A 144,179-nucleotide genomic window follows, 5' to 3' on the forward strand; every position below is an offset into this window, starting at 1 on the left:
TTCTGCTCACCAGGTGGTTGATTATCAGATCTTTCCACTTTGTTGCCCCCAGAATTTGCCTGTGGTGAGCTGAAAGTCTGGGTTTGCACCTTGTTTAGGTGTCTTCTCATTTCTATTTTTGTTGGTGGTGCTGTTTTTTGGTTTAATTCCCAGGCTGATACTTCAATATTGCTTATTGTGAGTATCTTTATTGCTTGTATTTACAACCCTTATGGAATGATTGTTTCTCAGAGATGTCTTCCTGATATAACTGGTCTTTAGGTTTTGAGTCTCCAATGACTCTGAGGCAATCTCATTTTCAGTATACCAGGACAACTAATTAGATCAATCACAAAACCTTGGCCTAAGTGATATAATCAGCAACAACAATAGCATCAAGCACAGCTTAGAAAATGACAATTTGTGGTAGTTATTAATCTATCCCCTTTAACTGTGTGAATTAAATCAAAATTGAGGACCAGCCCAAAATATGTTTGTAGTAAATAAACCCTTCAATACTGCAAATTTGCCCTTCAGAATAAGGATTTGTAAGTAGTTGGGGAGGGAGGTATAACGAGATAGAAGGAGAGCAAAAGGTTAGAAGTGAGGCTAGAGGACATAGGAAGATCACACAAATTTTGGGAAACTGTTGAACACAAGAGGAAAAGACAGAGTGAAGGAACAAAGAGAAGAATGGAACAAACTAACAGCAGTAGGGAAGCTAGAAACTGTATTCACCTTCCTATAAGAATGACAGTGGAGAGAAGAACAGAGAGTAAAAACAATAATAAATAGGACAGGAACAGGAACTTGGAGAGAAAAGCAGACTAAGAAGGGAGAGACACCCCCCCCCAAATAATATATATATATATATATATATATATATATATTATAAAGCCTCATGTGGTCACAGGTGGGGCTTTTTCAGAGGTGGCTGAATCTAGAGTGTGGATGCTGGGATTTAAGGGTGTGTGATCATTGAATCAGACCAGTGATTGGTTTGGCATTGCCTTAATCCTGGTAGCCTGGATACAATACAAGGGACAGAAAGAGGGTTGTTTTTCCTCTTACTTGCTTTGCTACCTTCTGCACACCATGAATTGCTTCTCCTGTGCTGTGTCTGTCTGCCATGCCACCCTCCCTTGGAGACAGCTAATTATGGATTGAAATCTCTACAAACTGAGAGCTAAGTAAACCTTACCCCTTTAATTTGGGTATTGGCTATTTTGTCTCAGCAATGGGAGAAAAGTAGCTAAGACAGATTTTCTTACCAGAGAAGTGGAGTTACTGCTCTCACTATACCTGACTATGTGGTTCAGGAGCCTTTGGGACTGGCTTGTGGGAAGAGTTTGGAAAGGTTCAGGGATTTCAGCTGAAAAAGTAGAGCTGGAATGCTTTAGGTAGTACTTGATGAGGGATTTTGGTCAGAGCTCAGAGGATCAGAATTCTGACAGAATTTCTGCCACTGAAGACCAGGCTTGGGAGGTTTCTGTTAGGAAGAAAGATTGCATTGTCTGTTGAACTCCAGCTGATATGTGTTATGGATTCACAGAAAGTTTATCTGCATTTTGCTTATGTTCAGAGATTTTGCCTGAAACTGAGATTAAGGGTGCAGACTAATCAAACTTGCAGAGGAAATTTCAAGACAGTCTAATGTTGAGGCAATGGCATGGCTGCTTTTGGGGGCTTTCAGCCATATTTATGTTAAGGATCAAGAGCAAAGAGCCAAGTAGAATGATTTAAAATGTTGTGCATTTGGTCAGGAAAGAACCTCTAATAAAGTTGCATCCTGCAAAAATGGAACAGAGGAGAAATTGGTGGCTGAAAATACTAGCAAGTAAAAGCCAACTATTTCAGAAGAAACAGAAGAAAAGATGGTCTGAGGACATCACAAAAACCAGCAGGACCCCAAACTTTTTCAGTCTGAGAATTGCAAAAGTGAAAGAATTTGCTTTGAGAAGAAAGCCCCAGAGTACCATGTTTCAGAAATGTCAGTGGCCTAGGAAAGTTCTTCCTGGATATTTAACTCATAGGCACTCAACCCTTATAGGCAAGAGAGAAAGAAGCCTGGCTATAGCTCAAGAAGATGACAGAACTTGGCATCATCCACAAGGTGCTGGTTTTATGTGCATGTGGAATGCAAGAGTTGTGGGTCAGAAAGGCTTTCACTCAGAATTTAGAAGAAGGGCAGTGTGTGAAGCTATGTGTGTGAAGCTGAAGGTGCAGTGGAGACCCCAGAAGTTTAGAGAAGCCAGAAACATAGATCATCTGAGGAAAACTTCAAGGAGCAAGCATGACCAGTCCCAGAGAGAAGCCATGGTAGCTGCAAACACTGGCAGTGACATAAGGACAGAGCCACCAAAGCCCTTTGGGGTTCACATCTTGCTACAGATTGCCAGGGGTGCTGGTCATTGAACTACAGGATTTGCTCTGCTGGATTTTGGACTTGATTTAGTCCCATTCCTCTTTATGCCCCTATTTGTAACTTTTTTGAATGGTAATGCTTATTTTGTGCCAATTTATGTTGAAAATGTTTAACTTTCTTTTCATTTGAACAGTTGCTCACAGCATAGAATTTGCCTTTAATCTCAGAGGAAACTTGGGATTTGGACTTTTCAGCAATGCTGTTAGGACTTGGGAAACTCTTAGAGATAGACTAAATGCCTTTTGTGTAAAGAAATGTGCATGAGTCTTTGGGGGGGCAGGGGCAAAATGTTATGGTTTGGTTCTAGATGTTCTCCCAAAGCCTCAAGTCATTATAGGTGGGGCTTTTTCAGAGGTGGCTGAATCTAGAGTATGTGATGTTGGGATTACAGGTGTGTGACCAGTAAATCAGTTCACTGATTGGTTTGGCATTGCCTTAATCCAAGTTTCCTGGATACAATATAAGGACAGAAAGAGGCTTATCTTTTCTCTTGCTTGCTTTGCTATCTTCTTTCCACCATGAACTGTTTCTCCTCTGCAGTCCCTGTCTGCCATGCCACCCTGCCTTGGAGCCAGCCAATTATGGACTGAAACTTCTACAAACTGTGAGTTGAATAAATCTGTCCCCCTTTAACTTTGGGTGTCAGGTATTTTGTCTCAGCAATAAGAAAAAAGTAAGTAAGACAATAAACAAACATAAAAATTTTAATTTTTGCAAAATGGATTCTTCATTTCATAGACACAGCCTAACATCCTTGTCACAGTAAATATTTTTCTTATGTATTAGCAGTTGTGATAAATTGTTTGATATAAAATCTTTTAAAACTGCATCAGAATTTCTGTTTTTAAAGCTCTTTTACCATTACCACTGACCAATAATTTATATTTAAATAACAAGAGAATGTAAGAGAACAGAAAAGGCATCCTAAGATTAAAGAAAAGGAAGTACAGATTTTCAAAAGAAAACTAAATACAAATATAATAGAATCTTTAGAATTTGTGAGTTCATTAGCTTGTTAATTCTCAGAAAAGACATTATATAATTAGAAGACAAAAGAATCACCTGCCTTTGTGATATACAGGTCACGTCACATCAATTTCCTTTTTCTATGATTAAATACAAGATCTGTAGGTAGGAAAGAGTTGCAGTATGCAAAATAAGTCATGATGTCAGTAGACATTTGAGCAAATTCTACAAAACTGATGAAACTACATGTTGATTAAACATAGGTAACTTTCCATTATTATGTATGCCAAAATTTCTATTCATTGAAGTGCTTGTTTTCAGATGTATTTGTTATATACTTGCAAATGAGGAAGAAAACAAAATATATACTATATATGAAATTGAAGAGTGACTTCTGGGAGCTCTCCAGACAGATCACCAACCACAAAGAGTAAGAGCAAATCAGCATTATTTTCAGGATCTTCAAGGGATTTAAATTGCCTCAAAAGCATCCAACAGAAATTTACTCTCATTTTTATATCTTTATGTTTCTATGGGAGGAGGAAACAGCAACTGCAGCCACTGAGGAGATAGTCATAAATCTAAGCATAATTACATAAACGGGGAGAATGAAGGGGGGAGCAAGAGGTTTGGCAGGGCTTTCCGAGATTGCCTTGCTGGAGTCAATTTGCATTACAGCAGTGATTATAGTTACAATATATCTTTCCCAGCAAGCATAGTTACACAGTTAACCCATAGTTGCCCATTTTTACACTGGGAGACAGTTTCCGTCCTCAAAATAACTGTGCAAACATGTTTAAATAGAGGTACTGTTACATACAAACGCATATATGTATACACACATTTGTAATACATGATAAGAAAAATTACCTTTTAAAAAGTATGTGAGCCTGTAAAATCTGAAGTATTTGACATTTCCAATATTTGCTTCAGAACTATTCATTAATAGGAAAAATGATTAGAAAAGTGAAGATCAATCTCTCCCTGTATTAGTAAACAAATCTCAGAAAAACTATATTATTTTATTAAGTGACTTTAATTTTAATTTTAAAATTTTGAGAGCATTTAACATGACTGAATAGAGGAGAAGCCACATTGGAGCTACTCAGAAAAAATAAGCTAAAAACACAGGTAATTTGAAGAAATGGAGGGACATACATCCAGATGCCAAAATCAATCTGAAAAAAGAGACTTGTAGATCAAACAAAGCATAGGCACAGTACTTCATAAAACAGCATACCAGCCCAAAGAGCAGCCAGCAGCATTGCCACTGGCACATCAAACAAAACTCACCATATTTGGAAGTCTCCAAGACACTGATGGACTTCAAAAGTGCAGTAGTTATTTTTATACTAATGTTACTCAGTTTTTGGTGGAAAATTGGATAGTGCTGATGAAAAAGCAATTTAAAGAAAAAAAGAAGCTGAGGATATAGCTCAGGAAGTGAACACTTACATAGCATCCACAGGGTCATGAATTCAATGTCCAATGCTTTAAAAACAAAAGAAAAGAATGAAAAAGAAGCAAAATTATCAATAATGTCCTCTACAAGAAAAAGTGATTTTTACTATTTTTACCTGGACTTTATGAATGTTTATATTTGTGTGTGTAAAAAATAAATTCAATAACATGCTTCATGATTTTATAATTTTGTTCCTTACTCAGCATTATGAACACACTTCTGTAACATTAGATTGACTCAGTTAATATTAACAACCCAATTGTACACCTAAAATGTACCAATAAACTTAATTAAAAAAAAGTGTACCAAATTATGGATGAAACTGTACCATATTTGCAAAAATATTTCAGCCATGTATAGATTATATAACAGAGATGTCAATAATTTACCTCATATTTGGTGGGTTCTTTGATGCTCTAAAATTCTCTCTTTCAATGAAATATATTATATATAGAAACATCTAAAAATATAGATGAAATATGAACTTTTGGCATGTTGTTTCCTCCCATTTTTTAGTAATTTAATAAATGAGGAGTTACATAGTACATTTAATAACTAAGCAGAAGTTGGTACTGACAGACACAATAGGTTAAACAATAAAATGGTATAAAATGATGACGCAGAATTTTTTAACAATATACATGAATTATATTAAAAATAATTTATTTGACTCTCAAGAATATAATTTTTAAAATTAATTTTATTGGTACATTTTAGGCATACAATATAATGACATTCATCATTGGAAATTTGTACCTTTACATAAAATATCTGGTTCTTATTTCTTCCCTATTCCCCTGCCCTCCCTTCAACCCCTCCACCGTTCCCTATATACAAAGACTTTGTTTCCATTTTTTCCTTTTCTCATATTAATTCCATTCCCTTCTTTTCTTTCCCCAACCCCTCCCACTTCTTCCCCTTTTGAGCTTTTCTTCCTTTTTCACATTATTCAAAAATAAAATTTTAAGTAACACTTCTCTGAAGTCAGAACATTGCAAACTTCTTTTGGTCAGTGACTGTGTCTAATTTATTTTATGTATGTACCTAGTCCCGTCACACAAAATAGGCACTATGGAGATATTAAAATAAATGAAATTATTGGATAATTTACATTAGAAAAATATTAAAACTCTTCTACAGTAGAATGTCCTAATGAAAAAAAATCATAGATTGATGAATTCATATGAAGAGATCTACATTTTAACTTAGTTAATGTTTTAAACCCTTCTTTATAAAATTAGTGCAAGATTTTAATAAATATGATATAATTATATATTGTAACTCTACTTATTTTTTTCTGATAATTAAATGCATTTCATTCTGAACATATCATGTACATACTGAATTGGAAACTAAGCAGGTTAATTTCAGCAAGTAATAGACTAAATTGAAAGATCTAGAAACAGAAAATCTTTTATTTTTATAAATCCTGTGTACTCACACTAGAATTTTCTAATGTTTGTTCATTGTCAATAAGACAATTTGTTGATTATGTTACCATTTTTGGCTAGACTGGACACAATGGCTTTTAATTATATCACAATAAATTTCAAATTGGCAACAGTAAAAATGACAGAATGAACAAACTTAGAAAATATGTTCATATTTTACTTTTAATTAAAGAAATGAAAGTAATTTAAATGAAACAAATTGTAATTTATCAGAGCCACTCTTTTGAAACATAAAATATGCTTTTTTAAATAGCAGTTATCTTTAATATCTACTCAATGTAATGATTTTTCTCATTGACAAAATAAAATAAAAAATTTGCAAGTTATAAAGTAGAAGTTCCTCAAATCTGGGCCATTTACCACCATTTTTAAACAAACATTTTTTGTATGTTTTAAAACAGGGGGGAGAAAGTTTCCAGTCCCTTTCTACACTCTTCTTTGGTTCTCCTGAAGAGGTGGGAATGCATATCTAGCGATATCATAAAACATTTTCCATTACAGCGCTACAATTACTAGTGGAACCATGTTCTTATACTTTCTCTTTCTGTGTGGCTGTGTAAATGACCATGAATGGGAACTTAATCTCTTCTCTTATTTTGAATGTCTGCTGAAACTCTTTTTCTCCTGTTATCTCCTATATCTTATGGGAGTAGATGCAACATTCTAATATTCTGATAAGAGTTTACAGAAGTGAAGGGACTAATGCCCTTACTCCACATGAAGTAATTAGATTTCTAATAATGAAATGACCCTTAATTTTACTTTTGTATAACTGATGCACTGAGAAATTTGAACTAAATTCAAATTAAAGATATAATTTCTTTTCAAGGTTTTTGCTTATTTCTTTATGTATTTATTGACATATTTATGTTTGTTTTAGCAATTTGAATTTATCCTAACCTTATTCTTGTAGTAAATATTTTTAAATTTAAAAAATCTATTACTCTATACCAATATCACATATAAAATAGAAACTATTGACATTTTTATAAGATGTAGATTTAACTTTTTAAATTATGCTATTTATTTTCTTTTTAAGTCTTATTTGGGACAACATGAACTTTTATAATCATATTAATGGTTACTTAAGCATTATCTCTAAGTTTTAATGGTTTCACTGTTTACAGTTTTTCTAGTTTGTTCATTTAGAGCTTTTCATTTTGTTTCAAATTTTGCCTAATTAACTTCCTATAATATATAGAATATATACTTGCAAATAATATCTCATTTTCCCTCCTGTGTAAATAATGTTTCTTTTATATCTTAAATTTGGATTTAATTCAAATTTCCCAGTGCATTAGAAAAATGAAATTAAAAATAAAATATCATGTCATTATTTGAATTCTAGTTAGCTCACATGAAATAAGGGCCCTGGACTATTTTGTTTCTACTATGATTTGTTTTTTCAAATATTTATCTATTTTGTTGGGTGTCTTCAAAAAACCTCTCCTTGAAATTATTTATCTATTCTATTTTCTTAATGCTTTATTGCTGGCTTTATTTTTCATATTTCCATTTATTGTATTCCTGATCTTCACTTTGTGCTTTGTTTATAATTCTTTGAGTTTATTTACTTTTATTTCTTATTATTAAGTGTTATTTGATAAAAGCATTAACTCTCTTAAGTTCCTAGTCACTATAGCTTTGCCTCACTCCTCACTTCTTATTGTCTAATGATTACAATTTTGACATTTTCTTTGACCTTCAAATAATTTAGGATTTATTATCAGTTTATTTTCTAGTTGTAATGCAATTTGAGCAGAGAATGGAGTTTATAATTCCTTATTTTTGTAATGGATTGAGAAATTTTTTGGAATCTAATAATGATCAGTCGCTATAAGTGCTTCATTTATTGTTGGAAAATTATATTTATCTTTAATTTTTAAGATATACAAAATTGAGTATATATAAATATAGAATGTATATATTTATATATATAATTCATGATGTATGAAAGGATACAATTTAATCCACAGTTTTAAATATTTGAAGGCATTCTAGTTTATTTCATTTATTAACCTTTTTTAAATTTTTTAAATATACATGAAAATCTATATTTTCTTATTTAGAAAGTATACATGACAAATATACTTTCTACACATTAGTCCCCAGGTTCAATAAAATGATTATCTCATTTTTATTTCTTCTTTGCACCTATTAATTTGCACATAAGAGCTAATCCTTGCTTTTAGGTAGGCCCAGAAGAGAACCTAGGATATGAGCCCATAATTACTGTTGTTAAATTATTACTTTTCAAATTTATCTTCTGTGCTTCAAAAGTATTTTTAACATTTATAGTGTATTTTATAGCCATATTTGTCCTAAGATATGTTTACTTGTTGTATTGGCCAGGTTTTCTGTTGTTGGGAAAAAATACCAGACACCTGAAACTTAAAGGAAGAAAGGTTTATTTTGGCTTAGTTTCAGAGATTACAGTCTACAGTTAGATGATTCCAGAACAGGAACATCATAGCAGAAGAATATGGTGGACCAAAGCTGCCCACTTCAAGGTGGTCAGAGAGCAGAGTACAGTAGAAGAATGTCACCAAAATCCATACCCTCCAAAGGCACTCAGTTACTCACCTCCTCCAACTGGACTACACTGTCTAACAATACATTTAGCTAGGAACATAAATGGATTAATCAGTAAATATATGTAGTGTCCCCATGATCCAATTTCCTCTCTGGGAATCTCTTAATCCAGTCAAATTGATGGTTTGGATTAACTGGCACAATTGATTTTAATTTTCATTGCCAATTATTATCTTGCATAATCACTTCTCCCAGTTCATAAGTTTTTAAAAGTTTTTGTTTATTTCACTGGCTAATAGACATGTTTGATTAAGGTTTTATCAGCTTTTGATAGTGTTGTTTACTTATTTTAGAGCCAATAAGACTTTCAAAATGAGAGTAGTAGAACTTCCTTTTGAAAATTATTCTGTTTATCTACTGTCTTAGTAACTTTCCTCACTGCTGGGACAAAATACTCAGCACCCGCAACTTAAAGGAGGAGAGGTTTATTTTGGCTCACAGTTTTTAGAAGATTCGGTCCATTGTCAGCTGGCTCCAAGGCAGGAAGACCGTGGTGGAACTGTCTGACAGAAAAAAAGCACATTGTGATGAACATGGAGCAGAGAGAGAGAGAGAAGGGAGGAACCCAATAAGGGCATACTCCTTTCCAGGTCACAACATCAGTGTCCTGCCTCTTCTGACTAGACTCCACCTCCTAAGAGCACATTCAGCTTTACATTCTTTGTGGATTAATTCTTCAGTGATGAGTATGACACCTTATAATACAATCACTTTGTAAAAGTCCAACCTTTGGATAAATGAGGCTTAGGGGGACATTCTGGATCTAAATAATAATATCTGAATTAACTTGTATGGGGGATACTTGTGGGTCATGCAAAGCACTCATTTTTGTTTTTCTTAACTTGAAACTCAGGTAGAAAATAAGCAGGCATTGCTTGTAAAAGCTACAAAGCTATAAACCCACGGATGCTGACAGCAAAAGATGAGGATGGAAACATACAAATAGATTAAGGTCTACAGGAAAACCTGGTGTATATTCTATAGTAACAACATATACAGGGGAATTTAGAAATTCACACATCTGCCAAGGTAGAACATATTCTCAGAAAAGACTAAGACGACCTTAAGGTTTCAGGTTGGGTTAATTTCTAGGCTCAGAGCAAGCCCAGGAAGTGTTGAAGAAGTTTCACAGCACAGAGACAATCCTCAAATACAGAGAGAGTTCCTGTTATTTCAGGACTTCTCCATCAAAACATTAGCTGGACACAGGCTAAAGAAACAGAGATTTTGGTGATTATAAGTGGAAAGAGTCTTTCCCCCAAAAAATATTTTGGTAAAATCTCAATAATTATTATTTTTAAAAGCTACAATGCACAAAAAGAAGTGGGAAAACATGACACAGAGAAACAATAGCACCAACACTGAGGAAGCCCAGACACTGGATTGAATAGAAAAAGTCTTTAAAACAATTGTTAGGTATGCTTTAAAAGCCATACACATATTCAGAAAAAGCTAAAGGAAAACAGTATATGAACAAAAGGATATCTGTACAGAGAAATTATAAACAGGATATATAGAAAAACCCTGGAATAAAGAAAAGCAATACAGTAACTGAAAGTAAAAATTCAGTAGAGGGGGAGACAAAAACCTGAGAAGACAAAAGAATTAGCAAACTTGAAGACAAGACAAAATTATGAAGACTGAGGAACAGAAAAAAAAATAAAGAAGCAAGTTAACAAAGCTCAAAAGACTTCTTAGGCACCATAAAGCAAACCAAGAAACGCATTAGGAGAATTTCAGTAGGCGAAGAGGAAATAAAAGTGTAGAAAAATTAAAGGGCATAAAATGTCTCAAATCTTCCTAAATTTAGTGAAAGAAATGAATCTATGAATCAAGAAGCTCAAGAAACCTGAAGCAGGGTAAACACAAAGAGACACCTACTGAGACATATTGTATTAAGAGTATCAAAAGCAAAGACAATGTAATAATTTTGAAAGTAACAAGATTGAAGCAACTCATAACATACAATAAGATTTTCTACTGATTTCTTACCAGAAACCTCAGAGGTCACAATACAATAAGATGATATGTGTAAAGTGCTGAAAAACCAAAACTTTCAAATGACAATTCTAATTCTAAAAGTTTTCCTTTAAAATATGGAATAAATTAAATCATTGTCAGATAACAGCTGAGCGATTTCACTGCCAGAAGGCCTATCCTATGTGAAATGCTAAATTACATTTTTCAAATTAAAAAGAAATGATGATAGGCAGTAATGTGGAGCCATGTTAAAGGAAGAAAGATCATGTGGTAAAAGTAAATACATGGGAAACTCTAAAACTCAATATTATTATAATTCTCTTTGTAGCTCCAGATTTTATTCTTCACAAGATATACAACTATTGTATAAAATAATTATTAATCTACATTATTAGGCACACAATATATAAAGTCATAATTTGGGATATCAAAAAATAAGGGAGGATAAAAGATGTATGGGAGTAATGTTTTATAATGATTAGTTAAGTAGGTATCTTTCAAATAAGACTGTTATAAATTTAAGGTGTTAGATGTAATTAACTTCACAGAACCACAAAGAAAATATCTACAGAATACATACCAAAGAAAATAAGAATAAAATTGAAACATATTGCTATGGAAAAGGATTAACTAAACAGAATAATATAACAAGGAACAAAGCTGTTATAATAGATACAAAAAATTAAAAAGGCATAATAAGATATTCTGTATCCATAATTATTTTAATGTAAATGAAACACTCCACTCAAAAGAGATGGATATAAAAAATGTATCATTAAAACCAAAATGAAGGAGGGGCCGGGGATTTAGCTCAGCTGTTTAGCCGCCTGCTGCGCAAGCTCAAGGAACCAAGTTCGATCCTCAGTACAAAAAAAAAAAAAAATGGAGATCCAAGATGACTAAATACAGGTTCCCAGAACTTACCTTCTCCTCAAAAAATAGGAAAAGTATATAGGTGCATTTTTCGGTGAGTGTCCATGGGAGAACACTGGAAAACATCAAAATGGGGATTACAATCTTATAAGATTCAGAGATTTTAGACAAAAGTATAATAAGAGAAATAAAATATATCTGCATATGCAGCACAGTCTTTATTGTCTGCATTCATATAAGCATTCTTGCATTCTGGCTTCCCACCTGAATTTTTCATCAAACTTTGCTTCCTACAGTCTAGGACTTCACTAGCCAACAACTCCAAACCTTACTAAACTCCTCATGTAAACCAGAGAGGGGAATCCTCTCCTTTGTAAAGGTAGGGTAAAAGGGAGGCTCCAAGCAAACTGTTTCTAGCGTGGATACTGTCAGCGCTAGCTACCAAAAAGTTTCACAATCTTCACAGTCTTGCCACCTAATTAGATAAGTAACCTGAATTCCACACTGCCCTATTGCTCTCGAAAAAGGATCTCTCATCTTCCAGGGAACACCAAACTGTTGTAGTCAGGAGCCATTTAAGAAGTGAACTACTGTCTGAGGTTAGACTGCCACAGTGGTCAGAAAATCTTACTCCATCTCGGGGACTCCACATACATTCTTACATGCTGACTTGAGGAATAGCTGTCTTGTAACTGCAACTTTGTCCAACTGAGTGTCTGTGACTGAAGCTCACTGGATGCTTTGCACTTTGCAATGTAGGGGGAAGGTATTATTGTCATAGAGGGGAATGGACAGTGATATCCTCAAGAACCAAGACATTGTGCCACTTGCACGCTGATACTAAGGGCATGGCCAAATGCATGTGCACTTGAGTGTATTCAGGACTGACAGCAGGCAACCACATGGTTTCTGTTATCTTCCCCACTTTGCTCTGTAAACAAGTGCCTGTTGCTGACATCATAGAGAGGGAAAACTGTAGTCCACTACTGCCCTGCCTGCAGGGGCATGCTCAGGGTGCATTGAAAAAATCTGTGGCTTGAGTTGTTCTACTACATATGTGCACAGAGAACTTGGGAGAGCTGATTGCCAGTTTTCCTGAGTACAGCTGAGGCCCTTCTCTCTGATGGAAGCTACCACTAAGGAAACAGACAATGATACCAATGTTCCCACTGCCAGTACACCTAGGCATTTCTAGCAACTCTCTTACACTATGCCCAGGTACTTGTTACTGCAGAATAGGAAGGAATACTGTGGATCCCCCTGCTTCATTGCCCACAGCAGCCTTAAGAAGGCCTTAAGCAAACACATAGCTCCAGCTGTTTGGCCCACCACCAGGCTCAGATGATCAAAGATTGACAAGAGGAAATTCACCTTGAGCCAACCATAGCGCTTCTCCCAGACATGCATTACTAATAGAGGGAAAAATCATGGCTCCTGCTTCCACCCCACCTGGGAAATTCTTTCTGTTGCACCACCCTCACAATTTGGCTGATCATGCATTGCTGTTGGGAATGGCTATGAGTATAATACGTGGGGTGCTATGGTTCCTACCAATGACTCTTCATGGAGGAGCTGTGTCTGGACCTCTGATTGGTGGGAGCACAAGACATTTAGAAGATCACTGTGTCAGTTAATCTGAGTTGTCAATTTGGTTGACTTGAAAGACAACTGCTCCTTTAATATGCAAGTGTCAGATATTTTGTCCCAGCAATGGAAAGGTTTCCTTGTGGAGAACACTGGTACCAGGAAGGTGGAGGTGTTGCTATGACTACACCTGACAATGTACTTCAGAAGCCTTTGGAACTGGTTTACATGAGGAGTTTAGTAAGGTTTGGAGTTGTTGGCTAGTGAAGTCCTAGACTGTAGGAAGCAAAGTTTGATGAAAAATTCAGGTGGGAAGCCAGAATGCAAGAATGCTTATATGAATGCAGACATTAAAGACTGTGCTCATGAGGTTTCCGATGGGAATGAGAACTCTACTGGAAATTGAGCAAGAGGCCATATGTGTTACCTTTTGGCAAAGAATTTATCTACAGATTACCCATGTCCTAAGTTTTTGAGTAAGGCTAAACTTAAAGGTGTCAGACTAATTAATCTGGTAAAGAAAATATCAACACACACAACTGATGTGTATTTTGATAGGTACTTCTGGCTTCCTTTATGCAGATTTATAGTGAAAATTTGAAGCAAAAAAAGAGAAGAAATATTTGGAGAACTTTTAATTTGGCCAAAAAAATCATGGGTAAATTTGGGCATAACAGATTTGTGATTGCCGAAGAGATTAAAGTCAATAAAAAGAAACCCTTAACTATTAATTGGGACAAGAAGAAATGCCTTAATGGCATCTCAGTGATTCAGCATGACTCCAACTATCATAAGATCAAGGGTGTAAAAATGTAAACTTTTCATTTGAGAAGAGAGCTCCTGGACCCACTGCTCCAGAAGGGCCACTTATACAATTGGTTCCCCAGTGTTTGTTTTCCACCGTACCCATACATTCAGGCACTCCAAGGGCTCTGCAGCCATAGTTTAAGAGGTCCTGGCTACTGCTCAAGCTGGTGGCAGACCTTGTCATTTTCCATATCATACTGTTTCTTGAGGCGTGTAGAGTGCAAGAGTTGTGTGGTTATGATGGCTTCTACCCATAATTTAAAGGAAGACCTGTGAAGCCAGGAAAAGTTGTATGATAGGGTAAGAATCTCTACCTGTAGCCTTCAGAGAATACTATTTTAAACTGTGAGAGTTAAGCCAAAGCTGCACTGGATCTGCCAGGAAACTGGAAATTCTAGGATCAATGCACATCTGCTGACAAAAGCAGATAATGAGTAGAGATAACCAAAGAAAGAGGCCATAGGGACTGCAACCATAGTCATAGGTGTAGGGCCACTCAAGCTCTCCAGAATTCACATATCAGCACCATGTGTCATGGATGATGGACATGGAGCTACTATCATTAATGTTTTCCCTGTTGGGTTTCAGTCTTAAATTGGATTGATTCTTTTCTATTCTCTTATTATTCCATTTTGGAATGGACATATTTAGCCTGTGCCACTGTATCCTGTGATTTTGTAACTTGATTTTCAATTTTACAGAGGCTCATAGCTAAGAGTTTGCCTTGAGTCTTAAAAAGGACTTTTGAAAAATGCTGGAACTTTTGAGACATTGTGGATGGAATTAGGATGTGTTGGTTGTATCTAGTATATTTCCATCATGTTCAGTAGAACTATGACCTTATTATTGTCTTTGTTTGAAATTTAATCATTCATAATGGGGATATATTTGGGTATCAGATTGGCAAGTGCTGGAATGTGCCAGCTAATCTTGATTTCCATGATTGGCTTAAGAACCAACTAAAAAATAATAAAGCACACTTTTGGGTATATCTGGGTGGGTCACGGAGATATTATCCTCGGGATTATATCCTGCCCCTAACACTTAATTCTCTAGTACTCTTCCCATCTCTCTACTTTCTGGATGTGATGAGTTGAGCAGCTGTCCTTTGTCATTCCCTTCAGCCACAATGTCTATTCCTTAGAACTGATGATCATCTAATGAAACATTTGAAACCATGAATGAAACTTTTCCTTCTTTATGTGGTGACAAACACTAAGTCCCAGCAATGTAAAAGCTGACAATATAGTAACCATATAATTGTGAAGTGATAAACCATAAAAGAAGATACAACAATCTCTATGCATCTAATAATAGAGCATCAGATGTCATAAAACAAACATTATGAAAGTAAAAGAGAGTGGAATACAGTACAATATTATTGGGTGATGTAAAAACCTCATTTTCATAAAAGGGCATGTCATTCATACAAAAAATCTTCAGATTCAAACTATACTATAAAAAGGATGATAAAAATATGGTGTGGGTGTTTTCTGAGCAGCCATTCCACTGCTCACAGCCCAGAAGAAGGGGCTTCTGGGCCACCGTTCCACTGCTCCCAGCCCAGAAGAGATGAGCAGAATGGGCATCGACAGCACCCCTACCCTGTCAAAATGAGAAAACATATTAAAAAGTCTCAAAACCAGACTTCCAGATCACCTACAGCAACCCCAAATGGAAAGGAGATGGAACATTCTGATACTCAACCACTTGGACTCCCTGAACTGGCAACAAAAGAGGATCTGGAAAAAATAAAATCCAAAATAATTTCTCAGATAACAGCAGAGATTATGCTCATAGTGTAAGACATGATTAATAAATCTAGAGCAGACACAGATAAAAAAATAGAGGAGCTGATGAACATGATGGAATCCCAAAATAGAAAAAAAATGGAATCCATAAAACAGATACAAACAGATTTTCTGGAGATTAAAAACTCCATTGAAAGTCTACACCACAGAATGAGGCAATGTGAGGACAGAATTTCAGATACAGAAGATAAGATTACAATTAGTGACTAGGAAAAGAAAAATTGCTTCAAAATTGTAAGAGACCATGAGAAATCAATCCAGCAGCTGCTAGACAATGCAAAGAAGAATAACAAAAGACTGATTGAAGTCAATGAAGAAACAGGAGAGAGTGAAGATGACATAAAAAAACTGTTCACACTGCCCAAGCCCAAGGACCTGAGTTCAATCCCCGGAACCAAAAAAAAAACAAAACCAAAACAAAAAACTGTTCACAGAAGTAATGACAGAACACTTCGCAAGCAGGGGAAAAGGACTTGATGTACAGATAAGTAAGGTATATAGGACTCCAAATAGCCTTGATTAAAAAAATATATATATCCATAGGCATATAACTGTTAAGATTCCAGAAACCCAACAGAAGAACAAAGTTCTACAAACAGTTAGAGAAAAAAAAAGAATCACATACAAAGGAAAGCCCACCAGAATCACAACAGACTTCTCAATGCAAACCCTCAAAGCAAGAAGAGCTTGGAATGATGTATTCCAAGCCCTAAAGGAAAACAGCCTCCAAACCAGATTGCTGTACCCTGAAAAACTATCTTTCAAAATTTAGGGACAAATAAAATACTTCCATGACAAAGAGCACCTTAGGAACTTCATAAAGACCAAACCAGCACTCCAACAAATTTTAGGTAATATCCTCAGAACAGAAAATGAGGATCACAACCCCAGGAAGCTCAGCAGAATGAATCCATAGGGTGCAACAAGAAATTAAATGTAAAGGGGGAGAATCCAACAAAAAGAAAAAGTCATGACAGTGATAAGTCAATATGTAGCAGTTATAACCAGCAATTTGAATGGTCTCAATTCATCAATCAAAAGAAACAGGCAGAATCAGTCAAGAAGCAAAATCCAACAATATGCTGCATAGAAGAAACAGACTTAATCCAAAAAGAAACTCATAAATTGAAAGTTAAAGGGTGGAAAACAATACTCCATGTGACAGGAACCCAAGAAAAATCAGGGGTAGCTATCCTCTTTTCAGATCAAGTGGATTTCAAACCAACACTGATTAAGAGAGACAAAGAAGGACACTACATCCTTGTAAACATAAAAATCAACAGGAAGAGATGACAATCATAAATATGTATGCACCACACATTACTGTGCCCAACTATATAAAACAAATACTAATATACATGAAAAGTCATATATGCACTAACACAATAGTAGTGCGGGAACACAATACCCCACTGTCACAAATAGATAGATCAACTAGACCAAAAATAAGTAATGAAATACTAGAACTCAATCAAACTCTTGAACAAATGAACTTAACAGATGTTTACAGAGTGTTCACCCCATGAAATCAGAATACACATTCTTTTCAGCTGCACATAGGTTATTCTCCAAAATAGACCACATACTCATTCATAGAACATGTTTAAGTAAATACAAAGGAATTCAAGATATCCCCTGTATGTTATCAGATCATAGTGTGATACAATTGGAGATCAATAGCAAAAGAAACCTTCAGAATTTCATAAACACGTGAAAATTGAACAGCACACTTCTGAGTAACCAGTGGGTCACAGAGGAAATTAAAGAAGAAATCAGACAGTTGCTACAATTAAATGAAAATGCTAATAAAACATCAGAATTTTGGGGACACAATGAAAGCAGTCTTATGGGGGAAATTCATAGTAGTGAATACTCGTATTAGGAAAACAGAGTGAACTCAAATAAACAACCTAACGCTGAACCTCAAATTTCTAGAAAAAGAAGAGTAGGACAAACCCAAAGCTAATACAAGGGAGCAAATTATAAAGATCAGAGCAGAAATCAATTCAATGGAAACTAAGAGGACGATATAAAAATCAATGAAGCCAAGAGTTGGTTCTTTGAAAGAATCAACAAATTTGAAAATCCCTTAGCCAACCTTATTGAAAAATGGAAAGAAAAGGCCCAAATCCATGCAATTAGAAATGAAAAGGGTGAAATTACAACAGACCCAGCAGAAATCCAGAGGATCATCAGTATCTACTTCCAGAAACTATATGCCAATAAGATGGACAACACAGAAGAAATGGACAGATTCCTAGATACATAGGAATTACCAAAGTTGAACGAAGAAGACCTAAAACTTCTAAACAACCCAATATCAACCAATGAAATTGAAAATGTAATTAAAAACTTATCAACTAAGAAAAGCCCAGATCCTGATGGCTTCACTGCTGAATTCTACAAGACATATAGAGAGGAACTACTGCCACTACTGTTTAAACTCTTCAAAGAAATTGAAAGGGAAGCAATACTTCTGAATTCATTCATGTAAGCAAGCATCACCTTTATCCCTAAAGCAGAGAAAGACCCAACTGAAAAAAAGAACTATAGGCCAATCTCACTAGTGAATATAGATGCAAAAATCCTTAATAAGATACTGGCAAACAGAATGCAGAAGATCATCAAGAACATCATACACCCTGACCAATTGGGATTCATCCCAGGGATGCAGAGATGGTTCAACATATGCAAATCAATAAATGTAATACACTATACCAACAGAGCCTAGGACAAAAACCATATGATTATCTCTATAGATACAGAAAAAGCATATAACAAAATCCAACACACATTTATGATAAAAACCCTACAAAAAATTGGAATAGATTGTCTCTACCTCAATCTGATAAAAGCCAACTATGAAAAACCAATATCATACTAAATGGTCAAAAATCATACTAAATGGTCATACTACATGGTCAATATCATACTAAATGGTCAGCCAATATCATAGTAATTGGTCAAAAACTGAAATCCTTCACACTAAAATCAGGAAGAAGACAAGGATGTCCACTATCACCACTCTTGTTCAGTATAATTTTGGAAACAGTAGTCATGGCAATTAGAAAAGAGAAAGAAATACAAGGAATAAAGATAGGAACTGAAGAAGTCAAATTGTCGTTATTTGCGGAGGACATGATACTCTATATTGAAAACCCTAAAAACTCCACCAAAAGTCTTCTAGACTTAATAACCAAATTGAGTAGAGTAGATGGATACAAGTTCAACACAAAAAAATCAATAGCTTTCCTCTACACTAACAACTGACTCACTTAGAAAGAAATAGGCAAACAATTCCTTTCACAATACCATCCAAGAAACTTAAATACCTAGGAATCAACCTAATGAAAGAAATCAAAGACCTCTTCTGTGAAAACTATAGCACTCTGAAAAAAGAGATAGAAGATGATATCAGAAAATGGAAAGACATCTCCTGCTCCTGGGTAGGAAGGATTAATTTAGTGAAAATGGCCATACTTCCAAAACTGCTATATAGATTCAATGCAATCCCAATTGAAATCTCAGTAGCATACTTCATGGACCTTGAGAAAACAATCCAAAAATTCATTTGGAGCAAGAAGAGACCCAGAATAGTAAAACCAATTCTACTTAACAGAGACATGGCAGTGGGTATCACAATCCCCAACCTGAAACTATACAACAAAGCTACTGTGATAAAAACAGCATGGTACTGGCAAAGAAATAGACCTGAGGACCAATAGAACAGATTAGAAGATGCAGAAATGACTGCAGACACACTCAGTCATCTCTTCTTCGATAAAGGAGCCAAACACCCTCACTGGAGGAAAGATAGACTCTTTAATAAATGGTACTGGAAAAATTGGCTTTCAATTTGTCAAAGATTAAAACTAGACCTATATCTGTCACCACGCACTAAACTAAAATTGAAATAGATTAAGGATCTAAATATTGAAATAGAAATGCTGAATTGCCTGGAACAGTGGTTAGGTAGAACTCTTGAAGACATTGGTGTAGGAAAAGATTTTATGAACAAATCCTCAGTTGCCCATGAACTAGCACAAACAATCAACAAGTGGGATATCTTCCTATTAAAAAGTTTCTACACAGTGAGAGAAACCACCAACAGTCTGAAGAGACAACCCACTATGTGGGAAAAAATTTTCACCTGCTGTTCCTCAGAAAAAGGTTTACTATCTCTAATCTATAAAGAACTTAAAAAGATCAGACCTCCCAAATTTAAAAACCCAATCAGAAAATGGGCATCTGAAATGAGCAGACATTTCTTAGTCAAAGGGGTAGAAATAGTAAATAAACATATAAAAAAGTGTTCTACATCACTGGTCATTTGAGAGATGCCAATGAAAACAATGCTGAGATGCCACCTCACTCCAGAAAGAATGGCTGCTATCATGAAATCAACCAATAACAAATGCTGGCAGGGCTGTGTGGAAAGAGGAACACTGCTCCACTGCTGGTGGGAGTGTCGACTGGTGCAACCACTGTTGAAATCAGTTGGAGATACCTCAAAGAACTAGGACTGGAAGTCCTATTTGACCCAGCTATTCCTCTGCTGGGGATCTTCCCCAAAGAATTAAAAGAAGCATACCACAGTGATATATGTGCACTCATGTTCATAGCAGCACAATTTGTAATAGCTAAAACTTGGAAACAGCCCAAATGTCCATCAGCTGTACACTGGATAAAGAAAATGTGGTATTTTTATAAAGTGGAGTACTACTCAGGCATAAAAAGGAGAAATTAGAGACATTTATAGCTAAATGGATGCACATTGAGGCTATACTCTTAAGTGAAATAAACAGGACACACGTGTAAATACCAAACAGTTTCTGTAGTGAGAGAAAATGAAAGTATAAATAATGATTAAAAGGTATAGTAGATAATGTGAAATAGGAAGAAAAGGTGCAAAGGGTAACGGAAGTGGTAGGGGTCGGGGAAAAGAAAGACGGGGATGAAATTAATAAGAGAAAAAGGAAAAATGGAAAGAAAATCTTTGAAAATAGGGAGGGATGGAGGGGTTGAAGGGAGGGCAGTGGAAGGGGGAAAAATAAGAATCAAGAGAGAGTATGTAAAGGTGCAAATTTCCAATGATGCATGCCATTATATTTTATACCTAAAATGTAGCAATAAAATAAAATTTAATAAAATATGGTGTCTTTAAAGAAAAATAATTTATTATGGTATAGGAAACATTGTCATTCATCTCCCTCAAAATACTCCCTCTCATTTCAAACATACTTATGCCATCCTTTTTACCACTTTCTGAAGCAATTCTGGAAATCGTCTTTGGTAAATATTTTTAGAAAATATGATTAAATATAGGCTGAATGATGCCAAGACAGGAGACTAGGCTTTGGCAAACTGCCTAGGGAAGTATTGTGGTCTGTGTATGACAAAGTTCCAGGACACATGTGCATAATATTTCCTAAAGTCCTGCACATGGAACCAATGAGAGAGTGCTATCTTGAATTCCTTCAAGAACTTAAGCAGGTTTTTTATAGGACTAGCTACACCTGACATCAGCCTGAGAAGTGGAAGATACAAAAGAGAGCCACCAACAAGCCACAGGCCATTGTTAACTCTATTTCAAAAAGAGGATTAAAATTGCAAATATAAAAGATCAGTGAAACAAAATATTTTTCTTTTTTCGAAAGACAAGGGCGTGGGGATTTAGCTCAGTGGTGCTGCCACCTACCTAGTAAGTCCAAGTTCCCCAGTTTGATCCCAGGTATCAAAAAACAAAACAAAACAAAAAAACAGAAGATAAAGACAACCACCAAATGTGAAGTTATACTATCTTAGAAATAGATAAGAACTGAATAAATAAAATCAGGTATGAAAAAGGAGACATTACAACTGATATAACAGAAATGAAGAGGATTATTAGATATTATGATGAAATAATATATGGTAACAAATTAGGAAATCTAGTAAAAATAGACAAATATCTGGTCATATATGGCCTACCTATTATGAGCTATGAAGACATTAAAACCATGATGAGATCAGTGATGAGAATAAGATTGAATCAGTAATAAAGTAATAAATATAAGATCAGGACCAAATGACTATGCTACTGAATTTTAATAAACATTAAGATAAACTAACATCAATTATTTTGAATTTATTCCGAACACTTGAAAAACATCAAGGTCTTGCTGTCAAAGGTCTTAAATATGATCGGAGTCATCTTACCTGTGTTGGCCTTGTGGTTCAGGGGAGCCTATGTCAACAGCATTAGGTGCCCCCTGGAGGCCACATGCAGTTTATTGTAAAAAGTATGATACCAAATCTTCTCTGTGTCCTCTCAGTTAGTGATAATGCTGTGCTTAATGGGGTACTTTAGGTTCAGGATTCTGCACTTGGAGTCCTGGCTTATGCTCAACATCACATCCTGGTGTCACAGGGCACTCAGTGATGAAGGGAAACATGCCCTGGGTAGCATCGTTACCAGCAAAGCCAGCTTTGCACATGCCACAGCTATTGTCAATGACAAGCCTGAGATTTTCTTTATCTATTGTGATCTTCAATGGTCAGGCCTGCAAGAGGTAAGAGGATGTAGGCTGTGGGCTGGCAGTTGGGAGTGAGTAATTTTTTTTCTTTTAAAAAAACCCTTATTTGCTTTTCATTTAATATAACTTTCTAGTTGTGTTTATTTTTACTTTTATTGGAGTAATGAGAACTTCTAAACAATGATATGTATGAAGGAGATAATGGTCTTCTTATTCTTGTTTTTGTGAGGCAGGTGGTGGAACCACTGAGCTAAATCCCCAGCCCCTTATTCTTGTTTTTAGTAAGAAATAATCTATTATTAAAGGCAATTAGTATAGGGCATTACTTAAATAATTTCTACATCTTGTTTTAGAATATTTTTTATTAGTATGCATTTGTAATACATAACAGTTACATCTATTTTGGGGAACTGATACATATGTATCATTTCTTGAACATTTTTGATCCTTTTATCCTCCTTCTTAACCCCTACTTTCTGTATTCTCCTTCATTCCCCTTCTCAAAAGTACCTGCCTCCTTGTTTCCTACCACCTCTTCTTCAGATTACTCTTTAATTATTTGATATCAAGGTTTCTTGCATGACACACCATTTAACTTTCTGTGTCTGAATTATTTCACCTAACATCACAGTCTCAAGATCCATCCACTTTTCTTGCAAATGATATGATTTTATTCTTCTTTAATGGCTGAAATATATATATATATATATATATATATATATGTCATATTATCTTTATCTATTCATCTGTCAGTGGGAATCTAGGCTGCTTCCAGTTTAGCTGTTGTGAGTTGTGCTGCTATAAACATGGGTATGTATATATCACTGTAGTTAGACATCATTAACTTTTGGAGGAATATACGTCCCAGGACAGATATAACTGGGTCAAATGGAATTACTACTTGTAGTTTTTTGAGGAATCTCCATACTGGTTTCCATAGTGGTTTTGCTAGTTTACATTTCCACCAATAATATACAAGGTTTCCTTTACATTACATACTTGGCAGCATTTCCCGTTTATTTGTAATCTTTTTTTTTTTTTTTTTTTGCTGCCGGGGATCTAACTCGGGACCTTGCGCTTGCGAAGCAGGCGCCGGAACCACTGAGCTACATCCCCGGCCCTATTTGTAATCTTAATGATAGCCATTCTGACTAAGAAACCTGGAATCTCAGAAATGTTTTGATCTCTATTTCCCTGATGTCTAAAAAAGAGGAATATTTTTCATGTACTTATAGGATATTTGTATTTTCTCTTTTGAGAAGTGTATATTCAGTCTTTTACTCATTTTTATTGTTTTGTAGTAGTTATTTTTTGAATTCTTTATGTATTTTAGATATTAGTGCTCTATCAAAAAAGGAAGATGACATTTTTATCTCATTTATAGGTCATCTTTTCATTTTGTTCATTTTTTTCTGTGCAGAAGCTTTTTAACTTGATGTAGTCTCATTTCTTGATTTTTGGTATTATTTATTGTGCTATTGGAATTCTATTAAGTCCTTGCTTATACCTATGGCTTCAAGTGTTGTCCCTATGTTATCTTGCAGCAGTTTCAATTTTTTCATTGTTATCTTTGATCCCTTTTGATTTCATTTTAGTAGCAGGTGAAAAATAAGTGTCTAGTTTCATTTTTCTCACCACTTCTGTTCAGTATAGTACTAAAAATTTTAACCGGAGCAATCAGGCAAGAAAGAAATAAAAGGGATATTAATAGGGAAGGAAGAAGTTAAACTACCTTTCTTTGAAGATAATATGGTCCTTTACAAAGAATACCTATAAAAATCAACCAGAAGAATCCTAGAGCTGAAAAGCATTCAGAAAAGTGGCAGGATAAAAAAAATTAATAGCATCCCTGTACACCAATAATGAACCCACTGTGAGAATAATTAGAAAAAATTACATTCACAATAGCTTCAAATAAAATTAATTACCTAGGAATCAACCTAACCAAGAAATTGAAAGACCTCTATAATGAAAACTATATATTTCTAAATAGATTATTGTTCCTGGATTGGTAGAATTAATATCATTAAAATGGCAGTATTACTTATATATGTAATATATATAATAATACCTGCCTTATTTTTTACTTAAAAAAACTAAAATTTATATGACATATATGGAACCAGAAGAGAACCAGAATATCCAAAACAATATTGAGCAAAAAAAAGTAATGCAAGAGGCATCACAATTCTACATTTCAAATTATATACTACAAAGTTATCATAACAAAAATAACATGAAACTGGTACAAAAATAGATATGTAGAACAATAGAATAGAATACAAGGTACAGAAACAAATCCATGCCCCTCCAGTCATCTGATTTTTCGTAAATGGGCCAAAAATTTGTGCTGGAAAAAAAAACCTATTTGACAAATGATATTAGGAAAACTGGCTATCCATTTACAGAAAAATGAAACTAAGTTTTTCTTATGTCTGGCTGTGGTATTTAGGTAAAGTTGACTTCAAATAATGAACTAAAATTATTGCCTTTTCCTATAGTTTTGAGAGCATTTGAGAAGAACTGGCATCACTGGTTAAATGTTTGATAGAATTTATGAACTATTTGACCTTGGAAATTTGTGTTGTCTGATTTTTAATTACTGAATCACTTTATATGACATTCGTTTGTTCAAATTTTCTATTTTATAGTTTAGTCTTGCTATGTTATATGTGTCCAGGATTTATCTATTTCTTCCATATTATCCAAGTAGTTGTTGCATAAACTGACCATAGTTATCTCACGATATTTTGAGTTTCTCTTTTTTGTTGTTGTTTTTTTATTTGGATATTTTGAGTTTCTCTGGATTCTTGTAATATCTCTTCTTTCATTTATAATTTCATTTACTTGAGTGTTTTCTGTTTTTTCTTAGTTCAGGTAAAATTTTGTCACTTTTGCTTATCTTTTTTTAAAGAGCAAATTTTTTCCATTAAGTTTACTGGTACATTTTAGGTATAAAATATAGTTACATTCATCATTGGGATCTTGTACCTTTACATGATGTATCTTGGTTCTTATTTTTTCCCCTTCCCCTGCCCTCCCTTCACCCCCTCTACCCTTTCCTATTTGCAAAGACTTTGTTTCCATTTTGTTCCTTTTCTCATATTTTTTCTTTTCCCTTCTTTCCTTTCCCGTACTCCTCCCACTTTCCCTGCTCCTATAGACCTTTACTTCCTATTATACCGTATCAATTATACATCTTTAAAATTACAATATCAAGATTTAGAAGACACTGCCACAGATTTTACAGAATTTAAAAGGATATAGAAGCATATTACAAAAATCTTTTTTGAAATAAATTTGACAACTTCTAAGAAGTACCTTGGAAGCCAAATTGATGAAACTGACTCCGGAGGAAATATAAAATTTGAATAGCACCTATTAAAGAAAGTATATTCCTAGCTTGGAAACCTACCTATATGACAACAACAAGCTTGTATACATTTTAACTGATAAATTATATCAAACATTTAAAGCAGAAAAAAGAAGGAACACTTCTCCCCTCATTTTAGGAAATCAACATTGTGCTAATTCTAAAACTGGATAAAGATAATAGAAAAAAGTATGAACAGAGATAGAAATTTTTTTAACAAAACAAACTCTTAGAAGTCAGATCTGGCAGTATGTAGAAAGTGGTTTTATTATAAGGATGGCAGTGTTGGTTCAGCATTGGAAGATCCACCCCCAAAAGTCATCATTTTAACAGAGGAAAGGAAAAAGCCATATGATCCTATCAGTAGTTGCAGAAAAAGTTTTGGACTAAATTCTACAGCTGTTCATGGTAAAAGCTATCAGGAGACTGAAAGTAGAACAGAACTTCTTAACAGATAAGCCATGTACTCCATACTTCCAGAAAAAATGCCTTATATGAATGGAAAAGATACAATGCTTTCTCCCTAAGGTGGGGAACAAGGGCAGATATACCTACTCTTCATCTGTCCATTAAACTTTGAAACATAGGCCCAAACCAAAATAGTCTGGCAATAAAATGACACAATTAGGATAGGATTGGCAAGGTAGAAGTAAAATCTTTATGTATAGATGAAATGATCATCTACAGAGAAAATACTAAGAAATCTCTAGGAGCCCCTAGAACCTGTATTTGAATTTAGCAGGATTAGAAAACACAAGGTATATATAAAAATTCAGATCTATGTATACTTGCTATAAATGAAGAATTGGGTATTGAAATTTAAAAGTTATATAGGAGTGCAAAGGACCTAGAAAAGTAAAAAGAAAAAACAAAAACAGTGTTGGAAGACATTTAGTATGTAATTTTAAGACTTCCTCTAAAGCTACAGTAATCAAGGCAGTGTTGGTGTAAGGAAAAACAATATAGATCATTGGAATAAAACAGAGAATCTAGAAATAGAATCACACATATATGGTCCACTGAGTTTTGAAAGATTATTTAACATTCATGGTAGATACCTTAGTTCATCCTTCTAATAAGCCTGTTGATCTGGTCTTCCCTATTTCCAGCATCTCCACCTTCCACAAAATTGGTGGTCTTTTTTTTCATTCCACCTCATGCAGAAAATAATTTAAAAGGCCACAGGAAGTTATTTGACTCTTTGAAGCATTTTTCAACAGTATAGATCTCATGAATCAGATCTTCCATGCAAATGATGCCACATTTACCAAGAGATCAAGAAATCAGTGCATTATCGGTCAAGGCAATTCACTTCTTATTGATTTTGCCATAGCCACGCTTGTATATTAGTTCATTTACTGACTTCAGGTTTGGGTATCCCCATGCAATATATGGTTGCACAATTCTCAGCATATTAATTGAAGACTTGTTAAGCTCAACAAAGGTACCATTGAAGATTTGGCGAAGGCGAAGAAGCTGCAACACCTTACAGACCTTTGGGCTCACTCTATTGATCCCCCTGATCTGGATGACAAATGCCAATTTGGATTCTGCAGATACATAGAAGTTGCCAGCTTTTCTTGCCAGCCTTACCATTCGAATTTCAGTTCTGTACATCTGTCTATACTCTTTGTGATATTGCCTGGGTTTTTCATAGATGAGCTTCATCCTTGCTTTTCAAAGCATTTTTTGGGCAAAATTTTTCTCAGGCGCTTTACGTTCAGCTCTGTGAAACGTCTTTGATTTCTCTTAAGGGTTTCTGGCACAGCAGGAACCTTCTTTTTCTTCTCATCGACACCCTCCATGGTTCTAGTCAGAAAAGAGATAAATAGCAAATTTGATTCTTGTTTTTTTTTTCTAGTATTTTTCTACTCTCTGTTTCATTACTTTTTCCTCTAATATTTTCTTCCTTCTGGTGACTTTTGGCTTGGTTAGTTCTTTTTCTAGTTTCTGGAACTGTATGGAAAGATTAATTTATTCATCTCTTTCAATTCTGTTAATGTAGCACTGCACTGCTATCAATTTCCTTCTTATAACTGTTTCTGTTCTATGCCATAATTTTTGATGTGTTGTAATCCCATTTTTGCTTATACCAAATTTATTTATTTTACTTTGAATGTTTCATTGATCCATAGGTTTTTTTCTGTGTTCATTAACTTACATATGTTGGTGTGCTTTCTAGTTTCCTTCCTGATATTTATAGTTTCATAACATTGTGATGAGGAAGATAAGTGATTTCAATATTTTTCAATTTTTAAGATGTATTGTGACTTATCATATGATATAACTGCAGAATTTTTCATATATACTTGAGAAGAATGTGTATTATGCTGTTGTTGGATAGAAGATTCTGTATATATGTGTTACATTTATTTAGTCTATAGCATCATTCAAGTCTTCTATTTCCTGATTGATTTCATGCTGAATGATTTATCCATTGTTGAAAGTAGGGTATTAAAATCTTACTGTTATCATATTGTTATTTAATTCTGCCTCAGTTTTGTTAGCATTTGCTTCATATATTTGTTTATTCCAATTTTTATGCATACATATTTACAATTTTCTCATTATCTTTATAAATTTATCTTTTTATTATTATGTAATGACTTTCTTAGTCTCTTGTGACAGTTTTGGCTTAAAATGTATTTTGTCTTAAAATCTATTTAAAATTTATATAATATCTCTTTCCATTTCTTTGCTTTCAACCTATATATCTTTAAATCTAAACTGAGTCTGTTATAGGCAACATATAATTGAAGCTTTCCTTTTTATTCATTCAGCTATTGTATATATCACACATCTTTTAATGTGTAATTAATTAGTTTACATTTAAAGCAATTATTGATTGGTAATGATTTACTGTGTCATTTTATTTTTTTCTGATTGTTTTAGTGTTCCTTGGTTCCTTTCTTCCTCTTTTGCTGCCTTTCTTTGTCATTTGATTTTTCTTTTTGTTTGTATGCTTTGATTCCTTTCTTTTTCATGTGTAAATCAATTACAGTATTTTGTGATTATTTGAGACTAACATAAACATCTTATAATACTCTACTTTAAATGGATGACACCTTAATTTTATTGGACACAAAACTATAATTCACTTTCTCACTCCCTTCAAGATTTTTGTTATTGATGTCACAATTTACATCTTTTTTGTTATGCATCCTAGTAATGTTTAGAGCTTGGGTTATTTTTAGTGTTTTCTATTTGTTTTTATACTAAATTAAAAATAATTTGTTTGCCAGCATTATACTATGAAGTATTACAGATTGGACTACACTAACTTTTTACCAACGAGTTATATAACCTCATATTTTTTCATGCTGTTAGTAGCATCTTTTTTCAAATTGAAGAACTAACTCTGAAGAATTTCCTGTATTTTATGTAGGTCAAGTGATTGTGAATTATCTCAGTTTTTGTTTACAGAAATCTTTCTCCTTTATTCTGAAGGACAGTTTTGGCTGATGTAGCAGTCTTAGTTGGCCAGGTTTTTCTTTTAGTTAGTTGAATATAACTTTCTTCTCTCCTGCAAAGTTTCTGTTGAGAATTTTATATAGTCTGATGGAAGTTATGTTGTATATGATGGATTGATTTACTATCTCAAGTTCAAATTCTGTCTGTCTCTAACTGCTATAAATTTGATTATACTCCTTGTTGAAGAAAACTTTATGCTCAAATTAATTGCAATTCTTTCATAATCATGAACCTGGATGCTCATATCCATTCCCGTATTTGTTCCTCTGACTGGATAATTTCAAATGATCTATTTGTTTATTTATTAATTCTTTATTTTGCTTGATTGAATCTCCTGTTGAAATTTAGTTTTTATATTCTTTAGCTTCAGAATTTCTATTTGACTCCTTTTTGTGTTTCTATCTTTCTAAAATTCTGATTTTGTTGAAATAAAGTACTTGGATTGGACATTTCCTTTCCCAGTTAGTTAGCCTCAAGTAGAATGCCAGCATATTAGACTCTCCTAGGGTTAGACATTTTATTAAGAAGTACACGATGTTCTTATGAACTTCAAAATAGTTCTATTTCCCCTCTTCTCACCAGAACGATGAGGGAGTTTTTCTTTGATGTTTATTGGTAGAACTTGGTGTAAATCCAGGGAGCCTTTTGATGACTAGAACTTTCTGGAGTGTTTTTTCTAAGACTAGTCAATGATCCTCTAAGAAGTTCTCATTTACAGTTTAGTGTTCCCTAGTTTGTTATTAATTCTTATAGAACTTCCAATTTTGTTTCTTCTTTTCATTTACCTGTCTCCCTCTTGAGTTTTGGGTGCAATGGTTTACCCTGAAATCTCACTACTCTTACAAATTGAAGAATAGTTGTTGATTTTTCTATTTGTCTACCATCTTATTTGCTATTAGGACATAGTGATGGCTTCCACGGTTCTTACAGTGCCAGACAAGAATCCTCCTTTTCATTCACTTTTGAAAATAGTATTAAAATATCTTTACAATTATGTTATGTGCAAAATATATGGTGAATGATTATATCAAAAATACAGTAAAAGACACATTGTCAGTTATCTTCCTCAAAATACCCTCCCCTGCTTTGAACATACTTATCCTATCATTCTTGCCACATTCCAGAGCAGTTCTGGAAGTCCTCTTTATGAGTGATTTAGTAGCTATGATCAAAAATACAGTTGTTATGGTTTAGATCTAAAATGTCACTGAAATATCTTGTGTTTAGTAGGTGATTGGATCATGGACATTCTATAGCTGACATCCTGTTAGAAGGTGGATCTTGGTTATAGATGGAGTACTGGAAGGGTTTATTCTTGGACCTGGCTCTTTCCTTCTCTTTATTTCCTAGATGACATGAGTTGAGCACCTTTTCCTCTGCCATGCACCTCTGTCATCCTATTTCTCCCTTGGATCTATCAACCATAGACTAAAACCATGATCCCCAAAAAACCCCTCTCTAAGTTGTTGGTGTCAGATATTTTGTCCAATGATAAAAAGGAGGCTGAGAAAATGGAGAATGGTGCTGCTGAGTGCCATCCAATACAAAGGCAGACTTGTAAAAACATTACCATGTGTTCTCATCCACCTTATTCAATAAGTCTCACATCATGTAACTTCTCGCTTTTTTCCAAAGTGAAAAGTACAATAAAATTAAACATTTTGAATTGATTCAAGACACTGAGGCAGCAACAAGAGCACAAACAAAGACACCCATGAAAGATTTTCAGAACTGTTTCAGTAAGTGGCAAGAACAATGCGATAAATGTGTTTCAAGTTTCTGTCTGTTGTCTGCCAAGGATTTGAGTAATACATCAAACCAATTTCCTGCTATTTATCCTGATTAAGTTCTGGGATTTACAAGACCAAGTCATTGTACTTTTCATCCAAGTTTGGGTATATAAACCAGAAACCTGGGAGTTACTAATGACAAAAAAAACACCCTTTTACACTCCTCAATCTACATATTCAACCCATAATTATAAAAAATACCTTGATTTCCTTCCTACATTCCTACTTCAATTTATTATTATCATCTTTTACTTGAACTACTGGAATGGTCTCCTAACTGCTCTTAGTGTATTCCTTTTTATATTCCTTTTTTTGTATTTCCTTCATTGTAGTCAGAATCATATTTTTAAAAATCCATTCACAGCACTACTTACAAATACTCAATGGTATTTTTATTACTTTAAGTATAAAAATAACATAGTTTACATAGCTTAGAAGGATCTATATGATCTAGATTCTGCCTATTTCGACTTTTTAAAAATACACTTTTCTTCCCTACGTGTATTCAACCCCCTCTTTCACTTTCACCAACAACCACACTCCTTCCTGTTTCAGGGACTCAGTTCCCACATATTTCTGCCTGAAATAATCTCATTTGGTTAACTTATTTATAGTAATCTTTCAGGTCAAATTTCATGTTTTGAAGAAGAACTCATTATTAGTCCAGAATTAGCCTCTGTTACATGGTCTCATAAACATTGTATACTTTTTTCTCCATAAAAGTGCAATTTTTTAAAAGTATATTTCTCCCAATAAAACTATATGCCCAATAGAGGCCATGTCCATGTGTGGTTTCCTCATAACTATAACCATCTCCAATGTCTGGCACAATGTCTCACAAATTATAAATGCATCATCATTTGTGGGCAGGGGTAAATAGATGATTGTCCCATTTTCTGGTTGACGCAGATTCTGTGATTTGAGTTCGGGGAGAGATAGTCAAAGCTAAACTCTATCACAAAATAATTCCTCACAGATTGCATCATCAGGTTATTCTAGTGTTGTTATACTTTTGAAGCTTTTCTCTTTTTTAAAACTTAATTTTATTGGTACATTTTAAGTATACAATATAATGACATTCATCACTGGAAATTTGCACCTTTACATGATCTCTCTTGGTTCTTATTTTTTTCCCAATTTCCCTGCCCTCCCTTCAACCTCTCCATCCCTCCCTATTTATAAAGACTTTATTTCCATTTTTTCATTTTCTCATATTAATTCCATTCCCTTCTTTCCTTTCTCCTACCTCTCCAACTTCCCCTTACCCTTTGCCCCTTTTCTTCCTATTTCACATTATCTACTATAGCTTTTAGTACTTATTTACACTTTCAGTTTCTCAAACTAGAGAAACTATTTGGTATTTACACGTGTCCTATTTATTTCACTTAAGAGTATGGCCTCAATGTGCATCCATTTAGCGATAAATGTCGCTAATTTATCCCTTCTCCAGTTGATGGGCATTTGGGCTGTTTCCAAGTTTTAGCTATTACAAATTGTGCTGCTATGAACATGGGTGCACATATATCAATGAGGTATGATTCTTTTAATTCTTTGGGCATGATACCCAGCAGGAGAATAGCTGGGTCAAATGGGATTTCCAGCCCTAGTTCTTTGAGGTACCACCATACTGATTTCCATAGCGGTTGCACCAGTCTACACTTCCACCAGCAGTGGAGCAGTGTTCCTCTTTCCCTAAAGACCCGCCAGCATTTGTTTTTGGTTGATTTCATGATAGCAGCCATTCTTTATGGGGTGAGGTGGAATCTCAGATTTGTTTTCATTTGCATCTCTCAAATCACCAGAGATGTTGGACATTTTTTCATGTATTTATTTGCTATTTCTACCTCTTTGTCTGAGAAATGTCTGTTCATTTCAGATGCCCATTTTTGAATTGGTTCTTTAAATTTGGGAGGTCTGATCTTTTTAAGTTCTTTACAGATTCAAAATAGTAGACTTTTGTCTGAGGGACCGGTGGTGAAAAATTTTTCCCACACTGTAGGTTGTATCTTCACATGGCTGGTGGTTTCTCTTGCTGTGCAGAAGCTTTTAAATAATTTTAATAAGAAAAGTTCCCACTTGTTGTTTGTTTGTGCTACTACACGGGAAAGTGAGGTTTTGTTCATAAAATGTTTTCCTACAAGAATGTCTTTAAGAATTCTACCTAACCTCTGCTCCAGCCGGTTCAGCATTTCTGTTTTAATATTTAGATCTTTAAACCATTTCTATTTTAATTTAGTGCATGAAGAGAGATATAGGACTAGTTTTAATCTTTGGCAAGTTCAAATCCAATTTTTCCAGCACCGTTTATTAAAGAGGATATCTTTTCTCCAGTGAGCGTGTTGGCTCCTTTATCAAAGATGAGATGGCTGAGTGTGTCTGGAGCTGTTTCTGTTCCACTGATCCTGTGGTCTGTTTCTTTGCCAGTACCATGCTGCTTTTATCACAGTAGCTTTCTAGTATAGATTCAAGTTGTGGATTGTGATACCCCCTTCCAAGTCACTGTTACCTAGAACTGCTTTTGCTATTCTGGGTCTCTTCTAGTTCCAAATGAATTTTTGGTTTGTTTTCACAAGGTCTGTGAAGTATGCTGCTGGGATCTCAATTGGGATTGCATTGAATCTATATAGCAGCCTTGGAAGTGTGGCCATTTTCACTATATTAATCCTTCCTACCCAGGAGCAAGGACTGTCTTTCCATTTTCTGATATCATCTTCAATCTCTCTTTTCAGAATGCTATAGGTTTCAGAGAAGAGGTCTTTGATTTCTTTCATTAGGTTGATTCCTAGGTATGTCAGTTTTTTGGATGCTATTGCAAAAGGAATTATTTACCCTATTTTTCTCTCAGTGAGTCTGTTGTTCGTGTAGAGGAAAGCTATTGGTTTTTGTGTGTTGACCTTGTATCTAGCTACTTTATTGAATTTAGTTATGAAGTCTAGAAGACTTTGGTGGAGTTCTTGGGGTCTTCTATATAGAATATCATGTCATCTGCAAATAATGACAATTTGACTTCTTCTTGGTAAGTTTTTAATAACATTTTCAATTCCATTGGTTGATATTGGGTTCTTTAGAATTTTTAGGTCTTCTTTGTTCAACTTTGGTAATTCATAAGTATGTAAGAATCTGTCCATTTCTTCTGTGTTTTTCATCTTATTGCCATATGGGTTCTCAAAGTAGTTATTGATGATCATCTGGATTTCTGCTGGGTCCATTGTAATTTCACCCTTTTCATTCCTAATTGCATGGATTTGGTCCTTTTCTTTCCTTTTTCTGATAAGGTTGGCTAAGAGTTTGTCAGTTTTGTTTATTCTTTTGAAGAACCAACTCTTGGCTTCATTGCTTTTTTATATCATTCTCTTAGTCTTCATTGCATTGATTTCTTCTCTGATCTTTATAATTTACTCCCTAGTATGACCTTTGGGATTGTCCTGCTCTTCTTTCTCTAGAAGCTTGAGTTTCAGCATCAGGTTGTATAACTGAGTTCTCTCTGTTTTCCTCATACGAGTATTCACTGCTATGAATTTCCCTCATAAGACTGCTTTCATTGTGTCCCATAGATTCTGATATGTTGTATTGTCCTTGTCATTTAATTGTAGGAACTGTCTGATTTTTCCTTCAATATCCACTGTGACCCATTGGTTATTCAGAAGCGTGTTATTCAATTTCCATGTTTTTGTGAAATTTCTGTGAGGTTTTTTTGCTATTGATCTCAAATTTCATTGCACTATGGTCAGACAGTATACAGGGGATAACATCAATTCCTTTGCAGCTACTTAAACATTTTCTGTGAGAGAGTATGTGGTCTATTATGTAGAATGACATGTGTGCAGCTGAAAAAGATGTGTATTCTGATTTTGTGTGGTGAACACACTGTGAACATCTGTTAAGTTCATTTATTCAGGAGTTTGATTGAGTTCTAATGTTTCATTGTTTATTTTTTGCCTAGGTGTTCTATCTATTTGTGACAGTGGGTTATTGAGGTCCCCCACTATGATTGTATTAGTGCTTATTTGATTTTTCATGTCCATTATTATTTGTTTTATATAGTTGGGTGCACTGGTGTTTGGTGCATATATATATATATATATTTATGATTGTCATCTCTTCCTCTTGGATGTTTCCCTTTACAAGGATGTAGTGTCCTTCTTTGTCTCTCTTAATCAGTGTTGGTTTGATATCCACTTGATCTGCAAAAAGGACAGCTATTCCTCCTTTTTTGTGTTCCTATCACATGGAGTATTGTTTTCCACCCTTTAACTTTCAGTCTATGATTTTCTCTTTTAACTAGGTGTGTTTCTTGTATTCAGCATATCATTGGATCTTGCTTCTTGACCCATTCTGCCAGTCTATTTATTTTGATTGGAGAATTGAGACCATTAGTACTGATGGTTTTAACTAATACCTATTGACTTATCATTGTCATGACTTTTTCTTTTTGTTGGATTCTCCCCCTTTGCATTTAATTTCTTGTCATTCCCAATGGATTCATTCTGTTGGGCTTCCTGGGGTTATGATCCTTGTTGTCTCTTCCTAGGATATTGTCTAAAATTTTTGGAGTGCTGGTTTGGTATTCATGAAGTTCCTAAGGTGCTGTTTGTCATGAAAATATCTTATTTCTCCATCAATTTTGAAATATAGTTTTTCAGGGTACATCAATCTGGGTTGGAGTCTGTTTTTCTTTAGGGCTTGAAATACAGCACTCTAAGCTCTCCTTGCCTTGAGGGTTTGCACTGGGAAGTTTGCTGTGATTCTGATGGGCTTTCCATTGTATGTGATTTGTTGCTTTTCTTTAACTGCTTGTAGAAATTTGTGTTTTTTTTTGTTTTTCTTTTTTTTGGTACTGGGGATTGAACTCTGGTCTTTGTACTTGCACAGCAGGCAGTGAAACCACTGAGCTAAATCCCTACTCCTTAGAAATTTGTCCTTCTGTTGGGTTCCTGGAATCTTAACTATTGTATGCCTCTTTGTAGATTTTTTTTTTGATCAAGGCTAGTTGGAGTACTATATGGCTCACTTATCTGTATGTCAAGTTCTTTTCCCCTGCTTGGGAAATTTTCTGCCATCACTTCTGGGAACAGTTTTTCTATGTTGTCTGCACTCTCCCTTGTTTCTTCATTGACTCTGATCAGTCTTATGTTATTCTTCTTTGCATTGTCTAGCAGCTACTAGATTGATTTCTCATGGTTACTTACTATATTAAAGATATTTTCCTTTTCCTGGTCACTAATTGCTATCTTATCTTCTATATCTGAAATTCTGTCCTCATATTGGCCCATTCTGCTGCTTAAACTTTCAATGGAGTTTTTAATCTCCTGGAAATCTATTTGTTTCTGTTTTATGGATTCCATTTGTTTCCTATGTTGTGATTCCATCATGTTCCTCAGCTCTCCTATTTTTTTATCTGTGTCCTCTCTAAATTTATTAATCTTGTCCTGCATTATGGGCACAATCTCTGTTGGTATCTGAGAAATTACTTTTGATTTCATTTTTTTTAGATCCTCTTTTTTTGCCAGTTCAGGGCTACCAGGTGGTTGTGTATCAGATTGTTCCATTTTCTTGCCCTTTATGGTTTCTTTAGGTGATCTTGAAGTCTGGTTTTGAGACTTGTTTATGTGTCTTCTCATTTCAAGGGTTGGGAGGGTTGTGTGCTGTGAGCGTCTATGCAACTCACCTCCTTGGTGCTGGAGGCAGCTCTGCTCCTTGGCAGAGGGGCAGTGGTATGGCGTACTGGAAGGTACCTCCTTGTTGCTGGGGGTGGCTCTTTTCCTCCGTGCTCAGGCCAGATCTGCTCCTTGGCACTGTGGGTGGTCGAAGTTTTTCTCTTTTTAACAATATTCATTTAACCAGGACACCTAGCCAGAGACTTAGCCAGAGACTTAGCCAGAGACCTAGCCAGTGATGACCCCATGGGCATGGCCAGCAGCTGCCAGCTCAGCCGCCCAGGCAGAGTGTGCATGGGCTGACTGTGCCCTGCTCAATCCAGCACACTCTGCCCAGCCCACTTTCAACCTGGAGAACTTGCCTCAATTTAGATCCACACAACAGATGTACAGGGGGGCATAAAGGCCACTGTCCTGAGCTGCAGAAGTGAAAAACAGAGAGAGAGGCTCTCTCAGGCTCCCTGATGAAAACTTAAGCCCACTGGGAAAGTGAAGAGAATCTCTGCAATAAAGGCACACCAGACCACCATCCTTGGTAAGTTGGAAGGATCATCACCTCCTATTGGAACCTGGACTATCTTCATAGGAAAGGCAGCTGGAACCTGCAATAGAACCTTCCAGAGTTCAACTCTGCAGGCAGACAGGGAGCTCAATTTGGGACTTGCAGCCAGAAATCTGCCTGAATCTCATGGGTCTGTGAATGGCTTATTGAGACTTATAGACTTATAACTGCACAGTGCTGCCCACGTTGTCTATTGTGACAGCAGAAACATAACCTGAAGGAGGACTTTCATTTTTATCTTTCATTATTTTCAAAACTAATACTATTTTTTTGCTCTTATTTTAAATTTTTTTCTTCTTCACTACTCTTTTAAAAAATTTATTTTTCTGTTTTCTTTCTTTTCTCTTTTCTCTCTCTCTCTCTCTCTCTCTCTCTCTCTCTCTCTCTCTCTCTCTCTCAGTCTCACATTGTTGTTCATCTCCTTTGGGTTTCTGTTCTGCCCCCAATTTGTATTTCTTCTTTATCTTTCTTTTCTTCTCTTTCCTTCTCTTGTCTTTGCTCTCTGGGCTCACTGCTAACCTTACCCTATCCTTCTACTTACATATTCCTCCTTCCCCAACTCCTTCTAACTCCCCATCCTTAAGGGTAAAGTTACTATCTTGAAGAGTTTAATCACTATAAACATATGTTGGGTTGGTCCTTGATTTTAATTTAATTCACACAGTTAAAGGGAATAGATTAATAATTACCCCCAAATTGTCATTTTCTAAGAGGTACTTGATGCTATTGTGTTGCTGATTGTATCACTTGGGCTAAGGTGTTGTGATTGATCTAATCAGTTGTCCTTCCTGGTATAATGTAAATGATACAGCCTCAGTGCCATTAGAGACTCAAAATCTAAAGACAAGCTATATCTGGAAGCCACTTCTGAGAAGTAATCATTCCATAAGTGTTCTAAATACAACAACAAAGATACCGACAATAAACAACTTCAAAATATCCACTGAGGAACTAAACCAAGGAGAGCACCAAAAACAAAAATGAGAAGACATTTAAGTAAGGCATAAACTCAGACTTCCACCCCACAAAAGGCAATTTCTGGGGGAAACAAGGTGGTAAAGTCTGATAACCTTGCACCTGGACAACCTGAACTGATAGCACAGCAAGTAACAAAACAGATGAATCAGGCTCTAGAAAAATTCAAAACAGAAATAATCTCCCAGATAACTACAGAGATGGTGAGCAGAGTAAAAGACATGATTAGAGGCTCTAGAACAGAAACAGATAAAAAAAAATAGATGAGCTCAGGAACATGCTGGAAGCCATGAATGCCCAGCACAGGAAAGAAATTTAAACCATAAAACAGATTCAAACAGATATTCAGGAGATTATAAACTCCATTGAAAGCATGGAGAGCAGATTAAGGGAATCTGAAGATAGAATATCAGATACAGAAGACAGGATTGTGGTTAAGGACCATGAAAACACAGATCTCTTCAAAATAGTAAGGGACCAGATAAATCAATCCAGCAGCTGCTAGACGATGCAAAGAATAACATAAGACTGGTAGGAGTCCATGAAAAAACAAGAGAAAGTACAATCGACATACAAAAATTTTTCAGAGAAATAATAGTAGAAAACTTCTCAGACAGAGGTGGAGATTTGGACATACAGATTAGTGAGACCTATAGAACTCCAACTAGCCATGATCAAAAAAAATCTACACCTAGACATATAATAGTCAAGATCCCAGACACCAAACAAAGGAACAAACTCCTACAGGCAGTTAGAGAAAAGAAACAAATCACCTACAAAGGAAAGCCCATTAGAATCATATCAGACTTCCCAACACACACCCTTAAATCGAGGAGAGCCAGGAATCAAGGATTTCAAGCCCTAAAAGAAAATAACATCCAACCTAGACTGTTGTATCCTGCAAAATTATCTTTCAAAATTGATGAGGAAATTAGATACTTGATGACAAAGAACACCTGAGAAGATTCATGAACACCAAACCAGCACTCCAAACAATTCTAAGCAATATCCTAAAAAAAGGCAATGAAGGCCACAATTCCATGAGGCCCAACAGAGGGAAGCCACCAGACAAGGTAAGAAACTAAAGGGAAAGGGGGAAAAACAAGAAATAAAGGAGCCAACAACAGTAAAACATCATGACAAGAATGAGTCAATATCTATCAATTATAATTATCAATGGTAATGGCCTCAATTCACCAATCCAAAGAAACAGACTGGCAGAATGGATTAAGTAGCAAAACCCAACAATATGCTATATACAAGAAACATACTTAAATCAAAAAGAAATTCATAGACTGAAAGTAAAAGGATGGAAAACCATCCTCCATAAAACAGGAACACAGAAAAAGGCAGGGGTAGCAATATTATTTGCAGACAAAGTAGATTACATACCAAAACTATTTAAGAGAGACAAAGATGGTCACTACATCCTTGTGAAGGGAACAATCCAAGAGGAAGAGATGACAGTCCTAAATATATATGCCCCAAACACAAATGCACCCAACTATATAAAACAAATATTAAAGGACATGAAAACCCAATAAGCAATAATACAGTTGTAGTGGGGGAACTCAATACCCCACTATCACAAATAGACAGAGCATCTAGAAAAAAATTAACAATGAAATTCTACAACTGAACCAACCTATTGAACAGATGGGCTTAATAGATGTTTACAGAGTATTCCATCCCACAAAATCAGAATACACATTCTTTTCAGATGCACATGGGTCATTCACCAAAATAGATCACATGATAGATCATAGGACATGTCTAAGTAAATGTAAAAGAATTGAAGTTACCCCCTGTAATTATCAGACCATAGTGCAATAAAATTGGAGATCAATAACATAAGAAATTGCAAAACTCCCACAAACACATAGATATTACACAACACCCTCCTAAATAACCAGTGGGTCACTGAGGAAATTCAAGAAGAAATTAGTTTCCACAAGTAAATGATAACACCATTACAACATACAGGAATGTATGGGACACAAGGAAAGCAGTTCTACACGGGAAATTCATAGCAGTGACTGTCATATTAGGACAACAGAGAGAACTCAGAAAAATAACCTAATGCAGAACCTCAAGCTTCTTGAAAAAGAAGAGAATAACAAACCCAAAGCTCGTATACGAGAGGAAATTATAAAATCAGAGCAGAAATCAATGCAATGGAGACTAAGAGAACCAAACAAAAAAAAATCAATGAATCAAAGAGTTGGTGTTTTGAAAGAATAAATAAAATCAATAAAGCTTTAACCAACCTTATGAAAAAAAAATGAAATGAAAGGCATAAATCCATGCAATTAAGAATGAAAAAGGTGAAATCACAACAGACCTAGCAGAAATCCAGAGGATCATCAATACGTATTTGGAGAACCTGTACTCTAATAAAATGAAAAACATAGAAGAAATGGACAGATTCCTAGATGCATACAAATTGCCAAAATTAAATGAGGATGATATAGAAATTCTAAACACCCCAGTTACATTGAGTGAAATTGAAAATGTAATAAAAAATTTACCAACAAAAAAAGCCCAGGTCCTGATGGCTTCACTGGTGAAATCTATAAGACATTTAAAGAAGAACTATCACCATTACTCTTTAAATTCATCAAGAATATTCAAAGGGAAGCAAGGCTTTCAAATTCATTCTGTGAAGGAAGTTTTACTTTGACTACAAAACTGGGGGAAGACCCAACCCAAAAAGAGAACCACAGACTAATCTCACTGATGAACATAGATGCAAAAATCATCAACAAGATACTGACAAACAGAATACAGAGGGTCATCAAGAAGATCATACACCCTGACCTAGTTGGATATATGCCAGGAATGTAAGGATGGTTGAACATTTGTAAATCAATAAATGTAACACACTATATCAGCAGAGTCAAGGACAAAAACAATGTGGTCATCTCAATAGATGCAGGAAAGGCATTTGACAAAATCCAAAACCATTCATGATAAAAACACTACAGAAAATTGGAATAGAAGGTCTTTATCTCAACCTGATTAAGGCTATCTATGAAAATCCAACATCATACTAAATGGTCAAAAACTGAAAACTTTCATGGTAAAATCAGGATGAAGACAAGAAAGCCTACTATCACAATTCCTGTTCAATATTGTTCTGTAAACATTAGCCACAGCAATTAGAAAACAGAAAGATATAAAAGGAATAAAGATAGGAAAGGAAGATAACTGTCATTATTTGCTTATGATATGATACTTTACATAGAAGCCCCAAAAAACTCTGCCAAAAGACTTCTAGACCTAATTGACAGATTCAGTAGTGTAGCTGGATATAAGGTTAAAACTCAAAAAACAATAGCCTTCTTATACACAGATATCAGGCTCACTAGGAGAGAAATTAGGGAAACAATTCCTTTTAAAATAGCATCCAAGAAATAAAATATCTAGGAATCAATCTAACAAAGAAAGCAAAAGACCTCTGCACTGAAAACTACAGCACTCTGAAAAAGGAGATTGAGCAAGATATAAGAAAGTGGAAAGACATTCCTTGTTCTTGGGTAGGAAGAACCAATAGAGTGAAAATGGCCATACTTCCAAAACTACTATATAGATTTAATGCAATGCCAATTGAAATTCCAACAATATACTTCACAGAAATAGAGAAAACAATCCAAAAATTCATTTGGAACCAGAAGAGACATAGAATAAATCACAATTCTAGGAAAAGGAGGCATGGCTGGGGATATCACAAACTCCAACTTGAAACTATAGTTCAAACTATTGTGATAAAAACAGCATGGTACTGGCAAAGAAACAGACCCCAGGATCAGTGGAATAGATTAGAAGATGCAAAAGCAACTTCAGACATACTCAACCACCTCATCTTTGACAAAGGAGCCAACCACCCTCATTGGAGGAAAGATAGCCTATTTAATAAATGGTGTTGGAAAAACTGGATTTCAACCTGCCAAAGATTAAAACTAGATTTATCCCTATCACCATGCACTAAACTAAGAACAAATTGGATTAAAGATCTAAATATTAATACAGAAACATTAAACTTGCTTGAAGAAAAATTAGGTAGGACTCTTGAAGACATTGGCATAGGAAAAGACTTTATGAACAACATATCAGTAGCAGGGGAACTCGCACAAAAAATCAACAACTGGGTTCTCATCTTATTAAAAAGCTTCTGCTCTGCAAGAGAAACTACCAACAGAGCTAAGAGAAAACCTACAATCTGGGAAAAAAATTTGGCAGCTGTACGTCAGACAAAGGACTGCTATCTAGAATATATAAAGAATTGAAAAAAGTCAGACCCCACAAATTCAAAGTTCCAATTCACAAATGGGCATCTGGAATGAACAGACATTTCTCAGAGAAAGAAGTAAAAGCAGCAAATAAATATATGAAAAATTGTTCAACATCACTGGTCACTCGAGAGATGCAAATCGAAACAACACTGAAATTCCACCTCACCCCAGAAAGAATGGCTGCTATCAAGAAATCAACCAAAAACAAATGCTGCTGGGGGTGTGGTGAGAAAGGAACCCTTCTCCATTGTTGGTGTGAGTTCAGACTGGTGCAACCACTGTAGAAATCAGTATGGAGATATCTCAAAGAACTAAGGCTAGAGGTCCCATTTGATCCAGCTATTCCCTTTTTGGGTATCTTCCCAAAAGAATTAAAAGAAATATACCACAGTGATATATGTGCACCCATATTTATAGCAGCACAGTTTGTAATAGCTAAAGCTTGGAAACAGCCCAAGTGCTCACCAACTGGAAACTGGGTAAGGAAAAAGAGGGTTGTTTTAAAGAAAATAGAGTACTACTGAGCCATAAAGAATGAGAAAGTTGAGATTTTTATACCTAAATGGATGTATATTGCAGCCATACTCTTAAGTGAAATAAATAGGACACACATTTGTAAATACAGAATAGTTTCTCCAGTGTGAGATACTGAAAGTGTAATAAGGATTAAAATAATTAAAATGAATAATTGATAATTTGAAATAGGAAAAGTTCCACAGGTGTAGGAGTGGTGGGAGAGGAAGGGGAAAGGAAAGGAGGGAAAGGAAAATTTATGAGAAAAGAAAAAAAATGGACATTCAATGCTCCTAGAGCAGAGAAGGTGAGCCAATCCCAGCATCTAAGAAGAGGCTCCCCCATCACCATTCCATGCTCCTATGGCAGAGAAGGGGAGCCAATCCCAGAGCCTAGGAAGAGGCTCTCCTGCTGTCATTCCAGGCTCCTAGGGAAGAGAAGGTGAGCCAATCCCAGTGCCCAGGAAGACCCCCCCCACCATTCCATGCTCCTAGTTCAAAGAAGGTGAGCCAATCCCAGCACCCAGGAAGAGGCTCCCACACTGCCATTCTACACTCCTAGGGCAGAGGATGCGAGCCACACTGGCACCAGAAACACACACCCCTGCCACGGAAATGAGAAGATATATAAATAAAAAAGCCTGAAAAACAGACTTCCAGGTCACCTACAGCAACCCCAAAGGGAAATGAGATGGAACAATCTGATATTCAACCACCTGGACTCCCTGAACTGGCAACAAATGAGGATCTGGAAAAAAATGAAATCAGAAATAATTTCTCAGATAACAGCAAAGATTGTGCCCATAGTGCAAGACATGATTAATAAATCTAGAGAGAACACAGATAAAAAAATAGAAGAGCTGAAGAACATGATAGAATCCCAACATAGGAAAAAAATGGAATCCATAAAACAGATGCAAACAGATTTCCAGGAGATTAAAAACTTCATCAAAAGTCTAGGCAGTAGAATGAACCAATGTGAGAACAGAATTTCAGATATAGAAGATAAGATTGCAATTAGTGGCCAGGAAAAGAAATATTGCTTAAAAATTGTAAGGGACCACAAGAAATTAATCCAGCAGCTGCTAGACGATGCAAAGAAGAATAACATAAGACTGATTGGAGTCAATGAAGAAACAGGAGAGAGTGCAGATGACATAAAAAAGCTGTTCACAGAAGTGATGGCAGAAAACTTCCCAAGCAGGGGAAAAGAACTTGACATACAGATAAGTGAGGCATATAGGACTCCAACTAGCCTTGATCAAAAAGAATCTACACACAGGCATGTAATAGTTAGGATTCCAGAAACCCAAGAGGAGAAAAATTTCTACAAGCAGTGAGAGAAAAGAAACAAATCACATACAAAGGAAAGCCCATCAGAATCACAGCTGACTTCTCAATGCAAACCCTCAAGGCAAGAAGAGCTTGGAGTGATGTGTTTCAAGCCCTAAAGAAAAACAGCCTCCAACCCAGATTGATGTACCCTGCAAGACTATCTTTCAAAATTGATGGAGAAATAAGATACTTTCATGATAAAGAGCACTTCAGGAACTTCATGAATACCAAACCAGCACTCCAAAAACTTTTAGACAATATCCTAGGAAAAGACAATGAGGATCACAACCCCAGGAAGCCCAGCAGAATGAATCCATCGGGAGTGGCAAGAAATTAAATGTAAAGGGGAGAATCCAACAAAAAGAAAAAGTCATGACAAGGCTTTTAAAACTTTTAACTTCATCTCCCTAATGAGTATATAATTCAATCTTGTTATTGTTCATGTTTAGTATTTTTCTGATTCTAGTGTTGCACACCTTTCCTTGTGCTGTACTCGCTATTTATCATCTTCTTGTGTCTACTTTTTAATTGAGTTGTCTATTAATGAGCTCTAAGAATTCTTTATATATTCTGGTCATAGCTTATATGCATTGTAAATAGGGTGTGTTTAAGGGCTACTTTTCATTTTAACAATGTCATTTGAAGTTCTTAATTTTGATGGAATCTCATTTATCAATTTTTTTCTTTTACACATCATGTTTTTTTTTATCCCAGGAAGTTCTTGCCTACCCTAAATTCATGAACATTTTCCCTTAAAATTTCTTCTTAAAGTATTATACTTTTAGGCTTTCATATTTAGGTTCATAGATCCTTTCAAGTTATTTTTACATATGGAAATAAAGGGTTGAGTTTAACTTTTTATATATGGATACCAGGTGTTCTAGTGCCATTCACTGAAAACACTATCTTTCCCTCGGCTCTTGAATTCAGTTTATATTTTATAAAATGTTAATGTTAAATAATCTTTCAAAACTCAGGGGACCATATATATGTGGTTCTATTTCTATATTTTCTGTTTTATTTCAATGATTTTTATGTCTTTCCTTACACCAACACTGCCTTTTACCATAACTTTAGAGGAAGTCTTAAAATTAGGTACTAAACATCTTCCAACACTGGTTTTTTTTTTTTTTTTTTTTTTTTTTTACTGTTCTAGGTCCTTTGTACTCCTATACAACTTTTAAATTTCAATATCCAATTCTTCATTTATAGCAAGTATACACAGACCTGAATTTTTATATATACCTTGTGTTTTCTAATCCTGCTAAATTCAAATACAAGTTCTTGGGGCTCCTGGAGACTTCTTAGTATTTTCTCTGTAGATGATCATTTCATCTACATATAAAGATTTTGCTTCACCTTGCCAATCCTATCCTAATTGTGTCATTTTATTGGAAGACTATTTTGGTTTGGGCTTATGTTTCAAAGTTTAATGGACAGATGAAGAGTAGGCATATATACTCTTGTTCCCCACCTTAAGGAGAAAGCATTGTATCTTCTCCATTCATATAAAGCATTTTCGATGGATGTATGGAGTACATGTCTTTAATCTGTTGAGAAAATTCTGTTCTACTTCTAGCCTCCTGATAGCTTTTACCCTGAACAGCTGTGGAATTTAGTCCAATACTTTTTCTCCAACTAGTGACAGGATCATATGGCTTTTTCCTTTCCTCTGTTAAAATGATGACTTTTGAGGGTGGATCTTCCAATGCTTAACCAACACTGACATCCCTATAATAAAACCACTTTCTACATACTGCCAGATCTGACTTCTAATAGTTGGTTTTGTTAAAAAAGTTTCTATCTATGTTCATACTTTTTTCTTCTATTATCTTTATCCAGTTTTAGGATTAGCACAGTGTTGATTTCCTAAAATGAGGGGAGAAGTGTCCCTTCTTTTTTCTGCTTTAATTGTTTGATATAATTTATCAGTTAAAATGTTTATGAGCCTGTTGCTGTCATATAGGTAGGTTTCCAAGCTAGGAATATACTTTATTAATAGGTGCTCTTCAAATTTTATATTTCCTCCAGAGTTAGTTTCATTAATTTGTCTTCCAAGGTATTTCTTAGAAGTTGTCAAATTTATTTCAAAAAAGATTTTTGAAATATGCTTTCTATATCCTCTTAAATTCTGTAAAATCTGTGGTAGTGTCTCCTAGATCTTGATATTGTAATTTTAAAAATGTATAATTGATATTGTGTAATAGGATGTAAAGGTCTAAAGGAGCAGGGGAAGTGGAAGGGGTAGGGGAAAGGAAAGAAGGGAAAAGAAAAAATATGAGAAAAGGAACAAAATGGAAACAAAGTCTTTGCAAATAGGGAAGGGTGGAGGGGGTGAAGGGAGGGCAGGGGAAGGGGAAAAATAAGAACCAAGATACATCATGTAATAGTACAAGATCCCAATTATGTATGTAAATGTATTTTATACCTAAAATGTACCAATAAACTTAATGGGGGAAAAAAAAAGAAAAGAAAAAAATGGAAATGAAACCTATGTAAATAGGGAAGGGTGGAGGTGGAGATGGGTGCACAGGCAATGGGTGAAAATATAAGAACCAAGATACATCATGTACAGGTAGAAGCACCCAATGATAAATATAAATGTGTTGTATACCTAAAATGTACCAATAAAAGAATTTAAGAAAAAAATATTCATTAATTGTGAAAATTTAGCAAAAGCTGCACTTGAAGGGCTGCTAACCTTATGCTGTTTTATTCAGTAGCACTAGTCGGTCTTTTTGTCATCACAATCTGATGCACTGTTCTTTTTACATATACGGGTCTTAGCATTATATTCTCTATCTTGTGTAAAAGTCATGGTTAAATTTAGTCTACAATTTCCCGTGGTTTAACAGTCAGTCATGTAAGAAACCTCTGTTCTCAATTACTTTTTTCAAGTTTTTAAACTATTTTCACATATTTATGCCTCCAGATGAAACTTTACATAATTTTGGTTGGTTCCCAAACCAGTTCTTTTGGAATTTTAATTGGGATGATGTTAAACAAATAGATTTAATGTGGAAATAATTTATCCAATTTTAATGTTTTTTTTCTTCCCTTTGTATTCTTCATTTGTATCTCTCTATTGATTTTTATTGATTTTTCCATAATAATCTTATCACTTTTTTGTTTGTGCTACTTTATGTCACTCTTGGTATTGTGTTTAGAATGTTTTTGTCTGCTGGTATTACCTTTTAATTGGCTGTTGTTATAAAGTAATCGGCTTTTGTTTTAATTACACTGAATTTTTAAATTTAGTTTGGCAGTTCTTTTTTAGTCCTGTAGCCTTGACTATTTAAAGAACTCTATCTCAGAATAATGTTAATTTCATCCCTCTTTTAATAGAGATGCTTTGTATTTATTTTTCGTATTATCATATTGAGTAGAATGTCTGGAACTACACTGCATTGATTATGTGCAATAGCCAGCACCCTTTGTTATGATTCACCATTTGTAATGATGCTGTTTATGTTGAACTTCAAGAGAATGCATTGTCTTGTTTTTAAATTTTTGGTGCATAGTTTAAAATAAGAAATGTTTTTGAATTTTACCAAATTTTATATATTCTCTTTGTATAGAAATAGTTCTTAATTTCTCAGTTACTATTATTGCTAAGTATTGCATGTTTATTTCCTTTCTACATGTCTCAGTTTATGATATTGTTTTATTTATGAATTTCTGAAGCTAACTGCTCCCTGAATTTTACTGAAATGACAGTGTTTAAGCATGTGGGTTTGACTGGGTAGTTTTGCTTCTAGAAATTGAGCAATAATCACTATCAGCAAATGATAAATGGCATCAGAAACAATAATTTTTCTCTTGACACTAGTGAAAGAATCTATAATACTGTCTCTCTTGATTTGGAATTTATAGACTTAGATCAGTAAAGATTGGTGCATATGAATTTCTTAAATTTCATAACATCTTCTCCAAGGTTAGTCCTTAGTGACTTATTATAGCTCTTGAATTTTTTATGAAAAATAAAATCTTTAAACGTTTTAGACTGCTGTGGGCCTAATGCTCTTACTATGAAGTTAAATATAAAAGCTAGGCAAATTGTGAGACATATGTACAAAGGAGTAATTGATCAGAATGAGTAAAATAAGGGACTATAAAATATAAATATGTGCACATGGCAACGGAAGCAGAATTAAGCTTATAATTTTAGATCTGTCACAGGTGCACAGAAGCTAAATAACTAATAGCAATTTTCACAGTAAGTATATTTCAAAAGATGAAAAATTTTAAATAGTTGAATATGTTAATATTTATTATACAGTTTTAGAATTCATACAACCTAAATCCTTATAGCACTCACCACCTGTACAGTTTTGTGTGTTTCCCAGCACAGGTATCAGTGAGAAAGAATCACTGAATGAATGATAAATGGCTTCTTTCTGAAAATTGTTCAGATTCTTTATGGAACACTTAACAAATGCAAAGATGAAATTTCTGAGTTCAGGAAAGACACACAAAATGAAAAACAACAATGTTAGGAGATTTAACATGTTTTCTACAAAAACAATTTTAAATATTTTAAGTTTTAAGCATGTTCTGACAAAGGATTTCATGAAGAGCTTGCTTTATGTAAGCATAGTTTATTGAATTGTCAAGATATTTGCTGATGTATTCATGCTGCTTTCAGAACTCGAAACCTTATAAATTCAAAAGAAAATGATAATTATTTCAGTTTCAAATACCAAGCGAAGTCAATTAAAGTAAAATTTGGCAATAGCGTGAAGTGGTTAGTAGTCTTTTTGTATATTTCTTTTTTTATTATAAACAATAGAGTAAATGCATTAGTAAATATTTTCAGTATTCCATAACTTTAATGCTGAAGCTATATTGTAAATATCCGACTTCTTATAACCAAGAATACTCTTTAACTGTTGTTTCTCACTCTTGACAGATCTTGGTCTCAACAATAAATTCGTTGGGGAAGTGTCTAATCTTCCAGCATTTATCAATGGCACGTTTGTTGAAACCTGGGAGAAATGTACAAAAAAGTGGCTTTTGAATTTTTGATGTATATGAAAAAATACATAAACTTGCTCTTCACTTTTCTCTGAACTCTATCTTCACTCTTTTCTATCATCCCAATAACAGGGCGAAAGAAGTGATAAATTGCTTACCTAGTAAAAGGTCTCTGCGGCGAAGGCGGAAGGATTTTCTGTTGTTGCAAAGTTGGTAAATGAAGCTGCCTAGGTTACTGACATCACGAATTTCTTCAACAGCAACCAGGTCTTCATGAACCACATAAGTACGAGTCAAGTATTTGCCACTCTGTAAATGAAAAAAAAATTGAAATGAGAAAGTCTTAAAAATATTATTTCAATTCCTACCTATAACACAGTTTTTAAAAATACACATTTTAGAGTAATTTTAGAATCACAGCATGTTTATTACTTAGCTTTATTTTTGATTTACATGTAAATACTAATAAATTTCAGTATGATATTACCACATATTCATACAATGTGGACTGATTAAATCTAAATTCACTTGATCCACTGGCCCACTACTCCCTTTCCAACTTTTATTAATATTTGTAACTATTCTACATTCAAGTAGTTGATTTTTAGCTTCCACATATGAAGGAGAACAAGAAGTATCTGTCTTTCTGTCTGGCATATTTTACTTAACATTATGTCCTCCAGTTCCATCCATTTTGCAACAGCATACTTTTTTATTCAAAAATTATTTCAAATAAATGAAATATTTTGGCTGAACTCATTAATTTTTCAGGATTAGGACACAAAATTATTTGGAAATGCTCATAGGAAAAATTGCCCTTCAAAATACGTACTGCAAGTTTGCCAAAGAACTCCACCAGATTCTTTGGAGGCATAACAATGGAGGTATTCAGGGGCATCAGATAGCAGTTCCCCAGGAGCAAGTCTAGGTAAGCAGTCATTCCCTGTTGTGGAGAGGTAAACGTTGAGTAAAATGGAAGTAGGGAGATAAATCTTTTTCAAAGGAGAAAGCGATCAACAGATAGAGGAAGGGGGGAGGGGAGAGAATGGAGATAAAAAAAAGTAATTAAGATGTGTTATGCACAACTCCACACAAGGAACATACACATTATGTAACATACTCATGTACTAATAAAGAAAATGATCTGAAAAAAGCAAGTTGAAAGTAAAAAAATAAAGAAGAGATCAACACCATAGATTTTTTGACCACCATTAGAATAAACAGCTATATTTTCCAAATTTAACTAATGTGTATTCAATAGCAAAACAATTAAAAGGCTTTGCTTCAAGTAGTGTACATTTGTGAATGAGCTTAATATTTGTCATAAACTAGAAAAAAAAAGAATTCTAGAATACCTCTAAGAATGAGAAACCCACCTTTTCAAAGTCATGAATGATTGCTGCAGGATCACTATCAGAGAAACTGGGAACAGGCACATCAATGATTGCAATGTTGTCATCCTCACGAATGTCAGCCTCCTCAGTTACAGGCAGGAAGTAAGGCTCTCCTCCACGAAAAGAATTTACAGGGTCCTCAGAATCAAAGAAGCACATCTCTCCATGGTAAATGGTGCTCTGAAAGACAAAAGAAAAGTTCAAACTTTCTAATATCAGTACCATGACATTTGAATAATTTCATACACTTAAATTTATTGTATTGTATGTGAAGCTGAGATTTGTTGATTATAATTGTCACTATGAAGAAAAATCAATCTTATGGACTGAAATGTAATTTGAAAACTTTCCTTAAATCCTCATTTCTCTGATGATAACCACAGAATTATTTAAATTGAGACTTAATATATAACAAGAAGTAATTCAAAATAGAATAAATTATAATTATTATTACCTTGGGTACGAAGTATTTGTAAATGCAGGCTCCACCAACAGTAAATCCTGCCAAGATGAATGAAAGGCCTAAGAGAGTAAGCATACATCTCTCAGAGGTGCCCTCATTTTCTTCGGTGGCAATTTGAAGCTCCTATTTATTAAAAATCAAAATAAAAAACCAAACCAGATTGTAGTTTTTGATATTTGTTACTTCATACAATTTATCTCCCTTGAAACCCAAGATATTCAAAAAGGTAGCAAGTCACCCTAGTCTAAAATCATTTCAGTACAACTTATGATCTCTAATAGAGGTGACAATATCTCCAATTATTAAAACCTTCCTTTCCAAACTCAAATACAGATATGAAGTAACTTCAAACTATGCACTCCTAGAATCACACTAAAAGTTATTCATTGATCCGTTACATTCTATTTCTATTTCAAAACACTTAACATAATATCTACTGTGAATAAATTTCTAATGCATTATACAGTATTGTTAACTGCGATATAGGCACCATGTGGTATAGCTACAGAGATAAATTTATGTCTTTTTAAATAAATTGAAGTAGTTACCTTTTAGACTTGTATAGTAATATATTCACCAACTTTCTGAAATATAATTATTCTTCATTACTATTTTTTGTAAATCACTTTATTTGCCAACTTAAAGGATAATTAGTATCTTTTGATTTGTTAACTAATTTTCAAAAGGCTGTTTTCTCAAAATTAGCCTTTAAAGGAAAACATTCTAAAAGAGGGGTATATGCTATTTCCTCTTATTTTAGAAATTAAAATATTGAAAGCAGAGTTATACTTCTTAATATCATCCAATATTTTACAGCTGTGTATTGCATCAGTGAAACAATTTTTACAAACCTTGGGTTAAAAACTAGATTTTAAAGTACAGATTTTCTACACACAAAATCTGCCTGTGTAATGGTGACTTTAATATACTACAAGCGCTGAGGATTTAGCTCAGTGGTTCCGTTGCCTGCCTCGCAAGCGCAAAGTCCAGAGTTCGATCTCCGGTACCAAAAAAAAAAAATAATAATTATAAAAAAATAAAATATAACAAAATAATAATTTTCTTAGGAATTAGAAGAAGAAAGGTCCAAAAGAAAGAAGTAACTGCTTAACTGTACCTTTCCCACTGCAGTGAACTGGAGGGCTTCCTAGTCTCTTTTTTGTAATTTCAATGTATTTCTCACCAGTATTAATACACAATGGCGACTAAATGGAGTCAGCAAATCTGGGACCTGATATTCCAAGAGTAAATTGCTAAGACAGGTATATGAATAGAATTGTTTTATCTTTTCTACAATTGACTATTTTTCATGACAACTACTGTAATGTCTATAAGATCTAACTAACTTTAAGGTAATTTGATGAAAATAAATGCATGAATTTGAAGTTAAAATAGAAAAAAAAAGTCAGACAATCATTTGATTTTTTTCAAAAAAAGATTTTTCATTAAAACCCAACATTTGATTTTCACATTTTCTCAGCTAAATTTATTTAAGTTCATTCCCTCCATTAATACTCTAAATTTGATGTCTTTGCTTGGCCCCAATAATTTTGATCTTTTAATTATTTTTATTAAAAATCTAAACTAAAATTAGCACTACAAAGACAAAATTTTAAATTTTGATTGGGAATCACCATAATCTAGAGCTGGAGGCTTATAAACTGTATTTTAGATAATTAAGTTTATATTCAGAAAGATGAAGTGGTTTGTTCTGTCACAAAATGGCTTAATTTGAAATTCTCAGGGGAATAATTTTTTTCTGGCAACTGAGACATGAAAAGATCAATTTACATTGTAATTTCATTTTGTTTTCCAATAATTCAGGAAAGTTATTATTAAGCAGGTTCTAAGTATGAAAGTCTCAATTCCATAAATTATCACTAACTAGTAGGACTAAGGGGTTTTTGTTATCATTTAAATTTGTTTTCAAGATCAGGGTTATGGAAGCCATTAATTAGCATAGCTTATTTCTCTCTGAGGAGTTATTTTAAAGTCATTGTACACCACCACCAACATAATATTCTATTATTTTCAACCTCTGATAATCTAATTGATCAATATATAACAATGTAGTGTGTTAAGTATTATTGTCAGTGTCCTATAGTGTTCAGCTTTGAATGTGGAAGCTTCCTCCAAATCTAAAAAAAGAAAAATAATTGAAGTGCAAATGATTTTTTGTTGTTATTGTTTATTCTACATTACACTATAGTCCTGGCTAAAGTATTACTTGCATATTAACTAAATCTATCTAAAAGTCATGGAGTTTTTGTAGGTGATAGGGAAAAGGGGGATTACTGGGTTGCTATATTTAACTGCTGGCATCTAACTAGGCCTCCCCAAAAATCTGACCATGTCTTTTACAAAATTAGTAGGACAACCACATAGTTTACCTTCTGTGATTTAATGAAAACCTCAATAATGCAAAGAGGTATTACTTTTGAATTTTAAAGTGTATAGTGCACAAAAGTTAGCTTGATTGCAAAGTTAAATATTGAAAGTTTCCTTATTAAAGGTTGTGCATAATCATACTAGCATTGAAAATTGTGTTCATAATAAAATTTTACTACATGGGTTCTCATTTCACTCATAGCACTTTTCAAATCTACACACTGAATGCAATAGTTAAAACTTTCTGAAGAGAACGAGTTAGGACAGATCACCTTGCAGAGTTTATAGAATCAAAGGAGAATATGGTTGCCTTTTAAAATTGAAATTTAACTGAAAAAATTTAGTAGTAGTTTACAAATCCTGCAAACATGGTAGGCATTTAAACTAAATTTAAAAATAGGACAAAATAAATAGATTTTAACTTTTTGGGGGGATAACTTCCCCCTGTTCCTGGCAAACTTGGTAGTTTAAATTGCAGCACTAGACATGCTTCAGAACTCTATATGGGTGAAGTAGTATATTGCTCAACAAGAAATAGCTAAAGGAAAAGGAATAAAAAAGTATCCTGAAATTTATTTTTACATAAGAATTTTTCCTTAAGGAAATGCCACTCTGAAAACACACAAGATTTTTACAGTAAGAGGGCACAGTGAGCGCCCAAAACTCGAATTAAGACCAAACAAAACTGTAACGGCTCCTTTACCTAATGCTTAATGCCTCCTATGACCAAGGGAAAAATTGACAATACACGCACACATGCACACTTGTCCCAATCTTTGTAGCTGGGAATTGAACTTGACCTTTACCCCCGCTCTAGCTCTCCAAATAGCGATCCTAGAAAAACTTAGATTTATCTAATTTCACCCACGTCAAAAAGAATGAAAGAAAACTTAAGTCTCTTGATATTACTCACCCCTTCTGTATGCTCTGCCTATGTACTAGCTATATCCCTGGAGCTGGGGACAGCGCAGATTGTCTCTGGATACCTAACCCCCACCTGTTCCCCAGGTGAAAATGAGATCAAGTTCCAAGGAATCTCCTCAAACTCCTTCCAACTTCTCTCAGGGATAAGCGGTATGAACTGGAATCCTCAGAAAATGAAGGGACTCGCAGTGGGGAATGGGGTATGGCAGGCAGAAGGTGGTCAGAGCAGACTAAATAGGGAGACAAGGCAAACCCAAGGGACCATGTAAAGAGGCCTAACACCAGAGTCAAGAACTTCTGGGCAGCCTGCGTTTTGTCGTCTTCCACATGTCCCCTTTTCTCCCCTTCACACACCCCATTTTCAAATCCTAGCAGGCAGAGAGGGCCACACTGGGAACAGATACCTTGCCGGTCAGGATCTGTGCTCTAATCGTGCGGCTCACCAGGACCTCCACGTCTTGCCGTGACTCCTCCTTCTGCACCCCTGAGGGGGTGTTGAAAGCGATTTTCACCATAGTGAATCTTCTGGCTGCGCAGTAAGGCGTGGCTGGATTCAGCGTCTTAGGCTGCAGGTTACAGGAGATCACACTTGCCCAAACACTACCTACTTTCTCACCAGTCTGCCTAATGTGACTGCAAACACAGGTCTGGGAATACTTATGGGGCACTCCCAAGATTGATGAGAGACTGTGGGCGGGCCCAGGGAGATGCTGGGGTGGGGGATGGCTCGAGTGCTCCAGTGGGGAGGGGTGGGAGTATGGGATGGTAAGTTGGCAGTGAAGAAGAGGAGGGGAAGTGGAGTCCATGGCCTGCTGGGGCTAAATGTTCCTCACCTGCACCCCATGCATGCTCCCACCCATCCTCTGCACCCTCAGATAAGAACAAGTCAGGAAGGAAGCCTGTGGTGTACTGTCTTTTTCTGCCTTCATCTAGACCACAATAGCCCCTGACTCTTACTCTGTTTTCCCAAAGTTGTGCTTGGCCCCCTGCAAGGGCCGGATAGTAACTTGGCACCAACCCCAGCTTCCTGAGCTCTGTACCCACACCCACCTAGGCCCCAAAAGCACAATTCTGTCAGTGTTCTGCACCTTTATAATAATATTTTCTCTTTAAAGAGCACCTAGAAGCTGGTTTATAGTTACTTGGTTCATTCTCTCAAAAGTTATTTTTTCTTGGGCTGGGGATTTAGCTCAGTGATTTTGCTGCCTGCTGCGCAAGAGCAAGGACTTGAGTTCAATCCCCGGTACCAAAAAAAAAAAAGTTATTTTTTCTTTATTGCATTGAAAGATGGGACTCCTGTCTCCTCATGTTCTCACTTTGCAGAAAGATCATGGGGTTACAGAGAAAGGTGGAAATCTCAAAATGAATCAGTAAAGTAATACAAATTTTTTTCACTCTTTCTGGTCAGAGAAACTAGAGGAAAGTCTTAGCTTAGTGGCTGTTTCTTGTAAGCTACCAACTATGAAGCCTACAGGGAAAAACAACGGTGTGTGTGTGTGTGTGTGTGTGTGTGTGTGTGTGTGTGTGTGTGTGGTGTGCATGCATGCATGGGTATGTGTACCTATTTTTTTAGGGAGAGAGGGGATACAAAATTTAGCCAGATGCTAATGCAACTCTAAGGTGGAAAACAAAACAAAGCAAATCCCAATAACTTTAAAGCAGCTGAGTAAGAAATCATTATTGGAAAATTCACATGGGCACCTAGGGTAATCGAGCTATTTCTCCAAAGTCAGTCCTCCCAGATTAATGATACTGATAGAGAACCTCATCATATGAAATTCAGGCTGCAGAGGTTGATGATTGTGAATTGTGGTAAAGAGTTTATAAATCGTCCTGCTGAAGAAGACAGAAGAGGATTCTCTTATGTGAAGACAATAACACAAAACAAATCCCAACAAAACGAAACACAGAATTTTCAAGGGAATTCCCCATCTACCCATCTGTTTAGCTAAAGAGGTTTGAATATGGGAAGAAGGCCTACTCCTCTGTCCAAAAAATTCCAACTTGAAGTCTTTCCCACTGAGGTTTCCTTCACTCTGAAGCCCTCTCCTATCTCTGCTGTGGGAGGTTTGTGAAGACTGCCTTCATTTTCTCAGATAAGTCACAGATGTGAAAATGGATAAAGGTGAACAGCAAGGACCCCATCCTTACATAAGACCAGAACCTCATGAAGCAGGATGTTTGATTTTGTTTAGAAACATTAGCATTTTGTGTTCTTTCATTTATTTTTACTCCAAGTCAGGCTATTATAATTTCACACTTGTAAGGCAATCTTTAGTGTAGGCAGAGGAAATCTTCCTAGTATTTTTCTCTTTACAGTTACTTTCTTTTTCAGAGCACCTTTATGACAACTCAGCTAGAATCTGTGCTACTTTGACTCTATGATCCACACTACATGCATAGCTAAATAAATGGTTGATCTTACATATTTATCTATGAAGTGCAGAATGATGGGCCAGATTCCAATATATTACCTTAGTATATCTTTTATGAATATAGGTAGGAGAAGCAGGAAATGTTTCCAAAAGAATAGACCCAAACTCTGATAGCAACAAAGGGAATATATGATCAGTTGCTGAATATATAATCTTAAGTAATTCACTTCATCTTAGGCTTCATTTTCCAACTGTGTATCTTGCTGCTATGGGGATATGTAACAATTCAGGTGGAAATACCATTTAAATTATTAGGAAAACAATAAAAGAGAGAAATGGTTGGGTATCCTAGGGTTATTTAGTATATAACATAACCCATGTTTTAAGCTGATAAAAATTATTTCAACTGTCCTTTAGCTTCTAGAGCTGCTTAAGATCTCATGGTATCTGAATATAATTCTTTTTATTAAAGTTCAAAATTTTAAGAATGGTCTCATATATTGACATATAGCTAAAATTCTGAATTTGAAGAATTTGTCTGTATTGAATTTGGTAACACTACATCCCCCTTCCAGAATTCCACCCATACCTCTCTAGGATCTTGCCACCACTGAACATATGTGATTCAGGCATTGTCCCAAGTTAGCAGATATCATCCCTACCCTCTCTGTATACACAGGTAATATCTGTGTTAGATCATAAAGTAGCCACAGTACCCATTGTTAAAGTCCATTTCAGGAAGGGCAAGTAATGCCTGTATTTTTTAAAATTTCAAAATATCAGCTCCCACATGTTCATTTGGATGAAGCAATAGTAAACATACTTTCATCTAATAAAAATGGATCTTATTTGTTGTTGTTGTTGTTGTTGTTTGAGAAAGAGTCTTGCTATGTAGTTCAGGCTGGTCTTGAACTCATGGCAATCTTCCTGCCTCAGCCTCCTAAGTACTGGGATTACAGGCACGTGCCACCATGCCCAGAAAAATGGATCTTATTGATTAATCTTTTTCTTATATTCTCTCTTTCCCAGAAAAAACTGCTCATTTCTTAGAATCAATTTCTCTCACTTACTTGTTTTTGGAAACCTTGGGGATCTGGTTGTCATGCTAAATTCAGCTCACATTGCAAATCATGTCTGAATGTACACCATTCAAGTTTACATGAATTTCCTGTTCTCAAATTACAGATGATGACTAAATTATTATAACTTGCATTGAATGGAACACAGCATACAATTGCATGACTAGCCATAATGTCAACTTTGTGTGAATGATATGCTGAAATTACCACAGATTCAAGGATGCAAAGCTGAAGCTATTAGGAACATCTGTGACACCATTTCTCTCATGAATTCATTTACTCATTTATCAAGTATTTACCAAGAATGTACTATATGCCTTCTACTACAATCACCATAGAAATACAGTGATAATCAACAGTTACAACACACATCACTTTGTCAATGGCAATAACATACATGTCACAGGTTCTTCAGTATTTGTAGTGAGAACACTGGCCCTATTCTGTGGAGTAGAGGGCAAAGAAACTAAAAATAAGCAGAGTTGTCCCACCTACTGTCAGTGCTACTGGAAATATTTAAATCCCTAGCTTGCTTGTTACAGCTTTACACCTAGTCCTCTATTGAAGAAAATTAATTTTTCAGAAAATGAATTGAGAAATCAATTAGGAGGCACTCATATATTCCAGGTGAGAGGTGATAGACTATACTGTGGAAGGTGGTGTTAGCTATGAAGATTCCATTTTAACTTTACCCTCCACCGTAAAGGACAAGATATCAGCTCTGGGAATACTCTGTCCCTGCCAAGCCAAATGCTTATCTTTAAAGATTGTCCTGTGCCATGATGAATGTTCTTTTACCCAGAGATATAAAGAACTAAAAGAACAGGGAAATTCTAGAGAATGGGGAAATTCCAAAGAAAAGAGAAGTGGACGTTTCTGTATCAAGGCCAGGACTAAAAATAGCCACAGCCTGTTCAGTGTATAAAAGATCCAGGAAAAATAAACTTGGGCTCTCAGTCTCTCTGGGAGCCCTCCCGACTCTATCTCTGTGTCTTTCTTTTTCTTCATCCTCACTCCCCCATTCAGGTGCTGTTCGACAAGTGATGGCGGGCTCCTTCACTATACTAATGATTGAGATACTGCAAATAAAAAAACAACTTCCAAAGAGGTTTAGGACTCCTACTTTAAAAGGCTTGATGCTAGAAAAAAGGAGGAAAATTAGGATGCTTATATGCATATATGAAGGGGAAAAATGAGGAAAAAATTTTGTTTTGAATGATTGGAAATCAGAAACTTGAAAAATGGTAGTGCCCCTGGTAATTATACTAAACATTTATTGTACACCAAAAATTATGGTTTTGGCACTAAGACCTTTAAATTGATTACTTATTATTTTTAAAAATTAATTTAATGGGGGCCGGGGATTTAGCTCAGTGGTTCCAAGCACCTGCCTCAAAAGTGCAAGGTCCCGAGTTTGATCCCCGGTACCAAAAAAAAATTAATTTAATGGTACACTTTTGTTATACACAATGATCATATTCATCATAGAGAATTTTTACCTGTACATAATGTATCTTTATACTTCTTTTTTCCCCATTTCCCTCTAGTCCATTCAACCCTTCTTCCCCTCCTTTCTATCATTTTATTCTTTAAGTCAACTCTGGAAAACATTATTTTGTGCCCCCTTCATTTATGAGTAATCTGAATTTATGAGAAGTAGATAACTTTCCCAAAGTCAAATTCTATCTCAGGTTACCTGATTCCATTATTTCTATTCTAAACTATATTGCCTTCATGGCACCAAAACATGAAAATATCAAGAAGGGAATGGTTTTGAAAGTGGAAAAAATAATTTGTATATTATTTAAGGCAATAAGGGGTGAATTGCCTGCCTATTTTTTAAAACAGGGATTCTTGCTTAAGATTTTGATTATTATTAAGTGCATTTGGAATCCATTTAAAAGTTTCTCTCTTACTCATGAAAATGTACTACTCATCCTGAAGCATTTTTTCTGTGTTCTGCAGCTGTGTATGCTTCATTGTTGTTCATAGCAATTCTTGGCATCACTTGACAATTGGCTTTGTCAGACATCAATGACACTAGCCTAAAACCTTCAACCCAAGAGGAATGTTTAAAGGAAGCTGAGTGAGGTTACACCAGAATGAGATACCTTTTTAGCTGCCATGTACAGTTTTCAGGAGTGGGTAAGTAAGCATTTCACAGCCAAACTAAATTGAACATTTTATTAAAGCTTAAAAGCTTGAAAGTTAAGTTGGGAAATAAAAAGTTCTAATTCAGAATGAACAATGACATTTGTGTCATTAGCAATTTTTATTTTAAAATGTCATTACTCTAATCTTCCCTATTTAGTACCATCTTTTAAATTATATATCTCAGTGTCAAATGTGAGGAAAGAAACCAGTGTTTATAATAGTATAATTCACAATAGAAGCAGTCTATATGTCCATCAATAGATAAATGGATAAAGAAAATATGGTGTCTATGTAATGGAATATTACTTGGCAATAAAGAAAGATAAATACAAGACATTTGAAGAAAAATAGATACACCTGGAAAACATAATGTTATGTGAAATAAGTCAGACACACAAGCTTAAATACCATATGGTTTCTCTTATTTGAGTAATTTAAAGTACAAATAAAGAGCAAAATAAAAGATTAATAAAAGGAATCAAGGAGATAGATCTTTTGCAAATGGGAAGGGGTCTAAGAGACCAAGAGTAAGAGGAGGGGGGGAAGAGAAGTGGATGTAAAAAGATTTAAGATATATCATGAACATATAATAAATACCCATAATGAATGTAAACAATGTATGTGATTCAACAGCAACTAAAAGTACTAATAATAACAGTAATAATGAAAATGGGGAAAAAAGGTGTAGAGACAGGAAGGGAGAAGGGTGGGGAGGGAAAAGGTAATAAAAAAATCAAGCTATGTTAATAACATGTACCTACCCCTTAAGATGAAGCTAAAGTTTATGTACTGAAAATATATACTAATAAAATCAAACGAAAATATTAAACCAATACTATAATAAATGTGCTGAGACTATGAAAAGAGTGTGATTCTGCTACTCACAGTATTTTTTTCCAAAGATGACTTCATGCAAGAAAAACTTTAGAATTCCAAATCTGCATTTCAAATGCAACTAAAAATCTTCCAAGAAGTTCAAAATAAAGAAAACCACATTGTTCTTACATTTATGTAGGAAATTCAACAAAGCCAAGAAATTATTCCACTGTGTAAGCCAGCTTTCTGCCAACTGTGACAAACCATCTGAGATAATAAATCAGGGAAGACAAAAGTTTCATTTTGGTTTCACACATTTCAGTCTGTGGTCACTTGGATGGCCCCATTGATTTGGGTCTGTGGCAGCATAGTACATCATGGATTAAGAGCATGATGGAGGAGGGTTATTCACCTCATGGTGACTGGGAAGAAAGGAGACATAGAGGAAGAGAATAGGCTGGGATTCCAATATTTTCTTCAAGATCACGCCTCCAATTATGTAAGTTTCTTCCACTGTGTCTCACCTCCTAGAGCTTCCATCACCTTCCAATTATGCAAAAGACTGGGAACCAAGGCTTCAACACAGACCTATGGGACACATTTAAGATCCAAATCAACCAGGGCTACAATTTTTCCCACTGTTACTTTCTCTACTTGTCTTCTCACTGTTACTTTCTCTGCTTGTCTATCTCTATTTCTCTCCTTTTGTCTGCTACTCCTTGCTGTGTGTGTGTGTGTGTGTGTGTGTGTGTGTGTGTGTGTGTGTGTTTTAGGGGACATAGTCTCTTAAGTCTTGTTTCTCTAAATCACACAACCATCTTGGATATCCAAAGAGATTTTTAACTGGAAACCTCCAAATCAAATCTGTCATACTTTGTATGTTGATGCTATATAGCACATGGTAGTACAGTTCTTCTCATAACCTACTCCACTATAAACTGAAAGAATATTGGCATTACTCTTAGTCCTTACATTAATTTCTCTGTTTTATGAGTGGTGTCTACTGAGTTCATAGTTTTGGCTTGGGATCCTGGAGGAAAATGTGAAGAACCACTTTTAGAAGACAAATTGAAGTTTTTGTGTTTCTGAAGTGACAACAGAGATTGTGGAATTCACTTTTGCTGAGCATGAAGCAGGTTTGTGTAGTGATACTATTTTAAATAGTATCTTGCTGTATCACTCGGTGCTTACTAAAGAAACAGATTTAATGCAAGATATACAAATATATAAGATCTTACAATATTGGCTTACAATAGCTACCCACAGAGTTAGATGTGGAAGAGTGCAGAAGGTCTGTCTGCTCACTGGAGATCTGAAGGATCCACTCGAAGGCCTAGGGCTCACTGTGGTGTCCCATGCAAGTCCATACCAGGAGGCCAAAGGGTCTGCAAAGGGAGACTGAATGGTCATTGCCGGAGGCTGAAGGGTCTATTCCAGAAGGCTGAAGACATCGTCTAAGGTGAAGGCAAAGAAGACTGAAGCTCCTTTGAAGAAACAAAAGCAATCCTTCCTTACTGATTTCCCTTTTATACCATTATGGTAATAATCCTCCTTAGGGTGAATCTCCCACATCCAGAACTATGCTGAGCCAATTTAGCTGGGTATCTCTTACTTACGTTGACACAATCAAGTAACTATCATAATCCACACCTTATAAACTTGACAATCAGACACATTTTTTTAAACCTTGGTCTCCAGATAAAAAGACAAGTGCACAATTATATCTAACATGTTATAACTATCTTGCATACAAACAGAAATGCACTAATTTCCTCCCCAGAATAGAAGACAAGTTTTCTTTGGGTGATGCTTACTCCTAACATTTCATAACTTTTATAATATAGATTTAACAAAATTTAAGGCCCAATATTAAGTCTATCAACATTATGTTACATTGGGAGCATATTAGGAGAGAACTATTATAATTACAATCTTCATTTCTGTTGCTGATCATGAGGTCATAGATGGTATTTAGAAATACCTTCTTCTACTACCCATTCTGTATTCCCTTGGACTTCAGCAAGCACCTCAGCAGAATTTGGTTCTTTCTTTAGTGGGGTGGCCTATACCTTCATTCTTCAACCTTCTGGACCATTTGTCATTCTGCCTGGATTGAGTTCTTGTAGTTTCCCATTGACTAAAAACAGGGCATGGTAATACTAGGAGGCACCCTAAAGGATCTCCTGCACTCCAGGTATATTCTTTCTTTCTTCCATTGTGGAATAATAGTCTAATTTCTCCTTGATAGTCTGGGTCAATCACTACTGCCAACACTGTGACTCCTAATTTAGCTTGTTGCCTCAGAAGCATAAGGAGTCCAAAATGACCATGGGGGAGTCTTAGCTTGCAGTTCAATGATATCATTGTTGTGCTTCCCTCTACAAGCCTTCTGTCCTCTGGAATTAAGTCTTCTAAGCCAGCAGAGCATAAAGTCACAGGAACAGTAAGCAAAAATTTTGCTGGTGGATCACTGGAAGTAATGGTAAGTGCTACCATTTGCACTCCCACCCCTTGATTCCTGGACCCCTGAATCCTGCCTATGAGAGAAACAGTACTATATAGTGGATATACATCAATGCATATACAATCTTTTGAAGAACCTTGCCCCAGCCCTGCAAGCTATTAGCACCTAGGTGGCACTGAAACTGTGTCTTCAAAAAGTCATTCCTATCTTTCTAAGAATCCAATCACTTCTGGATTGTGAGGAACATGGTAAGACCAGTGAATTCCATGATGGTGGATAAGGCATTCTGTGAGTCCACAGATGGTAGATTTGGCAGAAGGATTACATGCAGAGAGGATGAATCCATATCCAGAATAAGCGTCTATGCCAGTAAGGATAAAGTACAGTCCTTTTCCGTGATGGATGCAGTCCACTACAGTCAAGCTGCCACCGGGTCACATGCTGATCACCCTGGGGAATGGTGCCATACTGAGGACTCTGGTGGTTTCTGCTGCTGAGATATTGAGCATTCAGCAGTAGCTATTGTAGCCAGATCAGCCTTGGTAAGTGGAAGCTCATGTTGTTGAGCTATGCATAACTTCCATTACTGCCACCATTGCCACTTTGTTCATGAGCCCATTGGACAATTTCAAGGGTGAATGAAGAAAGAGGTTGATCACTATCTGCAGAGAAGGTCATCTTATGCACTATATTGCTAAAGTCCTATTCTGTTGTGGTCACTTTCTGGTGTCTGTTTGCATGAGATACAAATATTTTTATATCCTTTTCCCATATGGAGAGGTCTATTCACATATCTCATCCCCAGATTTCTTTGTCACCAATTTTCCTCTCATTTTTCTTTCAAGTTCCTCACCATCCAAACAGACCACTGGCTACAGCCCATGAATCAGTATACAGCCACATATCTGGCCTTTTTTTTCCTTCCAGGCTTTGCCCACTGTGAAGATTTCACTTCACCCCTGTCATTCAGAGATGTCTTGGAAAGGGGCCCTAATGCTGCAGCTTTCCACCTGTGGGTGGTACATGCATAAGGTGCAGAACCATCCATTAACCAGGCCCTAGCCTTCTCTTCCTCTGACAGCTGATCATATGGTATACCTCATGAGGCCATAGGCACATACTGGGAAACAGAAGGCAATATAACAGGAGTAGAAACCATGGCTATCTGGACAACTTCTTCTTTGTGTAACTTACCTGTACCCTCTCAATGTCCTTGGGCTAGATCAAGTATATACCCTTTCCATTTAATGATAAAATGTTGCTGTGCATGTCCAACCTTATGACTCATTGGATCAGAAAATACCTAGCTTATGACAGGCAGCTCAGGTTGCATGGGAACCTGATGTTTCATGGTCAAGCACTCAGTTTACACTAAGGCCCAGTAGCAGGCTAAGAGCTGTTTTTCAAAGGGAGAGCAGTTATCTGCAGAAAATGGTGGAGCTTTACTCCAAAAACTTAAAGGTCTCTACTGCAATTCATTTATGGGGGCTTGCCAGATACTCCAAATAGCATCTCTACTTGCCACTGTCACTTCAAGTACCATTACATCTGCTGGATCATATGTCTCCACTGGCAGAGCAGCCTGCACAGCACCCTGGAGCTGTTGTAGAGCTTTTTCTTGTTCTGGGCATCACTCTAAACTAGTAGCTTTCCAAGTCACTCAGTAAATGGGCCAGAGTAAAACACCTAAGTGAGGGATGTGTTGCCTCCAAAATCCAAATAGGCCTGCTAGGACTTGTGCCTCTTTTTGAGTTGTCCCAGAGCTGATGTAACAGCTTATATTTTACCTTAGAAGGGATATCTCTACATGCCCCATACCACTGGACTCCTAGAAATTTCACTGAGGTAGAAGGAATTCAAATTTCACATAGATTTATATCCCATCCTCTGGCTCTCAAATGCTTTGCTAATAAATCCAGAATGGATGCTACCTCTTGCTCACTTGATCCAATCAACATAACATCATTAATGTAATTGACTAGTGTGATACATTGTGGGAGAGAAAGGCAATCAAGATCCCTGAGAATTAAGTTATGACACAGGGCTGGAGAACTAATACAATCCTGCGGTAGGACAATGAAAGTGTATCGCTGGTCTTTCCATCTCAAAGCAAATTGTTTCTGATGGTTTGTATGGATAGATATGGATAAGGCATTTTCCAAGTCAATAGCTTCATACAAAATATCAGAGGATGTGTTAGTCTGTTCAAACAAGAACATCACATCTGGTATAGCAGCTGCAATCTGAGTTACCATATGATTTGGTTTGTAGTAATCTCCTATCATTCTCCAAGATCCATCTCTCCTCTGCAAAGATTACATGGAAGAAAGACTACCTTGTATTAGTGTTGAGTTCCAAAAAGGTGACTTTTGTGAGGTGGAAGAAGGGAGTATCACAGATGTTACATACCTCTCTGAATCAGATATCCACAGAGGTTTCTGTTTTCTCAGCATAAGCCAGGAGTGAGGAGATGCTGAACATCTTTTCAGTCTCAACTTCAAATACTTCTTTCCTTCAGATTTTCTATCTACTCTGTTGACATTTTCACTTCAATTTTATTTTTCTATCTTCTTTACATATATGCTACATACGGGCTGAGGCAAACTGAACCCATAATTTTTTTTTAGGCAATAACCTTTATAGTACAGCCTCAGTGGCAAATTGCTATAAGGTTAAGAACTGGGTTAATAAAAAGAGAAAATGAATTGGTTTATGTGTGTGTATCTTTAACATTTAAATGTCTCTGTTGAATTCCCCTTGAATTATTGGCAGTGTTCAGATTATTGCTTGTTACAAAGAGGCTATGATTGAGCTTAAACTAGTAGTGTAACGATTTTTTATTATTGATCATTATTTTTCTCTGCAAAGAAACAAGAAGAAAAATGAGGGATAAGAATTAGAATTGAGGAGTATTGTACTCCCCATACTATCTCATTTCTTCAATCTACCAAGTAACAAATGTCTACTGAACTTCTTTTATGTGCTCAGTTTTGTTTTATGTAGAAAATACAGGAATATGAAGCATACCATTTGCCCCAAAGATGTTTAAAGTGTTCAGCAATAAAATAATAATATATACCATCTATATAGAATGACATAGGTTTTATAATCTTTATTTAATTTGATAATTTAAAATATTGATATTCATTTGAGCAGAGTTTATCACCATATTTAGGTATGTGAAGACACTGAGGTCATAGGTGTTCAGATGAAAATGTGGCAGATTTTAGTTTGGAACACAAATATCTTAACTTCAATTTCAGTGTTCTATCCACAACACCATGCTACTTTGAGATATAGCAGGTACCCCTGCCTTTCACCACAAGCACCACATATCATCAGTAGCAACTTGAATATATGACCTTAGTGATTACCAGATGAGGTTTCCATCTCCCCAAGAAATTTCATGTAAATCAATATCAACAGCATAAAAATTTCTAAGCTAGAACATGCAAAATGTTTCTGAAAAAAATTGCACATGTGATCATGAGGACATTTTGCTTATCATTACAATACAGCTACACTTAGCCCAGTGGACATGCAATGTTTCTTGGCTTGAGAAAGAAGAAAAAAATTTCAACCTTGCTGGATTTATTAACAGTGAACACAATCTATCCAGAAGGTTTATTCAGTCAGTGCTCTTTATCACTGCCCTGATCTTTGAGCAGTCTGGAGTAATGATTATAAGAATAGATTCTGGTGTCTTTTCTGTTTATTAGCAGACTGTCCTTGTTGCCTCATTAACTAGAGTCATATGTTAATTCCCAAATCAATTGTTGGCAAAGGGAATGAAATCCTCATGATTGGTATAACCTATTCAAAAGTCTAAGAAATGAATAAAGACCAGGCTTTTCAGGGGAAAGAAAAACCAGTTTCCTATAAATCAAAAGAAGAATGATAACCAACAATACATGTATAATTCTAACTAAAATAAAATAAGAAAAGAAAAAAGTAAGCAAAGAGAAAAAAAGGAGAAAAGAGCTTGCATAAACATCTAATGAAATCCTACAGAGCCTTGTCTTTATCAGTAAATCATTAGAACTTTGTGAATTTCAAAACAGAGAAGCCATGAATAAATCTTTCTTTTAGAATTGAGGTTTGGTCTCTCCATTTTGTATATGAAACACACTCATTGTAATAGTGCTTCTATTATTTGACATAAAATATCTTTGGTTATTCAAATAATAGGCCTTGAGTGCTTCCATATTTATACCCACCACTGTAAGAAATACATATTTAGATGGAAAAATGTAAAATAAGTTCAGCTTCTGAAAAATATTTCCAAAAAAGTTTTCATATTTACAGTTACAGTTACAGTTTCATATTTACAGTTCAATAACTTTAGATAAAATTTCCACATTGTTTCATATATTTATTTGCCATTTGTACTTCTTCATCTGAGAAGTGTCTATTCATTTCGGATGCCTATTTTTGGAGTAGGTCTTTAAATTTAGGGGTTCTGATTTTTTGGGTTCTTTATATATTCTAGATATTAGTCCTTTGTCTGAGGAACAGTTAGCAAAAATTTTTTCCATTCTGTAGGTTGTCTTTTCACCCTGTTTGTGGTTTCTTTTGCTGGGCAAAAGCTTTTTAATAAGATGAGATTCCAGTTGTTTATTCTTTGTAATATTTCTGGTGTGACTGGGGTTTTGTTCATGAATATGCCTACTCCCTGTTTCTTTTTAACACAACAGAGTACTACTCTGCCATAACAAATGATCAGCTTGAGGCATTTCTAGTTAAATGGATGCACCTTGAGATCATACTCTTAAGTAAAATAAATCAGGTACATATGTGTAAACATTGCATTGTTTCTCTGGTGTGAAAAACCAGAAGGGTAAGTAAGGACCAAAATACATAATAGATTGTGAAATGGAAAGAAAATATTCAGATGGGAAGAGGAACAAGGGAAGGAGGAAGGAGGAAGGAAGGAAGAGAAAAGAAAAAGGAGAATAAAAGAAAGAAATGGAAACAAAGCTTTTGTAAATAAGAAGGGGAAGAAGGGTTGACAGGAAGGGAGGGGATTGGGGAAAAAAGAAGAAGATATACATATACATATATATATATACAAGATATATCATGTACAGGTACAGATTCCCTATGATGAATGTGATCATTATGTATATCTAAAATGTACCAATAAAATTAATTTTTTAAAAATCTCCACATTGGATTGCACAACAGTCCATTTAAAAATTATTTTATTTTTTGTTTTATGAAAAGACAACAATATGAAATTTTGACCAAAATTTTCTGCTTTATTTTGTTTTTACTTACTTGAAATAAGTTGTGATTTATTAATCAAAGCCAGAATTAAGATACAAAATGCTCAATTTGGCTTTAAAATCAGAATGTATAAAAGTGGCAAAATTTCAATTATTTGTAGATAACATTGAAAACATCTTCTGCTTGTGTTTAATTTCATTACCTAGGGAAGGAAAAACTTTTGCTCCTACAGTTGGCTTAAATTTATTAGCCTAATATTCTTTCGCCTCCACTCCTTTTAACTATAGTTCAGTGGGGAAAAAAAGATTGAGTGACAAGGAACAGGCAGAGACCAAAATCTTAAGGACTCAGAATGCTGTATCTAAAAAAAACAAAAAATCATCTAATCTAGGACAGGTGATTTAACTATAATTGGATTAAAATAGGATCTTTCATATGTTTATTTGCTGCTTTTACTTCTTTGTCTGAGAAATGTCTGTTCATTTCAGATGCCCATTTTTGAATTGGGTCTTTGAATTTAGGGGGTCTGATTTTTTTCAGATCTTTATATATTCTAGATAGTAGTCCTTTGTCTGAGGTACAGCTGCTAAAAATATTTTCCCACACTGTAGGTTATCTCTTAGCTCTGGTGGTGGTTTCTCTTGCAGTGCAGAAGCTTTTTAATAAGATGAGATCCTAGTTATTGATTCTTTGTGCTAGTTCCCGTGCTACTGAGGTTTCGTTCATAAAGTCTTTTCCTATGCCAATGTCTTCAAGAGTTCTACCTAACTTATCTTCCAGCAAGTTTAGTGTTTCTGTTTTAATATTTAGATCTTTAATCAACTTTGATATTAGTTTAGTGCATGGTGATAGATATGGGTTTAGTTTTAATCTTTGGCAGGTTGAAATCCAGTTTTTCCACCATTTATGAAATAGGCTATCTATTCTCCAGTGAGGATGGTTGGTTCCTTTGTCAAAGATGAGGTGGCTGAGTATGTCTGGAGTTGTTTCTGCATCTTCTAATCTATTCCACTGATCCTCAGGTCTGTTTATTTGCCAGTACCCTGCTGTTTTTATCACAGTAGCTTTGTTCAACATCACTGGTAATTCCTAGAGATGCAAATGAAAACAACAGTGAGATTCTACCTCACCCCAGAAAGAATGGCTGCTATCAAGAAATCAACCAATAACAAATGCTGGCGGGGGTATAGGGAGAAAGGAACCCTTCTCCATTGTTGGTGGGAGTGCAGACTGATGAAACCACTGTGGAAATCAGTGTGGAGATACCTCAAAGAGCTAGGCCTAGAGGTCAATTTGACCCAGCTATTCTCCTGCTGGGTATCTCTCCAAAAGAATTAAAAGAATCATACCACAGTGATATGTTTGCACCCATGTTTATAGCAGCACAATTTGTAATAGCTAAAGCTTAGAAACAGCCCAAGCGCCCATCCACTGGAAACCGGATAAAGAAGATTTTTTAAATAAAATGGAGCACTACTCAGCCATAAAGAATGAGAAACTAGAGACATTTATAGCTAAATGGATGCACATTGAGGCCATACTTTTAAATGAAATAAATAGGACACACATGTGTAAATAGAGAATAGTTTCTCTAATGTGAGAAACTGAAAGTGTAAATAAGGATTAAAATGATTAAAACGAATAATTGATAATTTGAAATAGGAAGAAAAGGTCCAAAGGGGTAGGAGAAGTGGGAGAGGAAGGGGAAAGGAAAGAAGGGAAAGGAAAAATTATGAGAAAAGGAAAAAATGGAAACAATATCTTTGTAAATAGGGAAGGGTGGAGGGGGGAAGGGATTACAGGGAATGGGGAAAAAATAAGAACCAAGATACATCATGTACAGGTACAAGAACCCAATGATAAATGTAAATGTATTGTATACCTAAAATGTACCAATAAAAGAATTTAAGCCAAAAAATAATAAAATAGGACCTTTCTGCAATTTCTTTTCGTTTTCTGGGACTGGGTCTTCATAAGTAGCCCTGGCTGGTCTCAAACTCTTTTTTTTATTGGTACAGTACATGTTTGTAGTTCATAATGATTATATGTAGTACATAATGCATCATGAGGAGTTGGTACATGTACATATTTCTTAATTATTTTTAACCCCTTCCTCTCCTCCTCATTTATTTATTTACTTATTTATACATGTTTGTAGTACATGATAATCACATTCGTCATAGGGAATTGGTGAATATACAAAACACTTCACAATTCCCCTCCTTTTAAAAATTTCATTTTCCTCCCCTTCCTCTCCTTTTCCTCCTTTTCTTGATTCCTTTCCCATATGTCAAAGATCCATTCCCTATTTCCTGTTGTATATCTTAATTTGCACTTTATATATTGAGTTTCTAACATAATAGAAAACATGCAATACTTAAGCTTCTGTTTCTGACTTACTTCACTTAACATTATGGCTTCAAGGTCCATCCAATTTTCCTACAATTGACATGTTTATCATTCTTTATGGCAAGGTACTAATCCATTGTATATAAATACCATAGTTTATCCGCTCAGCTGCTTCCAAGATTTAGTTATAAAACCGTGGTATGTACAACTGTTGCATATGTTAGTGAAACAGACTGAGGCTCAGGTTAGGGGTCATTCTCTTTCAAAAATGCTGCAGGCTATTATCAAACATAATCCTGGTTCCCTCAGATACAGAGAATTGGGATAGAGTGAGAGAAAATTTAAGGAGAGCCCAAGAAAGGGGCAAACAAATTGCCCCAGGAACTTTTTCAACATAGAGTTTGATAAAAATCAGTATTGGAACTTTATTTAGAGCTACAGCTACCACTACTTCCACTGCTCCCCCCACTGAAAGAAAGGGAAAAGATTGTATAGGAGATAAAGAACCCTTTTCATGGCCTGCACTTCTCAAAGTTATGGAGACTAGCAAAGGCCACCCTTGCTTGTCTAAATATCAAGAGCTCATTCAGTGAGCTACCATGGCAGGGGATCTGATGAGGCATTGTTGCTTCCCTGTCATAGTCAAACCAGACCCTGCTGATCCTCAACAAATGATAGATGAACATCAGGACATAGGGTATAAGGCATTGAAGCAATTAAAACAGGTTGTAATGTATAACGATACAAGGGCTTTTTACACTGGGGTTCTTGGATTCCATTTTAGGGGTCCTGTGTATGGCCCCACAGGACATTAAACATCTTGCTCATTCCTGCTTATCACCAAACCAATATCTTCATTTTAATGTACAGTTACAAGAATTTGCAGCAGAGCAGGCAGGAATCACTGAGATTATTATTACTCCAAAATAGAGTAACAGGAAGGCCAGGAATCACTGAGAACATGTTATTGGGAACAAAACCTTTTGCAAATGGCTTATTCTAATGAGGCATATGACCAGATAAGTTTATTTATGAAATGAGCATGGGCCACCATCCCTGAGCAGGGCAATCCAGTTCAGTCTTTTCTATATATTTTACAGGGCTCCTGAGAACCTTATACTCAGTTTCTTGACAGATTCCTTAAGCACAGACTGCAGAAATAATAATAATGCAATTGGCCTTTAAAAATGCAAATAAGGATTGCAAACAAATCATTGGCATCATTAAGTCTACAAAAGATCTTGGAAATTATATTAGAGCTTGCCAAGATATAGGAACAGAGCCTTATAAGAGCTCCATGTTGACTCAGGCCATGTTAAGTCTTACAAAGGGGACAAAAAACAATAATATATAATGTGTTAATTGTGGAAAAACAGAGCACATTCAAAATCAGTGTACCACTCTGGCTAAATCAGGAGGCACAGTTCCACCTCCTACACAGGGAGATACTGGTCCAACTCTTGGTCTTTGCCTTTGATGTGAAAAGGGAAATCATTGAGGAAGAATTGCCATTCTAAGTAATAAGAAGGGGACTCACCTTAGTGGACATGGGAATTGGGCCCAGCTCTAGGCCTTTCAAACAACAGGAGCCTTTCCAGTACAGGTAATGACCACCAATCCATCCTGAGTTCCAGGCAAAACATTGCTTCACTCACTCTAGAAACTCCAGGGAGCACAGGATTAGATCTCCCTGCAGCCCAGAGAGTAATGCTTATTGGGGGAGATAAGCCTGTAAAGTTACCCATGAGGATCTGGGGACCATTCCCTGAGGGTTTTGTTGTATTACTTATGGGTAAAAGTTGTCTAAATTTGCAAGGTTTAACTGTGATGCCTGAGGTAGTTGATTCTGACTATTAAGGAAAAATGTAAGTTGCAGCTCATTCTCTGGACACTTTGGTTTTTGAGACAGGTGATTATGTTGCTCAATTGATACTTCTCCCTATAGTATGGCTCCCCTTGACACAAAATAGGAAGCATCAAAGAAAGGAAGGGGGCTTTGGTAGCACCCCAAGTAAAGACATTTAATTTACCCAAGAATTAGGTGAGGGAAAATATATGTATAGAATGAAAATAAAGGGCAAATATTTTGAAAAATTGCTAGATACAGGAGCCAATGTGCCTGTTATGCCATTGAACAATGACTTCCTCTCTGACCTACTAAGGCTGTCACCATCTTGTTAGTGAGTCTTGGCTGGCCTCAAAAAGTATTGCAAAGTGCAACTCCCTTACCTTAGTCAGGGCAGGAAAATCAATCTGGGGCCTTTCAACCTTATGTGGCTCCCATACCACAGTCAATTTATGGGGAAGAGATCTCTTAAAGGAAAGGAGGATTATGCTGACTAACAAATATATTAATGTCACAAAACATATTATGAGAAAGATGGGATACCAATTAGACTTGGGTTGAGAAAACAATTTGCAAGGTAATCCTGAGCTGCTGTCAGTTACTCTTTGATTAGACTACTCAGGTGTAGGATATCAATGACCTTTTTGATAGGGGTCATTGATGCTTCTCCCCTCAGGGCAACTTTGCCACTTCAGTGGAAAATGAATATCCTGGTTTAGGTGGTTCAGTTACCTCTAAATAAAGAGAAGCTAAAATACATTCTTCAGTGCAAGAATAAATCCAATAAGGGCACTTAGAACCATTTACCAAAACACTGGCACACTGTGTAACACTCCTGTGTTCATGATTCCAAAGAAATATGGAAAGTGGAGATTATTATAAGATTTAAGAGCAGTAAATGCTTGTTTACAGCCAATGGGAGCTTTACATCCTTGTTTCCTGTCTTTCGCAGCTATCCTTTGAAAGTGGCCATTGATTGTTATTGATGTTAAAGATTCTTTCTTTACAATTCCTTTATACCTGCCTGATCAGCAGTATTTTGCTTTCTCTGTACCCAATATTAACTTTAAAGAACCTGGAGCAGATACCAGTAGGAAATTTTACCTCAGGAAATGAAAAACAGCCCCACCCTGTGTGAGCATTTTTTTTTTGTTAAATTCTTTTATTGGTATATTTTAGGTATACAACACAATTACATTTCTCATTGGGAATTGTACCTTTACATAATGCATCTTGGTCAGCATTTTGTAAATCAAGCCTTATAGTCTGCTCTAAAGAAATATCCTCAAGCTTATATTATTCATCATATGGATGGCATTTTTCTGTTTATGGCAACAAAAACACAGCTACATGCTTTGTTTGCTACAATAAAGAGGGACCTTAAAAGTCATGGCCTTTGCATAGTTTCTGACAAAGTACAGACATTTAGTCCTTATCTCTACTTAGGAACTTTACTTACAGAACAGACAGTGAGACCTCAAAAAATAAAAATAAGTGGGCCTGGGGATTTAGCTCAGTGGTGCCATGCCTGCCTTGCAAGTGCAAAGCCCTGAGTTCAATCCCTGGTACCAGAAAAACAAAAAAGACAGGATTGTTTATTAACTTTAAAATTTTTTTCAAAAATTATTGGGAGATATTAATTTGATTCACCCTAAATTAGGTATTGGCAAATATCAATAAAAACATCTCTATAATACTTTACAAGGTGATCCTGAGATTAATTCCCATTGACATTTAAATCCAGAAGCACAGGACGAATTACAGTTGGTAGAAAGAATGTTACAGGAAGAACAAGTGACAGATTTTCCTCACCCTAAGACGGCTACTATATATACTAGCTGTCATTTTCTCATAATGCCCTGCTCTACCTCCCTACCTAAAGCCACCCCGAGATGGTTTCTCTGACCAAAGGACACCTTCTTCTTCCCAACATGCCCCTACTCCCGCCAAAAGAGTAACCTAGCACTTGCTCTCCTTCTAGCAACTAGTGATGTCACAGGCTCCTCCAGTCCCTAGACACTACCTCACTCAACCCCACCCCAGATCCTATGAAAAGTGCTCCCTATCTGGGCCATATTGCTTTTGTTTCTCCTTTGTTTAGAGACAGCCCAGCAGATTGTTCCTACAATAAAGGGTTGTTGTGGCCTGGTCTGGTCTTGGTTTTTGGCTTTTTTTACCTGACAATGAGGATATCAGGTTAATGATCACCATCCTCTTACTCTCTGTTTTGAATACTCCTCATTCTCCTACTGAGCTCCTAGGGCAAATTTACAGCTCTCAGTTGGTCCCCATTGAATGGCTATACATTCCTAGTCAGATAATAAAGACTCTACAGTTATATACCGAATGAATGGAAAGAGTAGTAGTGGCTGTGTGAATTCACTGTAATCATTTGCTTGGTAGTAATCCTTCTCAGATTGTACTACCCACAGAATTGTCTCAATATTCAATTTTATTGCAGCAAGCTGTTTATTGGCAGATTGCTTTCACTGACACTATAGGGCAAATTGGCAATCATTTTCCTATTGACTCTATCTTTCAATTTTTTCTAAAATACTCTTGTATAATACCTCAATTAAATGACTAAAACCCACTTCTGATATATAGCTTTATTTTACAGATGCTTCCTCAAAGGGAAAGGCAGCTATCTGGAGTAAGGATTTTCAACACGTTATTTTAATCTCTGAACTCTCAGCCCAAAGATCAGAAATAACTGCTATTTTATATATTATAGAACTTACTAGCCTGATCCCTGTAAGTCTTTCTTACCCAGCGGCTCTAAAGTGCTACTTTGAAAAGTCTTTAGACCCTTCCTGCTTAATCTGTTCCTTAGATTGCAGCAGGTGATCCAAAGTTGCTCTGCTCCTTTTTATATCAGACGTATTGCATTCCATTCTAACTTACTTGGACCCTTAGCCTATGGTAACCAACAGGTTGATTCTTTGGTGGCTTATGTTACTTCTTTTGATTTGGCAAGATGTTTCCACTCATATCATCATCAAAACAGTAGAGCATTAACATAGTAATTTTAATTGTCCCATTCACAAGCTAGGAAGATTGTCATGTCCAATCTCACTTGATAGCACATCCCTCATCTTGCTCCATCTGAGGGATGTAACCCCCAAGGCCTTAAACAAAATGAAATTTAGCAAATAGATGTTACTCATATCTTGTCATTTGGTAAGTTACAATATGTCCATGTATCTATAGATACTTCCATATGATCCATGCTACCTGCCATATTGGCGAGAAAGTAAAACATGTTCAACAACATTGTTTGTCCATCTTTGCTGCTGTGGAAATCCCACATACAATTAAAATTGATAATGATATTTTAAATTTTTATAAAGCTTTATCCTCCTTTTTTAAGCTCTGGCATATTAAACATCTTAAAGGCATTTCCTACAAGCCTCAAGGCCAAGCAATAGTGGAGTATACACATCTCTCCTTAAAAACACAATTATAAAAACAAAAAGGGTAAGTACAGCTACTTCTGTAAGTGCAATTAGATCTTGTCACTTTCACTTTAAATAGTTTGAATCTGCTTGCAAAAAGCAAAAGTACTCTATCATAGCTCCATTGGTAGAAGGATGATGGCAGAGATAAGCATAAGGCACAAGTTTTATGGTAAGATGTCAAAACAGGAAAGTGGGATGACCCAGTGCAACTAATTGCATGAAGACAAGGTTATAGTTGTATGTTAACAGATAATGGAACACTGTTATGGGTGCTATCCTGGAATATGGAACCATGGAAAGAGGACAACTCCAAACTTGTTGTTTATCCTGCTTCCACCATAACCACTGGAGTGAGCCTTCCCTTGGATGACCCTAGAAGAAATATCTCAGCTGTTACAAAACACACAAGTGGCAAAATCCACGATGAGGGGTCAAGTGAAGAAGACCCAGGAAGCTAAGAAGTTGGTGGTGAGCTAGAGCCTCCAGGGTACTCAAGAAAATGTGTTTATTGCCATGGTGACCATCATTTCTTGCAGTGTATTTATAAGCCCTGTGTCCAGAAAGCAATACTGGTTGTATGTACCAAACCTCCCTTTGTTATGACCTGTTACATGGGCAGATTTTTCTCCAGAAATTTATCATGATCAGTTAGACTGAGTGCCGGGGCCTTATATGGTCCCTGACTTTACAGATACTAATATCACCTCAAATTATATGTCACACTTCTTATATATTCCCTTGTGTATCAAGCCCAGGTCCTTACAATCTAAAGACTGCCTGTCTGCTCAGCCACAAATCTGGGTGTCTAACCAGGAAAAACAATTGATGATTCTAGGATTATGATCTATTAATATCTCAGGGAAATGGGTTAACACCTCTGTCCCCAATGTTCCCCTCATGTACGCAATATACATGTTGGGCTGCCACAGATGAGCACAAGATGGGCTCCCCCACCTTGGACCTCTTGTAAAGAAGACAAAGGGCAAAAAATTTACATAAATCAATTTGAGCTTATAGATTGGAGCCCCTGAGTAAAATTATTAGGGAGAGACAATAATCATTCAGCTTGGCATACAGTCAAATGGCATTGGTATAGTGACTACTATGGAAAAAAATACCTCTGTTTTATATTCTGATACTTAAGGACAACTTGAATGGCATGAGTGCAGTTTTAGCCTTTCATTACCACAGGCCATTATCAATGGCAGGCCTGGATCCTTTCAGCAAACATTTTGGAACCTGGCCCTTCCTTATTATAATGGTCAACTGTGGAAAGGACATATGGCTAAATTTACTAAAAATACCTCAAATATTCTAATTTGGAAGAATAAGACCACACAGTTTTTCATATATACTTACAGTCTTTATGTTTTATATATGGAACTATTAAATGGATTCACACCTCATTAACATGTAAAGTGCACATTGAGCCACTGTGTATCAATTGGAGCCCTAGTTAATAAAGTCCAGCTGGGGGCCAGGGATTTAGCTCAGTGGCACCATGCCTGCTTCACAAGTGCAAGGTCCTGAGTTTGATCTCCAGTACAAAAAATAAATAAATAAATAAATAAAATCCAGCTAATCTTAGGGCACATGCCAGGAGTCTGGGTGCTGGTAAATCTCACCAAGCCCTTGACTGATACTCCTGCTATTTTCCTAGTGCAATCATTGACTGATCACCTTGTGTATTGAACAAAAAGTGTGTTAGGATTGATTATTGCTGGAATTGTTTCTTTGGTATTACTAATTTCTAGCATTGCTGTATTTTCTGTATTGGACCAGAACTGTGGATCAGGCTTGAAATATACAACATTCTATTGATGTAAAATCACAGTCATGAGTCAGTATTTTAGAGACTACTGTTATGTGGATGGGAGATCAAATAGCAAGCCTACAATTACAGCAGGGTCTTTGGTGTCATTTTAATATTACTGGGTATTATAACTCCTCTTATGTATAACCATTCTATATATCCTTGGGAGCATATAAAAAGGCACATACCAGGGTACTATGCATAATAATATAACTGTCGATTTAGAGACATTACAAAAAGAAGTATTATCTATGTCTCAGGAGACTCAAACTTTTGATAAGCAAATTCAGGATTGGGATAAATTTGCTGATACTCCTGATTAGCTTAATTCATGGAACTATCTTAAAGCCCATTTTGGATTTTACACTGGGTTGATTATATTAATTTGTTTCTGTCTCATATTTTTACTTATAGTGTGCTGCAGGGGAAGCCAAACCAGACAATGCTTAGATGTCATTCAACCTCAAGTCACATTGTTTCAATGCTGCAAATATAAACACAAAAAGGAGGAACTGTTGGAGATTAGGCTGTGTAATTTAGATCTTACAGTCTCAAAGTCAGTGCTACTTTGCCTCCAGAACAGGGAAGTATGTGGAAGACCACATGCCCCCTAGCTACAGGTGTAATGACAATAATTTGGCACTTCTGAGACAAGACAGCATCTGCTGAGGACATTGTCAATATACAGGCATTTGAGTGTAAAGAAAATCTGTTTCCTCATAACTCAATCCTTACCACCCATTCTCTATAGTTGCTGTTCCGTGAAACCAATGCTACCCCTCCCCTTGTACTTCTCACTGGCTAATAAAAGTGGGCCAACTGTGGAGTTTTAGTCAAGTCTGTATGCTACAGGCAGATCTCCTCCCAGCCCCCCCTTCATATCTTGAAAATTGTTTCTGTCTCTTTATTTTTATTCCTCCTTGTTCCCCCCAAAATGTAGCTAAGGGTCTGATCAGCCTTCAGCCATTGTTTTACTGTGGACCTTGAATTCTCTGTGCTAAGTGCAAAAATAAAACTACTCCCTTGGCTTTCTGACTCATTTAGGAAAAACACTATTTTCCAGAAACTTAATAGTTTATCCCTTTTTGTATGTTTACCATTAGACAATCATCTTACACACAACTTAGCAAATTCTTATTATTCATTGAAATTATTTGTAAAATTAGAGATTTAGGGGTGGAGTTGGGAATAATAGTTGGCCTCAAGGCATAAGGAAATCTCAGTTTTCCTTTATCCTTCCTTTTTCTCTAGACATGGTATAAGTACCATCTTATGCCTCCCTTTTATTTCCAGTTTACTTCTCCTTAGAATTTTCCCCCTGCATAAAATGCATTGAGTATATAGGGTAGTCTTTCTTCATGGATTAATAAGTCACAGCCTGAACTCCAAGCTCACTCCTACTGGCTGTTTGTATTTTAAGTAGCTTTGGCAGTTATGATAAGGATAACTCCATCAGAACTACACACAAGCCTCTGTATATACTTCTTTCCATCTCATGACTTATGCTTGATAGTTTCTCTCTTAAAACAGACTGGGATGTGAAATGACAGAGTTGGGCTCTGAAGTCTTTACATGTTGCTCTTTCCATTTTGGCAAGAATCAGTAGGGGTAAATCTACTCACAATTTTATGACTATTGCCTGCATAAAGGGTGTTTGCTTAGCAATGATAAATATCTAGATATCAAATATATACTTTTATTAGAATATATGAGATTAAATGCTTCTGTATATTTACTATCCTCTCATTCCTTGCTGGTTACCTGATATTCACCAACATAATTTCCTTCAAATGGCTGCATATATGTGGGAACCAAGGAAAGAGTTTTGTGTCAAAAAGTTTAAATTAGGAAGTTTATTCATTCCTAGTGGCACAAAATGCCCCCCTAAACCCTTCAATGAAGATTATAACATCAGTAAACACCTACACAAGACAAGATTATTGTTAAAAATGTGTTATCTTCTCATTGGGTTCTTCAGAATAAACAATACCAAAATAGCTATGTTTGAAGGATTTTCTCTTTTGAAAACAAACATAAAAAGAATGAGATCGCATACAATCATAAGGTTACAGCAGGCAGTGACCTTAAAAGCTTGTTTTAACCTTTCTCTGGCTGCTCAGCAAAGTGGGTAGAGGAGGCTTGGCAATGTTCCTTATCAGTTAGCAAGCAATTAAGACTAGAAGTACCCATTTTCTCAGCCTGGACAGAAAGATTTTTGTACTGTACTTTGCCACCTCGTTGGTTTAGTATCTATCTATGGCTCAGCTGTTACTGATAGACTTATGACTTCCTTCATAAAATGTTATTCACAGTTAATCAAACAAAAATAACTAATGACTGTCAATGCTTCTAACTTTCTATATTTATAACCACTTTGTCATTTCAGAAACTTCTGCTTGATACAGTTTATTTTTTAGTTTGATTATTCCCTCATAGTTTGGAACTAAAATCTATAACATGTATGAAAGGGGTTTTTGTTTTATTTTCAATAACACTTGGTTCTGCATAACCAATATTCATAGCTAGGCAAGCATCAAAAATAAATAAACAAACAAACAAACAAACAAACAAATAAATAAATATCAAAAAGTGCCCAGAGGCTGGCTGGTGGGAAGAAATAAACAGGTGTGAGAAATAGTCACTGAAATCTGCAATCTGGCCTTCAGGCTGATCTAATGTCACATTGTGATAATTTACTCTGAGTCACATGAACATAGTACCACCACACAGTGTCCACCTAATATTATTCTGTCTGCAGTAATAACTAGAAAACATCTAGACTCTTCCTTTTCTTTTCCTCCTGCTGTTAATATGACACTAATTGACCAAATCACGTAAGTTAGTGATATGTATCCAAAGTTGTCCTTTAGATGTGCACTTGCTGAATGTGTATCTATTTATTATGAAGTTACAGCAGTAGTTTTCACAGAAATTAATGTTTTGATTTAAGTTTTTGGTTTTATACCTGATCCATGAAGGAAGTTTCATAAATCAATATTTCACTGTTATGGCTTGTATATAAAGGTCCCCTCAGAGCCTTATGTGTTCATAGGTGAGGTGGCTGTATCTAGGGTATGTGCTGCTTGGATCAATAAATGCTCGTGAAATGAAGAGGATTGTTGGGTAAAGCTGACCCACAATCATAGGTCCTTAAAGTGAAAATGTGTTATATGTGAAAGCATAGGTTTTTGTGTCATTTATGAGCATATTCATCTTTTATCTTGATGTCTCAATTTGCACATTAGGAAAATAGGAAAGAATAAGACATTATTTTCAGGTTTTCTATGAATATTGAGTGAGACAATAAATGTGAAATTGGGTAGGAATAGCTCAGCCTTGCACAGGTATCAGTAAAATTTCTAATATATATATATTCTATTTCTAATGTATATATTTCTAATATGTATATTTTCTTATATATATTTTTATATAGCAGCATCTTTTTCTCAACTAGCAATATTTTACAGTCATTTTCTTTTGGGTACCATCTTTAGACAGATTATTATTAATATTTTTGTAACAATCCATGATGCATATACATCATAGTTTATTTAGGCATTTTTCTATTGTTAGACATTTGAATGGCTTCTCTTATTCTGTTAATATGGACAATGTTTTGATTGATATTTTATGATTGTCATGGAATAAATTTCCAGAAATGAGATATTTGAGGAAGAAAAGTATGCATTTTTTATAGTTCTTATGCATTTAGTAAGGGATTTAAAGTAATATCACTTTTTATGCATATTAATTCTATATATCTTCTCTTAATTCTAGAGCTTTTATATTATTTTAAGTACAATCTCTGTGCTTTTTTTTCTATTTCTACAAACACTGTAGTGGTCACATTGAACACTTGTTCACATGTTTATTAAATACAACATCTACTTATAAATTGGTTCTTTGTGTTCTTTTCCCATTTTTCTATTAGAATCTTAATGTTTTTGTATTGATTTCTATGGATTCTTATAGAGGCTACAAACAGTAGCCTTGTGTCTTTCATTTTTCCCACCGTACTCCTTTAGTCCATTGTACTTTTAGCATTTTTACACTCTTTTTAGTGCCTTGCAGAAGTTTAGTATGTCAGTATTTCCTTAAATAAATTATTTCATTAATTCTCAAATTTCAAAGAATCTCCTTTGACATCTCCTATATCATTTCATAATGATGTTATTTTAATGTATTATTATTTAACCATTCTCCATTAGATTATAATGTCCCTAAATTCAATTATCCTATCTTATACTAAAGGCAGAGTGGAGAGTACACTGTCTTCTGAGTTTGAAAACCTGTACTTGAGCCCATATAATTGTTATGCAAGTCTTTCAGCTTTTATAAAATAGAGAACAACTTTGCTTTATTTACAAGGAGAAGTAGATGTGGTAATAATATACATATGGAACTTTTGTCAGCTCTAGTATACCATTAAACAAATCAGTTATAAATTTCCTTATGCACAAAAGTGCCTAGAACAGTGATGTCTTGACAAGTTCTCAATAGAACTGTTTGATTTGAATTTAATAAGTGTAATCATACAATAAAGAAAATAGGTGAGAAAAGTCATCATATTAGATGTTCACATTAGCCATTATTACTGCCTACATATTCTGAATTTTCTTGTATAAAAGAGTTTTAAATGTTGTACTTCATTGTATCAGTTTCTTGGTTTGATTTGGAAAATGTGGTACTGTCAGGTATCACTTTGTCAATGTATTTTGGCCAGATAATTTTGAACTTAGCCATGAATCAAATATGGAATTTCATTTTAAGGAAACATTGAGAACTGTATTTCAGTTACAAAGTTAAGATTATCCATGCTTAAAGCTGCATGATCTAAATATAATCTGAAAAATCAAGTTTTGAAGCCAGCTTTAAGGACCCAAAAGGCCATTTGAGTTCCTTCACTTCAAACTTGCTCTGACAAAAAGAAATGCTTCAATGTAGTGGTGGCCATATTTTGGAAATACTTGGGTTAATTTGAGGGTTTTTAAAAATGGGTGAAGGAAAGAAAATTTTAAACACCCAAATTCTAAGGGATATTTATAGTCAAAAGTGACCAAATTTTATGACATTTATTCCACTGACTGTCTTTGATGGTCATAATAGGGTCTTCATTTTAAAAATTTTGAGTTATGAAGACGCAATTTCTGTGTCTTTATATGGCTCTTCATTGGATTTTTTTAGGGCATTGTCTTGTCATAGCTTATTTGCGTTTTCTATTAAACACTGTACCAGGCCCTTTATGTGACCATTAATCATGACATGTCATTTTTAATGGATTAAGTAATACCTGTTAGATTATTAAAGCACAATTCTGCATGTATCTGTGTATGATTGGCATGTAGTCCAGCACTGAAGGAGGGAGATCCACCCCTTATTGGGAGTGGCACCAACCAGTAGGCTTATAGACTGGGTAGAATAAAAAAGGAAAGAAGGAAGTGTGCCTATTTTGAAGAGCTCCAGTCTTTCTGTTTGAGTTTGCCCTCTGCTTATATTATCTTTTGACATCAGTCTCCAGGTCGGCAGTTTCTTTCACCTTCCAACCAAACTCCCAGTGACAACTCTCCAGTGAGCTTCCAGGTGTTCAGCCTCCAACTGGTGCTACATCCTTGATTTTTCTTGTTCTGCTGTTTCTGTCTTCTTGAGCTGAGCAACTAATGAATCCTCTAGCTCTCCAGCATGCAGATGGCCATTGGGCCATTATGAACTTCCCACTTCTGATTCTATAAACATTCCTAATAAATCCCCTTGCATAATTACACATATATTTTGTACTGATTCTGTTCTTTTAGAGAACTGCAACCCTAAAGTCAGAGCCCTCATTTTTAGGACACAAGAATTTGCATATGTAGCATAGACACAGTAAAAATATATACAGAAATCTCAGTCAGATTATACTTTTAATTTTCTTCAAACATTAAAATATTTGATTAATTCTTCTTTATCTCTGAGAGGTATTTTTCATGCACTTCAGAATTTTCATATTCTTTGTGCCTTTGGTAAAGACATTTGAATAATACACCTTCAGTGCAGTATGTGACTTTGAGACCAGGCTTGTCTTGGAACATAAATAGTAAATAGTGTGAAATACTTAAATAAACCAACTGTGTAACAAACTGTTCTGGAAGCAATAAACAGATATCAAACCATGAATATTGAAGAGGAAGTATAAATAGTTGAATAAGTAGATGGAAATTAATTTCAGCCTAAGAACTGCCAATTAAACCAAAATAAAACATATTGAAATATTAACTATATTTTAATTAATAATTAGACAATTTGGTTTTTTTCAAAAAATAGTTTCCTGATGCAAACCTTTTGGTTGTGCTGTTTTTCCACCCTAGAAAGACCCTGCTTTTATGTGCTTCACCTAGAAAGCACTTATCTCTAAAGCTCTAAATCAATTTGTATTTTTCCATAAAATTCCTGAATGTCTATACTATAGTTATGATGAATATTGCAGTTTCCTTCCTCTGTACTCTCATATGCCATTCTCCTATTTTACTATTTTGAACTCAGTCAGAATTATAGTTAAAAATGTAACTTAGCTGGCCTGGGATTTAGCTCAGTGGTTTCACTGCCTGCTGCGCAAGCACAAGAACCCGAGTTCAATCCCCGGTACCAAAAAAAAAAAAAAAAAAATGTACCTTAGAAATAGGAAGAAAAGGTGCAAAGGGGAACGGGAAGAGGGAGAGGTAAGGGAGAAGAAAGAAGGGAATGGAATTAATATGAAAAAAGAAAAAATGGAAACAAAGTCTTTGTAGATAGGGAGAGGTGGAGGAGTTGAAGGGAGGGGAGGGGAATGGGGAAAAAAAGAACCAAGATGGATTATGTGAAGGTACAAATTTCCAACGATGAATGTCATTATATTGTATACCTTAAATGTATCAATAAAACTAATTTTTTAAAAAAATATACCTTAGAGTTGATATTGTACAAACTAGCCCTCTTTATAGGTGAATCACAGTTAACCATCACTTGACTTTGTTAGTAGATTCAATTGCGAAAACATCCATGTTTCCCATTAAAGATACATCCTTTGAATAAAGAACTTGTGCTTTGTGACTCTTTCCATCTCTTTCATGCCCTGCACAAAGGGAGTCTTCAAGAATGCTTATTGAATAAATGTTTCAAAATGAATTATTAATCTCTGGAAAAATGGGAAACTTTACATTTTATATGGTTTCTCTTTTAATCATTGCCCATTCTTACTCCTAGGGTAGTATCCTCAAGAATCTAAGGGTAGTCTTTTCATCATTCTCAAAGAAAAGTACTGTATCAAACAGCTGCTTCCCAGAGAGGTGGCCTAGTTGAATCTTTGTTATTTTCTGTATAGTTTGGGAGGTGGGACTTGGATTTCCTGGTCCATGCTGTGTGACATGACTATGTTGATGAGTCATGGCAAATGAAACAAACTACACATTTTTGTCTTGTTTAATTTGGCTTCACTCAGTTAAGTATCTTCTTTACCAAGCTCAATGGCCTTCCCCTTCCCCCATCCTGTTTTTATTAAACAAAGAAATTTCTTCTACTTAAGTATTGTTAACATTTGAATTAACAGTAAATTCTTTTAACATCTAATTCTGTCCCCTGTGGTGACTTATTGTTTAGCAGTACATCAAAGGGCTGGCAATTTTCCAGAAAATATTCAAAAGAGCGGGAAGAGATCATTCATCATAGAAAGAGATGATAATATTGACACATTTGTATAGAAGTTTTAAGAATCACTTGAAATAACAAAATTAAACTAAACCTTTTAGGATCTAATGTTTTATGTTAAGTGAAAAAGAAGGAGAAAGAGTGAAATGTCAAAAGATTTTAAACTTGTGACAAGTCTCTTTAAAAATAGCAAATATAGGGCCGGGGATTTTGCTCAGTGGTTCTGCTGCCTGCCTCGGAAGCACAAGGACTTGAGTTCGATACCCGGTACCAAAAAAGAAAAAAAAAAGCAAATGTAATGATATGTAATATAAAAATAATAACAAGATACAATATTTTATTATCATCTCATATTAATATAGCTGTCTCCAGTCCTAAAGATTTCTATAGTGGATAAGAATTGCCTCTATATGACTAAATTTTGCTATATTGAAGCAATGGAAGCAATTAAGAATTTCCTTGATATTAAAATAATATCATCAGTCACAAAGTATATTTCTCTTTGAAGTAAGATTTTGCTCCAATAATCTTATCATTTCTTGTAAATAAAATACAAGACTATATGAAAGAGTCTAACTTTACTTTTAAACACCTAAGGGTCCTATGGTTTAAACACAGATTTTTAAACAGTACAAATCTGGTTTCCATTCATAGGGTGGAGGGTGAGGTGATGGGAAATCCAAATGGATAAGAAGTGTTAGGCCCCCAGATTCAGATTATTGGTACCAGAAAAATGCACTTAGACAATAAGAGGGCTCCACAAGGGAAAAGCTTACTTCTGTAGGAGGGCACATGGAGCAGTGGGCACAAGCAAAACAAAGTGGCATTGGCTCCTTTTATCCCTAAAGCAGAAGAGGTAGGTGACCTCTTCCCCACTGGATGGGTAGAAGATTCACAGTTTGTCTTGACTGGCTAACTCAGGAAGCTTGTGAATAGTCAGAAGGGTTACTGAGAAGTAATGAGCCACAGAAAGAAGGGGGAATGTAGACAACAGAAAGTTCTTGGTCCTTGATAAGCTGCCTTTAGTTTATAGCTGTGTTCCCAGGGTTCGAACTCAGCAGGCAACATTGTGACTAGTATGTTCACGAAGGGCTGTTCAGAATGAGCTAGAGCCTGAGATAGAGACGATATCATTTGATAGAGAAGACAGAGCTTATTGTTCTCCACAGAAGTGTTACACATAGTTCTTGGTATTGATGCAATGATGTAAAAAAACATCAGAGAGATTACTTAGGCACTCATAGTTTTGTCTTCCTATATTTTACATGTATTTTATGAGGTTTTTGAACAACAACAATAAAAACCCCAGGAGATTTGGTTTAACACTTAAAAATTAATCAAGGTAATTCAAATATATTTATTTTTATTTTTGCATTCTTTTTCTCATAATGTGTATTAATTATACAGAATAGTGAATCTCATATTGACATATTTTTACATGCGCATAACAAACATACTTTGCTCCTTTTCCCATCATTATTTTCCTTCCCCTTCTTTGGCTCTCCCCTATTCCTCTTCCTATTCTGCAAAAGCCTTCCTTCTACTTTGTTGCCATCTCTTTTCTAAATTTTTAAAATTTTTCTAGATTTCCTCATATGAGAAAAAATATGTGATATTTGATAGAGTATTATTTCCCTTGAGGTACTTGTTTTCACCTTCATCTATTATCCTGAAAATGATGTGATATCATTTGTCTTTATATTTTATTAATATTCTCATGTGTATATATTCCACATTTTGGCAATTTATACCTTGATGGGGATTTAGGCTATTTCCATAGCTTAGCTATTATAAATTATACTGCAATAAACATGAATATTAAGGTATCTATGTAGTATATTGATTTTAAAACTTTTGGCAAATTATCAAACAGTGATATGCATATAAAAATTTATCCATTTTTGCTCAAATTTACTATAACATACATTTTCAAAATAGGTTCTAGTAATCCTCTAAATTTCAGTGGTATCTGTTTTAATATCATATGTTTCACTTCTAACTTTAAAAATGTGGATCTTCTTTCTCATGTTTTCAGTAGTTAGGTTAAGAGTTTATTATTTATCTTTTAAAAAAATAACTATTCAATTGATTGTTTTCATTATTCTTTTTAGTTTCCATTTCATTAGTTTCAGTTTTGATCTTTATTTCTTCAGTTCTATTAGTTTTGGATTTGGTTTGTTCTTGTTCCCTCCATTTCTTTTCTCTAAAACTGACTAATAAATGGTATGAAATTATTATTGCTCTATGGTATTTAACCCAAAATTTTGACATTCAAATTTTTCTATGAGGTAGAAAGCAGATAAAATACAATAACACTGAATTTATTGTAAGTATGCAAGCATAGAAATTAGAGAAAGAGTTTACTAGTCCTTGCAAGCAAATGTAACACATTTGATGAATAAAGATTGAAATTAGTCATAATTTCAAAGCCCCTTTTTAGATGTTTGTTTTCCTCTGATTTTACATTTTGTACTTAGTTTCATTCTGTTATCTACCACTATCTCTATGTAGTAGTTTACAGAACCAGATGACACATGTAAGATACATTTCAAGTATACATTACAATTTAGTGCATATCAAATGAGCATCAGGTTTTCTAAAATTTCTAGGTTGCTCAGCTATGTAATCATTTCCTCTGATCTATTTCATTTAGTGCTGTCACCTATTTCCCACATTAATCCTCTATCTCCTCTCTCTCTCTCTTTCTCCATTTATACATATATATATAATGAAAAATAACTGCTTTTAAATTTAGATCATCTAAATTGTTAAATTATCCTCAATTTAAAAAGTTTTGAATTTTAAAACAATTTATTTTATTAGTACATGTGTGTAGTACATAATGTTTACAGTTCAACAGATTATTTTGAAAGTAAAATGAGTTTATGTTTATTTCCAGATTCTCTGACTTTGGTCATTACAGAATTTATGTTAAACATATGATCAAAATGCATATATATATATATATATATAGAGAGAGAGAGAGAGAGAGAGAGAGAGAGAGAGAGAGAAGGAGGGAGAGGGAGAGAGAGATCATAGGCATTTGCATACCAATTCACAACAAACATAAAACTCTTATAAGTACCTGATTAGTAAAGTCATAATTTATCAATCATGGAGAAAATATAAAGTCATGGAGCAGTCCAGAAGTTGCACTATGTGACTTTTAATATGACTTTCAACCCAGCAAGCCTCTCCTTCTACTCTTCCTAGATAAGTAACTACATACAAGACTGGCATATGTTCACCCTAAAATACATTTCTCCCCTCACTTAATCTATTCATTTACCATGCTTTATTTCTTATCATGTTGACTTATCACTATTGACCTAGGATTACACAACTAATTACTTGTTTATTTTTTTCAAGTTCCATGGCATAGGTTTATACTATATCTGTCACTTTCATTACTGAATTTCCTATACCCAGAAATGTGATTGGTATATACTAAGCACTTAAAAAGCTATCTATTGAAATAATAATTATATTCATGAAGGTCTCAGGTAGATGAGAAATAATTGTAAATTCAGAAAAAATGCAAACTGTCACTTTATATTCTCAAACTGAAAGGCATATTATTAAAATAGTTATGCAATTACAAAATGGGGCTGATGGGGCTGGGGAAGAGGTTCATTCTAGATTAAAAGAAATTTAAAGATATTTAAAAGGTATAATGTCTAAATACAAGTGAAATTTGAGGCTTTTATCCAAACAAATGTTAAAAAGACATTTTTAAGCAATCATAGAAATTTGAATAGGGATTGTACACAAAATGATAATGATATAATGTTGATTGTTTACGTATGATCTTACAGTTTTGATGCAAATGTTGTACATCTATTCTGAGAAACAAACTAAAGGAATTAAGGGAGAAAACATTATTTTAGGAATCATTTAAAAACAATTTTTGTCAACTTATAATAACTGAGAAATATATAAAACAACTATGACTAAGTACTAATGACACTGGAAATTGGATGATAAATATGCAGGATCTCACTGTATTGTTAATTGAAAAATTCTTTTCATAAAAAGAAGTATCACCATACAGAAGTAAATGAATATTATCTGTAAACATTGAGTATTTTCTAGCAATAAAAGTCAGTTGTTCTCTTGTCCTTTCCACTCTGTGATTCAACTTCTACTTTTGGAAACACATCAAGCAATAACATTTGTACTCCAATGATTCTGTGCCTGAGTTTACTCAAAGAAATGTAGAGAATTGAGGTGTTCATAGAAAATATAAAGCCTTAGAAACGTAAAGCCACAAAACCATTTTCCTCATTAGATGAATATTTTTATTTGCTCTTATCATTTGAAATTACAGAAAATTGATGTGATGAGTATTCAATATGCATGGTTGATTTTGCTGTAAACAATAAATTCTACTGGTATATGAATGTGATCTCTATATCAAGGGATTATTTTCAATTTCTTCCTTTGAAATTTTTATTTTACTAAGTTTTAAAGAACTGGGAAATGTATTTTACCAGCATTTTATATTACAGAAAAAAATAAGATGTAGAATTTGACATAACTTCTCTGAACTTGAAGTCTGTCATTATTATACAACTCTATATATTTAACTGAGTGTTATCTCATCTATGTAGTTCTAGAGGACAGCATAATATTTTCCAGTTCACATTCCTTTAAAATTGTCCTCAGACCAGCCCATATGGTAGCCAAAGCTGACCAGACTGCCTAAAAGAGCTGTGACAGGATCTGGACCCTGTTTTCCAGAGGCACCCAGGACCAGACAGCACCAGAGTGCAGAAAAGCCATTATTCTGAACTCAAAAAGATGGTGGACTGGTGAGCAGCAGAGAGAGGGCCTCTGCACAATTTGCTGTCAAAAATTGAAGCCCACTGGGAGAGTGAAGAGAGAGACACCATAATAAAGATGCAGTGGACTGCAGTGGTTGGTGAGTACTTGGGGTCAACCCCTCCTACCAGAGCCCAGACTCACTGTGGGGGAAGGGTAGCTTGAACCTACAGTTAAACTGTGTGGAGTTCAAACTCGCAGGAGGTCAGGAAGCTCAGTTACAGCCTCACAGCCAGAAACCAGCCTGAACTCCAGGGGACTATAGCTGGCTTGCTGGGACTAATCAACTCAGATCTGTATGCTGCTCATGAAGTCTACCAGTGACAGCAGAGACACACTTTGAAATGGACATTTTTTTCTTTACCTTCATTTCTCTCATTTCTTGTTTCTGTTTTTGTCCTGTTTTGTTTTTTCTTGATTGTTCTTATTTATATAGGAATGTGAACAGAGTTTCTAGTTTTCTTATTGCTGTTGTTTTGTTCTGTTCTCATTCCAGTTCTTCCTTCTCTCTTTCTCTCCTGTTTTCACCACTCTTCCAGAGTTTACAGGATCATCTTTGTTCCCTAGCCTTACTTCTAATCTTTTGCTCTCCTTCTATTTCTCTATTCTCCCTCCAAATCCTTCTAAATTTCCTCCCTTGAGGGTAAATTCACTATTTTGAGGGCTTAATTACAATAAACATATTTCTGGTCTGTTTCAGATTTTGTTATATAACCAAAAATCTAGTTCATACAGTTAAAACTGGCAAATTAATAGTTACCACAGTTTGTCATTTTCTAGGCTGTGTTTGATGCTGTTGTTAATGGTGACTGTATTATTTTATCCAAAGTGACATAATTGTTCTAATCAGTTGTTCCTGGTATACCAAGATTGAGATGGACTAAGAGTCATTATAAATACTATAAACCAGTACAAAAGTACCAGATGCTGGGCCAAGTTGGCAGCAACTTCTCACCCCCAGTAAACTGAATAGGTAGGATCTTGCAACAGACTCAAAACCCAAAGGCCTGTTTTACTTGGAAGGCACCTCTGAGAAGTAATCATTTCCTAAAGGTTCTAACCAGGAATAAGATACTCAACATAAGTGATATACAATCATCACCCCAGGAATTAAACCAGAAACAGTGAAAAGACACTTAAACAAGATGCAAATGCAGACTTCCAGCTCAACAAAGGCAAATTCAGGGGCCAGCAAGGTGGACCAATCTGAAAGTCAACCACTTAGACTCCCTGAAGTGGTAACAGTAGAAGTAACAAAGCAGATAAAACAGGTTTTGGAAAAAACAAATCAGAAATAATTTTTTCGATAACTACAGAGACCATAATGGTGACCATAATGAAAGGCATAATTAGTAACTCTAGAGCAGATAGAGTTTAAAAAATAGAGGAGATGAAGAAAATGATAGAAATCATGAATGTCTAGCATAGGAAATAAATGGAATACAGGAAAGACATCCAAGCAGATACCCAAGAGATTAAAAATTCCATTGAAATTATCTACAGTAGAATGAGAGAACGTGAGGACAGAATATCATATATAGGAGACAAGATTGGGATTAGTGAACATGAAAAGAAAGATTTTTCAAAAATTGGCAAAGGACCACAAGAAACTATCCAACAGCTGCCAGTTGATGCAAAATGAATAACTTAAGATTGATTGCAGTCAATGAAGGAGTAGGAGAAAATGGAAAAGATGTAAACAGTTCACTGAAGTAACTGTAGAAAACTTCCCAAACAGAGAAAAAGAATTTGACATACAGATAAGTGAAGCATATAGAGCTATAATTAGTTATGATAAAAAAAATCTGCAACTAAACATAATAGTCAAGACTCTAGAAATTCAATATAAGAACAAAATATTAAAAGCTTTTAGAGAAAAGAAACAAATCATATATAAACCAAAGCCAGTCAAAATCACAGAACTTAGACAAGAGAATGAAATAAAAAGAACAGAGATATGAAATGAAGAAATTAAATTGTTATTTTTTGTGGATGACATGATACTATGTACATAGAAGACCCCAAAAACTCCAAAAAATTTTGAGACTTAATAACCAAATTCAATAGAGTAGCTAGATACAAGGTCAACACTCAAAAATTAATAGCCTTCCTGTACATGAATAACAGACACTGAGACAGGAATTAGGGAAACAGCAGCTTTCACAATAGCATCCAAAAAAATGATATACTAGGAAATCCATGTAACCAAGGAAGTAAAAGTTCCTCTATTTTGTAAACTACAGCATTCTGAAAACAGAGATCAAAAGACACATCAGAGAATGGAAAGACATCCCTTATTCTTGGGAAGGAAGAACCAATATACTGAAAATGGCCGTACTTCCAGAATTTTATATAGATTTAATGCAATCCAAATAAAAATTCCAGCAGCATATCTCACAGAATTAGAGAAAACAATGCTAAAATTCATTTGGAACTAGAAAAGACCTGGTAAATACGACAATTCTAGGCAACAAAGGCAAGGCATGGGGCAACACAATCCCTGATTTGAAACTATACTACAAAGCTAAAACAGCATGGTACTAGCAAAAAATCAGACCCGAGGATTAATAGAATAGAACAGAAGAAGTAGAAACAACTCCAGACATACTCAGCCACCTCATCTTTGACAAAGCAGACAAACAACCTCACTGGAGGAAAGATAGCCTCTATTAAACGGTGCTGGAAAAACTGTGATTCAACTTGCCAAAGATAAAAACTAGACCCATATCTCTCATTATGCACTAAACTAAAATCGGAATGAATCATAGATCTAAATAGTAAAACAGAAACACTAAACCTGCTGGAAGATAGGTTAGGTAGAACTCTTGAAGACATTAGCATAGAAAAGACTTTATGAACAAAACCTCAAGTTTCACATGAACTAGCACAAAGAATCAAAACTGGGATCTAGTGTTATTAAAAAGCTTTTTCACAGCAAGAGAAACCACCAATACAGTGAAGAGACAACCTACAATTTGGGAAAATATCTTTACCAGCTTTTCCTCAGACAAAGGACCACTATCTACAATATACAAAGAACTAAAAAAAAATCAAATCCTTGAAATTCAAAGCCCCAATCCCAAAATGGGAATCACAAATTGCAGATGAAGAAGTAAAAACAGCCAATAAACATATGAAAAAATGTTCAACATCACCATTCATCAAGTGCAAATGAAAACAATGCTGGGATTCCATCTCACTCCAGAAAGAATGGCTGCTATGAAGAAATCAACCAATAACAAATGCTGGTGGGGCTGTGGGGAAAAAGAAGCCCTTCCTCACTATTGGTGGGAGTGTAGACTGGTGCAACCACTTTGGAAATCAGTGTGGGGATTCCTCAAAAAACTAGGAGTAGAGGTCCCATTAGACTCAGCTATCCCCCTTGGTATCTTCACAAAAGAATTAAAAGCATCCTATCATAGTGATATATGTACATTCAAGTTTATAGCATTATAGTTTGTAATATCCAAATCCTGGAAACAACCTAAATGCCCACCAACTGGTTACTGGATAAAGAGGACATTGTTTTTTAATAAAATAAAGTACTACTCATCCATAAAGAATAATAAACTAGAGTCACTAAATGGATGTACCTTGAGACCATGCTTTTAAGTGAAATAAATAGGACACACATGTGTAAATACCGAATGATTTCTTTGATGTGAGAAACTGAAAGTGTAAATGAGGACAAAAATGTACAATAGATATGAAATATGAAGAAAATATTCAAAGGGGAAGAGAAACTAGGGAATGGGGAAATGGAAATGAAATAAAGGAAAGAAAAAATGAGAAAAAAAGGAAGTAATAGCAACAAAACTTTTTAAAATAGGGAAGCTGGAGGGATTGAAGGGAGGTAAAGGGAATTTGAAAATAAAAGAGCTAAGATATATCATTTGAAGGTACAAATTCTCAATGATGAATATGGTAATAAAGTAGACTAAAATGTACCAATAAACTTAATAAATTAAAAAGAAATTGTCCTCACTTTCTAAGTAAAATATTTTAATGTAATCAAAGCAAAAGTTTTCAAACATAATTTTGAATTCTAAAAATAACTATGCCATTCAGGATTATACACAGTGAAATTACGTAAGAATTTTTAAACTTGCTAATTTAAATATTTAAAAGCCAATTATTTTTCTAAACAAATGAAACTTATCTTGTGTGTGCAAACTGAATCTGGGCTTACGGGGTGCACTGTGCTATTAACAAACGCACGGCCTCATTTATGGCCTCACTTAGTGAATAAAAGGGAGGAAGATGGGGCACTGGAATAGGAGAGAAAATAAATACATTTTCACATTCATTTTGACCTCTTTTCTAAAATTCAACCTTTTTTTTTTTCATTGAACATCTGTCAGTGTGTACGAAATTGTGGCTGCTGAAACAATGTAGAGCTGCAGTTCTTTCCACATCAAGCACAGGAAAGGATGGTTTGTTTTACTGCAGCAGCTTTGCCTCGTAATTCACATGATATGCAAGGCACTATCTTTTCTCAAAAGACAGCATGGCATCCATTTAAAATACTTTTTTAGATACAATTCACATGTTATAAACCTCACTTTCTAAAGGGGTATAATTCAATAGTTTTTAGACTATTAAGATTATGCAACTATCATCACTCTCTAATTCCAGAATATTTTCATCATTCCCCCAAAACACTCCACATGTTACAGCATTCAATTTGCATCACTACTACATTCTTACCCCATACCCCTGGCAACTACTAATCTATTTTCTGTTTCTATAAATTTGCCCATTCATGATATTTCATGAAAACGACATTATGTATAATATATGGTCTTTTGTAACTGGCTACTTTCACTTAGCATAAAGTTTTCATTCATACTGTAGCACATATCAGCATTCCATTCTTTCGTGGTTAAATAATATTTTTTTGTATAGATGCTCAAACAAAATGTGCCATAATTACTTCATCAATTAATAGGCATTTCTGTTAGTTCCAATCATTGGCTATTATGATTAATATTGCTATTAATATTTGTGTATAAGCCTTTGTGAGGATATGATTTCAATTATACATAACTAGGAGTGGAAGTGTTTGGTTAAGTAACTACTTTATGGTTAACTGTTTGAGTAACTGGCAAATTCTTTCCAAAGGGGCTGTACCAATTTATATTCTTACAAATTGTCAGTAGATTCTAATTTCTCCTCATCCTTTTCAATACTTCTTATATCTTAGATTAGAAACATCCTGGTATCTTATTATGATTTTGGTTTGCATTTCCCTGATGACTAATGATAGTGAGCCTTTTTTCATGCATTTTTTTCCATTTGTATATCTTTCTTTTAAAATATCTATCCAAAACCTTTTCTAACCTTTATAAGATTGTTCATATTTTATTTATAATATGTAAACATTCTTAACACATTCTAGATACAAGTTTAATGCAACGCATATATTTTGCAAATATTTCTCCCATTCCATCATAAGGTGTCTTTGAATGTCAAAGATTTAAAAAAATTTTTTGATGAACTGCATTTTTTCTGTCACCTGTATTTTTGATGTCAGAGTTAAGAAACCACTGGACAGCCCAAGGTAAAAATTGAGTTCTAAGGTTGCTTCTAAAAATTTTATTATTTTTTTCTCTGACATTTAGGTATGTTATCTACCTTAAGTTAATTTTGTGCACGATGAGAGATAAGGGGCATCTTGATTCTTTTATATGTAAATATACAGTATTTCCAGGCATATTTGTTGAAAGAGTAAGCATTTTCCCATTGAGTAGTCTTTATTTAAATCAGTTGACCATAAATGTAACTTTATTACTGGATTTGCAATTCTCTTCCATTGATCTGTGTGTCTATCCTTATGCCAGTATACCAAGTCTTTACTACTCTGACCTTTCAGTTAGAGTTGAAATTAGAAAATGTGAATCTTCTAGCTTCAGTTCTTTTTCAACATTATTGAGAGACTTATCCTGGGTCTCTCATTTTTCCATACTAATTTTAGAATTATTATATAAATTTCTAGGAAAATTTAGTTGGAATTTTGGTAGGAATTGCAATAAACTTGTAGATCCTTTGGAGGAATATCACCATATTAAATATTTTGATCCACAAACATATATCTTTTTATTTATACATTTTATTTACTTTTTTCCAATGATATTTTGGTGATGTATTATGGATAATAAAATCTTTTAAGTGGATAATACTTTACACCTTACACATATTTTTCATGCACATTATCTCATTTTATGTTCAAAGTTACTATATTGGGTTCCTAAAATGCTATCTATGAAAAACCAACAGCCAATATCATACATAAAAGGTCAAAAACTGAAAACCTTCATGCTAAAATCAGTAACAAGACAAGGATGCCCACTAACACCACTCCTGTTCAATATAGTTTTGGAAACATTAGCCACAGCAATTAGACAAGAGAAATAAATAAAAACAATAAAGATAGGAAAGGAAGAAGTTAAAATGTCATTATTTGATGACGCTATAATACTGTACATAGAAGACACAATAAACTCCACCAAAAGACCTCTAGACTTAATTGACAGATTCGGTAGAGTAGCTGGATACAAAATCAACACTTAAAAATCAATAGCCTTCTTGTATACTAATAACAGGCTCACTGAGAGAGAAATTAGGAAAACAATCTCTTTCACAATAGCATTCAAAAAATGAAGTATCTAGAAATCAATCTAACAAAGGAAGCAAAAGACCAATACATTGAGAACTACAACAAGCTGAAAAAAGAGATTGAAGAGGGTATGATGGAAAGACAAAGATAAAATGGAAAGAAAAAGATAAAATGGAAAGACATCCCCTGTTCCTGAGTAGGAAGAAACAATATAGTGAAAATGGCCCTATTTCCAAAACTGCTATACAGATTCAATGCAATCCCGATTCAAATCCCTTCAGCATATTTCACAGAACTAGAGAAAACAATACAAAAATTCATTTGGAACCAGAAGAGACCTAGGATACCAAAAACAATTCTAGGCAACAGAGACATGGCTGGGGGTATCACAATCCCCAACTTGAAACTATACTACAAAGCTACTGTGATAAAAATAGCATGGTACTGGCAAAGAAACAGACCTGAGAATCAGTGGAATAGATTAGAAGATGCAGAAACAACTCCAGACATACTCAACTACCTCATCTTTGACAAAAGAGCCAACCACCCTCACTGGACAAAAGATAGCCTCTTTAATAAATGATGTTGGAAAAACTGGATTTCAACTTGCCAAAGGTTAAAAGTAGACCCCTATCTATCACCATTCACTAAACTAAAATCAAAATGGATCAAAGAACTAAATATTACAACAGAAACACTAAATTTACTGGAAGATAAGTTAGGTAGAACTCTCGAAGACATTGGCACAGGAAAAGACTTTATGAAGAAATCCTCAGTAGCACAGGAACTAGCACAAACAATCAACAATTGGGATCTCATCTCATTAAAAAGCTTCTGAACAGCAAGAGAAACCACTAACAGAGCTAAGACACAACCCACAATGTAAGAAAAAAAATTTTACCAGCTGTTCATCAGACAAGGGTCTACTATCCAGAATATATAAAGAACTTAAAAAAACAGATGCCCAAATTTAAAGACCCAATTCAAAAATGGGCATCTGATATCAGAAAATGGACAGACATCCTCTGCTCCTGGGTAGGAAGGATTAATATAGTGAAAATGGCCATACTTCCAAAACTGCTATATAGATTTAATGCAATTCCAATTGAGATCCCAGCAGCATACTTCATGGACCTTGAGAAAACAATCCAAAAATTCATTTGGAACAAGAAGAGACCCAGAATAGCAAAAGCAATTCTAGGTAACAGAGACATGGCAGGGGGTAACACGATCCCCATCCTGCAACTATACTACAAAGCTACTGTGATAAAAACAGCATGGTACTGGCAAAGAAACAGACCTGACAGCCAGTGGAACAGATTAGAAGATGCAGAAACAACACCAGAAACACTCAGCCATCTCATCTTCGATAAAGGAGCTAAACACCCTCACTGGAGGAAAGATAGCCTCTTTAATAAATGGTACTGGAAAAATTGGGCTTCAACTTGCCAAAGATTAAAACTAGACCTATATCTCTTGCCATGCACTAAACTAAAATCAAAATGGATTAAAGATCTAAATATTAAAATAGAAACTCTGAACCAGTTGGAACAGAGGTTAGGTAGAACCCTTGAAGACATAGGTGTAGGAAAAGATTTTATGAACAAAACCTCAGTTGCCTGTGAACTAACACAAACAATCAACAAGTGGGATCTCTTCTTATTAAAAAGCTTCTGCACAGCAAGAAAAACCACCAGCAGTGTGAAGAGACAACCCACAATGTGGGAAAAAATGTTCACCTGCTCTTCCTCAGACAAAGGTCTACTATCTCCAATCTATAAAGAACTTAAAAAGATCAGACCTCCCAAATTTAAAGACCCAATCCCAAAATGGGCATCTGAAATGAACAGACATTTCTCAGACAAAGAAGTAGAAATAGCAAATAAATACATGAAAAAATGTTCAACATCACTGGTCATTCGAGAGATGCAAATGAAAACAACACTGAGATTCCACCTCACTCCAGAAAGAATGGCTTCTATCATAAAATCAACCAATAACAAATGCTGGTGGGGCTGTGGGGAAAGAGAAACCCTGCTCCACTGCTGGTGGGATTGTAGACTGGTGCAACCACTGTGGAAATCAGTATGGAGATACCTCAGAGAACTAGGACTGGAAGTCCCATTTGAACCCAGCATTCCACTGCAGGGGATCTTCCCCAAAGAATTAAAAGAATCATACCACAGTGATATATGTGCACCCATGTTTATAGCAGCACAGTTTATGATAGCTCAAACTTCGAAACAGCCCAAATGCCCATCAACTGGAGACTGGATAAAGAAAATGTGGGTTTTTTTATAAAATGGAGTACTACTCAGCCATAAAACATGAGAAATTAGAGACATTTATAGCTAAGTGGATGCACATTGAGGTGATACTCTTAAGTGAAATAAATAGGACACACATGTATAAATACCAAATAGTTTCTCTGGTGTGAGAAACTGAAAGTGTAAATAAGGGCTAAAATATAAAATAGGTAATGTGAAATAGGAAGGAAAGGGGCAAAGGGGAAGGAATTGGGAGGGATAAGAGAAAGGATAGAAGAGAATGGGATTAATATGAGAAAATGGAAAAATAGGAATAAAATCTTTGTAAATAGGGAGGAATGGAGGGGTTGAAGGGAGGGCTGGGCAAGGGTGAAAGATGGGAACCAAGAGAGATTATGTAAAGGTGCACATTTCCAGTGATGAATGTCATTATATTGTATACCTAAAATGTACCAATGATTAGAATGAATAATCGATAACGTAAAATAGGAAGAAAAGGTCCAAAGGGGTAGGGGTAGTGGGAGGGGCAGGGGAAAGGAAAGAAGGAAAAGGAAAAATGATGAGAAATGGAAAAAATGTAAATAAAGTCTTTGTAAATAGGGAAGGGTGGAGGGGGTGAAGGGAGGGCTAGGAATGGGGAAAAAATAAGAACCAAGATGCATTATGTAAAGGTACAGTGAGAAATGTAATTGTGTTGTATACCTAAAATGTACCAATAAAAGAACTTAACAAAAAAAAATGGGCATCTGAAATGAGCAGACATTTCTCAGACAAGGAAGTAAAAGTAGCAAATAAATATAAGAAAAAATGTTCAACATCACTGGTCATTCGAGAGATGCAGATGAAAACAAGACTGAGATTCTACCTCACCCCAGAAAGAAAGGCTGGTATCAAAAAATCAACCAATAACAAATGCTGGCTGGGTTGTGGGGAGAAAGGTACCCTTCTTCATTGTTGGTGGGAGTACAGACGGGTGCAACCACTGTGGAAATCAATATGGAGATACCTCAAACAACTAGAATTGGAAGTCCCATTTGACCCAGCTATTCCTCTGCTGGGTATCTTCCAAAAAGAATTAAAAGAATCATACCACAGGGATATATGCTCACCCATGTTTATAGAAGCACAGTTTATAATAGCTAAAACTTGGAAATCGCCCAATTGCCCATCAACTGGAGATTGGATAAAGAAGATGTGGGTTTTTTTTTAAATGGAGTACTACTGAGCCATAAAGAATGAGAAACTAGAGACATTTGTCACTAAGTGATGCACATTGAGGCCATACTCTTAAGTGAAATAAATAAGACATACATTTATAAATACCGAATAGTTTCTCTGGTGTGAAAAACTAACAGTGTAAATAAGGATCAAAATGTATAATTGATATTGTGTAATAGGAAGAAAAGGTCTAAAAGAGTTGGGGATATGGGAGGGGTAGGGGAAAGGAAAGAAGGGAAAAGAAAAAATATGAGAATAGGGAAAAAATGGAATCAAAGTCTTTGTAAGTAGGAAAGGCTGAAGGTGGTGAAGTGAGGGCAGGGGAATAGGGAAAAAAATAACCAAGATATGTCATGTAAAGGTACAAGATCCCAATGATGAATGTAACTGTATTGTATACCTAAAATGTACCAGTAAACTTAATGAAAAAAATGTAGGAAATGTATAGAAGAAAGAAGATACCAGATTAAGGTCAGCCAGTAGTTTATATTATCTCCATGACCTGGAATTGAGACAGCATAAGAGCTGACATTCAGCAAGATGTGTGAAGAAAGGAATGCACTGAAGCTTAATATTGGACAGACAGAGATTTGGAAAGAACCAGAGATTGAGGTTATTGGAAAAGCGGACTAGAAGGAGCACCTTTGCTCTATGCTTTTGCTTGTGGTGACAGCTGGGCAACACAGCAAAGCAGGGAGGGAGATACAGAGGGAAAGTTGGAAAGTCATATTGGACAAAAATTGGCATGAAAACACATGCAGAACATAAAAGTAATCTGGGATTAGGTGATGCAGAAATTGTGCTTGAGAAATGTTCAGCATTTCTCAACATGAAAGTGTGATGCTGTAGCAAGGAGCCATCCTGTGAAGGTTACACCTGAGCTTCCTGTCTAGGAAAACACAAGATCATCCATTTTCTTTTCTCCTAAAATTTGAACAAATAACAAGTATTGCCACATTATTCAGCTAGCATCTGCCCTGTGACTTTGTGGTCCTAGAAGAATGCTGTTAAAGAAGGCCCATGAGAAACATGTACCGTTTATTAGTCACATTTTCTGTTGTTGTACACAGTGCTCACAACTTAAAGGAGGAAGGGTTTAATTTAGCTCATCATGTCTGATGATTCAGTACATTGTCCCTAGGCTGCAAGACTTAAACGTCACAGTGGAATGATGTGGTGGAGCAAAACTACCTATATTGTGGCAGCTAGGAAGCAAAGTAGGGAAACAGTTCCAGTAAGAATTGGAAAAGATCATGTATAGTACTCAGTGTTATGTCTTCATGCCCCACCAGGTCACATTTATTAGCATTCCTTACTAATCTGCTAGGGGTTTCTTAATCCACTGAAGTTGACATCAGTATTAACGGGCACCTTGTGAGTTTCCAGTGAGAATTACAAAAGCCAACAGAGCTCCCTAGCTATTTGATAACTGGAGTCTCTGTTGGCTGGTACAGGAGGGTCTGGAGCCTGAGTAGATGTGTGTGATTCCACATGGAGCCTGAGGGATAGAGAGACTGAGTCACTATTATTGGATGGTGTGGGACCTGCTGCACACTCCTCATCAAAAGAAGTTGGGTGTCCTGCTACCTGAATGGGCTTCTCATTGTTTGCCAAAAGTAGAAATGGAGCTTGACATCAGTCCATTCCTGGGAGTTTGCTGAATTAATCTCTCTGGAGTAAACTTTAGCCAACAAATCATTGAGTTCAGTGAAACCTTTTACTTGGTGAACAGGGAGGCTGAGAGTCACTACAATCAACCCTGCAAACCAAGAGTGTCATCATGCAAAAAGCAGTGCGAATGGAAGCTGATGCAAAAAACTTGGAGCCTTCCTCCTCTACAGGCAGAATAACCCCAGAAGACATGAAATCATAGTTTGGTTTAAGTAGTTAGCATCCACTTTAGACCCTATGTTCCTTCACCTTAGCAGATATTATTCAATGTTTTCATTTTTCACTAGTTTTTATTAGCTGGTTAGTTTATCTATACATATATGTATTGTTTTCTTTTTGTGTTTTAACACTTTTTCTTTTTAATAATTTTTGTGCTTTTCTCTCTTTTTTTGCTACTCTTTCTTTTCCTCCTCTTCTAATATTTGAATTATTTTACTTAGTCTCTTTATCATTTCTACTTCTAATTTTTTAGTTTGTTTCTTTAATAATTTTTATTTTATTATATATCATATTTATATTTCATTTTTGTTTTTGTTTTTTATATGTGTGTAAGGTCTCATATATACATGTATGTTTTGCTGGGAATCAAACCTAGAGATGCTCAGCAACTGAGTTATGTTTCCTGTCTTTTTAGTTTTCTTTTCTGAGATGTCTGCCCAGGCTATCTTCACACACATAATCCTCATGCCTTGGTCTCCTGGGTGATTGAGACTGAAGGCTTGTGTCACCACCTGTCACTTATTTCTATCCCTTTACTTTCTATCTTTGCTGTCTTTCTTCTGCTTTCTCCATTTTTACTTTTCTGAATAAGTTAACTTTTCTCTTTATAACTCCTTTTTTCTTCTCTGATAATTAGTTGTCTTTATATCACCTTTTAAAACATTTTAGTTTAAATCATTTTTAACCTTACAATTTCTGTAGTGGTTGTTGCTAGTGTTATGGATACTGCAATTGTCACTTGGTTTTTACTCTATATCTGCATCTGGTTCACTGCTATTTGTTGTTGTTTTTCAGCTGTTACCCTCTTTCTACCTGATACTGGAGATCATGTATGACACTTCAGATTCTTTGGGTAGACACTCTCATGCTGAATTATTGTCCAACATAGATAAAAAGTAGCAGACTTTCCATAACACACAACCCAAATTAGTAAAACTCTGGTGAATATTTTAACTCATGGAACAGAGGAGCTAAATATCCCCAGGTGATGACCATTCTCCAAGTAGGAATAGCTGGGGAACTATGAAGATCTAGTCCAGAACATTCAATTATAGCATAACTGCAGAGAACAATGATACAAAAGCATGGACAGTACACCTATGAGGGACCTCAATATAGATAACTTCAATGTCTTTTGAGAATGTGTATTGTTGACCTGATTACAGGAGTAAAAAGTTGCACCACATATAGCCCATGGTCTACAACACAATTGCCTGAGCCAATGAAAAATGCTGACTTTAATTAAAATTACAAAAGAAGCAGGATCCTCAGGTCTCAACATAGTGTGCACTGTGTGAAAATACATTAATTACAACCAAATAAGTAACAAGGAAACTACTAAAAGAACCTACTTGGAAATACAATGCAAACTCCACAAAAATCTGATATTCCAGGACATATCATCAGGATAAGGCTCTTCCCTAAAATGGTAAAAGTGGAATAGATATCCAATGTAACAGATGTGCAAATATTGTTATAGAAATACAAGAAACCTGAAAAATACAAGGAAACATGGCTCCTAAAAAACATTAGTACTTCCATAGTAAGTGATTACAATGATATCAAAGTGGAAGAAACAACCAACAAAAAATTCAAAGAAATGATTATAAAAATAATAATCAGAATCAAACATGATAAAAATAAACTACAAGTTAACATAGGAAGATAATTCAAGACATGAAAGAACACATTGACAAAAATATTGTGAAAAATAAAAACAAAAATCTTAGAAATGAAAATTCAATAAATCAAATAAAAAGTTCAGTGAAAATCCTCTGGCACAGTCTTGATCAAAGAGAAGACAGAATCCTAGGGTTTGAATATAAAGTTTCCAAATTTATATATGTATAAACAGTTATATAAATAAAGAAAAATAAGTAATTATGAAAAAGCCTTATTAATGTTAAAATAAAAGAAAGTTTTGAGTTGCAGACTGAAAACAGACAATTTATTCAGTAAAATAGCCCCAGAAAATTCCCCAAATCTTTAGAAAGATATGGACATCCATGTGCAGGAAACATTTAAAAATCAAAACAAATATGACCACAAAAAATCTTTCTATATCTTATTCAAAAATCAAGAGTACAGGACAAAGAAATGACATTCAAAGATTCATTAGAAAAATGCCAAATCATGTATAAAGGGAAAACCATTAGCATATCTCTTAGAAGAAACTATATGGGGAAGGAGAGCAAGGGATAATGTATTTCAAGCTTTGAAAGAAAATCACTTTTGAAGTAGATTACTATATCCAGAAAAGATATCCTTCAGAATTAGAGGAGAGATAAAGAACTTTTAAAATAGTCAGAAACTAAAGAAATTCATGACCACTAAGCCATCATTACAGAAGATATTCAGAAACGCTAAGCACAAAAGAAAAATACACTAAAATAGCATTAAGAAATGATCAAATATTAGAACAAAAATAAAAGGACAAGAATTACTATGAACCTTTCAATAGCCCAGAACAAATGTGGCCTTAATTCACTAACTAAAAGCTGAAGACTAACAGATCGGATTTTTAAAAAAAACACCTCACTATATTCTGTCTGCAGGAAACATACTTCACCCAAAAAGGCACACATGAACTGAGAGTGAAAGGATAGAAAATGATATTTCATGCAGATGAAATCTAAAATCTAGAAGTAGTAGCCATACTTATGTTCAACAAAGGAGTCTTCAAATCAACATTTATCAGAAGAGACAATGAAGGTCACTACATATTAGTAAAAGGAATCATTTGCTAAAAAGGTATAAGGATTGTAAGCATACAAGCACCAAATATCGTTGCATCTGATTTCATAAAATTCTCAGTATATGGAGAAAGATGGATCTCAACGCAATTATTGTGGTTGACTTTAAAATCCTTCTTTCACAATATAGGTCATTTGGACTAAAAAAAAATCAACAAACATCAGAGTTAAGCTATGTTATTGATCAAAGAAACTAACATATCTACAGAGTGTTGACTGAAACAGCAGAATGCATATTCTTTTCAGCAGATCATGGATTTTTCTCCAAAATAGACCATATATAGGCAAAAAACTGAAATAATCTCATGCATCCTATTAGATCACATTGGAATAAAACTAAGAACCACAAATACCTAAAACATAAGCTTTCAGGAGATGTTTAAAATCCAAACTATATATGGCCTCATCATTCTTCTTTAGGTATATATAATCTCTCCTCTGGCTTATTGCCATAGCCTTCAATTCTCTCTTCAGTTTGCTTTTTAAAACACTGTCAGGTCTAGCTTCTGTAAAGATCTATACAATATATTATTTCTCTGCTCCAAATTTTTTAATGATACCCCTATTTGTGCTAGATAAAGTATGTCAACCACTGCTCACAGGTATTTACCTCTCACTTATTGTTCTAATTTTGTTGACATCTATTTCATAATATGAAATTTTCAGTTCAATAAGACTAATATATTAACTAAGTCACTAAGGCACTGATATAAGTCACTAAGACATCATGTAAATGTCTATTTTCTTCCTGTTTTCTTCATACTCTTCTGGTTAACTGAAATGCTCATTCCCTTTGTTTCTATCAGTCTACATTATGTATGCTTTAATCTCCCCACTCTACCTTATTTTTGAAATTCAAAAATATTTACTATCTATTTTGCATATTCCACAATGTTCTTAATGTGGCTTAAAATTTGTTGGCTGTCTGTTAGTTCTCCTCCAGCTAAGAGAAAGATTTTCCCACTCAAAAATTATGATATATTTCTTTATATTCATTTCCCAAAGTGTTTTGTCTTACACATAGTTGGCACTTTATACATATTTGTGAAATAAATACATGATGAATGAACTCAATGAAGAGACAGGTTTTAACATAGAACACAACTTTTCCAAACACGTTAACATAGAGGTGATACTGACAAAAAGCAACTCACTTAGAAAGAACATAGAGCCCTCATTTATGTACTTTATAAGTAGAGCAGGTAGTTCTGCAAAGTAATTATTTGCTCTGGCTTTCTATACTCAATGTTTACTGTATATATTGTAATGATTAAAATTTTAATTTAAGTTAGAAAACTGATACAAAAAGGAGAAAATCATTGTTTCTGTTTATAACTCTTAAGCTATCACATTCTTCATGTGACTAAAATAATGGTTTGAAATATTTTTTACCATGTCATTGTATGGAATACTCCAAATTTTTGACTTTTGTTCTCCATAACCCTTACAAATATTGCTGTAGCTCCCAACGTGGGGTGGCTGAAATGTAAAATAAACTTTCAAATTCTGTTTCAACTTCTGATACCTAAAGTTTACAATAATTTACTTGAAATTTGGCTTGCATAATGTTTCAAATGAAACTTATTTCACTTGGAAAATATACGCTTTTAAAGTTGTTGATATGTGTTAAATATTAGTCCTCTGTCTGAGGAATACCTGGCAAATTATTTTTCTATTCTATAGGTTTTCTTTTCACTCTGTTGGTTGTTTCTTTTGCTATCTAGAAGCTTTCTAATTTGACATGACCCCATTTCTTGATTCTCAGTACTATTTCTTGTACAACCAGGGTTCCACTCAGAAAGTCCTTACCTACACCTATGACTTCAAGAGTTTTATCTTCCAGCAGGTTCAGTGTAGAAGTGTCAAGAGATAGAGAGAAGAGAGAGTCATGGGAGGGAAAGAGGATGAAAAAACAATTAAGATGTGTTATATACATGTACCAACTCCACACAAGGAATGTAAACTATGTATTGCAAACATGTACTAGTAGAAGAGTTGATGAAATATTTTCTATTTTGAATTTCTATTTTGCTTGGTTGTCAGTCCCCCAACTATTAATGCTTTCTTTGAGAAATTGTAATATATACCATCTTAAAGTTAACACCCCATGAATTTATGAAAAGAATGATGTGTTTACATATGTTTTGCATAAAATTGTTTATATTTCTATGAAGAAATGAAAGTTTTGGTTGCTTTTGTGTATCTGTGTGTGAGAGAGAGACAGAGAGAGAATGATAATGAATAGACTACTGATGTATTATTATTAATTGAAGATTATTTATTTTAAATAAAAACATTTAAAAAGAAATTTCATAAATTAATAAAATTTGCTCTGCATGAAAATATGAGAAGGAAAAACTTTTTCTCACATATCATCTGTTTCCTTAAGATACCCTTTTTACAAAAAATGTTCCTGTCTATTCTAAATACCTGCATGTGAAAGTGCCAGTTGCAAGAGTATTCTTAGCTTTTCTCTTCATCCAAAAAATCAGGAGGAGCTGTTTCAAAAGACAATGAAAGCATTTTCTTAGCTCCAAGTTCAGGAAAGAGTATGGAATGTCTTTAAATTTATCCAACTATAATGTTCAGTGAAACTGTGTCTTACAAAATGAACACACTCATGTTACAATAAATAACCTTTTGGGGCCGGGGATTTAGCTCAGCGGCACCACACCTGCCTTGCAAGTGCAAGGTCCTGAGTTTGATCTCTGTTACTACAAAAATAAATAAATAAATAAATAAATAAATGATCTTTCAAACATTGTTAATGCAACTGTAATTTTTGTTTTGAATCCAATACCTCTTACAATTTTTTAAATATTGGGGTGAAACAGGAAAAACAGAAAATGAAAATGGTTTACTTTTTAATATATTTAAGTCTAAAACTTTTTTCATATATCTTAACATACCTTAAGGTATTTTTGTAAGTAGATAATAACATCATAGAAATTCATACCACAATTAAGAAATGCTGTTTTTCATATAGAAATAAGCATATTTTCTCAACATTTTAAAGAAAAATATATACTCAAGAAAGTAATAGAACCACAAGTAATGTTATGAAAATCAAAAAAGAAAATCTTAATAGGACAAATTGATATTCTCATGCCTGTGTCTTTAGTGATTTTAATCAAAATTAAAATAGTTACAGCATATATAATTAGCTCCCAGTTCATTGTGTATAGAATGCTAGAGAAAATGGTTACAAATCCCAAAATGAGATACCAAACTCAAGTTCTAGGGGTTGCATTAAATAATTATTACGAAAAATCTGTATAAAAGTAAGATTAACTCAACATATTACATCCTGGGAGCAAAAGCTGGACATATGCAGTACAGCAAAATAACTAGTACAAAGTCAGTATTGTATAGTGAGGGCAGCTAAAGCCTGAAAATAAATATTTTTAGATATATTCAGCTGCACAGAGCCTGTATCAAGCCATATGTAGAAATTGAGTCCTGTTCCCTGGCAAATCACAGGTACTATAATGGACTCAAATGTGTACAGTATTATAGGACATACAGTGTGGTGACATCAGAAGATTTGCAACTACTGTGAGTGGATTCCTGGTTTAGTAAATAATATTATTAAAATAATAATAGTAATCCCAGTTAAGTTGAAACTTCAGATATACAAGAAGTGCTTTTTTAGTAAAGTAGTTGTCATGAGTTATCTGTTTCAAATACCAGTCTCTGAGGAGATGGTCAACAATAAAAAAATTATTTGTATAATGAAATAAGTTTTCATAAACCTAAATTTATTCCATAGTGTATTCCTAGGCCTATATACCCTCACATTTTTTGTGTCCACACACAAAAAATATTTTGTGAAATAATGGTGACACTAGATAATATGTTTTGTTATTAATTGCTAAAATTAATGTGACAAGGTCATTATTTTGAATATATACATAATAGTTTGTACATATATACATATATATAGAGAGAGAGAGAGAGAAAGAGACTACTAAATAGCATTTTTTTTTGTTACTGGGGATCAAACTCAGGTCTTTGTGCTTTCGAAGAAGGCCTAAATAGCATTTTAAAGGGATTATATATGTATTATATATTCTCTGTATATATATATATATATATATAAAATAGCACTTTAAAGGGAATATATATTATATATTCTCTTATATACATGATAATATATATTCTCTCTTATACATATAATAACATTTTAAGGGGAATATATATATAATTTATATTCTCCTCTCTCTATATATATGTATAGATATAATATATTATATATATAGAGAGAGAGAGAGAGAGAGAAAGAAGGAGAGAGATGTCCTCATGATATATCATGGTCAACCTACAATTTTTTGATTATGGTTTGTGTTATGGTTGTGTTTAGATGTCCTTAGATGTCCTTCAAAAGCCTTATGTGGTTATTTATGGGACTTTTTCAGAGAATGCTGGATCTAGATTGTGTGACTGACTCATACTGCAATTTTAGGATTAGGGATGCTAGGAGTAAGGGTAGGTGATTAATGGGGCCAGGGATTTAGCTCAGTGGTTCTGCTGCCCGCCTTGCAAGTACAAGGTCCCAAGTTTGATACCTGGTACCAAAAAAAAAAAAAAAAAGAGTGGTTGATTACTAAATCAGTCCACTGATTGGTTTGACACCTGCCCTAATCCTGGTAGCTAGATAGACTATAAAAGGGGCAAAAAGAAGCTGCTAAAGTCCCTTGCTCACTTTGTTACCTTCTGTCCACCATTGTTGGGACCAATTCTACATAATTTTGGGGAAAAATCATTTGATTAGGCCTCATTCTCCTGCCTACAGGCCAGCTATGGCATGTTGAGACATAACTCTATTTTGGCCTCCAGTCACAACTGAGACATCAATGGTCCAGTGATGCTGTGATGCTCCAGGACAAGATTACACCAGCTAAAGACAACCTGGGAGGAACAAAATCTTCATCTGCACAGTTCCTCATTCATCTAGGAATTCCAATGCTCTCTAGTCATCTGTTACTTTTGTTTCTCCCGATGTACTGGACTCTCTGTCCGGAGTCATTTGCTACATTTGTTTCTCCGGATGTACTGAATAAAAGGTGTGGCAAGCTTGGGGGCTTTCATCCTTGCCACCCAGAGCAGCACTAATCAAGCCCAAAACTCAGCTTCTTCTCAAAGTTTCATTGTTTTCTACCTTTCCTGTATGATAAGTTAATTCGCCTTGTGCTGCCTTGGCTCGAAGGAGACTAGGACTTATTGCATACGTTCTAGTAACGTCCCTTTTCCCTGTTCCTTACATACCATGAACTGTTTCTCCTCTGCGATACCTGTCTGCCATGCCACCCTGCCTTAGAGTCAGCCAATTATGGATTGAAACCTCTACAAACTGTGAGCTAAATAAACCTTTTCTCCTTTAACTTTGGGTGTCAGGTATTTTGTCTTATCAATGAGAAAAGTAACTAAGACAGTATGAAAGTGATAGGTGTTCAATAGAAACTATATTACAAATTTTGAATACATATATATATGTACACATAGGGAGACACAGAGAGATAGAGAGAGATTCCCTTGAATATATAATGGTTCAACTTATAATTTTTTTGATTTTTACAATGCTGTGAAAGTAATATTCAGTAGAAACTATATTAAAATTTTGAATATTTTTACAGTATGTACACAAACACACACAAATATATATGCATATATCTTTTACCTGTTATTAGTTTTCCATCATATAAATATATTTATTTAGTCCTTAGCTAACTAGATAATTTTGTGCTTAGTTTTTGACATAGAAAAAAACACATCAGCATTCATGCACATGAGTCCTTATGTTACAGTGCATTTATTTAAAATATATATCTGAATTACAGTTGCAGGATTGTAAGTTCTGCACATTTTCAACTTTGCTTAGTGCTATCACATAGCTTTCCAAATTGACTGTACAAATTTTTTTTTTTTGGTACCAAGGATTGAACTCGGGACCTTGCGCTTGTGAGGCAGGTAGCGACACCACTGAGATAAGTCCCCAGCCCAACTGTACAAATTTTTAATTTCACCAGCAATATATGTAAGAGGTATTTTTCTATATATTCAGTACATTTGACATTCTTTGACTAAGTACTGCTAATGTTTTCTGGGCCTTCCTTCTCTGGCCAGTTCCCCAGGCTCCAGACTTTCTTTTATAAGCCAGAGTTTTTTAGTCCTTTAAAGTCACATTCCCTCAAACTTCCCTTATATTATAATTAACAAATAATATGAACTATTGATCACTAGAGAATTATTAAATAATGTGGTGGGTAAGGTGGATACCCAACTTGATTTGCTTTGGAATCCATTCTGGGAACCTGTGTAGCACACTTCTGGGTGTGTCTGAGTGGGTCATGGAGAAATGACCTTGAGATATATGCCTTGTCCCTTGCTTCTGCCTCTCTGCTGTGTTTCTTGCCCACCAGAAACTAAGCAATTTAGTCCTCCAGACCCTTTCATCATAATGTTCCTGCCTTCCAGCCTGCTAACCCTGGATAGAATCTCCTGAAACTGATCTGAATTAGACCTCTCTCCTTTAAATTGTGGTTATGATGTATGTGTTTCAGTGATGGGAAAGCTGTACAATACAAATGATTAATGATTTAACAACTTAGCCCTTTATTTACATTTTTATTTTAACACAAATATTATTTATATAACCAATTAGCCCTCTGTTTGCACTTTTATTTTAGTAGATCTTATCAAAGTCTAACTCAAAAGAGAGACTGTCTCTTATGGAGGATGATCTTGAGATACGGGTGGGATTAAGTAGAAAGATCATTATGTGGCAGCAATCATATCTCTAATATTTTATTGTTATCCAAAATATATGGATATCATGATTATTTTATTTATATTAGTTTCTATTTGGGATAACTGAAAGTTAAGTGATAACTTTTATTACTTAAAAATTTAGAAAATACATGAACATATTTCTTAGTTTACTGAAAGTAGAAGGATAATTGGATGAATATTTCAGGTCCTTAGACGCATCCTTCTGATGATAAGTTCTCAATTATTGTAACTAAAGTTGGCAATGGAATTGGAGGTAACTGTATGAACTGTGCAGAAACATGAATCTAGGATACAGTTTGACAAGTACTCTTTTCTTCTGGGATAAATAAATCATTACTGTCAATTGTGTTGTTTTTCTTCATTACAAATTTATTATATGTGCAATTATGTAATTTTTGTTCTATGACAAATTTATTTCTCATGTGTGACTCTATGAGTGACTCTATGCCTGTATGCATTTAATTTATAAGTTTTACTAATTTTAAAATATTTTTATTAGTACAGGATTTCACTACCCAATGATTACATTCATCATGGTAAGTTGGAACATGTCTATAACATATTGTAATTTTTCCCTTCCCACTATTACTTCCAGCTCCCTCCATCTCTTGGTCCGTTCTCCAATTGTTAAGAATCTTCCTATTTCCTATTATCAGTTTTTTATTTTGCTCTGTAAATTATGCATATTTTGGGTTTCTCATAAAAGAGAAACCATGTGTTTTTTTTTTTTAGTTCTTTTATTGGTGCATTTTAGATATACAATTCGTTTACATTTATCATTGAGTGTTTGTACCTGTACATGATGTATCTTGGTTCTTATTTTTCCCCATTACCTGTGTGCCCTTCACCCCCTCCACCCTTCAGTATTTATATAGACATCATTTCTATTTTTTTTTTCTTTTCTCATAGCTTTTCCTTTCCCGCTTTTCTTTTCCCCTTCCCCTCCCTTCACCCCTTCGTCTTTGGACCTTTCTTCCTATTTCAAATTATCAATTATTCATTATAATTATTTTAACCCTTGTTTGCACTAACAGTTTCTCACACTAGAGAATCTATTTGGTATTTACACGTGTATCCTATTTATTTCACTTAAGAGTATGGCCTTGGTATGCATCCATTTAGCTATAAATGACTCTAGTTTTTCATTCTTTATGGCTGAGTAGTACTCCATTTTATAAAAAAAACCCACATTTTCTTTATCCACTTTCTAGTTGATGGGCACTTGGGCTGCTTCCAAGCTTTAGCTATTACAAACTGTGCCACTATGAACATGGGTGCACATATATCACTGTGGTATGATTCTTTTAATTCTTCTGGGAAGATGCCCAACAGGGGAATAGCTGGGTCAAATGGGACCTCTAGTCCTAGTTCTTTGAGGTATCTCCATACTGATTTCCACAGTGGTTGCACCAGTCTGCACTCCCACCAGCAATGGAGAAGGGTTGAAACCATGTGATATTTAAACTTGTGTATTTGTATGTGTGTGTTTAATTTTTTAAATTATTTTATTGGTACATTTAAGGTATACAATATAATGACATTCATCATTGAAAATTTGCACCTTTACATAATCCATCTTGGTTCTTATTTTTTCCCCATTCCCCTGCCCTCCCTTCAACCCCTCCACCCCTCCCTATTTACAAAGACTTTGTTTCCATTTTTTCTTTTTCTCATATTTATTCCATTCCCTTATTTCTTCTCCTCTACCCCTCCCACTTCCACTTCCCCTTTGCCCCTTTTCTTCCTATTTCACATTATCTATTATACCTTTTAGTCTTTATTTACACTTTCGGTTTCTCACATTAGTGAAACTATTCAGTATTTACATGTGTGTCCTATTTATTTCACTGAAGAGTATTACCTCAACGTGCATCCATTTAGCTATGTCTCTAGTTTCTCATTCTTTATGGCTGAGTAGTACTACATTTTTTTTTATAATATACGTTCTTAACTCAAGATTATATATTATGTAACATACTTTCTTACTGCAGCAGTGGCAAAAACAGCAACAACACTTAACACCAGAAAGTGGAGAGCGGAGAGTCCTGTGTTAGGAGTCAGGACGCGGGAGTTCTGGTCCCGGCTCTGCACTGAACAGCTGGGAGGGGGAAGTTAGCTCTCCGGGGCTCTTGCTCCCTCTTGCTCCAAAGATGAGCAGATTGCTTCAGGCGGCCTCCGAGGTCCGTTAGCTCTCTTCGGGTACATAATTGTAGTCACCTGTCCTTACCTATGTGACCGAGGGCCACCTGAGCTAAGCATTACTGAGATGTTGTCACGCCTGCTGTTTCATTCTCTCAGCTCGGTTTGTTTCTCTGACCTGTCTTGCCCACCCTGTCTGGAGAGGTGCTGACGAAACAGGGTCCTCGCAGAACACGGCTCTTCGAGTGGAGCTGTAACAGCTGCCAGTTCCTGGTCCTGTCCGCCCGTGGCTTAAGGACAGAGCTTCTCCCCAGACTCCTGGATACGGCTTTCTATTAATAACTCTTCCGATTTTCTCAAGCTCACAAGTCCTTATGGTAGAAAAATCGTATGAGGAGGGGGGCTCGGAGATGCCAGAGAGAAACAAAACAGCTTTGGGGTACATCAGAGAGAGCACTGTTTCAAGAGCCCTGCAACGTGGGTCTTCTCTCTGGTTTATCCCTGTCTGGCACAGGAAAGGAGCTCCCTGGCAGCCGAGGGCCCTAGGGCCACCTTAGGGACGGCCCGGCTGAGGAAGCTGCTGGACTGCGGAGGCCGCCCCCACTCCTCCTCCGCACCCCTGGCAGCCGACGTGGCTAGGAGAGGGCCAGGGAGGGCGCGCCTGCGTCCCCAGCAACCCGGCCCCGGGGGACGCTGTGGGCCACTACACTACATTTTATTTTTAAAAAACAAATTTTCTTTATCCAGTCTCCAGTTGATGGGCAATTGGGTTGATTCAGAATCTATGGGACACAATGAAAGCAGTCTTACTAAGGAAATTCACAGCAGTGAATACTCACATTAGGAAAACAGAGGGAGCTAAATTACACAACCTGAAGCTCAAGCTTCTAGAAAAAGAAGAGCAGAACAACCCCAAAGCTCATACAAGGGAAGAAATTATAAAGATCAGAGCAGAAATCAATGCAATGGAGACTAAGAGAACAATACAAAAAATCAATGAAGCCAAGAGTTGGTTCTTTGGAAGAATAACCAAAATTGACAAACCCTTAGCCAACCTTATCAGAAAAAAGAAAGGAAAGGTCCAAATCCATGCAATTAGGAATGAAAAGGGTGAAATTACAATGGACCCAACAGAAATCCAGAGGATCATCAATACCTACTTCGAGAATCTATATTCCATTAATATGGAAAACACAGACGAAATGGACAGATTCCTAGATACTTGTGAATTACTAAAGTTGAACCAAGATGACCTAAAAATTCTCAGTGGCCCGATATCAATCAATGAAATTGAAAATGTAATTAAAAACTTACCAACTAAGAAAAGTCCAGGTCCTGATGACTTCACTGCTGATTTCCACAAGACATTTAGAGAGGAACTACTGCCACTACTGTTTAAAATCTTCAATGAAATTGGAAGGGAAGCAATACTCCCAAATTCATTCCTGGAAGCAAACATTGCCTTGATCCCCAAAGCAGAGAAAGACCCATCCAAAAAAGAGAACTATAGGCCAATCTCACTAATGAACATAGATGCAAAAATCCTTAATAAGACACTGGCAAATAGAATGCAGAAAATCATCAAGAAGATCATACACCCTGACCAAGTGTGTATTTCATTTTACTTAACACTATGGTTTCATGGTGCATCCATTTTCCTACAAATAATTCAAATTTGTGTTTCTTTATGGCAAAGTAGTACTCTGTTATGTATAAATACCACATTTTCTTTATTCATCTGTTAATGGATATATGGGTTGTTTCAAAGATTTAGCTATTATGAGTTGTGCTGCTATAAACATGGGTAGGAATGTATATCACTGTAATATGATGTCTTTACGTCTTCCTGGAAGATATCTGTAAGGAGAATAACTGGGTCAAATGGTATCACTCATTTTAGTATTTTGAAGATTCTCTGTACTAATTTTCATAGTGGTTGTACTAATTTACATTTCTACCAACAATTTAGAAGGGTCCTTTCCCCCCACAGCCTTACCAGCAATTGTAATTATTTGATTTCTTGGTAATGGTCATTTTTTTCTTGATTAAGATGAAATGTTAGTGTTCTTTTAATCTGTATTTCTCTAATGGCCAGAGATATTCAACATTTTTCATGAATTTATTATCCTATTGTACTTCTTCTTTTGAGAAATATCTATTCATTTCAGTTGCCATTTTTTTATTAAGTCTTCTAGTTTGGAGGGTCTAAATTTGTTGATTGTTTTATATATTCTAGATATTTGTCCTCTGTTAAAGAAGTAGATGATAAAAAATAATTCCCTTTCTGTAGGTTGTCTCCTCACTCTTTTGGCTGTTTCTTTCACTGTGTCAATTTTTGTTTTGTTTTGTTTTTGTTTGGTTTGGTTTGGTTTGGTTTTTGTACTGGGGATCAAACTCAGGACCTTGTGCTTGTAAGGCAGATGGAAGCATAACTGAGGTAAATCCCTGGGCCCTGCTGTGTAGATTTTTAATCTGATATAATCTCATTTATTGATTCTTGATGCTATTTTTTGCTGTTGATATTTTTATTGGGATTGAATTAAATCTATACGTGAATTTTGCTAGTATGACCATTTAGACCATCATTGTTCTGCTTATATTGTAATGGGAGATATTATTCCATTTTCTGATGCTCTTTTTAATCTTTTTGAGACATATAGTTTTCATTGTAGAGTTCATTAACTTCCTTGTTAAGTTAATTTATAAATATTTAAAATTTTCAAATCTTTTCAGAATGGCTTTGTTTCCCTACTGTTTTTCTCTATGGGTTTATCATTGGTATATAACAGTATTATTGATTCCTGTGTGTTGATTTTGTATTTCAGATGTGTGGCTGATTTTATTAGTTTCTGAAATCTTTAGGTGGAATTTTTGGTGTCTTCTATGTAAAAGATCATGTCATCTATGGATAAGGAGAGTTTTGATTCTTTCATTGCTATATGCAACCCTTTAATTTCTTTTTCTTTTTTTTTCTTTTTGCATAATTATTCTAGCTAAAGTTATAAGTATGTTATTGAACAAGAGTGGTGATAGTAGCATACTTGTCTTCTTCCTAACTTTTGAGAAAAAGCTTTCAGGTTTTCTGCATGTAATATTATGTTCACAGTAAGTTTGTCATAAATGGCTTTTCTCACATTGACATAATGTCCCTCTATAGATATTTTCTTTAAGATTTTAAAAATTTTCAACAAAATTTGATTTAAAGGAAAATTCTTAATTTTGATAACAAGGTACTTTTATAAATAAAGAGAGGAAAAGGAAAAGGAGTTGAAGGGAGAGGAGGGGATTGAGGAAAAAAGAATCAAGATATATTATGCAAAAGTAAAAATTCCCTATGATGAATGAGATCACTATGTATATCTAAAATGTACCAATAAAATTAACAAAAAAATCTACAGGATTTTTAAAATCAAGAATCATTTTGGGCTGGGGATTTAGCTCAGTGGTTTCACCGCCTGCTGCGCAAGCGCAAGGACTGAGTTCAATCCCCAGTACCTAAAAAAAAAAGAATCATTTTGTATTTTGTCAAAGGTTCATTCTGCATCATGTATTAAGGCAATCATGTGATTTTTGTCTTTGCTTCAGTTCATGTGATGTATTGCATATATTGATTTGTATATGCTGGACTGTACTGGGATGAAGCCTATGTGGTCATGATTTATGATCTTTTTGATGAATTGTTGCATTCTGTTTACAAGTATCATGTTGAGTCTTACATGTACGTTCATTGAAGAAATTGGCTTGTACTTCTTTGTTGGTTTGTTTGTTTGGAATTTTAGTTAAGTTCTAGTATGGTTTTGGAATTAAGGTAATACTAGCTTCTAAGAATGACAATGGCAGCCTTGCTTCCTTTTTTGTTTTATTAAAAAATTTGAGGAGCAGCAGCATTAAATCTTTCCTGAAGTTCTTACAGAGTTCAATGGTGAATCCATAAGGTACTGGGCTTTTCCACTTGGTTGGTTTTTGATTACTGTCTCAATTACATCGGCTGTTACTGAATTCCTCAGAGGTCTATATCTTTTTGGTTCAATTTTGGTAATTCATACATATTTAGAAATCAACTCATTTCTTCTGGATTCTCCATGAGGGAGTATAGTTTTTCAAAGTAGATACTATTGAGCTTCTGGATTTCTGTAGTGTCCATTGTGATTTTGCCTTTTTCACTTCTAACTGCTTTGATTTGATTTTTCTCATTCCCTTTTTAGTAAGATAGGCTGAGGATCTGTCTATGTTATTCTTTCAAATATCAGCTCTTTGATTCATTCTTTATATTTTTTTAGTTTCAATTTTATTAATTTTCACTTTGATCCTTATCAGCTCCTTTCTTGGACTAGATTTGTGTTTAGGTTGTTATTGTTTTTCTAGGAGCATGAGGTACATTATTATATTACTAATTTGGGCTTAATCTCTTTTTTTCTATTATGGGCATTCATTCTTTCTCAACAGAGCCTCAGTTACACAAGAAATAACATAACTAATCAACAAATGGGATTATAGCAAATTAACGTCTGCATAGCAGAGGAAACAACAAAGGGAAGAGACAATTTACAGAATTGGAAAAAAAATTGCCACCTACTCCTTTTATAGAAGACTAATACCCAGAATATATTAAAAACTCAAAAAATTAGATTACCTAAACTAAATAACTCAGTCAAAAAATGGGCAACTAAAATGAATAGATGCTTCTCAGAAGAAGAAGTACAAAAGGCCAAACAAATAAATCAGAAAAGTATTCATCATCTCTGGTCATTTGAAGAATACAAATTAGAAGAACACTAACATTCCATTTTAATCCAGAAAAAAATGACTGTCATCAAGAAGTAAATAATAGTAAGTGCTGGAAGGCTATAGGGAAAAAGACCCTTCTAAATTGTTGATGGCAAGGCAAACTAGTATAACAACTATAGAAATCAATATGGAGATTCATTAAAAACCTGAAGCTAGTAATTCACTTTGACCCACTTATTCTTCTTTCAGGTATCTTCCAGAAAGAGTTAAAGATATCATATTGCAGTGATATATACCTACCCATGTTTATAGCAAACAACTCATAATAGCTAAACCTTAGAAGCAGATTATATGTCCATCAACAGATTAATGAATAAAGAAAATGCAGTATTTAAACACAATGGAGTCCTGCTCAGCTGTAAAGAAGGTGTTTATATGATCTTTTATGTCCAGTAGTTTTTGCTTTATGAAGTTGTATTTGCCTATGTTTGCTATATATCAATAGTGTCTAACCTACAAATGCATTCCCATCTAGTTTCCATGTCCCTGTATGCACCCTAAGTCATTGCTTTCTCTGCTTCACTTAACACCCTAGTGGTGTTTTAGGTGCCTTCTGCTACAGAGATCCCTCTGTCCATACACCCCAGGTTGTGACATCTTTCCAAGCTGAGGTGTATCCCTGATCATGATGGGAGATGGGGAAGACACACTGACCACTAACCTCTGTGCTGGATGCAGGCAGCAGGGCAAGGGATGGGTGTGGGGTCATGCAATCCACTGAACTTAATGTTAGCCCTTTTAAACTAAGCTCCCTCTAAAAACTGTACATAAAGATCCTGGTTTCTCTTCACAGGATGAGACCTCTGCCTCCGTCCAGGCATTAACTTAAACTTTTTAAGTTTTCTGTCTATCCCACACTATCTCTGCGACTGTGTCTTGTGGTGGTCTCATACCCAGTGCCTGTCATATGTTGTTCCCAGAATCCCTGAAGTGTAGTTGTTCTGTGAATTCTTATTTCCAAAATCTCTATTAAGTTCGCTCTCATATATGGTAGTGCTGTAATGGACTTCTCAAACTCTAGCATGCCATGTGGAAGTACTTTCAGAGTAAAACTCCATGCTATTTTTTGTTTGTTTGTTTGGTACCGGGGGATCGAACTTGGGACCTTGTGGTTGCGAGGCAAGTGGCAGAACCACTGAGCTAAATCCCTAGCCCCTCCATGCTATTTCTGCAATTTACAATAAGCATAGGTTTTTCATGGGGCTAGCGTTTGTGGCTTGGTCCATTCTTCCTCCCTGGTGCTGCTGATCTTTCTGGGCTTATCTCATTTTAGAGAAGACAGGATACCCTCTGCAGGAGCTGGGGTTATTGTTCCAGAATACTTCCTTCTTTTCTCAATATTGTCTTCAATTTCTTCCATTTCTCTATATATTCTAGTTTTCTCATTGGTTCTTTCTTAATTTCCAGAGATATACATCTTTATTTTTCTTCAGTAGGTTGTTGTTTTTTAGGTGTGTCTCAATTTCAGTTCCTGGAGAGGCTTTTGCTGCTGATCTTTATCATAATTTTGTGAGGCATTTACACTTCTTAAATGTCTCCTAAAAGTGTTATTGATTAAACAATAGCCACATTTTGGACATTGTCTACAAAAACAGTATATACTTTGTCATTCAGTATATAATCCACATATATATTAAAATATTTTGGTACATATTAGATGCCTAATAAATGTGACTGTATACTTATATGAATAAGTGACTATTCTCTCTTTCATTTTGAAAATTAGTATTTCCCACAGGAAATCTATCAAATTGCTCTTTATTTGCAAAAAGAACAGAATGACTCTCTTATCTGATGTTGATGAAGGGGTTATTTCAGCTGCATTAATACATAACTTCTCATGTGGTTATGACCTCCATAGAGGACAAAAAGAAAATATTCTTTCAAAAGTAATACACATTTAACAGATGAAATAATGTGGATAGCCAGAAATCTTGCTTTCTTTTCTTATCAAATATAAAGTGTGCTTGGAATAAATGATTATACATGTAGCTGAATGGGGCTCATTCTCACAAAGCTAGAAGTCCAGATTGAGTCAACTGAGAGAGAGAGGAACAGCTTTTAAAACATACTGGATTCAATACTGTGGTTTGCACAATTATCTTTCACCAGCAACACATGCAGAAAAAAATACTTATACTACTAAAATTTTTGTTCTTACTTATGTTTCACCCCAATAGTAAGGGCTGATGAATTGCTGCTGGTTTCTTCTTTCTGGAACTAAACATAGGGTGGCTATAAGTTAATTTTTATTTTTCTCTACTGTTCCTGGAAAACTATTGAAAAGAAATTTATAACTACTAAGCAGCAGAAGCTTAGTTTGATTATCCTGTGAAGAAATAGATAATTTTGGTGGTTTGGAGTTGTAACAACTTGATGATGATGAAAATGTTAACATGTCATTTTTTTCCCTTCTCTCTCTTTGTGTCTGCTGTCAGCTGCATTTTTTAGTCACTACTTCATGCAGTGTGGTTTGTAAAGGGAACATTAAAGCAGTATTTTCCCTGGTTCTATTCCTCACATTTTAATTTGTGGTCTACATGATCTATGCAGGAAATATTTACTTTGAGGCTTTTATTTGGCTCAAAAAATGCGAAGTGATCAAATTGAGGCAATGTGTCTACTGATCTCAGCAATGGAATCTTTGTACATCAAAGATAATGTTGGCAAGTTTTTCCAAAAAGATTTTAAGTTATGCTTATAGATGTAATGACCTTAATGTTCTTCCCATGACTATATCACAGATAGAAAGTAGAATTTCCTCTTAAATTTTAAATTTTGTCTTTAGTGTCTTCCCAAAATAAAATAGAATACTTGATATTATGTTTCTCCATGTTGTCCTCTCTTTATTGACTAATTTCTTTCTACTTCTTACTGAATTTGATTTTCAGGAAATATCTATAGATGTGAGAATTTATGTGTGTATTCTAGGTAGCCCAGAGCTCTCACAGTAGAAGGGGAGTTAATGAACACTCAAATGCTCTAAGGCTCTTATAATGTATATTACTTATATGATAATTCTGTGTACCACATGCTAAAGTAATTCTCTACATATGCATGTCTCTTTAGGGGAAAAATACATGAAATTTTAATAATAGTGAAGATATGTAAGGAACAATATACAAAACAAAATAAAACTTTCCTGTAGGAATGTATTTTATGAATGCGAACTAGGCTACATATATAATATTTAAAATTGTAAATTTTAAAATTACAAACTTAAAATGGTTGAACCAACTTTCAAATAAACTTGATTTGTTTGCATGTTTCTTTTGTGTAAACTCATGAAGGGTGATTTAAAGCTACAGATGGAGAGTCACTGAAGGGATAGTTGATAAGGCACATTCAGTGGACTCTTTCCCTGTAAGACTTGACTTTGACACAGCACTGAGCTGTCATCTTATGTTATTATCCTTTGAGATATTTTATTTATTTATTTATTTACTTTGACTACTTCAATTTTTTTTATTTAAAAAGATAGACTCAATATAACTTATTGGACTTTTCAATGAAAATCATAGAAGAAAAGACCATTAAGAGTCAGGCCATATATGAAATAAGATTTCTGAATCATTTGCCCAATAAGATGTCTTTATTTGTTTATTTATTTATTTATTTGTATTAAGTTCTTTTATTGGTACATTTTAGGTATACAACACAATTACATTTCTCACTGGGAATTGTACCTTTACATAATGCATCTTGGTTCTTATTTTTTCCCCATTCCTAGCCCTCCCTTCACCCCCTCCACCCTTCCCTATTTACAAAGACTTTATTTACATTTTTTCCATTTCTCATCATTTTTCCTTTTCCTTCCTACCTTTCCCCTGCCCCTCCCACTACCCCTACCCCTTTGGACCTTTTCTTCCTATTTTACGTTATCGATTATTCATTCTAATCATTGGTACATTTTAGGTATACAATATAATGACATTCATCATTGGAAATTTGCACCTTTACATAGTCTCTCTTGGTTCTTATTTTTCACCCTTTCCCAGCCCTCTCTTCATCCTGTCCATTCCTCCCTATTTACAAAGATTTTGTTCCTATTTTTCCATTTTCTCATATTAATCCCATTCCCTTCTGTCCTTTCCCCTAGCCCTCCCACTTCCTTCCCATTTGCCCCTTTTCTTCCTATTTCACATGACCTATTATACATTTAGTCCATATTTACGCTTTCAGTTTCTCACACCAGAGAAACTTTTGGGTATTTACACATGTGTGTTCTATTTATTTCACTTAAGAGTATCACCTCAATGTGCATCCACTTAGCTATAAATGTCTCTAATTTCTCATTTTTTATGGCTGAGTAGTACTCCATTTTATAAAAAAACCACATTTTCTTTATCCAGTCTCCAGTTGATGGGCATTTGGGCTGTTTCCAAGTTTTAGCTATTACAAACTGTGCTGCTATGAACATGGGTGCACATATATCATTGTGGTATGATTCTTTTAATTCTTTGGGGAAGATCCCCAGCAGTGGAATAGCGGGGTCAAATGGGACTTCCAGTCCTAGTTCTTTGAGGTATCTCCATACTGATTTCCACAGTGCTTGCACCAGTCTACAATCCCACCAGCAGTGAAGCAGGGTTCCTCTTTCCCCACGGCCCCGCTAGCATTTGTTATTGGTTGATTTCATGATAGCAGCCATTCTTCTTGGAGTGAGGTGGAATCTCAGCATTGTTTTCACTTGCATCTCTCGAATGACCAGTGTTGTTGCACATTTTTTCACGTATTTATTTGCTATTTCTACTTCTTTCTCTGAGAAATGTCTGTTCATTTCAGATGCCCAGTTTCAGATTGGGTCTTTAAATTTGGGAGGTCTGATCTTTTTAAGTTCTTTATAGATTTGAGAAAGTAGACCTTTGTCTGAGGAAGAGCAGGTGAAGATTTTTTCCCACATTGTGGGTTGTCTCTTCACACTGCTGGTGGTTTCTCTTGCTGTGCAGAATAATTTTAATAAGAAGAGATCCCATTTGTTGATTGTTTGTGCTAGTTCACAGGCAACTGAGGTTTTGTTCATAAAATCTTTTCCTACACTGATGTCTTCAAGGGTTCTACCTAATCTCTGTTCCAACTGGTTCAGAGTTTTTATTTTAATACTTAGATCTTTAATCCATTTTGATTTTAGCTTAGTGCGTGGCAAGAGATATAGGTCTAGTTTTAATCTTTGGCAAGTTGAAGCCGAATTTTTACAGCACCATTTATTCAAGAGGCTATCTTTCCTCCAGTGAGGGTGTTTGACTCCTTTATCGAAGATGAGATGGCTGAGTGTGTCTGGCGTTGTTTCTGCATCTTCTAATCTGTTCCACTGGCTGTCAGGTCTGTTTCTTTGCCAGTACCATGCTGTTTTTATCACAGTAGCATTGTAGTATAGTTGCAGGTTGGGGATTGTGATACCCCCTGCCATGTCTCTGTTACCTAGAATTGCTTTTGCTATTCTGGGTCTCTTCTTGCTCCAAATGAATTTTTGGATTGTTTTCTCGAGGTCTATGAAGTATGCTGCTGGGATCTCAATTGGAATTGCATTGAATCTATATAGCAGTTTTGGAAGTATGGCCATTTTCACTATGTTGATCCTTCCTACTCAGGAGCAGGGGATGTCTGTCCATTTTCTGATATCATCTTCAATCTCTCTTTTCAGAGTGCCATAGTTTTCAGAGAAGAGGTCTTTGATTTCTTTCATTAGGATGATTCCTAGGTATTTCAGTTTTTTGGATGCTATTGTGAAAGGAATTATTTGCCCTATTTCTCTCTCAGTGAGTCTGTCATTGGTGTAGAGGAAAGCTATTGATTTTTGTGTGTTGACTTTGTAACCAGCTACTTGACTGAATTTGGTTATTAAGTCTAGAAGACTTTTGGTGGAGTTCTTGGGGTCTTCTATATAGAGTATCATGTCGTCTGCAAATAATGACAATTTGACTTCTTCATTTCCTATCTTTATTCCTTTTATTTCTTTCTCTTGTCTAATTGCCATGGCTAATGTTTCCAGAACTGTATTGAACAAGAGTGGTGATAGTGGACATCCTTGTCTTGTTCCCGATTTGAGTGTGAAGAATTTCACTTTTTGACCATTTAGTATGATATTGGCTGTTGGTTTTTCATAGATGGCTTCCATCAGTTTGAGGTAGAGACCATCTATTCCAATTTTTTGTGGGGTTTCTATCATAAATGCATGTTGGATTTTGTCAAATGCTTTTTCTGCATCTATGGAGATAATCACATGGTTTTTGTCCTTGGCTCTATTGATATAGTGTATTACATGGATTGATTTTTGTATATTGAACCATCCCTGCATCCCTGGGATGAATCACTCTTGATCAGGGTGTATGATCTTCTTGATGATCTTGTGCATTCTGTTTGCCAGTATCTTATTAAGGATTTTTGCATTTATGTTCATTAGTGAGATTGGCCTATAGTTCTCTTTTTCAGTTGGGTCTTTCTCTGCTCTGGGGATCAAGGTGATGCTTGCTTCGAGGAATGAATTTGGGAGTATTGCTTCCCTTTCAATTTCATTGAAGAGTTTAAACAGTAGTGGCAGCAGTTCCTCTCTACATGTCTTGTAGAATTCAGCAGTGAAGCCATCAGGGCCCGGGCTTTTCTTAGTTGATAAGTTTTTAATTACATTTTCAATTTTACTGGTTGATATTGGGTTGTTCAGAATTTTTAGGTCTTCTTCATTCAACTTTGGTAATTCATATGTATCCAGGAATCTGTCCATTTCTTCTGTGTTTTCCATCTTATTGGCGTATAGGTTCTGGAAGTAGGTATTGATGATCCTCTGGATTTCTGCTGGGTCTGTTGTAATTTCACCCTTTTCATTCCTAATTGCATGGATTTGGGTCTTTTCTTTCCTTGTTATGACAAGGTTGGCTAAAGGTTTGTCAAGTTTGCTGATTCTTTCAAAGAGCCAACTCTTGGCTTCATTGATTTTTTGTATCGTTCTCTTAGTCTCCATTGCATTGATTTCTCCTCTGATGTTTATAATTTCCTCCCTTGTATGAGCTTTGGGGTTGTCCTGCTCTTCTTTTTCTAGAAGCTTGGGGTTCAGGATCAGGTTGTTTAATTGGGCTCTTTCTGTTTTCCTAATATGCATATTCCCTGCTATGAATTTCCCTCCTAAGACTGCTTTCATTGTGTTCCATAGATTCCGATATGTTGTATTGTCATTGTCACTTAACTGAAGGAACTGTTTGATTTCTTCTTTAATTTCCTCTGTGACTCATTGGTTATTCAGAAGTGTGTTGTTCAATTTCCATGTGTTTATGAAATTTTTTGAGTTTCTTTTGCTATGGGTCTCCAATTTCATCGCACTATGGTCTGATAATATACAGGGGATAACTTCAATTCCTTTCCACTTACTTAAACATGTTCTATGTGTGAGTATGTGGTCTATTTTGAAGAATGACCCATGTGCAGCTGAGAAGAATGTGTATTCTGATTTTGTGGGGTGGAAGACTCTGTAAACATCTGTTAAATTCATTTGTTCAAGAGTTCGTTTGAGTTCTAGTATTTCATTGCTTATTTTTAGTCTAGTTGATCTATCTATTTTTGACAGTGGGGTGTTGAGGTCCCCCACTACAATTGTATTAGTGCATATATGACTTTTCATGTCTGTTAGTATTTGTTTTATATAGTTGGGTGCACTAGTGTTTGGTGCATAGATATTTATGATTGTCATCTCTTCCTCTTGGATTCTTCCCTTTACAAGGATGTAGTGTCCTTCTTTGTCTCTCTTAATCAGTGTTGGTTTGAAATCGACTTGATCTGCCAAGAGGATAGCTAGTCCTGCTTTTTTTTGGGTTCCTGTCGCATGCAGAATAGTTTTCCACCCTTTAACTTTCAGTCTATGAGTTTCCTTCTGAATTAAGGGTGTTTCTTCTATGCAGCATATTGTTGGATTTTGCTTCTTGACCCATTCTGCCAGTCTATTTCTTTTGATTGGTGAATTGAGACCATTAACGTTGATGGTTATAACTGAAACATATTGACTTGTCATTGCCATGACTTTTTCTTTTTGTTGGGTTTTCCCCTTTACATTTAATTTCTTGTCACGCCAGATGGGTTCATTCTGCTTTGCTTCCTGGGGTTGTGATCCTCAGTGTCTGTTCCTAGGATATTGTGTAAAATTCTTTGGAGTGCTGGTTTGGTATTCACGAAGTTCCTAAGGTGCTCTTTGTCATGAAAGTATCTTATTTCTCCATCCATTTTGAAAGACAGTTTTGCAGGGTACATCAATCTGGGTTGGAGGCTGTTTTCTTTTAGGGCTTGGAATATGTCACTCCAAGCTCTTCTTGCCTTGATGGTTTGTGTTGAGAAGTCTGCTGTGATTCTGATGCGCTTTCCTTTGTATGTGATTTGTTTCTTTTCTCTGACTGCTTAGAGAACTTTGTTCTTCTGTTGTGTTTCTGGAATCTTAACAATTATATGCCTATGTGTAGATTTGTTTTGATCAAGGCTATTTGGAGTCCTATATGCCTCACTTATGTGTATGTCAAGCTCTTTTCCCCTGCTTGGGAAGTTTTCTGCCATTATTTCTGTGAAGAGATTTTTTATGTCATCTGCACTCTCTCCTATTACTTCATTGTGCCCAATCAGTCTTATTTTATTCTTCTTTGCATCATCTAGCAGCTGCTGGATTGATTTCTCATGTTCCCTTACAATTTTGAAGCAATTTTTCTTTTCCTGGTCACTAATTGCAATCTTATCTTCTATATCTGAAATTCTGTCCTCACATTGGCTCATTCTGCTGTGTGTCTACAATGGAGTTTTTCATGTCCTGGAAATCTATTTGCATCTGTTTTATAGATTCCATTTGTTTCTTATGTTGGGATTCCATCATGTTCCTCAGCTCCTCTCTAGATTTATTAATCATGTCTTGCAGTAGGGGCACAATTTCTCCTGTTATCTGAGAAATTATTTCTGATTTCATTTTTTCTACATCCCCTTTTGTTGCCAGTTCATTGGGTCCAGGTTGTTGAGTATCAGAGTGTTCCATCTCTTTTCCCTTTGGGGTTGCTGTAGGTGATCTGGAAGTCTGATTTTGAGACTTATTTACGTGTTTTCTCATTTCCACTGGTGCAGGGTGGTGTTAGCGCCTGCACAGATTACCTCCTCTAAGCTGGGTGAGGTGGGACAGGGGCCAGGAGCAGCGGTAGGGATGGTGACCAAAAGCCCTTTCCTGAGGTCTGGGAGCAGCAGGAAGGATGGTGGCCAGGAAACCCCTTCCTCTGGACCAGGAGCAGTGGGATGGTGGCTCAGAAGCCCCTACCTCTGGGTCGGGGGTGGTGGGAGTGATGGTGGCCCGGAAGCCCCTTCTTCTGGGCCAGGAGTAGTGGGACAGAAGGTGGCCCAAAAGCCCTTTCTTCTGGGCTGGGAGCAACGGGAGGGATGGTGACTGGGAAGCCCCTTCCTCTGGACCAGGAGCAGTGGGACGACGGCTCAGAAGCCCCTACCTCTGGGCCAGTAACAGTGTGACTCAGTACCTTGGTCTGGTGGTCTGGTGTCCTCTGCCTCTTTGTAGTGTGGAATCAGGTGGCTGCCTGTCTGCAGCGGGGTGATTCGGTGCCTTCCGCATGACACAGGACCTCGGTAGGGCGTGCACAGACCTGCCTGTCTGCAGCGGGCTGATTTGGCGGGTGTTCCGCGTGACTGGGGACCTTGGTAGGGTGTCTCCTTTGAGATATTAATGTCATGGAAGATCACTGTAAAAAGAAAATAGTAATTTGCTAATATTTTAAGTAAAAATTAGAGTGATAATTTTAAGTAATATTGATTTGGTACTTACTGGTAAATTCTTTCTGTCACATTGTTTTGAGCAGCTTTCCTAATCCTAGGAGATACAGTTCTCCAGTATACTGTGGCTTGTGCCATGTTTTTCACTGTGTGCTTGGAGCTTGGTCCAGAGATAGAGTGTGGAAATTTTACAAGGTGGAGCCTAGTAGGGGATCATCTAATCTCACTGAGGACACTGTCCTTGGCAGAGTGTAAGATATATCTCATGTGACTCTTTAGGTTTTTAAGAGATTGTTATAAAAACTTGAGCATGGCCTGACCTACTCTTTCTCTATGATATTTCATTTGAGAGTTTGAGATGTGACTGCTTGCTCCTTCACACAATACATTTCCCTACTAAAGTGACGTTATCTGACACTCTCACCTGAGACCAAATCAATGAGGCTGTCCTGTCATGGACTATGTAATTATGAGCTAAAACAAATAAATAAACCTCTTTTCTCATTAAGTAGCTTGCTTTGGGTATTTTGTTATGGTAATTAAAAGTTGACAAACCCAACATGTAAAGACTGTTTTGCCATGCAAGTTTTATAAATTAGGATGTTCAAATAACTAGATTCTAGACAAATTTTCGTGGCTCTTGTGTTCATGATTGGGTTAGTTTTTTTTATTATTTTATGTTCAGATAACTTTACAGAAAGTACAATGAGCAAAGTTAAGTTGGAAAAATTTGTATCCATTCATCTTGCACAAGGAAGCAGTTCATTAACTTTTCCCCACATTATTTCATTTATCTCCTCCTGCAAGTTTAATTTCAACACATCTAATTTCTCTTAAGCTTAACTGCCTCATTAATTTTTTGATATATTCTCGCCCTCCTGCTGCTTTCTTTACCTTTGCATTTCAAAACGTGCAATTGAAATGGAAGCCCCAGGAGTCTGAATTCTAGGCTAAAACCCTAAAGAGAAGTCCAGCAAACATAAGAATAATGAAATTTTCCAAGGAAACTCTGAAGTTAAACATGATTAAGAAATTGGGTTCTGTACTGATTCAGTGGTATGACATGCTGTAAAAGCTACATGAAAGGAGGAAATAAATATAAGCAGAGAAAAGAGTCTTGTCCTGTTATGTATATCTGTCAATTAAAATACTATATATTACAGTGGAGTAAGTCATGAAGACTCAGTTAAATAATGCTATTTTCGCTTCTCCTCCCCAGCCTTCCCACGGGCGGACTCGGAGGCGCCTCGCTCTCGCCTTTTCTCATTTTTTTCCCCTTTCCCCCTTCCTTTTCTTTTCTTTTTCCCCTTCCTCCTTCCACCATTTCCCCTCGGAGGCGCTTCCCCCGGGCAGGGGCCGAGCCGGTCTCATCCCTGCTTCTCCCCTGGCTGCGGCGGCCTCAGGCCCGGGGTCGTCCTGGAACTGAGTTGCTGATGGCCCCAGGAAGCAGACATGTGTTCAGCTCGCGCCCAGAGCCCCCCCCCCCCCGCCCCCGCCCGGCCCCCCTGCCTGGCCCCCCTTCTCCCTCCTCCGTCAGTCCGGTCCTTGGTCAGCTGGCCCGCCACCATTGGCGGAGGGAAGGAGGAGGTGACGCCCTGGATGCTCCCCGCTTCACCCCTGGGAGGTCTACAGCTTTGCCGGGGAGGAGGATGAGGGCGAAGAGTAGGAGGTAGTTACATCAAGCTGGGCGGCAGGCAAATCCAAAGGATATCATGAAGTTTCCAGGACCTTTGGAAAACCACAGATTGTCTTTCTTACTGCAAAAGGCAATCTCTAGGGAAGCCCAGATGTGGAAGGTGAATGTGCAGAAAATACCTACAAATCAGAATGTTTCTCCATCCCAGAGAGATGAAGTAATTCAGTGGCTGGGCAAGCTCAAGTACCAATTCAACCTTTACCCAGTAACATTTGCTCTGGCTAGCAGTCTTTTGGACAGGTTTTTAGCTACTGTTAAGGCCTACCCAAAATACTTCAGTTGTATTGCAATTAGCTGCTTTTTCGTAGCTGCCAAGACTGTTGAAGAGGACGAGAAAATTCCAGTACTGAAGGTATTGACAAGAGACTGTTTCTGTGGATGTTCCTCTTCTGAAATTTTGAGAATGGAGAGAATTATTTTGGATAAGTTGAATTGGGATCTTCACACAGCAACACCATTGGATTTTCTTCACATTTTCTACGCCATTGCAGTGCCAACTAGGCCTCAGTAACTTTTCAGTTTGCCCAAATTGAGCCCCGTCTCAACATTTGGCAGTCCTTACCAAACAGCTACTTCACTGTATGACCTGCAACCAACTTCTGCAATTCAAAGGATCCATGCTTGCTCTGGCCATGGTTAGCTTGGAAATGGAGAAACTCTTTCCTGATTGGCTTCCTCTTACAATTGAACTGCTCCAGAAAGCACAAATAGATATCTCCCAGTTGATCCACTGTGGGGAGCTTGTGGCACATCACCTTTCTACTCTGCAGTCCTCCCTGCCTCTAAATTCCGTTTATGTCTACCTCCCCCTCAAGCACACCCTGGTGACCTGTGACAAAGGAGCGTTCAGATTACATCCCTCCTATGTCTCAGGCCCAGATTTCTCCAAGGACAACAGCAAGCCAGAAGTGCCAGTCAGAGGTCCAACAGCCTTCTGCCATCATCTCCCAGCTGCCAGTGGGTCCAAGCACACCTCTGCTAAATGCAAAGTGGAGGAAATAGAAGTGGATGACTTCTATGATGGAGTCAAGTGGCTCTATAATGAAGATAGTGCTGCAGAAAATGTGGCTTCTGTGTGTGGCACTGATTTATCAAGACAAGTGGGACATGTTTCCCCTTGTCCATCTTTGCAGCCTGTTTCTGTCATGTAGTTTCAACATGTGTTACCTTCCAGTGCAAATTAAGGTTGGCTACTTTGGGAACAACCTATAAAACTAAGAAAGGCTATGGAGGGATATATACCTTATAAGGCTGATTTGAAGTGAGCCAGAAAAAAAACACACCCTCATTTACTTGTGCAGTTAATTATAATTCAGCATTGTTTAAAGGCCAAAAAATACCTACCAAAACATTTTTAAAAAGTAGATTTCTTTATAGTATGTCAGTTCTGTTCTTTTCTTTGCTAAAATGTAGCTTTCCCCATGTCAAAAAATTACAATATTTGGAAAAAATTCCAAAATTCACACCTATCAACTCCTTTCCCCAGCATCTTGATTTATTTTCCCCTTGCTTTTGCTTGTTTCTTCATTGAATACTTAACAAATTTTATGCATATTGATCTATGTTCTCTGATTTCCAGTGAATAGGAACCCTCCAAGTTTTTTAGTTTTTTATTTTTTTAAGCAAAATTAGTGTGACAGCCATATTTAATCCATGGTTTAGATTCCAGTTAGTGTGGAAAGTGTATTTTGGAATTATCCAAATGAATCAGAGGTGATAATAGACAAAGTTCTCACATTACCACATGGATTTTGTTTCTCACTTCGATTTTTAGAGTTTAAAAACAAAATTACGGCTTTATCTTAAACTTTAAAATGCCATGTAACTAGAACACTTAGATTTGTTGAAATCATTTTTGACAACTGTATGAAAGAATTTGTGACAATGTTAATGTATCCAAGTGCTCACCAAAGAAACCTATATGGAACATCATTAGATTTTTGTAACTGATCTGTTTTCACTCATTTGCAATCAGTAGGAGCCTGTCTAGATGTTGGGGCAGCTCTATGATTTGAGTCTATAACACGTAATTCAGAACCCTCATTTTATGTTAGACTGTTAGGATTTTCTGACAAAAATTATTCCATGTCTCATAACCTGCCTGTTCTTCCCTTAATGACTTGGATCCTGAGCTCCCTTTGCAGTCTGAAGAAGGTATTGCAGTCAGAACCATGTACCAATGATAAAAGCCTTTGGTAGCAATAAAAAGTTGTCAGAAAAAAATAGTAATGCTATTTCTTAGTAGAGATAATGTACTATAACTAATGGAGAGTTCGAGGATAGAATAATTTGCTAAAAAGGAGCAAAAAAGAAACAAATCTCTTTCCTCTACATGTATTTTTCTGAATTCATAAATCTGAGGGTTGATTTAAAACTCCTATGCCTAACTTGGAGAAAGTTGCACAGTATTCTTGGGCTTTTAAGGATCTGGTAAAAAAAAATCAAGACACGATCCTGTCAATATTAGATCTTGGTAAAATAGAGAAGTTGAGAATTTATCTTTGTAATGATTCTCCTCCTCTCTCCTACAGGGGTTCTGATTTAGAGTTATTATCACAGAATTTTGACATGTTGAAGTCATTATAATTGACTCTGGATTTTTCAACTTCTATTCCTCATGAAATATATCAGTCCTACTATCTGTTTCTCTAGGTGGCATTCTTGGAGATCAAGTAGTTATATAAACAAAAGGAGAAAATTGTGAGGAAGCTACTGATACAAAATGTTTTGTTTATACTTTTATGTTAAAATATAGATAACATAAATTTTAACAATTTAACCGTTTAAAATGTATAAATAAGTGGTAATAAGTATATTCACAATGAAGCACAAGTATCTCCACTACCTATTTCAATAATTTTGTAACATGTTAAAAAGAAACCCTACAGCGTTAAGCAGTTACTTCCAGCCCACCCCATCCCCACAGTCCCAGAAAACCACTTTTTTCCTGTATCTATGGATTTGCATTTCATGTAAATGGAATCATATAATATGTTACTTTTGGACTGTGGCTTCTTTCACTCTATTATGATGTTTTTAAACTTCACCTATGATATGGCCAGTATCAGTACATCATTCCCTTCTGTGAGTCAAAAAATATTCCATTACCTGGATCATATCACATTTTGTTTATTTGTCTGCTGATAGATGTTTGATGTTGTTTTCATGTTTTAGCTATTATGAAGAGAGCTACTTGCAAGTTCAGACTGCATGATTGAGACCACGCAAAGTCTAAGCAGCATCCAATTAGTTTATTGCCATCTGGGTGAAGATGGCCCAAGGGTAAGAAGGCCCTTGGCACTGAGAGGCAGATGCTAGTATTTATATGGGGCATTTTAGGTAGGGGAGGGGACTGGTCAAGAGGGAGGAAAATTTTAGAGTCCGATGGGTGATGGGCCTGGAGCTGGCTGATAAACAAGAGTGATGAGAGCAGCAGGGCAGCTGCTGGCTTCTTGTTATCTCTGTGCTTCTGTGGATGGGGGTAGCAGGTCTGTTTGGGTGGGGGTCAAACTTGGGGGGCCTGTCATTACTATGATAAATCATGTGCAAAATTTAGTTTAAACACTTACTTTCAATTTTTTTGGGTATACAAGATGTGATTAGAAAATAAGGTGAATGTTCAAATTAAAATTTTATTACAGTAAAAGACAAATTGCTATTAATTTCCCTCAAAATATCCCTATTCACTTCAAAAACCCTTATCCCATCATTCTTGTAACTTTTTAAAGCAGCAGTGGAAGTCTTTCAAGAGCATCTTTAGTTTTGCTGTCATGGCTGCCTCAATGTTGGGAATTCATTCAAAATATTTACCTTTCATGATCATTTTGACTTTAGGGAAGAACCAGAAGTTGCAAGGTGCCAGATCCAGTGAATAAACTGGATGAAGACACACTATAATGTTTTTAGGAGTCTGCATTTTTGTTAGCCGATCTTTGGCAGCAGCATTCATCGAATATTTCATCACACATTATAAAGACACTCACAAAAGTGCACTTTCATAATTGCTTCAGAAAGTGCCAAGAATGATGGAATAAGTGTGTTCAAAGAAAGGAGAGTATTTTGAAGAAGACTAGGGGCAAAGTGGTTTTTACACTAATATTTTTTAAAAATTTAAACATTTACCTTATATTATTATTATAGATAGGTAAGTTAATTAGATATCTTGTTGGCAGGTAGACAGGGCCTCCCTTAAGGTCCCAGCCCTCCAGGAGCCAACACAGCCAGGAACCAACATGGAAAACAATTGAGGCACAATCACTGGTTAGCATTATAAAAAGGAAAAGAAGTACTACTTCCCCTAGAGATAGATAGCAGTGATTGATATTCTAAATGGGAAATTCCTTGTCTGTGACTTGTCTTCGCATTTGATCCCCATTTAATCAATATCACCTGGGTGACTGTACTTGTAATCTTATTGGTTGGTCATGGTTTTGTCCCACCTTGTGCCCACCTTGTAAATTTCTATCGGGTCTTATAGTTTTGTCCCACTTTGTACCGCCTCACCACATGGCTTTGCTTTATGAAACATTTTTGAAAAGTGGGATGGGCAGGCAATCCACTTTCTGGTCCCCCTTCTGTGTCTCTTAGACAGAAGCTATCTTTCTCTCAATAAATTTTTCCTACTCTTAACCTTTGTTGTTCCTAGAATTCATTCTTTGATTTTAGAGAATAGGAACTTGTGTTTCAGATATCTAGTAGGTTTGCGAGTTACATCTCTTCCCCTATATCATTATGAGCACACCTGCTATGTATTAGAGTAGAATTGCTGAGTCATATATTATTTCTGGGTTTAATTTTTGGATGAGCAGTCAAAATATTTTCTATAATAGTTACATTAAGTTACTTTCTGAAGAGCAAACTCTGAAATTTCAGTTTTTTCATATCATCTCTTATTATTTTAATGCACTGGATTAATCCTTTAATTTAACATTGAAATGTATTGATTGTAGGTGTCTTTTTCTGTATGATTTTTTCGACCTTAAGTCCCAAATTTTTTGTTGCTCATTTCAACCTCTAAACAGTATGTTATCAAACCATTAAAGCTGCTATGTTACAATTGGGTAGATATATAGCACCAAGCAATCCAAATAATATAAGGGGAATATAAGTCCCAACCTGGTAGGTATCTGTGCTGTCTTTGACTCAATCATAAACATTTCATCCCAGATTCCTTAGTCCATTTAATATCTATACAAGCCTAATTCCTCTCCCAGTTAGCTGCTAATGTCTCTCTCCTGATGTTAGCCCATCCACTCATGGCTGAAATCTCTCCTAGCTAGCAGCTGCTATTCCTCACTCCCAATGTCAGCCCACCCACACACGGATGTAATGAAATTGTCTTTTCCCAGCTAGCTGCTAAAATGTATCCCTCATTTTAGTTTCTGTTCACTAGAATAAACTTTTTCTTTCCTCACAAAAAGGCTGTTTAAATGAGTGTATTTATGTGCATCATCTATAGTAATAACTTAGAATCCCCCTTTTCTTTACCTACACATGTGCTGCTAGAATCCTAGGCTTCCTTGAGTTCTTTTATTGCTCAAGTTAAATATAATCCTAGTATTTGACTTGTTTTTAGGAAACACATGTTTGTCAGATCAACAGACTTTAATACTCAGATCAACAGGCTTTAATGGTCATCAGTGAAAGGATCGCCGAAGAAGGGGGCACACACAGGCATTCAAGCAGTAAGCCTTTATTGGGGGCGGCAGTCTGCAGCCTGCCAGGACTGACTCACAGGAGGGAGATCAGCCGCAACATGGGCTGAACAGAAGGCTTATATGGGATTTTGCAGGTGGGAGAGCACTAGTCCATTGGTGGGGGTGGGTAATTGGGGCTGGGATATGTAGCAACAGGTTTCGGTGGGGTGGGGGGCATGGAGCAACCGTTTTCAGGAAGCCCCTGTCTTACTGGAACATCTGACCACGAAACCGGTGGGGCAGAAAGTCCTTAACTAGGCAGAGAATCACTAACAAAGGGAGGTCATGCCTTAGTTATGGGGAAGTTCCTTGTTCCCTGTGGCAGAGTGGGGCAAGGGGAAAGGAGAGGAGGGGGCTTGCTCTGTGGGGGCTCTGAAGTACCTAACAATCAGATCAAGAGAATTCAAATCATAGCATTTTGTGTTAGTTGTCCATGCTGAACTAATACAATCATACTGAGCACAATCACAATTACTTCGGAGAATAAAAAGATAAATCTTTTAAAATTTTTTATTTTTATAAGTTTGCAGTACATAATGTTTACATTCTTTATGTGAAATTGGTACATGTACATAAAGCATCTTTAAATTTTTTTTAATTGTACATTTTTGCCATATGTAATGATTGCATTCTTTATAGGGAATTTGTATCTGTACATAATATATTTTAATTACTCTTTTTTTCTCGTTTCCCTCTCCTCCATGCATCCCTTCTTTCCCTTCCCATTTACAAAATAGTTGTCTCCTTCCTTGTCCTTGTTGCCAAGAATTTCTTTTACTATTCTCAGTCTCTTCTGTTTCCATGTGAATTGTACAACTGTTTTCTATTTTTCTGTGACATATGCTCTTTGTATTTTGATTGGGATTATAATTACATCTGGATTACAGTTTTGGAAGTATGGTCATTTTTACTATATTGTTTCTGCCTATCCAAGAACAGATGATATCTTTCCATTTTCTGATATCTTCTGCAATCTCCTTTTTTGGAGTTCTGCCATTTTCAATGTAGAAATCTTCCACGTTATTAATTAGACTGAATCCAAGTATTTCATTTTTCTCTAAGCTATTGTGAAAGGAGTTTTTCCCTAATTTTTCTTTCAGTTTGTTATTCATGTACAGAAATACTATTGATTTTTGAGTTTGTATCCTGCTGCACTATTGAATTTGGTTATTAATCGTAGCAGTCTTTTGGTGGAGTGTTTGGGGTCTTCTATGTAGAGTATTGTGTCATCAACAAAAATGATAACTTCATCCTTTCTGATCCATATTCCTTTTACATCTTTCTCTTGTCTAATTTATCTGGCTAATGTTTCTACAACTAAATTGAACAGGAGTGGTGATAGTGAGCATCCTTATCTTGCTCTTGATTTTAAAGTGAAACTTTTCAGTTTTTCTCCATTTAGTATGATGTTGACCATTGGTTTATCATGATGGTTTTAATTAGATTAAGATAAAGATTTTCTATTCTAATTTCTTTAGGGTTTTAGCCTGAATACGTTAGACTTTGTCAAATGCTTTTTTCTGCATTTATTGAGATGATCATGTGATTTTTTTCCTTGCTTCTGTTAATGTGGCATATTATATTTATTGAATTGTATATACTGAATGATCCCTGAATCCCTGGGATGAAACCTTCTTGGTAATGGTATATAAACTTTCTGATGATTTGCTGCATTCTTTTTGCCAGTTCAACTCCTTAATGAAATTGAAAGGGAAGTAATATTCTCAAAGTCCTTCCTAGAAACAGTCATTACCCTGATAACTAAAAACAGAGAAGAACTCAACCAAAAATAGAGAACTACAGGCCAATCTCTAATGAACAGAAATGCAAAAATCCTCAAAATAACACACCTTAACTCATTCTTTCATCCTGTTTTCCTCCCCCTTTCCCTCTACTTCCATCTCTTGGACATTTTGCATTTGAGAAAGATCTATCTCCCTGTCATTTATTTTGCTTTTTATTTATATTTTGGGTTTCTCATATAGACACACTGTGCAGAATTTAAGCTTGTGTGTCTGATATATTTTTCTTAACTTTATGGTCTCCAGATGTATCCATTTACTATAAATGACTTAAGTTTATCTTACTTTATGGCAGAATTGTGCTGCTATAAACATGGATATGCATCTTCTCTCAGAAAGAATAGCCATCATCTAGACATCAAATAATAAAAAATGCTAGTGGGGCTGCAGGTAAAAAAGAACCTCTACTATTGTTGGTGGGTGTGTAAAATAGTACAAACATGAGGGAAATCAATATGGAGATTTCTCAAAAAACTAAAATTGGAAATTTTGTTTGACCCAATGATTCCTATTTATTTTCCTAAAAGAATAAAAAAAATAAGTCTGACATGATCACTCTTTCAAGAAACTTACACTGCAATATAAAAATGGTAGTAATGAAAAGAAAATAGAATTTATAATATGAGTTAGTTACAAAGTCTGTGGAAATTAAAAAACAATAAATAGTATGAGGTTGACATCATCTGGCAGCATTTCCAAAAGAATGGGAAATTTGTTATTGGCTTTTTAAGAATGAATAGCATATAGGAATTTGGTATACTCTTAGTGAAAAACATTTAAATAATGTGAATCTTGAGAACCAGAGAGTGAGAACCAATATGGGAGTGCAATCTATTAATCAAAATGTTAATATTTTATTGAGAATATATTGATTTAATTTTACACCCAGAAGTGAAGTTTAGAGATATGAGGAGATATTCAGGAATGGCATTTTATAAATTAATTAATTAAGTTCCCATTTAGAGAATTATTATTTAGCGGGAGGTATTATAGCAGGTGTTCTTCTTGTACTACTTTGTTTAAAACACTTGATAATTTAAAGTATTTATTGATTGCATTTCACTGATAAAGCAACTGTGACTCAGTAATATCAACTGGACTTTGGCTACTGTAACATTGCAATTAATCATTAGTAATGAGTTTGCTTGATTTTAAAGTCTGGGATTTTAAGTACTCCACTATGTTGTTACCTTGTGAGTGGGGTTAGTTATGGTGATTACCCACTGATTTATATACAATTTCTTGTCTTCTTTCCAGACTATTTTCTTCCTGAACATGTGCTTTTGCATCATGACAGTTGGAGAACTATACTCTTAAATTTGAAAACTTGGTAAAAGAACTTCCTATCTTTAATCCTATTTCCCAATCTGAGATATATTTTTACTTCCTCCATTGTGTGGTGTAGCAATATTTCTGTGCCCCTGGGCTGTGATCATATTCTGACAATGATCTTGAGCAGACTAGAGTCCAATTTTCCATTCAGACATAGAAAATTGTCGTCCTTGAGCCCATAATTCAACAGTTTCACCATTTCTGACGATTGTTCATGTCAAATTGAATCCTTTACTACCTATTTATGGGTACTTGTCCTTGGTCTCTTATAATCTAGTGGCCACTGGATTCCCAGCTCAATGATATTTTTTTCATTCTGACTCCCTAATTTAGGGTTGTCAGAGACAGACATATTCATGAATGGTAGGATATATGTTTGAGATAGTGACATGTCTATAACATTGATGTATGACTATCATCTCTTTTTGGCAATTGAGATGATGGTAGTTATAGTGGTGTTAATGGTAGGGTTATAATGGATATTGAAGGAAATACATCTAGCATTGTATGACACATCATCTGGTTGGTTACCAGATTAACTCATAATGCTTTGAAAATAATCAGCCTTATTTATTGTATATGCAAAGTAATATAACTACTGTGTAAATTTTAAATGCAGAACTGAATTGCATATATGGATGTAAAGAGTACATTTAGCTTTCAGGGAGATATCTGAGGAGATTTCTGGGTTATTTGTGCATATGTAACCCAATTTATGAATAACTGGTGACTCCTACCTCCACTTAACTCCATTCAATAGTATATTCTCTGATACCCTGTCTACAGCAGACTGACATAGCAATCTGCCATTGATGTTACACCTGGTGTACTCTGCTCATTGACTTTCTATGCCCTCAATGACAACGTGAGAACAATTCAATACTGTACAAGAAAGAAGCTGTAAGTCTCAACTTATTTTCCTTTCTGAGCCTTAGTATGTGCATTCCTTGTCTAGAGCAGTCAAGATTGAACATTTACTCTGAGATACAGTATGAGCTCCCTTGTTCCTCTCCATTAAAAAACATATTTTTTAGTACATTTTTGCAGTACATGAAGTTTGTATTCATCTTGGGGAGTAGGTACATGTACATAACACATCTTGATTCTTTCTTAATACCCATAATCCTTCTCACTTATCTTCCTTCATGTCTACATCCCCTTTTAATACTATTATTATTTTATGTGTATAAAATAAAGTTTAAGTTTGTTGTGGGTATTTAGTTAGCTAACACATCTTAAAGCTTTTTATTTCACCATCCTCTCCACCTTCCCTTGACCTCAATCTCCTGGACCCCTTCCTATCTGCAAAAGTTCTATCTCCCTGTTTCATTCTATCAATCTTATATATTGCTCTTTATTTGTATTTTCTCTTATTTAAATGAGAGATATCATATGGTATTTAAGCTTCTGTCTGATTTATTGCACTTAGCATTATATTTTTCAGGTGTACCCATTTTCCTGCAAATGTCTTGAATTTTTCCTTCTTTATAGCCAAGTAGTATCCCATTGTGTATAGATACCACATTTTTTTAACCTATATGTCTGTTGATAGACATATAGTCTACTTCCAGAATTTAGCTAATATGAATTGTGATGTTATAAATATTTGTATGTATGTATCACTGTAATATGATATCTAGCTCTTTTGGTAAGATACCTAGAAGGGAAATAGCTAAGTCAAATGGAATTTCTACTTAGGTTCTATCAGAAATTTCCATACTGATTTCCATAATGGCTGTAGCAGTTTACATTCCCACTAACAATGTTAGAGGGTTCCTTTTTTATTGCAGTCACACCTATATCCCGCTTTCATTTTGCCAGCATCTGATTCATTTATTTAACTTAGTTTTTATAAAGTAAATTATCATATTTACAGATCAACAACCAGATATTAATAGGCCAAAATCATATAAAATACATAGGGCAATTGTTTTAAATCAAGTTACACTTTTAGATATATTGTCAATGCTAAATTACAGTAAGTATTTTTTCTTCCTTTATTCTTATTATATCTTTTATTTTGCACTTTAGTTAAATTTTGAGATTTTTTATAAAAGAAACCATGTGATATTTAAGCTTGTGCATCTGATTTACTTCTCTTAACATTATAATCTCAAGATACATCCATTTTCCTACAAATGACTCAAATTTATCCTTTCTATGCATTAGAGTAATACCATATTTTCTTACTTAATTATTTGATGGTTGCCATTCTTTCTGATGTAAGATGAAATCTTAGCATTATTTTAATTTACATTTCTCTAACAGCAAAAGATGTTGAGTAATTTTTCATATGTTTGTTGCCTATTTACGCTTTTTCTGAGAAGTGTCTATTAATTTAACTTGATCATTTTTTAATTAGGTCTTTTATTTTGAGTGATCCAATTTTTGAGGTCTTTATATATTCTAGATATTAGTTCTCTATCTGAGGAATAGATGTTAATTTTTCCCATTATGTAGGTTGTCTATTCACTGTACTGATTGTTTTATTTGCTGTGCAGAAGTTTTTAAATTTGATACAATCTTATTTGTTGATTCTTACTGTTATTTCTTGTGCAGTTGGAGTTCTGTTCAGAAACTACTTGCCTTCATCTATGATTTCAAGTGTTTCACTTATTTTATCTTCCAGTGGGTTCATTGCTGCTATTTTAGAGTTTATACCCTTGATACACATTGATTTTAGTTAAGTACATGATAAGAGATATGAGTTCAACTTCAATCTTCAGTATGTAGATAGCCAATTTTTTCAGCACCATTTGTTGAATATGCTATCTTTCTTGCAACATATGTTTTTGGCTACTTTGGTGAAAATAAAATAGCTAAATGTGTTGGGGGATGTTTCTGTGTCCTCTATATTGTTCTAGTGATCCCCATGTCTGTTTTTGCCAATATCATGCCACTATTATAACTATTGCTTCATAATATAACTTGTGATACCTTCTGTTTTTTGCCTGTTGTGCAATATTGCTTTTGCTATTCTGAGTATCTTCTAGTTCATAGGAATTTTAGAATTGTTTTCTTTAGTTCTGTGAGAGGAATGTTGATGTTATGTTCTCAGGAACTGCACTGAATCTATATATTAGTATTGGTAGCCATTTTGAAAATATTGGTTCTGACTATTCCAGAACAGGGGAAATGTTTGCATTTTCTCATGTCCTCTTCATTCTCTAACAGAGTACATTGGTACCTCCATTCATAAACTTAATTCATTCCAGGATTATGGTCATGAACTGAATCTATCAGGAACCAAATCAAATTTCCTAATAAGGTTCAATGTAAATAAGGTTGGGCCCACTTTGCAGCACATATATTAAAATTGAATCAATAAGAGAAGATTAGCATGGCTTCTGTGCAAGGATGAAACACAAATTTGTGGTGGATTCTATATGTTTGACTTGGCAGCACAGGTTTTGGCTCTGACTAGAACTTGACAACAGAACTGTGAGCCCCAGATGAATTTTATTGTTTTCATTTTTGTTTGTTTGTTTTTATTTTGTTTTGGTTTGAATTTTTTTTCTTTCTTCCTCTGTTTGTTTGTTGCATGTTTATTCATCTGTCTGTGTTTTTTGATTCTTTGGAGTTTTTTTTCTTGTTTAGTTTTTTACTTGTACTACTTCTTTCATTTTATTATTTTGATTCTTGATTTCCTCAAATTTCTTTCTTAATTTTTTTTATATTTTCATGCAAGTAAACATTGTCTCCAGCCTTTCTGTTTTACTTTGATATTCTTTTGCTTTCTCCATCATTCTTTTCTCCTCTCCTCTTCACCTCTTTCGTAAAGCTTGGGTAATCATCCTTTATCCTCAAACCTTGCTTCTATGGTAAACCTCTTCATTTATCTCTCTGTTTTTTCCACCATCCCTCTTGGATTACCCCCATGGTGGGTAAAAGTACTCTACTAAGGGGAAAATCTACTAAGGGAAAGAAATTAGACAGCTTCTATAATTGAATGATAACACCAATAGAACATACTGGAACTTATGGGACACAATGAAAGCAGTTTTACAAAGGAAATTTATAACAGTGAACACTCATATCAGGAAAACAGAGCAAGCTGAAAAAAAAAATCCTAATGTTGAACCTCAAGCTTCTCAAAAAGGAACAAGTCAAGCCCAAACCTAATATGAGGAAATAAATTATAAAGATCAGAGCAGAAATTTGTGTAATTGGGACTAAGAAAACAATACAAAGTATCAATAAATCAGAGTTGGTTCTTTGAGAGATTATATAAAATTAATACATAGACAATCTTTTTTAAAAAAATGAAAGAAAAATCTCAAAGCTGTGCAATTAGGAATGAAAAGTTTGAAATCACAATGGATCCTGCAGAAATCTAGATCATCAATACCTACTTTGAGAACATTTATTATAATAAGATGGAAAATACAGAAGAAATGGACAAATTCCTAGATACATTTAAATTACAAAAGCTGAATCAAGAAGATATAGAAATTCTAAATAACCCAATATCAGTCAATGAAGATGTAACTAAAAACCTACCTACAAAGTAAAGCCCCAGTCCTGATGGATTTACTGCTGAATTCTATAAGAAATTTAGAAAAAAGTCTAATGCCATTATTTCTCAAAGTTTTTAATGAAATTGAAACTGAAGGAATACTCCCAAACTCATTCCTGGAAACAAGCATTACCTTGATACAAAAACCAGGGAACAATCCAACCAAAAAAGAGAACTATAGACCAATCTCCCTAATGAACATAGATGCAAAATTCCTCAATAAGATACCGGCAAATAGAATGCAGCAAATCATCAAGATTATTCGTCACAGGGATGGTTCAACATATGCAAATCAGTAAATGTAATACACCATGTCAACTTAGTCAA

At 35.3% G+C, this 144,179-nt stretch overlaps 1 protein-coding gene, 1 non-coding gene and 2 pseudogenes across 2 annotated transcripts; 2 read left to right on the forward strand and 2 right to left on the reverse strand.

Annotated features, from left to right (window-relative positions):
- Positions 1–26,868: 26,868 nt before the first annotated feature.
- On the reverse strand, positions 26,869–27,623 carry LOC101709835 (large ribosomal subunit protein uL30 pseudogene; annotated as a pseudogene).
- A 21,031-nt stretch (positions 27,624–48,654) lies between these two features.
- Itm2a (integral membrane protein 2A) lies at positions 48,655–55,209 on the reverse strand. The gene is made up of 6 exons (XM_004867471.4): positions 54,960–55,209; positions 51,235–51,366; positions 50,763–50,960; positions 50,219–50,329; positions 49,545–49,695; positions 48,655–49,397 (listed from the first exon to the last, which is right to left on the reverse strand). The coding sequence occupies exons 1-6, from the start codon at positions 55,068–55,070 to the stop codon at positions 49,309–49,311; spliced, it is 792 nt and encodes a 263-aa protein (XP_004867528.1). The 5' UTR covers positions 55,071–55,209; the 3' UTR covers positions 48,655–49,308.
- A 75,298-nt stretch (positions 55,210–130,507) lies between these two features.
- Positions 130,508–131,672, forward strand: LOC101708885 (cyclin-I pseudogene; annotated as a pseudogene).
- A 10,951-nt stretch (positions 131,673–142,623) lies between these two features.
- On the forward strand, positions 142,624–142,728 carry LOC147822472 (U6 spliceosomal RNA). The gene has a single exon (XR_015445627.1). It is a non-coding gene; the product is annotated as a U6 spliceosomal RNA (small nuclear RNA).
- Positions 142,729–144,179: the final 1,451 nt, after the last annotated feature.

This window comes from Heterocephalus glaber, unplaced genomic scaffold (assembly GCF_053883595.1).
Source record: "Heterocephalus glaber isolate CG9 unplaced genomic scaffold, H.glaber_assembly_v1.0 deba00001613, whole genome shotgun sequence".
Lineage (NCBI taxonomy): Eukaryota > Metazoa > Chordata > Mammalia > Rodentia > Bathyergidae > Heterocephalus > Heterocephalus glaber.

Excerpts from the sequence above, each read along its gene's own strand:
- Itm2a (XM_004867471.4), bottom strand. The coding sequence starts at position 55,070 with ATGGTGAAAATCGCTTTCAACACCCCCTCAGGGGTGCAGAAGGAGGAG. Across the intron at positions 51,367-54,959 it reads CACAGATCCTGACCGGCAAG|GAGCTTCAAATTGCCACCGA; the intron begins GTATCTGTTCCC and ends TTTAATAAATAG. Across the intron at positions 50,330-50,762 it reads TCATTCATGACTTTGAAAAG|GGAATGACTGCTTACCTAGA; the intron begins GTGGGTTTCTCA and ends TCTCCACAACAG.